Source organism: Nannobrachium achirus (genome assembly GCF_963921795.1).
Source record: "Nannobrachium achirus genome assembly, chromosome: 20".
Classification (NCBI taxonomy): Eukaryota; Metazoa; Chordata; class Actinopteri; order Myctophiformes; family Myctophidae; genus Nannobrachium; species Nannobrachium achirus.
Window position 1 is genome coordinate 9,331,395 of NC_137827.1, and position 131,391 is coordinate 9,462,785.

The following is a 131,391-nucleotide window of genomic DNA, read 5'->3' on the forward strand; positions in this document are numbered from 1 at the left end:
AAGGTCTCAGAGGCACTTGAAAAAGTAACTTTTTTCATGTTCTACTTGCCCAAAGGGCATGCCCACTTGCCCGAAAAGTAAATCGTTGAATATGTCTGTGGTTTCACACATGTTATTTTATACTTTTGAGTGAACAGTGCTCTTATTTTACATTCCACACACCAGAAAACAGCCCTCTGGCCACGTTCAGGTGTTTAGACAGAAATCCTGTGTTGTGTTTGGGATCATGGCCATGTTCCCTCGACCCCAATGCCATGTTCCCTCACTGGGGTTTGGGTTAGGGTTAGGCATAGTAGTTAACATTGAGGGAACATAGGGCTGAGGAAACTTGAACATGGACCCTTGTGTTTATAGACAGTTGTGTCCCTTCTCAAATGAGCACTTGCCCGGTCGGGCAACCTGAAAGCAAACTTCACCTGCCCGAATGTTTTATTTACCTGCCAGGGGCAGGTGGGCAACCTTTAGTGTCAATGCCAATATTGCATAATAAACCCATTACCTCTTCATTGATGATCGTGGCGTTGCTGAGAGACCTCAGCGCAGAGGTGATCTTCCTCCCCAAGTCGGCGAGCACCATGGTGACGATGCGTCTACCGCCTGCAAGACACAGACAACACTTTACAACTGTTGTAACCACGGTGGCAGAGACCATACAACAGGTCCCTGATTCAGAACGCGTGTATCTTCGCTTCACCAGGGTACAGATAAGACCCGCCCCGCGGAAGCTTCTGATTGGCTGAACCGGAGGTAGGGAGCACTCCAGTGTATCCACGCGGACCACGTGAATCAAAACACCATCCCAGTTCCAACAATGGACCAAGGGCGGAGCGCTTGTTTTCGGTGGAGATGACGGAGGCGCGCCGTCTCAGGCGACCATGAGCATGTGAGACACCTCCGAGCCAAGGTTATAATAGTTTTGGATTTTTCCATTAGTTTTTATTTTTATTAGTTTTGAGGTTTTATTTTCAATTACAGTTTAGTTTTAATTAGTTTTTAAAGTGAGGTTGCTAGTTTCGTTTAGTTTTTATTTTCTGAAAATGCTTAGTTTTAGTTTAGTTTTTATTAGTTTTAGTGTTAGTTTTAGTCTTTTACGTAATATGGGGTATTTGTCAGGGGTGATATTAAAAAAGCTCTGGAAAAAGTATTGTCTAATAAAGAAAATCAACAAAATATCATATTGTTGAGAGTGGCAGGAATGTTGAGACATACAACTTCTCTCTTTGACCTCACCAACTGGTGTTTTTTATTTTTTATTTCCACAAAAGACAAAAGACGAAAACTAAGGAGATTTTCTCCCTAATTTTAGTTTATTTTAGTTAGTTTTGTAAGCACACAATACCGTTTCAGTTAGTTTTCGTTTTTTTTTAAAAGCTTAGTTTTTATTTTTATTTCAGTTAACTAAAATGTTTTTCCTTTCTAGTTTTCGTTTTTTAGTTAGTTTTCGTTTACTATAATAACCTTGCTCCGAGCAAGCGGAACCGTGTCGAGCTTTGCGAGGGTCGCATGAGCAGACTCAGCGCCGTTACCGACTTATGTGCTGTTATGGACAGAATAGTAAATCTTCGTCCCCCAGACTTCTCGGCACCTCCCACCTGATTGACCTGAACCTCCGGTTCAGCTAATCACAAGCTTCCACTGCTGGAAGTGGGATGGTGTTTTGATACACGCACTTGGACCGCGCGCAGGTGCCGAAAGTTGGGGGGATGAAGATTTACTATAATGTCGATATCGTGACATAACTCGGGCGGCGCAGAGTCGGCTCATGCGACCTTCGCAGCGCTCGACGCGGCGACTCGCTCGCTACCGCTCTCTCGCCGGTGTCTCACGTGGGTCAAGGTCGCCCGAGACGGCGCGCCTCCGTCATCTCCACCGAAAACAAGCGCTCCTTTACAAGAACATAACTGAACCTTGGTTCTCCAGATATCACGCATTCAGAACCCAGAATACAGTTATTTTCACAATCACATGACATCAACTACTCACTAGATCAGGCGTGGAAATTACGTCCTTCTGTGTCTGTTGGAGACGAGGGGAACCCTTCCCCAGATAGTCCTCCGGACAGAAGATCAGCCTAGAGTCCTGGACAAACGGACAGTCAGACAGCAGATCAGCCTCAAGTAATGGGCCGACAGATCAGTCAGACAGAAACAGACATACCAGTTTTGACAGCATGCAGTTTGTATCGCTCTCTGGATTCGGTAACGATCAGACAGAAACGCACTGACGTCGCAGACAAAGATGCCACTGTTTATGTGTTTAAACATGTTTTACTTCTAATAAGACATGCAATCTAATATCCACACTTGAATAACATTACGCTTGTATCAACAATTAATGCATAACTAGATATCTAAAACAGAATGGTCATAATAGTAAAATGATGTTGACAAAAATGTGTTTGTTAGCTCAAACAGCTGACGCCGAGACTTCACACACAAACCGGTTACCTATACAAATCTGAGACCCTTATATTATTTTATTTTTCTTAAACATTCTGTTTTGTTCACAAACGCGATGATAGGAGACACGCGGCATTGCAATTGTTTAGTTTGTCAAATAAAACCTGGGCGATGTCCAACAGTTGACAGTTTCAAAAAACCAAACATCCCCTGACACCAAAACAACAGGCTGAGCCACGATTCGACGGGTCACCAAACGCGACGTAACGCATCATCCACTAGCTTTTGGCTTACTTAGCATCGATGCTAACAACAGTTTGGTTGGGAATTCCTTCGCTCGGTCACCAGCCGGAGGTTGGCGTTTACATCAACTGGCAGTTCAAACACATTGGATGTCACAACATCATGGATATAAAACAGACACCCGTTGATTTACCAGTAAAAGCAGTCAGTATGTCAGTCAGTCCGCTGATCTTCACACTACAAAGTGGTCGTCATCAATAGCGGTGGGACGTTTGGAAACGAATGGTGTTTTTTGAACAGCTCTTTGAAATGAACGATGGGATCCGGTTCGCAGTAGGGAGCCGTTCCTTTTTTTCTTTATGATGAGGGGGAGTAAATATCAATACTGCAATGTAGAAATTCTCTGCCACAAGTATAAGTTCGGAATTAAAATGTAATTGTGTTAAAGTACTAATTAAAAAGGAGTAGTTCACCCCCAAAATGACTTATTTTGACTTATTTGTTTACTCATCATGCCATGGAGACTTGAGTTCAGTAATATTTTTTTGTATTTGTCAAATTGCTAAGGCAATAATTTGATTAAAATATATGTACCCCCATTGATTCCCGGATGGATCCGGAATGGAAATGAATATAGGTTTGAATTGATTTGTAATTATAATACCGGTAATCAAAATCTACAAAGTACTAATAACTAAATGAGACAGTCTTTTGAACGGCTCTTTGAAAGGAACGGATCCCAGAGATCCGGCTCACTTCAAAGAGCCATAAATCCCATCTCCAAAACCGGAACAAGCCACGGTGTACTTCCGCAGCTTCCTTGGGTTTTTGTTTCAAAGATAAGATTAACAATAAATCGTTAAAAAAAATATATATAAATGAAAATACAGTCCTCAATTTTTTTTATTAATAATTTATGTACAAACTATTAAATATTAGAAATCTGTGTTGGAAACTGACTCGGAACTGGTCACATTGTACTTCCGGAGTTATGTTTACTTCACGTTGTGGCTTTTAAAGGTAGACTGAAACCCCAACAACAATACATGATCATATTCATATTGATCATAATTGATCTTATTGGCTGAAGTGATATGTAAACACTTGGACATGGAGTGACACAATTCGTTTTATTTTCATTATTATTTATATATTTTTTTAATACATAATACTGATAGATTACTTTGAATCCTCCTTAATAACCACCACGTTCTCTGTGTGTGTGGATCCAAAAGCACACACTCTCTGATTCCATGTCAAATTAATATTGTTATTCTATTCTAAACAATGAACTTTTCGGACGCCAAAGCAGAGATCCAGCAGCTGCTGAGCAGGGTGGATCCTAGAGATCTGCCCAGACTCATGGACTGGATGAAAAACTCAGGTTGGTTTTACTTTTAAACCACATGAATGAACCTGACAGGATTCCCTTACAGTCTATGATTATTACTAGGGTGGCAAACCGATATAACTCTATGGGGCAAAAATAGCAGATATACAAGCTCCCAAGGGCAAGGCATTGCGTTGCTACGCAATGAGATCTAATTGTGTCAACCTCGGGGCGCAGGCTTAATTAAGCCTTGGGTAGTGACTTGGGTTAGGGTACAGTAACAGTAGCCTGACTGCAAGCCTCAGACTCTATCACACACTTCGTTTTAGGGGGTGGTGTTGAGTGCAGTCTGGTTTTAACCAGGCAACAGTAACAGGGGGGTGGGGTCCTGAAATGAAAAAATACATTAAAAAAAAAGTTTGAGAACCACTGACCTATACTGCCCTACAAAGGCAGAGTGCAGTAACTACGTTTTCGGACACACCAACTTATTTGTGTTGCCCAAAGGTCAAATTAGCCTTCATGACATTGGGGGATGAACAATTAGCTCAAGAACAAATATACTATCAGTTTAATATCACTTATATGCCTTTATCTCATTTGGCTGATCAGCTGTAACACTTTTAAACCCATTTTTCAGTGAAATTCGTGAACGTAGTTACTGCACTCTGACTTTGTAGGGCAGTATAGGCTACATAGCTTTTGATTGATTGATTGATTGATTGATTGATTGATTGATTGATTGATTGATTGATTGATTGAAGACTAGTTATTAGAAGGTTGCATATCATGTGTACAGTTCAGTGGTACACAGTCAACTAAAAGGATAAACCCCAAAAAGCCTAAGGCTTGTTTGAATTGAGGTCCTTTTTAACTCATATAAATTGAATCACAGACACAGATATAACACAGTTCTATGCAGTTCTAGGATCTAGTATAGAGCATGGGGATTTATGGTTTAAGTTGTTAATGCAACGATATATACTTAATCCATACATTCAATACATTGTAAAAAAAACAAATATGTTGCCTTTTGTATACTCAACAGTTTGTGTTTGTGTGTGTGTGTGTGTGTGTGTGTGTGTGTGTGTGTGTGTGTTTGTGTGTGTGTGTGTGTGTGTGCGTGCGTGCGTGCCACTGTGCGTGCATGCGTGTGCATGCGTGTGCAACTGTGCATGCGTGCGCGTGTGTGTGTGTTCAGATGAGTTGGATGAGGTTCTTGTTGACAACCGGACGGTGATCCTTCAGAGCATCTCGGAGGACCTGAGGGTGTCTCTTCCCCTGGACGCTGTGCTGCCCTGCGAGACCACAGCCATACAGCGGGTGAGACCAACCAGGCAGCAGTGCTGTGTCTAAGGCACCATTATGACCTCTAACATGATGATTCATTGTCACTCAAATAGCCTTGCGATTAACGATTTCAACATGGAAACATTTCTGACAAAAATAATTGTGATTATGTCAAATGCTTGTGATTAGACGATTATGTAATAATTGTGACAGGCCTAGCTGTGTCATAGGGCGCATATTGTTCGTTCATGTACCGCTTTTCTGCATAGTTGTCGTTGCTCTGTGTAGAATGCTGTTTCTGACTACAGGCTATTTGTAGGGTAGTGCAGAGCCTTGTATTAGAGAGTTAGGCCAACCCGGGGGCGGAAAACAGCACAGGTCACGTGGGTTAATGTAACTCAAAATAGTGACAAACGCTCCAGTGCATTCTGTAGACTTCCGGTTCAGGGCTTTGTCACTATCTGCCAACAGAAGGTCACAGAAAGCCCGATGAAGTCAACGGAGGTGACGCAACTCTCCTTAAATGGCCCTGGGGCAGTGGTTCTCAAACCTTTTCATGTCAAGGACCCACAATTGTATTTGCCAGCGGATCCCTATCTCAAATTATATTTTTTTATACTTTGAGAACCGATGTAGGGTTAGGACAGACAGACTGACATACTGACAGACTGACAGACAGCCGGTTTGATAGTAACTGCGACCTGACGGTCGCAGACATAGGAGTGCAACAGATCAATGTAATCAATTATATAAAAAAAAAAAACGATCAGTAAATTAAGCGATCATCTTTGTACGACGGATTACTTGGATCACTGGGATTAAGTGTTGCATGGTCATATCTGTGCACGTCAGACTCAGCAGCAGTCTCAGCCTACGGTGCACGTGGACGCCTTCCTGTACGACGAGGAGTTGGTGGACACACTGTGTGAGGAGAGGAGGATGAGCAGGAACTACTGTCTGACCTGTGGTTCACACAGCACCGCCCCACTGGGTACGTACGTACAGCTGCACTTCTATTCCCTTCCATTCAATTTCTCCAAGACTACCTGGCTGCACACCACTAGGGTCCTGTTGAGGTCCACGGGAGACAGGAACCTCAACAAGTGGCAGGAAGTGACCTCACACCTTAGGGATAGAGTTGGGTTGTCTAAAAGATAACATGTACACATAGCGACAATGCGGCTCAAAGGGACTGTAGTGCCTTGGACTGCAAGGCAGAGACGTCACGTGACCTCCAGAAGCGGCATGAAGTCACTTGCGCACTGTGAGGTCACTTCCTGCCACTTGTTGAGGTTCCTGTCTCCCGTGGACCTCAACAGGACCCTAGTGTCTGCAGCCAGGTGCTGCTCTTCAATTTAGCATATTCACACAGCATTTTGGACTTATTAAGTCATACTAAAAGGCCTAGTTCACCTCTGGGACAACCAGATTTTATTTTATTGTTGTTTGGGACAAGATCAACACAATCCTGCGTTATGTTTTTGTGTTCAATCTGTGTTTTGAGATATTTTAGTATTTCAGCATGAATGATGATGTGTTGATCTTGTCCCAAACAACAATAAAATAAGATCTGGTTGTCCCAGAGGTGAACTGGGCCTTGAAAGTGCCACCCGGGCTGGCATTTCCTCCCAACCCACAAATATGACGTGAGAGCAAGATGGCCACTGCAATGTATGAATATAGAGTATAGACAATACAACTTTGCTGTCCATGTGATGGCATTTATATTTGGTGGTTATTGAGGTGTTTTTTGTTTGTTTAGTTTTTTAATTTATGAATTAATCTTTGTTTATTGATTTTGACGATCCACTATCAATATATTGTACTGAGTTACTTGATGTTCATTAACTGATTGTACTGTATACAGACTTAAGCTGGTTGGTTGCACACTGCTTCATTTTTTTTTTTTTGCGAAATGCGTTTTTCAGTGCAAGGAGAGAGAGAGATAGAGAGAGCAAGGGACCCAGTGGTCCGAAAATAAATACTAAACAGGTGGCAGTGTGCAAACGTGATTGACATAACGTGAGGTTGATTTCTTTGTTTACGTGCTCTGAAATTCGCTCCTATATTCGGCCGAAAAAACGCAGCAGTGTGCAGTGCAATTACCTTAACTGTGATGAGATCCCTTATTCAAATTGGATCACCACCTGTTGCACATTTATCACCATCAACAAGGTGGGACTATTGACTGAAAAGTTACCTAAATAAAGTTGATCTTTGAAGGTGTAGACAGTGTGCAGCTTATTTTATTTTGTTCTCTGCCTGATATGGTAGATTGTAATGTAATTGTAACGCTCAACGATAGAGCCAGTGCCGAGTCCAAACAAACCCATATTACCTGTATATTAGCCTCGGAAACCCAGACTTTTATTTTGGCGATAGGATATATCAACCATAATTTGACTTTAATGATGTATTATGAAGCCGATGTTTCAAGTTTAATATGCATTTTAAAGAATGTTATCAAAATGTTATGTGTTCATTTTCATTTATTTGTTTGCTTATACGGTAAGTTCAATGTTTTCAAATAGAAACTTTAATTGATAATTACAATAAAAGGATATAATATATTAACAAATTGACACAAAAATTTTAATCGATTCTTTGTTTATAGTCGGGAGGCACTGGGTCCCATTTTTCACAGTCTTTGGAATGACCCGGCTGGGGAATTGAACCCCGACCTCCCAGTCTCAGGGCGGACACTCTAACCACAAGGCCACTGAGCTGGTATACAACAGTGTTTATATGACACAGGAATTCCCCCACCAAAATCGATTATTTGATCAAATTGATTATTTGTTGTATAATTGATGATTACATCCTATTGAAGTTGGACTAACTGTGTGGTTTTTCTGTCTGCAGAGTTCATCTCTCACTCCTTCTCCATCCCGGAGCTGCGCTTCCTCTTCCAGAACGTTCTACCTGACCTGACTGGGAAGCTGCTGGTTGATGTCGGATCTAGACTGGGAGCTGTTCTCTATGGGGTGAATAGGATAGGATAGAATAGAATAGAATAGAATAGAATAGAGACTGAAAGACGTGTGTGTTTATGTTTCAGGTGTGTCTATGTGATTCAGCTGTGAATGTTTCAGTGGTATCTGTGTGTTTCAGTGGTATATGAAGAAGGGCATATCTCCGTCCAGGATTTGCTTCGCAGGGACGTGCATAGAATGTTAGAGGCGGGGGCTGACATTGCTAAAAGGGCCTTTTGGTGGAAATATCAAAATAGTAAGCAGACCTCCAAAGTTGTCTTCATGGAGGTCGGCTATTTTCGGCGCTTGATACCACACTGAACTAAGCATAATATGTGGTTTATGGCATGGATTTCTACACAGAGAGGGCAATTCTTTCAACATTAGATGCTGCATTCAAGTTCAGGAGAGTTTGGACATGGCAATTCTCTTGAATGCTGCCTTCAGGTATGGCATGGAAAGGGAGGCATTTCACAGTCTGGAGATGGCACATTTCACAGGCGAATAAAAGGGCAGGGGCTCAAGCCCCCTTTGATGTCTATGTGTATGCACGTGCCTGGTGCTTTTGTAGAAGTCTCTTTTACACGGGAGCCCTGTGCAGGACAAGCAGCAGGACAAGTTGCAAACATACACAACATACAGCATACTGTAACTAACAATCACATTACAGGCATTGACACTAAGGCTTGCCCACCTGCCCACGGCAAGTAAATAAAACATCAGGGCAGGTGAAGTTGCCTTTCAGGTTGCCCGACAGGGCAAGTGCTCATTTGAGAGGACACAAATGTCTATAAACACAACATGAGATATCTGTCCAAACACCTGAACGTGGCCAGTGCGCTGTGTCTTCTGGTCTGTGGAATGTAAAATAAGAGCACTATTTACCTATAATGTGCTGTTTTTACTGTTGCTACATTTAAAAAATATAAAATAACAAGTGTGAAACCATAGACATATTCAATCATAGCTAAATTGTGTGGTATTTGGATGTATTGAGGTATGACATTTTATCGCACAGCCCCAGAAAGTAAAGAAATAAGTGTTAAATTGAGCGGTAATTAAAATCGTACCTATCATTTTATAATGGACGATTTACTTTTTGGGCAAGTGGGCATGACCTTCGGGCAAGTAGAACATGACCTGTACTTGCCCGATGGGCAAGTGCCTCTGAGACCTTGGTGTCAACCCCTGCATTATAAACACACGTTCTACTTTTTTTTAAGTCAAAGGGAAAGTGCAAACAGTCACAAGGCAGGAGTAATACATTTAACACAATTTAGGCAGGGAAGCAAGTGCACTGTTCTTACCGGGTGCACAGTCGGGAAACGTAACTTTACAAAAGCATTCTCAAAGAGAACACCAGCACTCACGGAACAGTCCTTTTAACCCATTTAGGACTAGAATTATTGAATGCTTTAACCAGTGAAAAATAGCAGATATACAAGCTCACAGCGTGGCACTTACGCTGCGAGCTTGTAGATCTGCTATTTTTGAATACGTTTTGAAAATGTGTGCAAATCTTTGAATACATGTATTTTCAAAGCAAACGTTTGTAACTCAAATTTTGCTTCTGGGTGGTCCCTGGAACTAAATATTTTGAGATGAGGGTCCGTGGCCAAATACAAGTTTGAGAACCACTGACATAGCAGTCTCTCAAGAACAGACTAACTGCTGAGCTCCATTTAAATGAAAAGGACCTTTTCTTTGACGACTGCTAGCCAGATTGCTGACATAGAAACATAGGGTTTTTTAAAAAAAACCTTAGAAGGATTCAAAAGACACTTATAGAATCAGGTCAAAATTCTCAATAGCAGATCTACAAGCTCGCAAGTATATCTGCTATTTTCCAATAGTTAAAGCATAAAATAATGATACACACAATAATGTGTACTCGTTATAAAATAAAAAGTGCCTTAAATGGGCTGTTCCTTGGGTGCTGGTGTTCTCTTTGAGAATGTTTTTGTAAAGCAAGTGCACTGTCCAATGGTGTCTGTCTGCCATCAGGTCCAACAGTAAACCTTTAAATGACAAACCTAAGAGTGATCAAGTCCTTTAGCTTCAGATCGGTCTGCAAGTGATTCCAGGCTGCTGGAGCAGCACACATGAAGGCTTGTTTACCAAGTTCTGTTGGAGCTTAGGGAAGCGTAAGGTAACAGGGATTCCCAGAGGCACTCCTATGGGAATGCCTCATCCTTTTTCCTTTTATAACTCAGGAGTTACGATGACTCGCCTTCTAACCCTAACCTTAAAGTTAAGGAGTCAGATGTTTTTGAAGTACCTTGGCTGGGGAAGCTAAAACGCCTGATATAACTTTGATATATATTTGTTTGATATAACTTAACCAGGAACCCCCCAAAAACAGCTTTCCATAGTAGAGGGTGTTCCCGAAATGCCTCCATACTGCAGATAGACCATATTTGGGTACAGTATATGTGTGTGTTTCAGTGGTACGTGTTCAGTGGTGTTTACTGTATATTGTACATGTTTTCAGGGTTACTTGTACAGTAGTGCGCTGCGCCTGGTGGGGGTGGAGGTGAATGAAGAGTTTGTCAGACTGCAAAACATGGCTGTGGAGAAATACGGCCTCTCTGACAGAATACAGGTAAGGCTCCTACTCACCCCAGCAAGCACGGTCAGGACCTGGACCAATCAGTGACGTCTGGATTGGGGCCAGATCAAGTCAAACCATGACTAGTCAGATCTGACCTAGAATATCACCTGATTTCAACCAACATACATCCTGCCCACGAAAACGGATGACCTGGATTAATCAGAGAGGGTCAGATCGAGGCCAGCTAAATATCATAACTGGTCAGATATGTCCCAGAATATAACCTTACATGCTCATATTTCAACTAACATTACAAACAATAAGAATAATCCTGTCAAACAAAAAAGTCCATTTGACGTCCTGGTAATGACGTCAAGATCATCCCCATATGGGCTGTGATCTGGCCTAGTTCTAAGCGTCACCAGAGTCACCGAAGGACGTTATCATAACGTCATCATGACGTCATTTGGCTTTCAGGGACCTCTCATCTCCGATAAAGACCACTCACTGTACAGCACTATTTAGTGTAGTATTGATTGATTTTGTATTTTATTGACAAGTTAAAAACAAGTGTCAATTTTGATGACACATTGTGGTCTGTTAAACATTCAACACTCAAACAACTGGACAAACAACACGTTCGGTAGACTGGCTACTGTTACATTATCAGTGGTGTAAAGTCACTAAAGTGCATTTAGTCTGAAACTTGTACTTTACTTGAGTATACAGCAGGAAAAGTACTCAATTCTCTTTAAGTAAAAGTAGCTGTACTGCAATGTAAAAATATTCTGTTACAAGTTGAAGTCCTGTATTCAAAATGTACTTGTGTAAAAGTACAAAAGTGTTGGTATCAAAATGTACTTAAAGTACCAAAAGTAGCAAGTACTCACTATGTATGCAGAATGTCCCATTTCAAGTTTTCAAATGTATAAAAAATCTTTTGAAAATAGTAAAGTAAAGTAAAGTTTTCAAATAATTGTAGTGGAGTAAAAGTACAATGTTAGCCTCTGAGGAGTAGAAGTAAGAGTATTGAAAATTGGAAATACTCAAGTAAAGTACAAATACCTATTCTTTGTTGAGTAGGTGGTCCATACAGACGTGTCTTGTCGTCTGGATCTGGTCCAGGAGTCAGACGTTCTCATCATGAACAACGTGTTTCAGTTCTTCATGGAACCCAGAGATCAAATACTGTAAGACACTGCACGCACACACACAACACACACACACACACACACACACACACACACACACACACACACAATGAGATGACGCATCAGTAGACTATACATACACAATACATTACTAGTAAGAAGACGCCTCAGGGCCACATGCAATTCTTGGCCATCTGGCCAGTGATGTATATCAGACCAGTTACCCATATATGGAGACCCCTGGTACCCATATATGGAGATCCATGTACTGTATATGGAGATTTGCTGTGTCAGACTGTTGTATGGGTTGTTTTAAATCTGTTGTTGCTGCTACTCACCCATTTAATCACTGAAAAAAAAAAAAGTATGAGTACCAATAGAAAAAAAAGTCATTTTGGGGGTGAACTACTCCTTTAACATACATTGTGTTCTATGTAACAGAGCGTGGCAGAGGATTAGGAATCATTTCTGTAAGAAAGGAGCTCTGCTGGTGACTGTCCCCAGCCTGGAACACACACTGTCTGAACTACAGGTACGCACGCACGCACGCACGCACGCACGCACGCACGCACGCACGCACGCACGCACGCACGCACACACACACACACACACACACACACACACACACACACACACACACACACACTACTGAAGCCACTAATTATTGCTATTACTGCACAACATTGCATTTATCATAATAACCAGTGTTGGATTCACTCTGGTCATCATTTTTACGGGCAATGGGAATATGTCTTATCCTCAGGGTTCAGGGTTCAGGTTTATTAGTCACATGCATATCCATACAGGTACAGACATACAATGAAATGCTTGTGCCAGGAGCACTCTCAGCCTTATTACACACAAAAACATCAACCCACAACAACAAGACAACAACAAGTCACCCAAGACAACCCAAAAACAACAAAAACCATACAGTGTAACAGTGTACAGTTTAAAAACTGCGTACAGTGCACATGACTACCTACGTCTCGCTTTCAGCATCTCTTCGTTAAGCAACCTGATTGCTTGAGCATAAAAACTATTACTGAGACGGGTGGTGTGCGATGAGATGCTCTGGTAACGTTTTTTGGATGGGAGGACATAGAACAGGGAATGGGCGGGATGACTGCTGTCCTTTAAGATGTTCTCTGTCTTTTGAGCGGTGGTCACACCGTCTCCATAGCGTGGCAGTGTGTGTATCCGTCTATGTGGGTGGGTGGGTCCGTATGTAGCCTAAGTACCCCTGGTGACCAGAGAGGTGCTGTTGAGTCTAGTCTGCCCTGAGCATCAACTGCAATACCAGTGGTGGCCTGAGTGACATGGATGGATGGATGGCTCTCTCTCTCACACGCAAGCAAGCACCCCCCCCCCCCCCCCCCCCCCATATTATTATTATTATTATTATTATTTTAAATATTTTTTAAAAATATTTATTTAATCTTTTTTATTATAATTATAATTATTATTATATATTTGTTTTGCTGTTGCGCAGCCTCCACGACCACCGCTCAGTTCACACGGGTGTGATTTTTTCTTACAGCGTGTGTTATAGATTGTGTGTAGCTGTGGTAATTCTGTGCCAATGATTTTGGCAGCTCTCTTCACAATTCTCTGTAACTGTTTACTGTCTTGAACAGTCACGTTACCAAACCACACTGTGATCCTGTCAAAACACTTTCTATGGTACAGCGATAGAAATTTACAAGAGCCTTGGTGCTCAGGCCAAATCTCCTGAGGCGCCTCAGAAAGTACAATCGCTGCTGCGCTTTCTTAAGGATACCTTTGCTGTTTAGAGACCATGTGAGTGAGTTTGTTATGTTGTGAGTGAGTTTGTTATGTGAACACCCAGGAATTTGAAACTGTCCACTATGTCTACAGGTGAACCATTTATGGTTAAGGGACTATGATTGACTTTAGACTTCCTAAAGTCAACGATGATCTCTTTTGTTTTACTAACATTTAGAGAGAGATTGTTATTCTGGCACCATAGGGTTAGCTCTTCAATTTCCCTCCTATAGGCCCTCTCATCATCGTTGGATATTAGTCCTATAACCGTGGTGTCATCTGCATCTTGCTTCTGATCACAGTCATCACACTGAATTAAATACATTTTTCTTTTTGTAAACGTTGTGTTTGATCTTTATGTTTGACAATATCACTATTTATTAACAATTTTTAAAAAATAAACTAAGTTAACTACATTTGCCCTTTTTTTGCTAACATTTCAAACACAGTTTCTATTTTTTCAATTTACAATTTAGGCTTTTAGCAGACACTCTTCTCCAGAGCGATTTACAATAAGCAAGGTCAACACACAGAGATTTGTCTCTCTGCATGATGAAGTTACACACACACACACACACACACAACCCTCTTTCTTTGTTTAGAAATAGAACCCCGATTGGCGTTAATGCTACTGTGTTTGTGTCTGTCTGTCTGTCTGTCTGTCTGTCTGTCTGTCTGTCTGTCTGTCTGTCTGTCTGTCTGTCTGTCCCTCCAGGGAGCAGGGATAGATGCAGGCGCCTGGCTGGAGGAGCTCCCACTGGATTATGATGTTTACCTGGGAACAGACACAGACCGAGACGCACTGAGAGACATCCACCTCTACAGAGTCCTATAGCAGTCATCCACCTCTACAGAGTCCTATAACATCCACCTCTACAGAGTCCTATAACATCCACCTCTACAGAGTCCTATAACATCCACCTCTACAGAGTCCTATAACAGACATCCACCTCTACAGAGTCCTATAACAGACATCCACCTCTACAGAGTCCTATAGCAGTCATCCACCTCTACAGAGTCCTATAACATCCACCTCTACAGAGTCCTATAGCAGTCATCCACCTCTACAGAGTCCTATAACATCCACCTCTACAGAGTCCTATAACAGACATCCACCTCTACAGAGTCCTATAACATCCACCTCTACAGAGTCCTATAACAGACATCCACCTCTACAGAGTCCTATAACAGACATCCACCTCTACAGAGTCCTATAGCAGTCATCCACCTCTACAGAGTCCTATAACAGACATCCACCTCTACAGAGTCCTATAGCAGTCATCCACCTCTACAGAGTCCTATAACAGACATCCACCTCTACAGAGTCCTATAACAGACATCCACCTCTACAGAGTCCTATAGCAGTCATCCACCTCTACAGAGTCCTATAACAGACATCCACCTCTACAGAGTCCTATAACATCCACCTCTACAGAGTCCTATAGCAGTCATCCACCTCTACAGAGTCCTATAACATCCACCTCTACAGAGTCCTATAACAGACATCCACCTCTACAGAGTCCTATAACAGACATCCACCTCTACAGAGTCCTATAGCAGTCATCCACCTCTACAGAGTCCTATAACAGACATCCACCTCTACAGAGTCCTATAGCAGTCATCCACCTCTACAGAGTCCTATAGCAGTCATCCACCTCTACAGAGTCCTATAACATCCACCTCTACAGAGTCCTATAACATCCACCTCTACAGAGTCCTATAACATCCACCTCTACAGAGTCCTATAACATCCACCTCTACAGAGTCCTATAACATCCACCTCTACAGAGTCCTATAACATCCACCTCTACAGAGTCCTATAACATCCACCTCTACAGAGTCCTATAACATCCACCTCTACAGAGTCCTATAACATCCACCTCTACAGAGTCCTATAACATCCACCTCTACAGAGTCCTATAGCAGTCATCCACCTCTACAGAGTCCTATAGCAGTCATCCACCTCTACAGAGTCCTATAACATCCACCTCTACAGAGTCCTATAACATCCACCTCTACAGAGTCCTATAACATCCACCTCTACAGAGTCCTATAGCAGTCATCCACCTCTACAGAGTCCTATAACATCCACCTCTACAGAGTCCTATAGCAGTCATCCACCTCTACAGAGTCCTATAACATCCACCTCTACAGAGTCCTATAACATCCACCTCTACAGAGTCCTATAGCAGTCATCCACCTCTACAGAGTCCTATAACATCCACCTCTACAGAGTCCTATAACATCCACCTCTACAGAGTCCTATAACATCCACCTCTACAGAGTCCTATAACATCCACCTCTACAGAGTCCTATAACATCCACCTCTACAGAGTCCTATAGCAGTCATCCACCTCTACAGAGTCCTATAACATCCACCTCTACAGAGTCCTATAACATCCACCTCTACAGAGTCCTATAACATCCACCTCTACAGAGTCCTATAGCAGTCATCCACCTCTACAGAGTCCTATAACATCCACCTCTACAGAGTCCTATAGCAGTCATCCACCTCTACAGAGTCCTATAACATCCACCTCTACAGAGTCCTATAACAGACATCCACCTCTACAGAGTCCTATAACAGACATCCACCTCTACAGAGTCCTATAGCAGTCATCCACCTCTACAGAGTCCTATAACAGACATCCACCTCTACAGAGTCCTATAGCAGTCATCCACCTCTACAGAGTCCTATAACAGACATCCACCTCTACAGAGTCCTATAACAGACAGACTGACAGACATTCACCTCTAGAGTCCTATAACTGACATCTACCTCTACACAGTCTATAAAGCAGAGGTTTTCAAAGTGGGGGCTGCGGCCCTGGGGTTGCCAAGAGGGACAATAGACCGTTTGTCAGCCTTCTGATTGGTCCCTGAGACTCCCTGACTGGCCAACCAGAAAAAATCATTCACTTTTTGCTATCGGGGGTGGAGTTTGTGCAGTGGAGAATGTTGCTTCAGGCTTTCAAAAACTGTCCGCACTGCGCGACACGGAGATCGGCCGGTACGGTGATAGCGACGGCAAGCGTCAAGCGATCTCGCTCATCATAACGAATAAGCTTCAACAAACTAGTTCACATGTACCTTATCAATGGTCTAAGAGTCACGATTGGGTACATATAATTTAAATGGGCAGAATTACGAAAAGCCAGCCTATTATGTGAGGAGAAACATTCTCTCTGTCCTCTTCCTAGTACCCAAGATGCAATGCGCTTCTCTTTCTATCTCTGATCCAGAGGATTAAACTAATTAAAACATTTATTTTTCGGGGGAAAACTACTGTTTTGCTATGTAATTACTGTACCTTTTTCTTCCCTTTTTATTAATATCACGTAGATGTGTTTTTTGTGGTACTTTATATAGCTGTAATGAGGCTATGAAGGGAAAAAAAATCGCATCCACTACCACTATAAAAGAATCTGCAAAGAGGATTCTGTCCCACTGGGATTAAACAAATTAAAACATATATTTTCGGGTAAATCCCCTGTTTTGCAATGTAACTACTGTATCTTTGTCTTCCCTTTTTATTAATATCACCTAGGTGTTTTTCCTTTGGTACTTTATATAGCTGTAATGAGGCTATGAAGGGGGAAAAAAATCCCATCCACTTCCACTATAAAAACAATCTGCCCAGGGTTAATGTCCCATCATAGTAACAGGGCAGAATGGGGCGGGATTTGCAAAAGGGTTTATTGGAAAGGAGAGGAAATACTGTAAATAAATCTTTTTTAATTTTTTTTTATATATGGGCGATGGGGCTTCTGGGTAGCTTTAAACGTGTCTTAAACCAAGGAAGCCTTTAAACCAGTGGTAACCAACCTTTTCAAGCCCATGAGCACTTTTTTTCTCTAACGTGTAAACAGACGTCTACCACTACAATATGTTAACAAATAAAACAATTAAAAATAGTAAGACATCATTTTTACTTTTGCCATTTCTGACAGACTCAATCTATTAGCATACATCCACACAAAGAAATCATAATAATCCAGCCTTTGCCACATATAATGTGCCTCTTTTTCGATCATAGTCTACTATAAACATGATTTACATTGTATTTTATAACTTTTATGGTTAGAATATGTGTTAATACTAATACTATTACTAGAGTGTCTCTCCAGCTCTATTAAACAGAAAATGCATTTTCTGTTCGGAATACCAATGTTAACCATAATACCAGAATACAGATTAAACAAGTTAAACTGGAAGTGACAAAGAAATTAGCAGACAACATTGGAACTGGAAAACTATTAAAAACTAGACTGCATAAGGCCTGATTTAATTTTTTCTTTTATATGACATTTATTCTATGTATATTTTGACCTCCTGTTAAGAGATGTGGTTTGAGTTCGCCCCATAGCGGACCGTGCATTTTGAAATGAATGTGCTATATGTATAGAGAGTAACTAATGTGTAGAGTGGCAGATACCTCCCCCTTGGATATGTGTGTGTATTTCTATAAGTGTTTATTTTTTTATTTTATGATTATGTTTGCTTTGTTTTTGTGATTTATATGAAAAATACAATAAAACATAAATGAAAAAAAAAAAAAAAAAACTAGACTGCACTCTGTCGAGGTGCCAACTTCTGCTGACGCAAGTAATAACTAGAAAGATGCAATTGGAAATTGCAAGTGTGGTTGCCTATCTATTGTCTGGAGAGCCAGATTGTCATGTGAAGCTTGACCAATCCTCAAGCTACTAGAGGACTTACTCTATACTGGTGACGTCACTGAGAATGCTGCTCTGTGACCTTCCCGAGGAAGGAAGCATCAATGACATCACTGATGACATCAGATTGTGGATCCGGAATACTATGAACAATGGGCTAGAACAATATAGGCTGGTTGCCAGGCACGTGCACACATACTGTAGACATCACTGTCTGTAAAAAGTGCCCACCAGACCATGAATGCAGCATTTACTATGGTGCAAATGCCCTCTTTCCATGCCATAACTGAAGGCAGCATTCAAGAGAATTGCCTTGTTCAAACTCTCCTGAACTTGAATGCACCATCTTATGTTGAAAGAATTCATCCTTTGTCAGCCTTCTGGTTGGTCCCAACCAGCAGGCTCTTTCTGCCTTTTTCCGCATTGGTTCCGCCTTGTTTATGTTGAATTTGCTAAAACATCATTCTTGGAGAAAAGAAAAGATTTAAAAACATGCCCAGTCACTAATACTGCACCTGAGGTGTTCCTTTTTACTGAAACCAAATTTTAAATCAGAATTGAACACACAGAACAACAATACGAAGCAACTGAAAAACCCATTATTCCAATGGTAGTGGCTGGAGAGAAAGGATTTTTGTCCAACCAAGACAGAGCAACCAATGAGTGCGAAGGGGGGCGGAACCACGGGCGGGACTTGACAAAGGGTCAATTGGCCAGTAGCTATGCCCCTCCCAAAAATCTTTTGTCCAATGCTAGCTTAGAATAACTTCCTGCTTGCCAAAGTTTGCCTTGGCAACAGCCTTGGCAAGCTGCCGGTTGCTAAGCTAGCATTGGACAAAAGCTTTTAGGGGAGGGGCATAGCTTCTGGCTAATAAAAAGGGAAAATAGAACAGCGGCGTATCGGCACGGCAGACGAGGTGGCAGACCCGCGAATGCGCGCGTCTGACGCCGCCGGTGTGGGTTAGTTCATTGAAAATAACAGGGCCGTATTTTTTGACGCGCCACTTCCGCACCGCCTCCGCCTCCGCCACCAGTGTGTGTTCCTCTTGAGTACAGTGTTGTATAACACACTGAAAATAGCCGACCTCCAAGCTCACAACGCGTCACGTTGTTAGCTTGGAGGTTGGCTATTTTTTCGATATTTTCACTAAAAGGCCCTTTTAGAAATGTCAGCCCCTGCCTCTCTAACATCCTCTGCACGTCCCTGCTGGTTGCCCACACTAATAATAAAGCTGATAAATGGATACTCTTGCTAGCCTGATTGGCTGCCAATTTGTCACCTATTGCTGAAAATGTTCTATTCATGGAAGAGCTGGAGAGACAGACAGACCTCTATGACTGAGCAAACGGTAAGAATAACGTAAAAACGTAAAAAGAAATATTGTTTAACCAAGTAATATTATTACCCTATCTTTCACCTTTACTGTGGCAAGAATTCAGCTTTGATTGTCTGACATTTGTGCCAAAAAACTGAACTGTATGTGCTTGTTAAAGTCATCATCATCATCAGGGGTCATCAATATGTATGTACGCAGACAAATGTGTCCGTGGCAGATTTGAGATTTTCTGTTTTACACACCATTATAATCTCCAGGTTTAGAATATGTATGACACTGATTTACTGTACTGGACACCAGGGGATATTATGAGGCCAGTATTAGTGGTTCTTAAATGTTTATTTGTAAGGAGTCAAGGACCACCATAACTCTGAGTGTACAAAGGGTCCATTTGGTTCCATTTGTACACTCTCAGATGACCCCTGTCCCCTGATCATCATCATTCAGAAGAATAGCAGCAGAGCCTACCATCCTGTGTCAGTGCCTGTGGACACGTGACCTGGGTGGTGAAGTAAGTGGTCTGGTCGGCCTCAAATATGCCTCCATGCAGAGACACTAGATTCATGTAGGCTACACAATAGGGTGCACCTGTACTATCTCTACCCAAAAACTGCTGTTGATTGTAGCATATTAGAGAAGGCTTTTACATGAAATGCTATGTTAGCTTGTCAGTTGCCACCATTGGTGTGTGAATGGGGTAAGTGAGGACGCTGGCGTTGACTGTTCGCCGCTTCACCTCCCAATGTATGAATGAATGAACCATTAAGCGCTTTGAGTTCGCAACTTGCTTAGAAAAGTGCTATAAAAATGCAATCCATTATTATTATTATTATGTCGTTGATGGAATTCAAATGACTATACTGCAGGACAGGTCTACTGTTGGACAATCTGGCTAGCCATCGTCAAAGAAAAGGGAACGCCCACTCGGTTTGTCCCTCTTCCTTTTATTGTCTTGAGAGAATGACTGTTGGAAGACATGCAGTCCATATCTAGGCCTACTGCTGCACATTTCTTAAGGCAGTCCCCCCCCCCCCCCCAAACAACACACTGACACTATACACACACACACACACACACACACACACACACACACACACACACACACACACACACACACACACACACACAGAGAGAGAGAGAGAGAGACTCCTTTCTAAAGGTGCGTTAATGGAACAATCATTTCTAAGACTCATTGGCAGTAAATTAATGAAAGACAGGTGTACAGGCCAATAAAGATAGCAAACCATGCAGAGTTAATGGTTAAGGCCCGCCCAATTACAAACTTCCAGAATCCTACCCCATCGACGTGCTGCGTTCCAGTAAATATTTTTATTTATTTATGTAAAATCCTCAACAGAACGTTATTACGGTTTTATTACCTATGTATTTTGTGAATAACCAGGAAGCTTAAGGCAATAACAATGTAGGCTAGGCCTACTATTATTTACACATATATTTCATCCATGATTTCATTTTAGGTTTGTGATCGATTGTGAATTTGGAGGTCTGGTGTGTGAAAGACAATTTAAAAAAATCCCCTCCTTCCTCAGGCTCAAACCCATGTAAGGTTTGTTATAATTATATAGGTCTATTTACCATAGAGTCCATAGAGTTCCATTTGCTGTGACTCGCGCGACGCAAGTGAATAAAATAACATTTGCATTTTTCCATGTGTGCTATTTCCCAGTTTACGAGATGTGCGTGAACGCCACACCAGTGAAGTAGAGCGGATCTAACTTGTCGTCAACAACGCGCCAATCAGCCCGCTATCTAGCTGTCAACACCACACACACACATATACTAGGGCGGAACTGGGCTCATTCAGCCTCCAAAATAAACTAGCTATCCTGTCATCCTCAGGATCCCAGACACAGATGTCTTTGTCTATGATCCCAAACGTAAAGGTATTTTTTCCCCCTGCAGTGGTCTAGGCTAACTAATTACATTTACTCCCAAGTACTGTACTTTACTTGAGTATTTTCAGTACTTTTACTTCTAGGCTACTCCATCTCGGAGGCAAATATTGTAGCTTACTTATTACTCCGCTAGTTTTTATTACTGGGACGTAAAGTCAGGACTCGATCCCCCCGGCTGGGTCACCTGAGCCTGGGGTAGGTCTACATGATGTTGCGAGATCCAAAACAACCCCTATGCCTATGGCATTGGGCTACACCACTGAAGATACGTCCCAGGTGCATCCATGCTATGTTTTTTCGTTTTATTTATAGTGACTCATGAGGAATGACAACCAGGAATAGTTTGGTGACCAACGGAGAGACGGGTGACAGCCAGAATTGGTTGGGTTTTGGGTTGGTGCCCCAGTCTGTGTCTTCCATGAGGAAGAAACCCAACAAACCCATGGTGAGGAGGCCTTTAGGAGGGCCAGTCCCAATTGGCCCTTGGACAGCCTTGTAATGACAATTTGCTGAAATGTCTTAGCACTCAAAATCAAATACATAGGCCCCTGCCCTCAACCTGTAGGCTACAGCACGCCTCCCATGGCCCTAACTGGGCGACTGGCCTTCCTAATGGACCTGCAGACAGTGAATCCTGTAAAAAGGTCCGCTCCCCTCCCTTTTTGTATTCTTGTAGGCCTATTTATTTTATCGAGGTTAGGGTTAGGAATAAGGCTAGGGTTAGGCATAGTTTAGTGAGGTTAAGTTTAGAAATAAGGTTTGGCTTTGGCATATATTTGACTGAGGTTACATTTATGAATAGTGGCAACCATTCCGATGACGCTGGATTTGACCCAGGTCAATTGTGATTTGAGGCGAGCCGAGCGTTCTTGTAAGCCTATAGGCCCCTAGACATAATTGTCCCAGTGGCCTCTGTGAGTCTGAATAAACTATAGGTTACAGCAACAAAAAAACAACAAAAAAAAAAACTCAAAACTCCATCTAGACAAATGTCTAGGGTTTTTGTCCCTTTTAAAAAGTGTCAACGGACATGTGGTGCTTCAAGTGCTTTCAGCTTGCCAAAAAAAAAAAAATCTATAATCCCATTCCAATTGGCTTGACTGATATTGGCTAAATATGAATCCTTTATGTGATTAACGTTAGAGTTGGTCAATGTGAGTTTTATTCTGAAACGCACGGGCGGAAGTGTCGATGTGTTTTCCCACAATGTGACTGACAGTGGAAGTGATCCAGGAGAAAGAAGAAGAGACGACCCGGCGGGTACACTTTAGAATTGTAACAAAAACGCGGATTATCGCCACTTCTTCGTTACATAACTGGGTAAAGACCGTTTGAAACTCATCGATCAGCTTCTCCGTTGTTTGAATAGTTGATTTAAATTCTACGGCGTTCATTTTAAAGTCTCCGAAACAGAGGCTTTTTTGTGACTCATGTCAAACGGACTTCAGAGTGAGAGAGGAGCACGTTTCCATGCGCTGTTGTGGATCAGATTAGAGTAGTTCAGCTCCAAAGACAAAAGAAACCAAACTATCTTCGTCTTTTAAAACGTTTGGATCTGTTTGGGGTTTTCGTTTTCACCACCCCAGTTTATTAATCATATTTTGTTGCGTAACTATAATACACGATCGGGCGATGATGAATTATTATTATGATGATTGATCTCTCGTCATCTACAACTTTTGATCGAAGCAGAATATTATGAAGGCTGTATGACTTGTGTTTTCCCTCCTGTTCTCGAAGGACTTGTTTTTATAGAGAGAAGACACGATCCCCGAACGAGAGAGAGAGAAAGAAAGGAATAAATAAATAGATAACTAAAGGACTACAGAGAGATGCCTCTTCTGCACAGAAAGCCCTTCGTCAGACAGAAACCTCCAGCTGACCTCAGACCAGATGAAGAAGTCTTCCTCTGTAAGATCACCCACGAGATCTTCAGGACCTACGAGTGAGTTGATGGATATTTTAACGCAGTTGATTAATACTCAATTAACCACCACCTAAATAACTCTGAGACGGTTAACACACACATGTAACCAAATAGGACCCTTATTGGACATTTGGTTACATGTTATTGTTATGCATCCTCTCAGAGTTAGAAAAGGTAGGCAATATAGGCTATAATGATTTCACTTGTGTGTTTATCTGATCGTTGATGAATTTGATGTTTACATTAAACAGGATGTTCATGTTGGATCTAAAACAATTGACTTTAGAATGACGAAGTGATGAATATGATCATAGAAATTATGTTAAAACTTGACTGACAGCTACAGAGATGTCAGAGATTTGAAGATGCTGCGTGACACACTTAAAACAAAAACAGAAGCTTGTATGAAAGGCACATAATGCATAATGTAGTTGATGTTAATAATGATTGAAATGTGTGTTATTGGTGGACTGAATGAACCACAGCCTGAACTTTTTCTTTCTTTCTTATAAACTCCTGTTTATTTAATATTTACATCAAAAAAAGAGGTCATTTCGAAGTGTCGACGCGTCACGCGTAGACACAATTCGGTTGAAATCACGTCATTTTCTTCGCGGTACACGAACATACGAAGCGATGAAGTAGAAGTTAAGAAGAGTTTAGCTAAGTTAGCAGCCAAGGCTAACGTTATAATGTACAGTGTGTGTGTACTACTCATAGAGTAGGCTATATATAAAACTACTACTACTCCTAGTAAGTTAAGCAGCTGGTTGAGCTAGCTAGTTGACTTTGTGTTTTAAGTTACCAAACTAAGTTAACGGTCATAGAACGTAATGAAACGAGCATATTATGACGTTATGTCACGAATGAGGTCAGTTTTGTGTTAGCGTTGAGCTAAAGTTAAGCCGTTTGTTGTTGTCGAGGTTAGCCGCTCGCGAGCTAGCGGCAACGAACGCTCCACTGAAACAGCTGTTACGCCGCACTTGGTGACCCGTTGAATTCCGTGACCTAGCCGCGCCGCTTGCCACTCGTCACCGTCGGTGCGCGGTTAAAACAATTAAACAAAACAACCGCGAACGGACAGCAGATGACGTGAACAGACGTGTGTTTAGTTTGTTTTACGTGTTAGTTTAATAGGTCATAATATGATGGATGTTGTAGAGAACTGACCGCTGCAATTCGATGGGTCACTAGTTTGGGCGTAACATGCCGGTTAGCTTCAGCGAAGCGGTAAAGTTCGATGTATACTTTAGCTGCGTGCCGGTGTCGCGCAGCAGAAATAGCCGATCTACAAGTGCACAGTGGCCTCGCAGCACGTCGGTTCTGAGCTTGTAGATCGGCTATTTCTGGATCATAAAACAAAATTCTATTTTTGTTCTTGTATTGAAAAAATAAATAAATAAATAAAAATGCACAGCTACACTTGCAAAAAGAACACTTTTATTATTATGCAACCTTCCTCAGGCAATGGCCTCTGTTCTTAAAATGTTGTGTTACTTTAAATTAAAATGTTATAGTCATGGCATCTGTGTTCTAGACTAGCTAAAGAAGTGGTGTGCATTTTTGTTTAAATTAAGCTGTAACTGTAACTATGAATTATACATATAAAATCACACCTAGTGTGAAAAGAGCAGTGCTATTTATTTTATTTTTATTTTTTTTGCAAGTCTCCCACTTCCACTGTTCTTTCTGTGGAGACACCCATTATTTAAAATAGAATGACAGACAAATAAAATGCAGTACTATGCAGGAAAAAAGCAAGTGACGGGGGGGGGGGGGGGGGGGATGTTTTCGGTGGAGACGACGGAGGTACGGTGTCTCAAGCGGACTTGAGACACCGACGAGCGGGTTCGCCGTGCCGTGTGTTGTGAAGTCCACTTGAGCCGACTCAGCGCCGTTAGAGTTATGCACCGATAGGGACAGAATCGTAAATTGACCCTCAGCACCTCCGCATCTCATCATGGCGGCAGCAACGTCTAAACGTCAGGACTCTAAAGCTAGCTGGATGGATGTTGTGTTGTCTCCCTGCAGTGAGTTCTTTGAGAGGACCATCCTGTGTAACAGTCTGGTGTGGAGCTGTTCTCTGACCGGGAGGCCCGGCCTCACCTACCTGGAGGCCGTGGACAGTGAGAGGCGGGCCAAGCAGAACCTGCAGAACTTCCCCACGGCGCTGGTGCTGCCCCTGCTCCACCTGACCTCCATGACGCAGCGCTGCCGCCTCAGCGAGCTCTGCGAGGACGTGTACGACTTCGCTCGCCAGAGATTCTTCCCCGGGGAGACTGTGGACGTCGCAGGACGCAATGGAGCCAGGTAGAGAGCAAGAGTGTGTGTGTGTGTGAATGTAATGTAAGGCCAGGGCTCCACCAAAAAGACGGTGTCGGAGAGTGTCAAAAAATGAATCGGGGCGAATTTGAGCGTCCGACATTCACGTGAGCACCATTAAAATGGTAGCGAACTTCCCAGTGTTGATGTTGACGCGACACTTGACACGCCCGGTGGAGCCGTAAGAAAGAAAAATATTTGATTTGATTTATTCAGCACCTTTTAAAGGGCCTACACCATGCTTTTAAAACTATTTTTTGTATAAATATATGCTCAAAATTGAGTCTTAGACAGGTCTTAACCCTCAAACACACACTCTGACCATTCCTTTTGTTTCTACTAGCTGTGCTATCATTAGGCTCTCAAGCTGCAATACCAAAACGGCCTTTGTTTGCTCAGTGGCGCATCTAGTGGGGTTTTTTCCTCTCCTCTCCAACGTTGACAACAAATATATTGGGCCAATTAAAAATAGGATAATGTTGCAGCTCTGATTATAGCCTACTGTAGGCCTATGTTGTATGATATAAGCCTACTGTCAAATGACACAGGGCGACCGTTGCTAGACCAGACATTAGAGAACGTTAATGTACATTAGACAATCAACCCCACCCGCATTGTATTTATGTATAATGTATAAAAATGTATGAAATTTAACAGCCGCTCGCTCGCCACGCGAGCTCCGGGGATCGCGGGGCGCCCCGCGAGCGGCCCGCGAGCGCAGCCCGAGACGGTGCACCTACGACGGGCACCTACGCTCTGTCTGGTCGCTCGACCCGCTCCTCTTCCTCCTGGTTGGAGCGTTTTCATCTGCAGCGCAGATGGTTCATTATCGCCAAAAAACATTGTTCTACCGTGAGAGATACATAGTATGCAGTGAAGAAAAGAATATAGCCTGGTTTATAGACTGTTATATAGCCGGGGATAAGGACCGGGGTGTTTTACTCACTCTAGCCGCGAACAGTGACAGAAGAGGCGGGCTGTGAAGCTCTCTCAAGCCGGCGACAGGGAGGGGAAAACCGGGGGTGGGACAGCGATAGGAGAGGCGGTCTATCACGGACACGGAGGAGGAGGGAAGGGGGTCCGACCGGCATGGACCCCCTGCGGGCCGGGGAGCAGCAGGAGGAGGAGGAGGCCAGCGGCGGCCGCTTAGCGGCGCTGCGACTCGGAGCGGCCGGGGAGGAGGGAAGCTCCATGGGCGGCGGGGACATCGTCTGCTCCCTGCCCGGGGAGAGAGACCTGGGCAACGGGGGAACGGCGCGGGCCGGGGCTGGTTTGTGGTTTGTGGCAAAGGCAAAGCCAAGATTGATCTGGGCTTTTCTTCACAGCCACAGACAGGACCATCGCCATTAAAAATAGTATTTTGTTTCCTTGATAGAAGGGACGAAGCTTGGGTCCTCACAGTCTATAACGTCACATATATAGTGCAATCCAGGAACGTTAAGACTTCTCCTTGGACAAGTTGATAGCAAAAATGTTGATAGAATAAAAGAAGGAAATGACTATACAGGGAGGCAGAGTGAGAGCACTGAGTGAGCAGCCCCAGAACAGTAAGCCAGCTGCAGATAGAGGTGGAGGCTAAGCAAATTAGAAACAAATGAGGGGCTGGGTTTACAACAGTAGCTCTGTTTTTTACCTGAAGGGCGGGGGGGGGGGGGGACGACGCGTGTGACGTCACATGCGTCAACTCTCAGAACAGCACTGTTCTGAGAACCCGTGGAAAGCTTTTCAACTCTGCCTTCCCAAAAACAGAAAAAGACACAATGGTCAGAAATAGGACTTTGTGAGGATAGAAGGTGCCAGTGGGACCCCAAAAAAAGGTTTTAAAATAGAAAAAGTGAAATTTCATGGTGTAGGTCCTTTAAAGACAATACAAGAAAGAATATTACACCAAAGTAGGAAAAAAGATTGCCAGGAGGACGCAAGGGCTTATTTATACGAGGCCTCTACCTAATGTATGACAACACAAATGTGAATGAATGTGTGTGCAGTTGATGTTAATCCATGGATTAAAGATGTCCATCTTGGCAACGGATTTCTGTAATCCAAGGAGGCCATATATGAGATCCGTGTACCAATGCAGCCAGCGACTCTGGCATCAAAACACAGCCTACTAGGTAGTTTATTAATCTACAGACAGTGAATCATCCACAGCTAAATAGTTTACAACTATGCCACGCTGAATGTTGGTCACCAACAGACAGCAGGCAGAGAGAAGTTAGCCTGGTAAACCATGTGTGAATTCACATTTATCATGGGTCTTCAATCTGCAGACATATAACGATAACAAAGAACAAAATAGGCTACAAATAATCGGTTGTTATGAATGGATGTAATTATTTTAATATATGCCTAGCCTTAGGCTATATTTTTGGTAGCTTAATGTGCACCAGTTGTAAAGTAACCCGTCATTGAAAGCCTTTTCAGTGTGCTCCATCCCCTGTCATTCTCAACTTAAAGGACAACTCTGCACAAAATAACATTTCCTACTTATATTGATCCCAAATGACTGTCCATGGGATCTATTAGGCAGAAATGCCCCTGTTGTCTAGTTTCCCCAGCAGAACCCAGCAGCCCTCATAGCATAGAGTGGAACCCATAAGCCTATCGCTACTTAAGCAATTTGTTGTGGTTGTGGTACGAAAATGAGGCTTGATGTTATTTAGTGCAGCTTTTTCCTTTAAGTAAACTGAACGCAGCATGGATGTTTCGCTGTGGAGTTACAGTGATCGGTGTAATGTCACTCTCCAAAAGCTGAAATCACAGGGAATCTGCAAGTCACTGAAGTTTGAAAAATGATGTCCTTTGTGTGTGTTTGTTGACAGATGTTTATGTGAGATCTTGGAGGTTCAGTCTCCGTCAGCATGCTGTAACGGCCAGGCGAAATCGACAACAGTTGCCAAGGTTAACGGCAAACAACCGCCTGAGGGAGACACCATCGTCATCAGCAGCGACAGTGATGACGATGCACCCAAACCACAAGTCAACGGGTCAGTAGAACCACCACTTAATGTACATATCAGTGCATTACTCTATTGATCATTATTGATTAACCACTATACTATAATGGTGTATCCCTTTACTATACCAGTGGTTATCAAAGGACCCCCTAATGAAAATGTGCCCTATGCTGGCCATGATTGAAATAAGAACAATTCTATTGGAGAAAAATTAGAACAAAATAGATTGTGTTCAATTTGTTCAAGTGAAATACCCCTTTAAGTTTGTAAAAGATGCAGGTTTGAATCCTGACTTTTGTTTTGGTGACAGGGTGAAGAGGAAGTCTCTGACCCCTGGTGTGTTCAAGTACAAGGTGAAGCTCGTTAAGGCAGATGACAGCCCTCCGTTTCTCGCCAAGGCCAACCAGATCAAGTGAGTGTTCTTAAAGGGGTTTATGTGGTCATTCTTTGTTCAAATAAGTGTTAAATATCTCTATAGTAGAGTAGTCTGATAGTAACAGTAATCATTGCTACTTCCTAACCTTTTGTGCGTTCAGGGTTCCCACGGTCATGACATTCCTGGAAATATTTTGAAATTAGAAAAATATTTTTCCAGTACTGGAAAAGTTTTGGAATTGATCAATGGTCCTGGAAGGTCCTGGAAAAAATAACTATACATTGTCTTTTGTTAATGATTTTGTTAACTCATTGAGTGCCAATCCCGAACTAGTTCGGCTTTATTAGCGTATCGTAGAGTGCCGATCCCGAACAAGTTCGGCTTTTAAAAAAAAAAAAAAATAAAATAAAAAAAAAAAAAAATTTTTTTTTTTTTGGAAAATTTTTTTTTTGATTTTTTTTTTTTTTTTTTTTTGGACCCCATCAAATCTGGTGAACATGATTTCAATCGCGATTTTGCATGTTCCACCCCCATACAACCCCATCTAACATACAGGGCAGCCATTTTTGTTTACATTACATGTAAAACATAATGGCGATTATCTCAAGAATGCCTGAACGGATTTCCAATCGGATTTTTTTGTTTGAAAGCTGTGAACAAACTGCACAAATCCACTCCAATGCAATCCAGGATTGCATTGGATTTTTTAGAGCTCATTCTTCTCTGTTTTTTTCCCATGCATGAGGTGTGCAAGGTTTAATCATGGCTAAGTTGACGAAAATAAGGCTTCTAAAATGCTTGGTAGCCAATAGCTAACTTCAAGCTAACTTCATCCTCTTCCTGTACATGCACAAAGGAAAGTGTCCTTTCCTTTGTAAAAAAAGTCATGGCTCCAGGGCTTGGGCATGCATTACCAGCATATCTCTATTATTCTCTGGTCACTGGGCGCCCTCTAGTGGTGATAGGCTGGCACTCAATGAGTTAATACTGAAATGACAAATTAAACATTGGCCAAATTGTCAAATATTAGAGGCAGAAATTGTGAGAATAGCAGATCTACATGCTCGCAACGCGAGACGTTGTGAGCATGTAGATCGGCTATTTTCACAATAAAACCGTGTTATACAAAATTCCTCAACTCTCTTCAAATATGATTATTTCGGGGGTCACAGCCTGAAAAGGTTGAGAACCACTGGCATACACTGCCTGTCTTTGGGCATTGTACATAGGAGTAAGCGACTCGTTATTGAGCTGAATTATTGTTATATAGTCCTGGAAATTGGGTTAAATATTCTGGAAAAGTTTTGGAAATTAATTGGAAGCCATAAAATGAAACGAGTTAAGCAACTGGAACTGGAACACTAACATTTAAGCTAAAGATCTTTGTGGATCTCACTCTCCTGGTTGGATAAAAAAAATTATCCCGAACTGAAAATGTATGAGACCCCTGTTACCGAACACACACTTCATAGCAATTATCACTTTCTGAATATAGAGCATTGACTTTTTAAATAAAAACATATTTTTCCCCTCTCTCTCTCTCTCTCTCTCTCTCTCTCTCTCTCTCTCTCTCTCTCTCTCTCTCCAAAAACACACAGTATGACACCAACTTTAAGTATGGTCATCTATGGGTTGTGGAACAAAATACTTGTAACATTCAACTAAATCGCCCATAATGCAACACTTATTATTTGTCAAACTTTGACGCAGGCTGCTTTTACACCAATCAACAGTTCTCACAATTAAATACTTTTATATGCATTTTTGATCACAGATAAAACATTATTGTCGCTCGGTAGAGCTTCCAGTGTTGTTATGCTACTTATTGCGGTTGTTATTGTGCTGATTGTTACTTTTTTATGAATTGCAGTCGTAAGAAGAACGGCCTGTCGAGGGAGAGACTGAAGCTGTTGTTAAAACAATACTGTGAGCCTTCACACGATGGCTTCATACGACTCAAGGTATGTACACTTACTGCACTACAGCCATAAAAACATTGAAGACATTTCCTACCGGCATGTCTTTCTCTTGGCCAGCACTTCTCAAAGGAGTGAGTGACATGCGGCAAAGGTCGTCCGAATCGGGAGTCGAACCGACGACGCAGTCAGGCATCATGTGGCAATGCCTAAGTGGCATGCGCCTGGACCAGTAGTCCAGCGGGCGCAAAATGCATCATATGACCAGTTGTAGCATGCTGAAATACTAACACATCTAAAAACACAGATTGAACACAAAAAATTATTCAGGATCGTGTTGATCGTGTCCCACACAACAATAAAATAAGATCTGGTTGTCCCAGAGGTGACCTGGTCCTTTAAAGTCTAGACTCTCTAAGGTTGAAAGTGGTTAAGCCCTATTCTATTTCTCTGTTATTGAAAAATAGTTGATGCACAAGCTCAAAACGCATCACGCTACAACGTGTTGCGTGCTTGTAGATCAATAAATCGTTCACATATGGCGGTCCATGGTACAAAACCCTTTCAAATTGGGGTCCTTGGACAAATAAATATTATCAATTTGAGGGCTCGACATAGAATAGTTGAGAACTAGGGCTCAAAAAATGATATATACTTGTTCCTCAATCTCACACATTGCTATAACCCTGCTAATCACACAGCCACACCACAGTGACCATGGCAACTTCACCAGCAGCACAATAACAGCTTCACCACAGTCATAACACATGTGTATCCAAAGATCTATTAACCACTTGTGTACGTGATATTTGTTCCGGTTGTTGAAATAGCTCTACATTCCCATAGTAATGATTGCAATAGTGTTGCTATAGTGTGGTAAATGGTGCATTTATATAGCTCTTTATACACCGATGGCAGAGGAAACCATGCAAGGCACCAACTAGGGATGGGACGACACGCGATATTATCATATATCGTAATGAAAAACACTCACGATAATCGTATCGCGGAGATTTAATTTATCGTGATATCGTCCTCCGTCATGCACTGGGATCAATTCACTTTTTGGAGCTGTGTGAAACACAGGCTCCCTATACGTAGCTTTGTGGGTCTGTCTGTCTGTGTGTCTGTCTGTGTGTGTGTCTGTATGTAGCCTGACTTCGGCACGCTACTAGTCCCACAGTTTTGCCACCACACACTCGCGCCATATGTCAAATCGACCGGCTTACTCGGGAATAGTGGGCTAGTAACTTGCTAAGAGAAAGGTTCAATAGTTTAATTGATATTAATTTATTAGTGAATTAATTTTCCCCATTGACTTATAATGGCAATCGCAAAAACTCACATTCAATTATTTGTCTCTCGCAAACCATAGGGGCTAGAGTTTCAAGACTTGGAGAGGAGGTTCATAATGGTTTCAAGGATTAAATAAAAAATAATTGTGTCATTTGGCCGCATGGTGGCGCCATAACACCCCACTTTACGTTTTGGCCTGTAACTCTTGAACCGTAGGTCGGAAAATTAAAAATATTTTTTCCCTGGATTCCTTGGGTCATGACGCATCTCCCCATATAGGCCACGCCCATTTGCGCCATGATAGATTTTCCGCCATCTTGAATTTTCTCCAAAACACACTTTTTGCTCCTTTTCCTACATATTTTCTTCAAATGTCACACAAATCGGTACACACACACACACACACACACACACACACACACACACACACACACAGCTCCACTTCACACGGGTGTGATTTTTATTTGCCGAGCTGCATATCCGGTAGCATTTAAACCCTCTATAATTGGTAAAAGATACCTGTATACGTACTTGATAGTCTTTTTTTCACTCTCTATCAAATGTCTTTGCCAAAAAATAGCCGATCTACAAGCTTCATATCGTCCCACACTAGCACCAACCTGCTCACCGGAAGCACATGTAGCTTCAGCGTTAGTTTATGCAGGACACAAGAAGAGTCTTGCCGCGCCCAGCTGTAGTCAGCTGTCAGTCTGCTCTCTTCCCATTCCACATTCTCATATCAGCTGATCTTTACATCACATTGTCATACTCCAATCAAAGCTGGCGTTCAGTAGGGAAACTAAGGCCCCTTTAAATACGGCTTACTTTCTCTACCTATGCTTGGTTTCCGAAGCTTCGGATCATTCGCTGCTTGCTGCCTCCTCCACCCCAGCCTCCACCTTTGCACGATCAGTCTGGCTAAGCTCAAATACTTATGATTTTCTAAGTTACATGTCAATGTATTACTATTGTTCTGCTATTGTATCCCTATAGTGGGTTTTGTTTAGCTTTCCCTGATGCTCAAAAAGCATGAAAAAAAGAATTTAGGGAACATCTCCGAACGTGGAGGCCTTCAAGTGCCAAGATGAACTATTCCATTTATGCAATGAATCTGTATTTAATAAATTAATATTAAAAAAAGTGTGTGTGTGTGTGTGTGTGTGTGTGTGTGTGTGTGTGTGTGTGTGTGTGTGTGTGTGTGTGTGTGTGTGTGTGTGTGTGTGTGTGTGTGTGTGTGTGTGTGTGTGTGTGTGCAGACGTCCACAGTGTCCAAGTTCGGCCTGTCAGAGCAGACCTTCTCTCAGTTCTTTCCTGACGAGCCACCTCACTTCCCCAGCAGCGCCCCGGCCAAGCCTCGGGGCCGCCCCCCTGCACTCACCTCACCCGTACAGGTGAGCTCTTTTCTGTCGTCGTGTTAAAGTACGGTACAGTTTATAATGCGTGTCTTATTATTTTGATGCCGTTTTGATCACACCGTGATTTGAGGGATTGATGTGTCGGATGTTTTCAGACTATGTGCGATTCCTCCGACTAGTCCAGTGGTTCTCAAACTGTTTGGGCTTCAGTACCCCCTTTTCCTGATTGCTGAATCCAAGAACCCCCTTTAATCAACAACAACATTTTGACTAGAAAATACTGACATCAAAAGTCCAGTTTTTATGTCAATATGTTGAAAATAAAAGTAAATAGCCTATTTTCTTTTCAGTAACAGTAGAATTCTCACTTCATTTGGTTACAAAGCAGCACATTCACATACATTTGTCAATCTTTTATCATAAAACACAACAGTAAAGTAAATGTTTCCATTTTCTCTCAAGTACCACCTGTAGTACCTCTGCGTACCCCTAGGGGTACACGTACCCCCATTTGAGAAACACTGCTCTAGTCGATGTTTTGGAAATTAATTGGTAAAGATGTGTGGGAACCCTGGTACCAACACTTAAGTCTTCCTCAAACCTGTACTCAAGTATAGTTACTTGAGTCAAATGTAGTTGATTTCCACCACTGAAGCATTGTTGTGGTCTGGTAGGAGAAGAGAGAGGACACGATGCCTGCTGCCGAACGGGACAAGATGAGGAGAGAGAAGGAGGACCTCCAGGAGGCCAGGCGGAAGGAGCGGGAGGACAAGGAGCGTCAGAGGGAGGAGTTCAGGAGGAGGTGTGAAGAGGAGAGAGAGAGGAGGAAGGAGGAGAAGGAGAAAATGAAACAGGAAAAGGAGATGGTGAGATCTTTCATTTATTGTCCCATCAGTACTAATATGAGTCATTATTGTGCAATGATTAAAAAAAATAACATGTCCCAAACTTTTGAGTGCCTATAATTTCTTAGATATATTATTAGGAATGTGATTTTTTTTAATGTATGTTTGTGTGTTTGATTGTTTTTATGTTTGGGAACTGCCAAAGGAAATTAGCCTATTGCTAAATCTGGCATATTTACAAACGGGTACAGGGGATTCATTTCATATTCCTCTATTGAATGTTCATTAATTTGCATTGTCTCTCCCTATGTAACTACGGTATGTACCTATGCCGTTGCAATAAACACAATGTTGAATTGTGTGTGTAAAACCTGACAACATGCTCTTCTCCTTTAGGAACGAGAGAAGCTGAAGGAGGAGAAGAAAAGATATGCAGAACGAATGAAGCTGTGGAACAAACCCAGAGAGGACATGGAGTTAGACGACCTCAAGGTAGAAACACAACTCAGACTTTGATTTCAGACTGAGTTTAATTAGGGCAGGGACTTAACTGATTCATTTAGTTTAATTAATCAGAGAAAATGAGTGTGATTAAAAAGAATTATGCATATTAACACATATGGTGCCAACCCCGAGTTTCCCGAGTTTGTATCGGTACTAGTGCTGTGCCAACCACGAGTTTCCCGAGTTTGGGCCGTTTTTGAATTTTTTTTTTTTTTTTTTTTTCAAATTTTTTTTTTCAAAAAGTTTTTTTGGACCTCCAGAAATGTATTAGGCATGATCGCGATCGCGAAATTGCATGTTTAACCCCCATACCAACCCATTCTTTCAAACATGGCAGCCATGTTTGTTTACATCTGAAGAAAACATAATGGCTGATAAATCATGAATGCCTGAACGGATTTCCAAGCGGATTTTTTTGTTTGAAAGCTGTGAACAGCATCTACACACGTGGTGCATCATCCAGGCATGGGCGTGCACTTTTTACACACTTGCACAATTACATGGAAGTCTATGGTAACCATGGCAACGCGAGACATTGAAGAGAAAAAATCATTGCAACATAAGTGTTAATGGCGCTTAGTTTTGGAGCCTTTCTCATTGGACAATTTTAACTCATTTAGTGCCACCCTTTCACCACTAGAGGGCGCCCAGTGGCCATAGAAAATCCCATAGAGATATGCTGGTATATGCAGAAGCCCTGCAGCCATGACTTGCCTGAACACTTTCCTTTGTGCATGTACAGGAAGAGGATGAAGTTAGCTTGAAGTTAGCTATTGGCTACCAAGCATTTTAGAAGCCTTATTTTCGTCAACTTAGCCATGATTAAACCTTGCACACCTCATGCATGGGAAAAAAAACAGAGAAGAATGAGCTCTAAAAAATCCAATGCAATCCTGGATTGCATTGGAGTGGATTTGTGCAGTTTGTTCACAGCTTTCAAACAAAAAAATCCGATTGGAAATCCGTTCAGGCATTCTTGAGATAATCGCCATTATGTTTTACATGTTATGTAAACAAACATGGCTGCCCTGTATGTTAGATGGGGTTGTATGGGGGTGGAACATGCAAAATCGCGATTGAAATCATGTTCACTAGATTTGATGGGGTCCAAAAAAAAAATAAAAAAAAAGATTTTTTCAACAAAAAAAAAATGTATTATTATTTTTTTTTAATATCCCGAACTAGTTCGGGATAGGCACTCTGGGATGCGATAATATATCCCGAACTAATTCGGGATAGGCACTCAATGAGTTAAGGTGTACTGATGATGCCGGTGCACCAACTAACAGACAATAAACCCCAGTGCATGCAATGCGAGAAGAAGCCAATCAGAACGCCCGGCCCAGTGGATGGGAGGTTTTGATTTTAAAAACTCACTCATATACCAAAACGTGTTTAACTCATCCAGTGCCTGGAATCTCCACATAAGGGCGCCCAATGGCCAGAGAATCCACCATAGACATACGCTGTATATGCACAAGCCGTGCGCAGCCATGACGCGCCTGAACACTTTCCTTTGTGTCATGACTCATGAACAAGAACAGGATGAAGTTAGCTTGAAGTTAGCTATTGGCTACCACTCAAAAATATCCAGTTTCACAGCCGAAATATCCAGCTTCGTGTGGCTGCCAGCCCCAACAGCACAAAAAAATGTCTAGCTTCAGAAATATCCAGCTCCGTGTAGCCGGCACCTTAATTTACCAGTGTCTGGGAGTTGCTGTCAAGACTGATGATAAAATGGATCAGTGTCTTAAGGGTTGCCGTCAGACTCATTTCTTTTCTTTTTTTTCTGTCTTTTTTTTATCAATCAATTTCCAGGAGTTGCCGTGTCCAGTTCCTGTTCACACCCGCGTTCCGGCGGAGCTGTTCGGAGACGCTCTGATGGTTCTAGAGTTCCTCGGAGCATTTGGAGAATTCTTCGACCTCAAAGACGAGTTCCCCGATGGCGTCACACTGGGTCAGAACAACTAAGCTAAACATTCCTTTGGAGAGATTACCTTAATAAACCTACACTAATCAATAAGTTGACCGAGCCACGCCATGGGTTTCTACAGACCGTAAATGAAACCTATTTTTCAGCAAGTGCAAATCCACCATCTTCCTATATCCGCTCCAGAAATGAAACCTGAAACTAGAAGAAGTGCTCTTCCGAGCACAGGTCTCCACCAGCCACGCGTCCTGGTGGTGCTATAATAGGCCAATGATCTGTCCTGTAGGAGTAATATCCAAAAAAATTGTCTTAAAAACATACTCTCCCCCTGCCTTCGGCTGGTGGAGACAATGAATGCCATTGGCTGGAAGGCGGGTCTTCATTCTGTATAGCCCAGGGTTTCCTGCAGCACTTTACAGGCCAGGCGCCCCGCCCGGCCAGAAAACCCCCCCGCCCCCCCAAGGGTATAAAAAAAAATTAAAAAAAAAAAAAAAACTTTTTGGACCTCCAACAATGTACTAGGCATGATCGCAATCGCGAAATTGCATGTTTAACCCCCATACCAACCCTATCTTTCAAACATGGCAGCCATGTTTGTTTACATTTGAAGAAAACATAAGGGCTGGTATCTCCTGAATGCCTGAACGGATTTCCAAGTGGATTTTTTTGTTTGAAAGCTGTGAAAAGCGTGTACATGCATAGTGCATCCCCAGGTTCTGCTTCTCCTTCATGTGTTGCTGTGTTCCGTTGTGTCCACCAGAGATCGTGGAGGAGGCGTTGGTGGGCTCCGACCCGGAAGGCCCGCTGTGCGAGCTGCTGTTCTTCTTCCTGTCGGCCATCTTCCAGGCTCAGACGGAGGAGCAGGAGGAGGCCCTGGCTGAAGGTAGACTGAGTACTATGAAAACATGTGCCCAGGACTGGTTGGTAGAGTTAGTACTATGAAAACATGTGCCCAGGACTGGTTGGTAGAGTTAGTACTATGAAAACATGTGCCCAGGACTGGTTGGTAGAGTTAGTACTATGAAAACATGTGCCCAGGACTGGTTGGTAGAGTTAGTACTATGAAAACATGTGCCCAGGGCTGGTTGGTAGAGTTGGTACTATGAAAACATGTGCCCAGGACTGGTTGGTAGAGTTAGTACTATGAAAACATGTGCCCAGGGCTGGTTGGTAGAGTTAGTACTATGAAAACATGTGCCCAGGACTGGTTGGTAGAGTTAGTACTATGAAAACATGTGCCCAGGGCTGGTTGGTAGAGTTAGTACTATGAAAACATGTGCCCAGGACTGGTTGGTAGAGTTAGTACTATGAAAACATGTGCCCAGGGCTGGTTGGTAGAGTTAGTACTATGAAAACATGTGCCCAGGACTGGTTGGTAGAGTTAGTACTATGAAAACATGTGCCCAGGGCTCGTTGGTAGAGTTAGTACTATGAAAACATGTGCCCAGGACTGGTTGGTAGAGTTAGTACTATGAAAACATGTGCCCAGGACTGGTTGGTAGAGTTAGTACTATGAAAACATGTGCCCAGGACTGGTTGGTAGAGTTAGTACTATGAAAACATGTGCCCAGGACTGGTTGGTAGAGTTAGTACTATGAAAACATGTGCCCAGGACTGGTTGGTAGAGTTAGTACTATGAAAACATGTGCCCAGGGCTGGTTGGTAGAGTTAGTACTATGAAAACATGTGCCCAGGACTGGTTGGTAGAGTTAGTACTATGAAAACATGTGCCCAGGACTGGTTGGTAGAGTTAGTACTATGAAAACATGTGCCCAGGGCTGGTTGGTAGAGTTAGTACTATGAAAGCATGTGCCCAGGGCTGAAACTTTGGGACATTCGTCTCTGCACTGCAGAGTCTAGTCTAAGCCACAGGTGGAACTTTAAACCAAATGTTTTCATGTCAAGGACTCCATGTTAATAGGAAATTTAAAGTTATACCATGTAACTTTTTTTATAAAACAAATCTTAAAATGGTCCTAACTGTTAAATCGCTAAAGTTTTAGAACCCCCACTCCGTTATTTTCAGCTTCAAAAGCCTTCTCTTTATATGTTTTCTATGAGCCGTGAGGGGGGGAGAATTTCGCGGCAAAATGACGTCATCATACTACCGGCCAATCACAGCGAGGGTTATACACTGCCGGCCAATCACAGCGCATCTTGGAGTGGGGTCGCTAGGGCGGCCATATTTGTAGTCTCCCGTGTGTCTCTATACTCGGGTGCACGGTGAAGCATGGGTGAAGGAGTGTATCTCCGGAATGGCTGAACGCACAGGAACCAGGGACCCCTCAAAAGATAGATCTCGGCGAGGTGGAGGCAGACGCGGGGGTTTGAGAACCGAAAAACGGCCGAAAGACGCGGACGCGACCGAGGTTTGCTATAGAGCTACTGACCACAAGTTGAGCAACTTACACAGTATAGCTTTAAGGAGCGCGTTTTTACTGAAAAGTATTAAGCAACCAGCCGTCGGCGACGGGGTCCCACCCCTTTCGCTGAACACTTTGGTTCCCTTGGCGACGCGACCACGCAGCAGGCGTTGTAGCCGCTACGTGGAAAGGTAGATTCTGCCTTAGTAGAGACGGCTGCGACGGCGGCAGGTTGATCTATCGAGCGCTGATCATTTCCGGTTGCCGTTGTCATCTGCCGTTGCAGTGCAAAGCTTAAATAGCCTAACATGCATTTGACTAAGGTATCTTTTGGTGTCTTCTTCATGTCATTTATGTTTTCTTGTCGTTTTCCCTCTCCTGTGTACAGAGGTGTCAGAGGCTCGTGATGATGAGACTGACCGTGATCACTTGGCCATCAGCGCTGTCGCCTCACTGACCGCTGCCTGGTCTCAGCTACACCAGGGTAACACACTTACTCACTCACTCACTCACTCACTCACTCCTCCATTCAATACTCACATTCAATACTCCTCCATTTTAAATACAGTATGTCGAACGATCTATGTGTGTGTTTGTGTGTGTGCAGGGTGTCACATCAAGAAGCTGGACCTGGACAGCTGCACCCTGTCGGAGATCCTGCGTCTCCACATCCTGTCCTCGGGGGCGGACTGTAACCACGGCAACGCCAAGTTCCGCTACCAGAAGCAGGGCGGCTTCATGTCCACCGACGACCCGTGTGTGGAGCTCAGAGTGTCCAACCCTGCCCTCCTGAAGAGACTGGCCCACACCTCTGTCTACGACCTGACACCAGGTATATTAGCCAATTCAACTGCAATCTCCACAATTTACTATTCAGGCACTTAGCAGATGATCTTAATCCAGAGCGATTTACCGTAAGAAAGGACAGCAAATGAAATGCATAGAAAGAATATAATCTAGGATCATAAGTAAACCAAGAGCCTATCATCAGTCTAACAGTAGAATATCCCCAAAAATGTTACTTAAGTGTGTGTGTGTGTGTGTGTGTGTGTGTGTGTGTGTGTGTGTGTGTGTGTGTGTGTGTGTGTGTGTGTGTGTGTGTGTGTGTGTGTGTGTGTGTGTGTGTGTGTGTGTGTGTGTGTGTGTGTGTGTGTGTGTGTGTGTGTGTGCGGTAGGAGAGAAGCTGGCCATCCTTCAGGTTTTGTGTGGGAAGCTGCTGTCTCTGGTCTCAACCAGAGACTTCATTGAAGACAACGCAGAAGAGCAGAAGATCATCAAACAGGAGCTGAGAGAGATGCGAGCGGAGCAGCACCGCAGGGAGAGAGAGGAGGCTGCATACAGGTACGTTATTTCATTGTTTAGAGAGCTGAGAGCGGAGCAGCACCGCAGGGAGAGAGAGGAGGCTGCATACAGGTACGTTATTTCATTGTTTCTTTGACATAAAGGCTCCATTATCTGCAATTGCAGATCATTTCAGTCTCATAACACAGTAAATAGGCGGAAAGGAGATGACTCCCATGGAGATATGCTTTCACAATAATTCAGTGTTGTTGTTTTCTTTCTTCCAGAGTTCGTGTCCGTAAAGAGGAGAAACTGAAGGAACAGGAGCTCAGAATGAAAGAGTTGTTAGAAAAACTGAAAGACGACAGAAACGGGTACCGTGCAGACTGACATATCTCTATTGTAGTGCTGTGACCATGTATATCTATTGTGTATTGTGTGATTGTGTATATGAAGTATTTGACTGTGTATCTTGTAGCACTGCGCATCGAGAGAGCCTGACAGGACAGAACACTGAAGATGAGGAGGATGACACCAAGAAGACAGGTTAATATATCCTTAATCTATTTACTGTACACCATCTGTCTGTGTCTCTTTCTGTCTCTTGTCAATCTGTCTCTTCCCAATCTGTCTGGCTGTCTCTCCAGGATTCTCATTCTGTACTACTTTGAATGTAATCTGGCCAGTCGTTCTCAAACGGTTTTGTGTCAAGGACCCCCCAATATTTTGGGACGAGCGTTAACGTTCAAAGCAGTAAAAGAGTTAAAACAGGGAGGGAAAGAATCTGTGTCCTTTTAGATCTGAGCATTGGCTCTTCACAAATGGCAGATCTACAAGCTCTATAAGCTTGTAAATCGCTATTTCTTTTAAATCGTGAAAGTGTGAAAACTGTACTGATTTAGAAGGCATTTGTAGAATGGGCCTCAGATCTTTAAATGGGTAGAGATTGTTTCTCTCTTTCTTGCTAACGTGCACCTCCTCTCTCCTGCAGTGGGGTTCTCTCTCTCTCTTGCTAACGTGCACCTCCTCTCTCCTGCAGGGGGCTTCAACCAGAAGGAGAAACAGAAGACGCTCTCCTCCTCTGCTGCTCCCGTCAGCCTCACAGCCCAGGAGCTGGGGGAGGAGCAGGAGAGGGTAAGACGGAGTCCCCTCCTCACAGTTGTGGAAACGCCTCACAAAGTAGCGGGACACTGCAATCGTATAGGGATGCAACAGTTAAACAAATCAGCAATTTAAAAACATATATACAGTACAGTTTCTTTAAAATATTAGGTTAGGTTATCTACTGCAATCATTAATCCAAATAGAATTATTTGAGTACTTCTATGTCTGATGCACAAGTCTGTTTTGATTGATTGAATGCTTTATTAACAATTTGTAAAAACGTATACAATAATGCTAAAAGGATAACGCAAAAGTTACTATCAAAACCTCCACTGGCTGTCAGTTATTCAGTCAGTCAGTCAGTCACATGTCACACTTTTGCCATTCTCATAGCTCCGCCATTTTTACATGCGACCTGACGGTCGCTTATCTCCCGATTTAGGGAGTCTTACTGTTGTCAAATAATTGCGTTCGAAGATTGTGTAATAAGTGTGAAAGGGCTCGTAGTGACGTGTACTTTGGCATGGCGTGGTTTCTCCAGATTCAGGAGCTGCAGGATCGCATCCAGAAGTGTTCCTCTCGCACGGCCATCGCTCCCCTGGGCAGAGACAGGCTGTACAGGCGCTACTGGCTCTTCCCCTCCACCAGCGCTCTGTTCGTGGAGGAGGACGCCTTCGGTCTGACGGAGGACATGCTAGAGCCCCGCCCCGCGCCTCCCTCACAGGAGGGACGGACGGAGGACGGACAGACGGAGGACGGAGAGCAGCAGGACACATCCATGGACACCAGCAGGTAGCAGGGCTGTTAAAGTTGGCTTAAAAACTAAAACTTTTCCCAAATTACACAAATTCCAATACTCTTCGTCTGCCCCTCGAGGTGTTTCGTCGTGCTTTAAGGCCGGGAACACATTTTTGTGTAGTACAGTACATGTACAGTATGTAGCAACATATTTGTTTTTTGTCATTTTTGAATAATATTTGACGTTTTTCATGAAGCCTTCGATTCATGGATATTTAGAGCTTTGATCACTGTTATTCAGAGATGCATAGCTTGCATTTCATCTCTTCCAGTTTAACTTTGCTCTCAGGCCGCTGACCTGCGCGCATGTAGTGCGTAGTGTTTACATTATTAGAATATGAGCAAAATATGATCAAGCGTTTAGTCAGATCTAAATCTTTTGACGTTTGGTGACACACAGTGCAGCCCGTGCCGTATCCAGACGACATAGTTTACATCACGTAGCTCGAGGAGTCTTTAGTACAGTAGCCAATAACTAAAATGGATATCAACACTCTTCTGGATCACACCTGATTATCAATGCTTCAGGCTGACATTGCCAAGGGGGAGGTGATTTGATTTACACTAAGCAATCATTAGAGATCAACATACCTTGTCCTGTTGGTAAACTGTGTTTTTGGGGCCTTTCGTCAATTTAGCAGCACGCTTACATAATTTTCTCCACCAGGCCAAACACTCACACGGACAGACCAGGAGCGAATACATAGTCTACGGCCGTCCTGCCTGGCAGAGACAATGATAATTAATAGCAACGGTGATTGTAATGGTAAGCTCTCTGAAATACTAACCTCCTCTCTATTCAGCCCCGCCCCCATGGTCCCCAGCGGCCCGCCAGTCATCCGTCCCAACCAATGGGCTTTCTACACCTCCGTGGAGGACGTGGAGCAGCTGATGGAGGCGCTGAACCCTCGCGGTCACAGAGAGAGCGGCCTGAAGGAGGCGCTACAGCAGGAGAAAGAGCGCATCGCACACATCCTCAAAAGCACTGCAGCTGATAAATATAACTATACAAGTAATATATTAATACCTGATACTACTTGATTTGTTAAAAGAATAACACGCACAGACAGCCTTAAAGGTTTTGTAAGTGATTTAATTGTGTTTGTTAAAATCAGTGTTAAATAGATATATACAGTAGCTACAGTTTTTGTTATTTTTGTAACGGGGATACAGGATAAACAAGTGAAATTAGAAGTGATGAAACAAAGAAATGAGCAATCAAAATTGGAACTGACCACTTTCAGAAAGTATACACTATAAACTATATACAGTATCTACACTATTACATGAGGATTCAGAACCCATTCCTGTTTGACGTTTTAGACAACCGTCTCCTCCTCCTTGCCTTTTCCTCCTAGACAAGCCAGAGGCCCCAGAATCCTCTGCTCCAGCTGAGAGTTTCATGGAGAACCGACTGCGAGATATGCTGTTGGATATTGAGGACAGAATCTATCAAGGAAGTCTGGGAATGCTGAAGGTACACACACACACACACACACACACACACACACACACACACACACACACACACACACACAGAGGTGTCTAAGGTTTATAGCACTTTTCCACTAGGCTTTTGAGCACGGCATTGTAAAGGAGGTTCTGCTGGTGTTTCTACATCAGCCTGGTCAGGTGGTAGTAACTGCGCTGAATCACGCTGATCAGCCTGGAGCCCCTCTCCCCCCACAAAAAAAATGATCGCACATTACGACACAATTTCCCAGTCGTGAGATTACATTTTGCTTTACTCCATGGCCATAATGTCTGTGAGGTTCGGGTCAGGGTAAGGCTTAAGCATAGTTTTTGTGATGTTAAAGGCATTAGCATGTATATTAAATTAATATGTTACTTCTCCCCCTCTGTACGTGGGTGTAGATCATGCAGAGGGACACGTGGAGAGCAGCTCTGGAGAAAGGCCAGTATGAGCTGCTACACAACGGAGAGATGAACGGAGGAGAGGACATGGAGGTGGACGCCTCACATCTGCTCATCAGCTCCAAGGACAGGTGGGTGGACCATGTTGGATCAGGAATCTTAATTAGGGTTGGGATTCGGAACTGGATCCAAGTTCATCCAACATCACATTTGGAACCCGTTTCAAATGTTGCTCCCCCCAAAAAATGGCCATAGCCAACAATTTTTTGGGCTTTGGGTTTTAGCCCAAGGAATGTTTTTCATGGATTCAGAAGCATGAAAAATCACAGATATAAAAAGCTAGATGCCTCATCCACCCCTGCAGTTAATTGGCGTGACTGGTAGAACAGGACTGGCGGAACTGTGGAACTGTGGAACTGGAAGGCCCTCTGCCCCCTGCAGTGGGAAAGAGGGAGTCCTGCCAGTCCTGCATCTGATTGGCCTACCAAGAGTCCCATTCTGTGACGAACAAGGAAGCGTCCTTCAGAATTCAGGAAGCTTGCCAGTCCTCTTTTACCATCACCCCTGAGCCTGAGGAGGCGTCTACCTTTATATGTCTATGTGAAAAAAATCCTAGTTTGACCCCTCACATGCTACTTAAACAGATTTATTTTCCTGTATAGTAAAGTTAATGGTACCCCAACTTTCAGCAGCTGTCACGGATTCCCCTAGGGAAACTGAATTCAATCTTTGTGAGATGTGTGTTACTAGTAGATACTTTTACAAACACATTGTTGAAGAACAAATTTTCGTAAGGAATTCATTCCAAGATTGGACATATTTCTGACTATTTGAGGTAGGATGGAGCATTGGATGGGTGGAAGGAGGGAGATCAGGGGTTTGCCACGAGGCAAGTAAAAAAAAAACAGGAAAAAAACTCATGCTCTCTTGCATGCAGCAAAAAATGCAGATCTACAGGCTCTTATTTTTGCTACCTGTATATTTCATCATTTATTAAATGGATTAGTTCAATAATATTGAAAATAAAAAATCAATTATTGACCTTTGCATCCCTATTTGAAAGTGTGATGTGCACCTAATGTTATCTCTTCTCTCTCTCTCTCTCTCTCTCTCTCTCTCTCTCTCTCTCTCTCTCTCTCTCTCTCTCTCTCTCTCTCTCTCTCTCTGGTGTATGTAATAGAGGTGCGTTGAGTGGCGTGTGTTCAGTGCAGTTGTTCAGACTGCAGGAGCTGCGAGGGGAGGTTGCCGGTTCCACCGGCCCGGGGACGCCCCAGCCACTGAACAGCACCGTCCGCTGCCTTGCTCAGGCCCTGGCCCAGATAGAGCAGGGAATGGAACGCAAGTTCCTCAAAGCGCCTCTGGGTAAGGAACTATGACCTGGTGTTGCTCATACTAATTCCTCACTGCGTGTCGGATATTAGTCTGGACTCGCGAGCAGAATTTTCATTTCCAAGGGCTGGATTAAAAATTGGCTCTGGACACCCTTTGTTAGCCTTCTGGTTGGTCTCTGACTGACCAACCAGCAGGCTCTATCTGCCTTGTCCCGCCCTGGTTCCGCCTTTTTGCTAAAACATAATGTTTTGGAGAAATAAAAACATTAAAATACATTCTGAGTCACTTTACTACCACTGAGCAGCTCCATTTTACTGAAACCAAGTTTGAAATTGGAATTGAACGCACAGAATAACAATACGAAGCAACTGAATTAAAATGGCAGTGGATGGAGTGTCCCACCAAGACACGGCAACCAATGGGTGTGAAGGGGGGCAGGACAACGGGTGGGACTTGACAAAGGGTGAATTGGTTAGACCAGAGCAGAGTGGCGACACGCTTTGATCTCACCGCAGACCGGAAGTGGCTTTGCATGGAGCCTGTTCTCATTCTTAGCGAGCCTCTGCTGTTCTTCAGCCCCGTCCGCCCCAGGGGCATTATAGTTCTGCCGATTTAAAATGACTCCAATACGGAACTAAAACGTCCTATGATTGGCCGCTAGTTGCGCTGTTTAAAAATTGCCTTTCAATCACCATCATATTCGTTTTGTCGAAATGTGGTCCAATGTATTTTAAAATAAATGATAAAGTTGCGGGGGGGCGTGGCCAACTAAACTGATACCAGCCGGCTGTGTTCTTCTTCGTGTGCTGTATTTCGGGAGGCTCCGACCACATTCTCCCATGTATCCCCGCGTTGCACGTGACCGTTGGCAGCCAATAGCATCTCTGATGCCTTTACAATTCTATGATGGCGACACCCATTCCAAGGGGTAGAAAGGGCCATTTGCGCTGCATAGAAACCAATGGCTTCGCTTCGTCCATATTTTTCTACAGTGTATGGTCCGCCCCCATTATAACCGAGGCATTTTCACTCGCTGGTAAGTAGACTAAATAACGTCTTTTTCACCCTTTTAGTAATGTTGCCTACCTTGGAGAGGCCCGTGAATGCGTTACTTAAAAAGGGTGGAAAAGACGTGATTTAGTCTACTTACCAACGAGTGAAAATGCCTCGGTTATAATGGGGGCAGACGGGGCTGAAGAGCAGCAAAGGCTCGCAAATAAAAGGGAAAAACAGCGCCCTCTCTGTTTCGTTCCTTTGCGCAGCATTAGATAGTCTGTTTTGAGACCCAGGACGACTTGCTGCATGGGCAAAACTGCAGGGGTAATGTAGATCTAACCTGTAGTTATTGGTAATCATATCGATCTAGCTTAGATTCAGAAGACATTTATAGAATCGGGTCAAAATTACTATTTTTAATTTAAATTTACTATTTAAATTTAAATTAAAATTTTTACGATTTTTCAAAAATAGCAGATCTACAAGCTCGCAGCGCACTGTGAGCTTGTATATCTGCTATTTTTCAATAGTTAAAGCATAAAACAATGATGCACAATAATGTGTACCCGTTCTAAATGGGTTAACTGATGTGTTTTTCATTAGCAGAATAACTCAAGTTGGTGTGTGTCTGTCTGTCTATCTGTGCAGGCGATGATGAGTCCAAGAAGGACCAGAAGAACAAGAAGAAAGGGAAGAAAGATGATGACCAATCCAGTGAAGGTAAGACGACAACTGTCTGTCTGTCTGTCTGTCTGTCAGAGGGCTGTTACCTTGTCTATCTCTGGCTGATTTTAGTCACCTGTGTGTGTCAGATGGTATTGATGACCTCTCTCTCTCTCTCTGTGTGTCAGATGGCAGTGACAGTGGTCGGGTGTGTAAGACGATTTTGGAACGTTGGAGAGACTCGCTGCAATCCTGCTCCAGTCTTTCTCAGGTCAGTACCGCTTGGGACCCGTTCAAGGTTCAATACCGGTTGGAACCGGTTCAAAACGCAAGTATGTCATCCGCAAGACATCCGTGTATTGCAAACCATGGGCGGAAGTGATGTGCGCCCGCTTTACTTTTTGTAGTTGGCTAGCTAGCCCACTTAACTACATGTTGTAATCAGTTGGTACTTGGTAGACCAGGCCCTGGGCTTCATTGCAGTCCCAGGTTTCCAGAAGGTTGTGTAACGCCCGGGGATTCGAACCCGGGTCTCCCGCCTTAACCACTAGAGCAGGGGTCTTCAACAGGGGGTCCGGGACCCCTAGGGGGTCCTCAGAGTTACTACAGGGGGTCCTCCAAATCTTTGTGTGATAGAAACTGTTTTTCCTCCTCCATTTTATATATTAACCAATTGAACCCTAGCGTCCATATTCGGAGAACTTAAGCCAAAAATAGCAGATCTACAAGTAGATGTAGAGGGGGAAAAGAGCAGACTAATTACAGAGTGAACGTTTTTTTTAAGTATTGACGGTACAAGTGTTAAATATCTGAAAACACAAATTGACATGATTCCAGCATTAGAGGGTTATTATCCCTATGATCTGGGGGAGATATTAGACTTTTAAAGTCATCAGGCTGAGGTTTTTAGCCACTCTGCTACACTTGTTTACCCATTTCCAGTTCATATAACTTTGTTTGATCGGCTCAGTAGCAGATTTGAACTGCAAACCTTTTGAAGGTGTCGTGTGTGTTTCCAGTTCAAATCTGCAGCAGAGCCAATCAAAGAATGCTGTGGTAAAAACAAAATTAACCGCTACAGGAAACTGGTATGCCACCTTCTGGAAACGAGACTCCCTCTTTTCAGGGTGTTTTTTGCCCAGGGACTGCCTCCTAATAGGCCTTTCCCTAACCTTATTTAAAGGAGTAGTTCACCCCCAAAATGACTTTTTTCTATCGATTACTCACACCATGGAGACTTGAGTTCAATAATATTGTTTTGCATTTGTCATATTCCTAAGACAAAACAAATATATTTATTATAGTAAATGTATCCCCATTGATTCCGGACGGGGACCCAAATGCATTCGGGTCCCCAAAAATATCCATGAATTCTGAGTCTGCATGGTTTGAGTAATCAATAGAAAAAAGGTCATTTTGGGGGTGAACTACTCCTTTAACCTCGCAGACGAGACATTATGCCTAAATCTAACCTCAAAACCCTACCCATCTGAGGGCAAACACCCTGAAAAAGAGGGACTGTCTTCTGGAGAGAAAAAAATATACTTTATGTGGAAATGTACTGTACAATGACTGAACAGTGATTATTGTCTCCAGGTGTTTGTCCATCTGTCCACGTTGGACAGGAGTATTATCTGGGCCAAGTCTCTCCTCAACACCCGCTGTAAGCTGTGCAGGAGGAAAGGAGACGCAGAGAACATGTTACTGTGCGACGCGTGTGACCGAGGACACCACCTGCACTGTCTGAGACCCAGGCTTAAGGTACACACACACACACACACAGAGACACACACACACACACACCATCTACAAGCTTGTAGATCTGCTATTTTCAGCGCGCAACACCTCACACCTAACGATTTAGTCTACTTTTTATTTTGTTGACGAAATTGTCTAATATATTTTGTCTTAGTTTTAGTCATCTTAGTTTAGTTTTTATTTAGTTTTCATCAGTGAAAAAAGCACAGTCGACAAACATTTTTCGTCATAGTTTTAGTCGACAAAATCAACACTGCTACCTTCTCTTCTTTCTCCTCTGCTCTCTCTCTTCTCTCTCTCTCTCTCTCTCTCTCTCTCTCTCCTACTCTCCTACTCTCTCTCTCTCTCTCTCTCTCTCTCTCTCTCTCTCTCTCTCTCTCCTACTCTCTCTCTCTGCAGTCTGTCCCAGGAGGAGACTGGTTCTGTCCAGACTGTCGTCCCAAGCAGCGCTCCGTCCGCCTGCCGTCCCGCCAGCGCTCCTCCATCGACGAGGAGGAGTCTGAGAACGAGGAGGAGGAGTCTGAAGAGGAGGAGGAGTCCGAGGAGGAAGAGGAGGAGTCCGAGGAGGAGGAGGAAGAATCGTCCGCTGAGGAGGAGGAGCCAGTGAGGTGTGACCGCAGACCAAAAGCAGACATGACGGCCATTTTATGTTTCAGGCAGTTATTGTTTTAGATGAGACGTTTACTATATGTCATACACACTAGGGCATTCACCAAATATTTGAATATTTGAATATCAAAGTCACTATTCGACGTTGTTCACCGAAGTCGAATATTCGTTTTTTTTATTTTTATTTTTTTTATATAGTTTTCTCTTAAAAAAAAAACCACCCTGACGGGCACTTGGAATTGTAGGTATTACATTTAATGTGACTCGGTTCCGCAGATTAATATTGTGAAAATAGCAGATCTAGATCGGCTATTTTCACAATGTTCGCCTCTTGCTTACTTAATATTTGACAGTTTGGCTAGTCCTGTTGAATATTCGACTATTCGAATACTTTGAGGTCGAATAATTCGAATATTAGAAATGATTGGAAAGTCAAAACTGCCATGACATACATGTTCTTTACAAGTGTATGTGAACTTTTGATGGGAACCGCTGTTAGTTTTAAATGTTCCCTCTCTCTCCTCTCCCAGCAGCAAGAAGGTGTCTGCAGCAGTGAAGTTGCCCCCGTCCTCCAGAGGCTCAGCAGTGAAGTTGCCCCCAGCCAAGGGCTCCAAGTCGGCCAAACAGGGGGGCTCCAACCAGAGCACGCCCAAAGGTCAACAGGTGTCCTCCAGAAACGGCAACTCTGCTGGAAAGAACTCTTCAGCGTCCAAGTTAGTATCTATCTATACACACACACACACACACACACACACACGCATAACAAACTGATAAGACTACTGATAAACCTCCACCCCGGGACTCGCTGGGGCTTGGATGGCTCAAGGTTCGTAGACGGAGCACAGCAACCTGGGTCTGGTCTTTTAAATCAGTGGTTCCCAAACCTTTTAGCTCAAGAGCCAAAATAGAAAGGAGACATTTGCCCGGGACCCAAACTAATGAAAAGAGCAGATCTACAAGCTCACAACGCGTCGCTTTTATTTTATTTATTTGTGAAATTACCTTGTGTTTTCCTTGTTTAATAGTAAATCGCTCTGGGTAAAATGCATTATACTGTACAGCCACCAAAATGTGAAATGCCCCACCACCAGCCATGGAACTTATTGCTTCCCCATTCACATTGAAAACCGACCTAAAAACTCAAATTATATCTTAGACTTGGATCATTTTATCCTCTTCTAGCTTTCCCTCAAAGAGTCAAACAACCCATTCCCTCAGCAGGCTCCAAGCTTTTGTTTCTGCTGATATGTAATGTATGTCTTGATGATGAATAGAGTACAGTGAACCACAATGGAAACATTTAACTTTTAAAATGGACTTCTCATCACATCCCAGGTCTTCAGCCAAAAAGGCCACACCCTCCTCGTCCAAGGCGACCCCGGTGTCCAACGGCAGAGCTCCCCCCCGCGCGGGGGTTCGAACCAGCAGCCGCCTGAGCACAGAGATCCTGGCCGCTCCCAGCAGCAACCCGTCCTCCGCACAGAAGAGAACCGCTACTGGTAATTCACCACTTACATCCTCTGCCCCCTCTGGGGCGGCATAGCTCAGGGGTAGAGAAACCGTTATTAGAGCATGAAGGGTTCCCGAAGGGTTCCCAGTTCGAATCCGGGCTCCCCCTGAGTTAATGTCGAAGGGTCCTTGGGCAAGACTCTGAACCCCACATTGCTCCCGGTGAGCAGGTTGGTGCCTTGCATGGTTTCCTCCGCCACCGGTGTATGAATGTGTGCGTGAATGGGTGAATGTAATGCACAATCTCTGTAAAGCGCTTTGGATAAAAGCGCTATATAAATGCACCATTTACCATTTAAACCAATACCCTATGTTTACCAGGGTCGGTTCTGTACTTGGTCCACTCTTTTGTCCCCTAGAAACCAAATATGGGCGCACCAGCTCAGTGGCTCTGTGGTTAGATTCAGGTCATACCATATAAGAATGGGACCCAATGCCTCCCTGCTTGGCACTCAGCATCAAGTGTTGGATTAGGGCTAAGTCCCTGCGACATACTAGCGTCATGTCCAGGGATGTTGGCTGGAGGAATGTAATGTGCCTCACACTACAAGAAACAAGAGATGGGCTCCTGCCCTATGGGAGACACGGCTTGGCAAGGCTTATTACTACTACACCAAATATCTTCGCCCCACAATCACACACTTCTTTACTGCTGTAAACCTGTGATGAGACCAAGCTGACTGTGAGATCTACAAGCTCACAACGCATCATGTTTCGATGCGTTTGAGCTTTTAGAGCTGGTATTTTCACATACAGTATGTCACTCCCAGAATAGGGACATATTTTTTTGGCATTTCCAGTTTTCATTTTAATTTATCACTATGGCCAGGAGAGGGCGCCCTACTGCCAATAAATGGCAGGAATACAAAGTCAGCCTGAAGAGGAATCTCTCTGCTCTTCATAATTATTACTTAATTTCTACACCCCCTGGACTTTGTAGTTGTCTCCTTGTCTGTTATACTTTTGTAGTGGTACGAACGTACGTACGCACTGGATTACGTACGAACTGAATTCCAGGAATCACAGTTCTAACAGACAACTAACCTCCCTGGCAGTGTCGCTAAAACTACTACTAAAATGGATGTTGGACTGTAAGGCTTTAACATGATTTTTTAACTGGTCCTCTCTCCCCTCCAGATGTCTCTCCGCCTTCTAAACCCAAACCGGTCCTCCTGTCCGGCGCGTCGGCTTCCTCTCGCCGCAGTTCCGGTCGTAACTATGGCGTCCACGAGCTGTCAGCGTGCGAGCAGCTGACGGTAGAACTGGTCCGACATCCAGACAGCTGGCCCTTCATTAAGCTGGTGTCAAAGACTCAGGTACGCATGAAGGACATAACATGTACAGTACACAGTACAGTACACCACTACATTTTGGATTCATGTTAAACGTGTGTTTTCGGACATTTAACCACTTAAACCCTCGATACTTTGCCCAAATACCTTTGGTTTGGTACTTTTTCTACCCTGTACACCAAACCTCTTCCCTGAAAATAGCAGCGTTGTGAGCTTGTAGATCTGCTATTTTTGGCTAATGTATGTAAGAATAGGGATGTGGTTATTGAGTTCACCGTCCAAAAACACTTCTAGATTTTCTGAATGTAGATTTTACATTTTAAGCTAAAGAAGATTTTGATAAATTGATGACAGGGGAAGTGGAGAGATCATCTTATCTTATATTGATTATTTAGCTAGTAAATAATTTTGAGCCTGTAAACATGTCGTTTGATCTAAGCCGCTCATTGGGATACATGGATAGTAGATAAATGTAAACATGTTTGATCTAAGCCGCTCATTGGGATACATGGATAGTAGATAAATGTAAACATGTTTGATCTAAGCCGCTCATTGGGATACATGGATAGTAGATAAATGTATGTGTCTGTGCTTTTTGTCTGGTGTTCAGGTTCCTGACTACTATGACATCATTAAGACACCCATTGCTTTGAGCACCATCAGAGAGAGACTGAACAACTGTGAATATAAAACCTCAGGTAACAACTAGACGCATAACAGCCACAACACTACTGAACATAGAACCTTAATTTTGATATTTATGGCATACAGCTCAGGAAAATCTAAAATCCATACCATATCTCAAAATATATTACACACGGCCAAGGATTTATATACAGAAATGTCAAACTTCTGAAACGTTATGTTAATTTATGCACTTAGTACTTGGTCAGGAATACTTTTGAACAGATGTCTTCATCGATGGGGCGTGGCATGAATGTGGTCAGCCTGTGGTACTGCTCAGGTGTTATGGAAGCCCAGGTTTGCTTTGATAGAGGCCTTAAGCTCACCTGTGTGGTTGAGTCTGGTCTCATCTTCCTCTTGACAACACAAAATAGATTCTCTGTGGGGTTCAGGTCAGGCCAGTAGGCTCGTCAGTTAAGCCCAGTAATACCATTGTCATTACACCAGTTACTAGTAGTTATGACTTTGTGGGCAGGTGCCAACTAAGTGCTCCTAGCTAAAGGAAATCATCCTCGCCATAAAGCTTGTCAACCTACGGAAGCAGAAAGTGCTCTAAAATCCCTTGGTAGATGGCTGTGTTGACCGAATTTGGTAAAAAAAACAGTGGACCAACACCAGCAATACAATACTGGTTTTGCTCCAAAATGTGTGCATTTGTACACTGCCAGAGTTAACCCATTTAGGCCTAGGATTATTGACTGCTTTAACTATTGAAAAATAGCAGATATACAAGCTCACAGCGCGGCACCGAGTGCCGCGCTGCGAGCTTGTAGATCTGCTATTTTTGAAAAATCGTGAAAATGTGTGCAAATTTTTTCAATATATATTTTTCAAAGCAGACTTTTGTAACTCAAATCTCTGCTTCTGGGGGGTCCCTGGAACAACATATTTTGAGATGGGGGTCTGCGGCCGAATAAATGTAATTTTGGGGGTCCTTGACATGAGAAAGTTTGAGAACAGCTGATTTAGAGGAAGGATTTAGAAGTCGGGTCAAAGATCGGGTCAAAGATATTCAAAGACTTGCACACATTTTCATGATTTTTCAAAAATGGCAGATCTACATGCTCGCAGCGCGGCACTCGGTGCCACGCTGTGAGCTTGTATATCTGCTATTTTTCAATAGTTAAAGCATAAAATAATGGTTAAAGTGGTTCAAATCTAACGCGACTCGGGCGCGTTCCAGGTATTTGAGAGCTTGAAATGTGAGCGTTTGAGAAACCACTGCTTTATTCCATGCTAGCCCACCTGACTGACCACTTGTCTCTCTCTCTGTCTCTAGCGGAGTACATAGAGGACATGGGTCTGATGTTTGCTAACTGTTTCCAGTACAATCCTCGCCACACCAACGAGGCCAAGGCTGGCCAGCGCCTCCAGTCCTTCTTCCAGTCGGAGCTCACCAACCTGGGTCTCACCCAGGATAGCACCCCCCCTCCCACCAAGCGCTCCAGAACGTAAACCTAACGCACCCCTGGTCACCAACCCTGGTCCTCTAAAACAGTGGTTCCCAAACACTGGGTCGGGACCCTATTGTGGGTCAGACACAATTTCTCTGGGTCATGACTCGAGTAAAAAATAAAATATACCTTTCACAAAATTTCCCCTCCCCAAAAAAATATTTTTCTGTCTAGAAATTAAAGAAGATAAACCAATAAATAAAATATGATAATAATTAAAAAGTAGTGAAATTAGCTGATCTACTAGCTCACAACACTGTGCAAAGCAACGCGTTGTGAGCTTGTAAATCTGCTATTTTTACTAGTTTGGGGCCCGGGCAAACGTCTTAATTTCTCTTTTGAGCTAAAAGGTTTGGGAACCACTGCTCTAAAGGAAAAACACTGGTTCTCAACGTCGGATCCGGGGACCACCATAGAGTCCAAATGGACCCGGGTCAGTAAACCCTTGAGTTAAATTAGCTGAGGATATCGCAGTGTTTATCGGGGGTCCCAGAGATGAGAAATGGTATCGAATGCGGTCTGATCCATATCTAACTGGTGGTCCTTGAAATTCAAAAGGTTGAGAATCGATTGTGATTCTCAGGCGTTCTAGCTAAGTAAGTGGTCTACTGACACCATCTTGGATCCAAATATCGCTCTAGTTAATTCTACGTTGTCTAAACATGAAAAATCATTCTAGTGTTCGCACATTGGATCATGTTGAATTATCAATGGCTGTCCTGTCCACAATAAAGTAACCTAATACGTGAAAACTTTAAAACAGCATAATTCTGCAGTTATAATAAAGTTACTGGCATTTCTCGGGACCTCTAGTACTGCAGGTTTTCTATCCTCCCATGACCGCTTGTACTAAAAGCAGCAGTTTAAGGGGTCCCAAAAGACCAGGCTTGGTGACCGCTACCATTAACCTTTTGGTCAGTAGATCTTTGACAACCTCGTTTAGAGAAGAACATGCTCCCGCTAGTGTTTGAGCTTCTTCCGTTTATTATAATTATTTTGGTTGGTCAACCATATTTCCCTCTGAGCTCTGACTGTGTCATCATTATAGTAAACTAGGTTCTTCCGCTAGAATAGCGCAACTGTAGATTCTGCCAACCAAATGGCTGGTAATGCAGGCAAACTACCAGCGACCTAGAATGGTTGTTCACCTGTCTATGCTGCAGGTAGACGCCAACCCTACAGACAGATCTAAAAGTTACAGATGGACCCTGTTTGATGTCACGTTGACCGATGTTTGCCTGTGATTCTTAGTCACAGCCGTCTGTGAACCTCACACACCTGTGACTTCTGTCTTTTCAAAGTTTGATTTCATAACTTAGCGTAATATGTTCATTTTTGAAGGGTGCACCCGTTCACCTGCAGACCGCTCACCAACTTTTGATAGCCTCCGTTTAGGAAGTGGTACTCGGTTCATTGGTCCGTTTGCTCCTCCTGTACTTCAGAGATATTGACTGATGAAGTTCAGACTTGTTCTAGGCAGCTAACAGTCTCCTCAACCTAGCTCATGCCGAAGTTAATGTTGTTGTGATAGCATGGGTCTAGTATGTAACACATTGCACACTAACCAGGTAATAATAACTATATTGATATTGAGGTGGCTAGGTTGAGTATGTAACTTAAACATCTTACAATCACATTTCTCAGATATTAAATATACAAACGGTGTGTGAGTTGGAAGTACGGACGCATGTCCTCTTTCTACAGTGTCCTGGGTTTGTTTGTGCCATTCAGGTGAGAGAGGTTTTAGGGTAATTCCGTTTGAATCACAGCAGGACGAGTACAGCTAGAATCGGCATCATCCAAACGGCAAATAATAAACGTTTTAGTTTAGTTTAGTTTTTTTCTCCTAATGCACAGAACAGATCTGAAACTATCTGGATATTTGTGAAACATTCCTGAGATAAAAAATGGCTGTCGAATCATTCCATTATTACCACTCAGAAACTAAGGACCACTAACTTTTGCACTGAAACATTTAATCCAAACAGGCCGCCGTGTTTTGCTCAGGGAGCTAAAATTGAAATTTGATTCTTTCTTTTTTTAAAGTGATCGTGGTGCATTTTCTGACTACTACTATTCAGAGTACTACTGTTAGAAACAGCTATCCAAGCCTTGAGGTTTCAGTTATGTTCCGTTTGATTTGTCAGGCTTTATTGGGCTTGTGTTTAACGTTGGATTATGGTGACCTGTTAATTCTGTGTTTATTTCATATGTTCATGTGCTCAGTTTCAGCACTAATGGCGTCTTCCTCTACGCTGAAAACAAGCGGCAGAATTATTTCGTTTCTGAGGGCTGTGAGATCTTGGACACAAACACCAAACATAATATACACAACAAATGTACAACACTTAAATATGCAACACGCTTATAGACCATTCACAACAGTTTATAAACATTTTTTCCCTTTTCTTTCCAGTGCAACACTACACTGGAAACCCATGTTTCTTATTCATTTCTCATTTGTCTTTTGGTTATTTATTATTTAGTTTGAAATGTTCTTCCTTTATTTATGAGTGTTTTTTTGTTTTATAGTTTGAGAATGTTTGTTTTGTATATTAGAGCTGAATCTCTCCTCTGCTCCGTAGCCTGTTTGATAATGTGTAAAGATTTTAATATGTAAAAAATAAATTGACTTTTTGTAATTTTTCTCATTTTAGTGTTGCTTTATTTATGTAGTGTGTGCGTGTGCATATATATATATATATATATATATATATATATATATATATATATATATATATATATATATATTAGGGATGGTCCGATCAGGTTTTTTGGAACCGATCACCGATCACAAAAGTTTGATCACCCGATACCGATCAATCACTGATCCGATCAAGTTATTATTTATATATTATTTATATTTTCTAAATGTTAATGTTTTAACTTTAATTAATTAATTCACTCATGAATTCATTTATATATTTGCCTTATAGTTATTTACCAGCATTACTATGTATTTATCATAGCAGTAACTAATTATTCCTTCAGTACTGTGGAAATCAATACCCCAAAATGGCCTCAAGTGGGCATACTGAACGGCTGGTAGATCGGATGCACCGATCGGATCGGATCGGTGAATTTACCTTTTGATCTAAACCACCGATTATCGCCGATCACGCTTTGATCGGCCCGATCCGATCCATTGCCGATTGATCTGTAACATCTCTAATATATATATATATATATATATATATATATATATATATATATACACATACATCCACACACACACACACACATACATATGTGGCGGCGAGAGTCGCAGCCCCAGCCTGAAGCCTCAAAAGTCTAGTATCTGCCCTCATTCCATAGGATATTCCTTTAAAAAAAAAAAAAAAAATGGTGCATTTATATAGCGCTTTTATCCAAAGCGCTTTACAGAGATTGTGCATTACATTCACCCATTCACGCACACATTCATACACCGGTAGCAGAGGAAACCATGCAAGGCACCAACCTACTCACCGGGAGCAATGTGGGGTTCAGAGTCTTGCCCAACGACCCTTCGACATTAACTCAGGGGGAGCCCGGATTCGAACTGGGAACCCTTCGGGAACCCTTCGTGCTCTAATAACGGTTTCTCTACCCCGGAGCTATGCCGCCCCACCCCTGAGCTATGCCGCCCCACCCCTGAGCTATGCCGCCCCTTTGGAGTGATGGTTAAGATATTGGACTTTCATGCGGGAGACCCTGGTTCGAAACCGGGTGGGGAGGTTCGGATCACCTCCGTTACACATACATACATACATACATATATATCCTGCACTGCGTTTGGGGTCATTGCACCCATGACATTTTATCGAACAGCTAGGTGACCAGATGATGATCCAACAACGGGTGTTTTCATTATAATAATAAACGTTATTTATAAAAGCGCTTTTCGAAAACAATGTTTACAAAGTGCTTTACAGTGCCAAGATAAAAACAAAATATTCATAAATATAAACAGTGGTTCAATTAAAATAAAAAATCTAATAAAACCAAAGCATAGAAGTACATACATATGTGCAAAATAGAGGTACTAAAATCTAAGGAAAAGCCTTAGTGTACAGACAGGTGAATCACTCCTGAAAACAGGTTTTCAGGAGTGATTCATTGAATCTAACATGGTTGAAAAAGGTTTATATATAGACCCCCAAAAAACATTCCTTTATTGCTTTGTAATAAATGTTGACTTGTTCTGTGAGGGCCTATTAGGAATTTAAATGAATGTGAATTAACACTCCAGATATAGGCCTACACCTACTTACAGTAAGTCTGTCATACAACTGCACAAACATAAATGATAATAAAAAATGTACAAGCTCCAGCTTATGATGCATTTTGCATCATATGATTGAGGCAAAATGCATCATCATTCACGCTGAAATACTAAAATATCTCAAAACACAAATTGAACACAAAAAATAACTCAGGATTGTGTTGATCGTGTCCCAAACAACAATAAAATAAGATCTGGTTGTCCCAGAGGTGAACTTTCCCTTTAATGGTTAGGGAGCCCGCCTGGGGAACCAAAGCCTCTGGTTGTCCCTGGTTCGATTCCAGACCATGGTAGCAATGTTGATGTGTGTCCCTGAGCAAGACTCTTTCTTAACCCCTAATTGCTCGCATGCTCCTTGTGGGCAGCATATCAGCTGGGTTCATCTGTAGGAAAAGCACAAGACAGTTCAGATACAAGGTCTACTAATAGGATTTAAACCCTACATTGGGGTCCTTTTGTACTCAATGCATAGAGAAATGTATCCTCATAGCATTACAAAATAATAACAACAATGCATGTCACCAACAAAATAGACCTACTAAACACTAGGCCTATACAAATAGTTAAAACGAATCTATTAAATCGATTAGGTCGATGATCAATCGTTGATCAACTGCTGCAGCTGTCTCATTATTATTCATTTTAATAACTGTTATTAATTGTATTATTTATTATTTTCTTTCATGTCAGAATGAAACATTATCTGGCTGCATTGTGTACGATTCAATTTATCATGGTTTATATTATTTATAATTGGTTTTTAAAATTGTTATCGGGGGAATCGGAATCGCAACAGTCGTTACATCGCAGAACTGGAATATATGAATCGCAATAAATCGAATCGGGAATTAAGTGAATGGTCCCACCCCTAGTAGTGCCTGCCAGCCATCCTGTCCTGTGCTGTGACACATGATTACATTCCTCCGTCCCGTCCCATCCTCACTCTCTGCCCCGCCCGCCCGGGCTGTCCCATAATGACCATACCCCCCCCCCCCTCCTCCTCCTCCTCCTCTCTCTCTCTCTCTCTCTCTCTCTCTCTCTCTCTCCTGCCCACATTCCCTGCTGGTACCTATTTTTTTTACCCCTTCCCAAACACCCCCCTTTTCAACGGCCATTAACACCGAATAAACGACCCGGGCAACATGGTAAGAGCGTTCACTCGCTAGACGTCATTCCAGAGACGTTAACACAACTTTTCACTAACTTTTATTGTGGAGACAGACAGACACAGACAGGGGGCCGGTGCGGTGCGGTGCGGGTCTCTCCCCCTGTACTAGTGCTGTGCCGTTATGTTAGCCACATAACGGTACGGTTGAAGCTAGCCTAGCGCTTCATTTTAGCCACATAACGGTACTGTAGCAGCTAGCCTAGCATCATTTTAGCCACATAACGGTACTGTAGCAGCTGTCCTACTGGGTAGCAGCAACTAGCTAGCCTAGCCCTAGCTTCATGTTAGCCACGTAACGGTACGGTGGCTAGGCTAGCTGCGTTAGCACGGAGAGTATTAGGTGATTTATTAATATATCTGTCAGGCTGTGTTGTGTTTTGCTATTATTGTGTTGTTGTTTTATCACGCGAGTGTGTTTGTTTGACTGTAGTTTTGGCGACGCTGTTGCTGTCAGTTCCTCCGAACGAGCAATGAATCGAGTGGAGTTCTTTAGACGTTATGTCACACACACAGACAGCTATGTCGGTGACTCGGTGTCGGCTATTATTGTGTCCGTAGGCGATGCCTTGTCGGCCGCGGCCTGTGATTGGCTGAACCGGAGGTAGGGAGCGCTCCGCTGTGCGCACTTGGACCGCGCGGAGGCACCGAACGTCGGTGGGGACGACTTGTCGAGCGTTGCGCGCCTCCGTCGTGTCCACCGAAAACAAGCGCTCCTTTACAAGATATCTCCTACGGAAAGAAATAGCGCCCCGTCGCCTCTGGGCGGCCATCTTAAAGACTGCACGCACGCACACACACGCTGCTTCACGCACGCACGTGGGCCGGCACGGCCCGGTAGGCGCGCGCGCACTACACACTCCAGTCCACGCCACGGCTCTTACTTTAGGCTGAATCTGCATAATGCTGCCTGTAGTTTTTATACTGATGTACCTCTACTACATCAAATATAATGTACATTTACTTTATACTGATTTACATTTAATATAACGTAAACATACTTTATACTGTCTGATGTACATTAAATGTAATGCAAACATAACTTTCTACTACTGAAAAGTGGTTGCGGTGTAAATAAGCTGTAAAGCTTACTAGGATCTCCTTTTAGTTGACCTTGTACCAGTCATTAAACTATTTTTTTCTATTGCAAACTGCTAACACACTATTCAGTCAATCAATCAAAACTGATGTGCCTCTAATACTGCATTTAATGTATAGTTACATACTTTGTTACATACTCTGTTGTAAATTAGGGATGAGAAATGAAAATTGGTTCGCTTTTATTAAATATTTGGCCTTCGACACCCCTCTGAAAATGTTTTGTGCCAGGGACCCCCAAAAGAGAAGATTTGTGTACAAAACATTTAAAAACTAAATGTAAAAAAATAGCAGGTTTACAAGTCACACAGTGATGTGCCGTGAGCTCGTATATCTGACATTTCTTTTAAATTAATAGCCAACTTATAAAATATGGATGAAGTGGTTAAAATGTTTGTGATGCTGTATTAACAAATGGCTGACTGTGAGACCCACTGGCATACGCAACCATTCGGGAAAGCAATGAACCTATCAAAATTCAGAAGCTTCTACCTTGGTGCAGGGACATGCTGGGCCCCTGATTCAGCCCGGGAAAAAGAGTTGGAGAGGCCCTCATTGTGCGCTATAGAGAGATCTCTCTCTATAGTGCTGCTGCTACTCAAAGATTTGTGACACAGTGACAAGCCGGTGGGCCAATTACATGAGTTATATTTCGTGGTTGTCGGGTGTCCAAAACCATTTGTTTTGTATTTATCATTTTAAAAATGATTTAAACTAGTGAAAACAGCCGATCTACAAGCACACAATGCCTCACTGTTGTGTGCTTGTAGATCTGCTGTTTTCACTACTTTTGTGCGACGGCCTTGTATGATGAAGCAGGGCTTTGCTTTGCGAAAAAAAAATTAAATGTGATACTTGGAGATGCAAGGTTTCTGCCCTCAAAATGGAACAAAGGCCGACATTTTTATTTAATTTTTTTCCCTAATGGCCGGCCTGGACCGGCCGGGAATAAACCGGCCGTTCGGGAGTTGTCCCGCTTTTCCCAATGGCCAGCACGTCCCTGCCTTGGTGTGTCACGTGACTGCTATAGCTTGGTGACACTCGGTCACCCTTTGATGAGTCACTTGATCTTTTTTGATGAGTCATGTCACCCCTCTGTGCTAGCTGCAGCCTCCATCTGTCTGTCTGTCAACATCTAAAACGGTACAATATACACCATCAACAAATTCATTTAAATTTTGTACATCGGACTTATTTAACTCCCCGCAGACAATGTGCTATGAGGATTTTGAATAATCCCAACTGCACACTCTGCTCCTCAAATAGTATTGGTACCTTCCTTCACATGGTTTGGGAATGCCCAAATGTGTCGTCATTCTGGAATATGGTTGCCTCCAAACTTTCAACTATTTTTAGTATCAATATCATATCTTCTCCTTCTTTATTTTTATTAAATGACGTCTCACAGTTGTGACTAAACAATATACGCAAGCGCATCTTCTTTGCTGGATTAACGGCGGCGAAGAAGATGGTAGCTATGTGGTGGAAACCTCCTCATACGTTAACGTTTCGCCAGTGGGCCTTAACCTTTCTAGATATAGTATATTTAGAGCAGTCGATAGCAAGGTTACACGGAGCAAAAGAAGAAAACATTAATATGTGGTCGGACATTGCAGATAAGCTTAAGGCTATGATTCAAGAAATCACTATATAGTGGTAACAGCCTAGCACAGGCATGCACTATTGTACATTCCGTGTTGGTCCGGGGAAAGGGGGTGGGTGGGTTTTCTTTTCCTTTTCTTGTTTTGCTATTGTTTGTGTTGTTTGTCTGTTAATTGCATTTTTCTTTTGATTAATGTTTTACTTTTTCTTGTTCTGCTCATATGTATGTCTATAATTTTGATTCACTCATGTTATGGAAAATAAAAATAAAAATAATTGATAACAAAAAAAAAACATATGTTAGAGGTGTATGTACAGTAGTGCAAATTATATTAAATATTTCTATTTCATAGAGGTATATTAGTGTAATTCTATTAAGTGTTATAGTATTGCAGGGGTTTTCAACAGATTTTGACCCAGGGACCACCAGCCAGACTAAGAGCAACCCAGGGAGGGACCACCACTCTTGTGTTGCTGGGTTACAAATTATCGATTTGTTCGATAATTTGTGTCTGGAATTTGTGTGAAATTTTGCACACACATTCCCACTTGGTCAAAGAACAAAATGCCACCCTTTCCACATTGGCCTGTTATAGCGCCACCAGTTGGTCAACTTTTGCACATTTCGAACAAAATGCCTCAAATCCTGAATGCAGTGTCCCATTTGCCGTGAAAGGCCAAAGAAGAGATGGCCCTCTTTTCACTTTGGCCTAGGTGGCCACAATATAACCTACCTGGTGGAGACCTGCACTCGGAAGAGCTCTGCTTCTAGTTTCATACTCAATCCATGCCGTTTAACATCTCATTTGGAGAGAGCATAGTCTCTGGTAATGGATGGAGTGGACCTTTGCCGACAGTATCCGTGGCATCATGTTGATACCAGCTTGCAGCCTTAACGGCACAGTGGTAACATAAAATATAGAGGAATGTGGAAACACACCTTTATTGGTGAGATGCTGGTTAAGAACTGGAACTGCTGCAAGTTGAAGGCACAGACCAGTGGTTCTCAACCACTGGTCTGTCCTCCTTGAGGGGCCTCCAAATGGTCCCTTACTTTGTTGGGAGCCTTGAAATTAAATAGTTTGAGAACCCCTGATTTAGAACGCGACCTTTCCTTTGCCAACGGGTCTGAGCTGCGTGTATCTATTCTGCATCTAGCTTAATGCAAGACCCAAATTCAGAGTGAACATTTTTTAACGCAAATATTTGCTTCTGGGGGTCCCTGGAACAAAATATTTTGAGATGGGGGTCCGCGGCCAAATACATATCATTTTGGGGGTCCTTAAAGATGTGGTGCCTTAGTTTTGTACTTTTTCTGGTTTTCATGTGTCTATGAGGTTGACAGTACTTCATTAGACCCCCTTGTGTGGTTGTTAGGTTGGGTTTTCTTCCTGTATACTTTTTTGGAGAAAAATATCTTCCTTCTAGTATAATCATAATGCCTGATAATCATCAGGCATTGACACTAAGGCTTGCCCACCTAGATAAAACCTTCGGGCAGGTGAAGTTTGCTGTCAGGTTGCCCGACTGGGCAAGTGCTCATTTGAGAGGGGATGCAACCGTCTATAAACACAACACCAGATATCTGTCTAAACACCTGAATGAGGCCAAAGCGCTCTGTCTTCTGGTCTGTGGAATGTATCAAGTGTGAAACCATACGATACCAGACATATTCAATCATAGCTATGTACTGCAGGTATTTGGATTTGGAGGTATTGAGGTATGATTTTGAGCGGTGGTCACAACGCTCCTATACGTGGCCGTGTGTGTGGGTCTGTCTGTCTGTCTGTCTGCGTGCGTGTCTGTCTGTCTGTCTGTCTGTAGCCTGCAGTAACCTTTTCTGACCACACATGTTAAGGGAGGGGCGCTGTTGTTCAGGCCAGGCCAGACCAGGCACACACACACACACACACACACGCACACACACACACACACACACACACAGGGGGGAAGGGGGGGGGGGGGGACCACCGCTCAGTTCACACAGGTGTGATTTTTTTTAGCACACAGCCGAGAAAGTAAAGAAATAAGTGTTAAATTGAGCGGTAATTAAAATCTTACCTACGGTATGATGTTATAATGGACAATTTACCTTTCGGGCAAGTGCCTCCGAGACCTTAGTGTCAACCCCTGAATCATGTTTTAGAAAAAAAAAAAAAAAATCATGGCACCTCATCTTTAACCACTGATATAGGCCGATTCTACGAATGTCTTCTAAATCCTAACAGTTTACTCCTGGAAATAAAAAATGTATGTTGCTATGGCATTGGTTCTCAGACTTTCTCATGTCAAGGTCTCAGGTCTTAATGGGTGGTGAGTGGTAAATAAACAATTACAAATGTGTAATAAGTTATTAGTGTCATTATTCAGAGTGCTGATGCTAATGCTAAGGCTCATGTGCTTCCAGGCATCAGGCGTGACCGTTAACGACGAAGTCATCAGGGTTTTCAACGACATGAAGGTCAGGAAGTCGTCCACCAGCGACGAGGTGAAGAAGAGGAAGAAGGGCGTGTTGTTCTGCCTGTCAGACGACAAGAAGAAGATCATCGTGGAGGAAGGGAAACAGATCCTCGTCGGAGACATCGGAGAGACCGTGGACGACCCTTACGGCTGCTTCGTTAAGCTCCTCCCCCTTAATGACTGTCGCTATGCCCTGTACGATGCCACATACGAAACCAAAGAGTCCAAGAAAGAAGACCTGATATTTATATTCTGGTAAAGTACATTTCAACGTGTGTGGGGAGGAATCTAATCCAATTCACTTTATTTATAGAGCACATTTTAAACAACAGTGTTGAACCAAAGTGTTGTGCAGTGTGCACTCAGTGACAAAAAACGACTAACATACCACGAGCAAATACTCAATAATAGGTATGTCACTAACGTTAATTTAGTAACCGGTTAGCCGTCAGCATTAACTGGTTAATTAACGGTTTTTAATTTTTTGTTTCAACCTTTTTTTGCTGCGCTGTAGAGATGAGGGTGCAAAATGCGCTACTCGTCCCAAAACATGGTCGCCCCCGTCACTGGGATCAAATCCTTCATGTATTCCTACACATAAAACAATGGGGGCGAGTGTGTTTTGGGGCGATTGTTCCGGTTACCTCAGCTGTGTACTCTCTCTTCTCGTCAGGGTACAGTGTATTCTGGTTGGAGAAACACCTCACGGAAAACTTTCACCATGACAACACTAATATAGTACCTTGGCATAATATCTTTGGCTATTATCTTGGAGTTGGCTGTCAAATCATCTTTTCTGCCCGTGCAGCACACGTTTGTCTCGCATTAATTTGATTTGACAACACTGATGTTGACAACAAGGGATGCGCATTCTTTGTGTTGTGTTTTATCGTCAATCTTGACAAGATCGAGCGAGCAGCTAGCTTTGGTTTCACAAGCAAGGCGAGGAGGAGCAGGAGGAGGAAAAGAAAACACAGCAGCGCACGACACCAAACCAGCAGTCTGTTTAACAAAATCACATCATCATAGTCAAACAACACTTTCCAGGACCAGGACAATGCGATCATATTATTATGAAAATTAACCGTTTAACCGTTAAGCATAACCGGTCATTTCTTAATGGTCGGTTAACCGATTAACCGGTTAACCGCCGACACCCCTACTCAATAAACAGGATAACATATACAGTAGACAGATTTCCTTCTGGGCCCAGCAACTCTGAATGTTCCGCCAAGGAGTACAAGTGAGTTTTCAGAGTCAGACATGATTTAAACACTGGCAACGTTTGAAATGATCCAACGTGGGGTGGAAGCTTGTCCCATATTTTGGGCGCTACAGCGGCCCAATTCAGATCTGAAACGATCTGAATTAGGGAGAAAAGGCGTCAAGGCTACTGGTTAGCAGGGACCTGCAGAGAATGTTAGAGGCATGGGCTGAAATATCTAAAAGATCCTTTTGGTGAAAATATCGAAAATAGTTTCGTTGTGAGCTTGGAGGTCGGCTATTTTCACTGCTTGCATTCATGGTCCGGTCTGGAGAGGGCACTTTTTTACAGACGGATAAAAGGGCAGGGGCTCAAGCCCCATTTGATGTCTATGTGTGCACGTGCCTGATTGCGGTCAAGGCTACTGGTTAGGGATATTTTCAATGCTATTTTATTCTAATTCAGTTGTGCTCTTTCCCATTCCATGCCATTGTGCCTTGAGTAACATTGTCCTTTGTGTGATATTATGTTTTGTTGTTTGTCTGTTGGTTTTGTAAAGTGGGTTCATAAAAGGCACTATGTAAATTCAAGCTATTATTATTTTTATTACTGTGCTAAGCCGCAATCAGACATACGCGTGGACATCTTCTCCCTATCTTGTCTGAGAATGAGGGCATGAGACATCTCCGTATCGTCTGAGAATGAGGGGAGGAGGGGGGACAATGAATTGGATCTCCCCCTCCAACCCTCATGCTCAGACGATACAGACACGATAGCTCTCGCAACTGTCTGTAGCGCGCCTTAATGTGTTTGTATTGTTTTTTTCCACCAGGGCACCAGAGGGAGCGCCTCTGAAAAGTAAAATGATCTATGCTAGCTCTAAAGATGCCATCAAAAAGAAGTTCACTGGTGAGTTGAGCCCTACTGTGGCGTTTCAATCTATTTGTTTTCTCCTCATGGGAGCGTTAAATACTGAGTCATGACAACTGCAGTGACGTGATCATTACCTGAAACCATTGGTTGCTACTGAATTTGAGTTTGGTTTTCGCACCTGTCTCTGTGGTTTATGTGTCTTGTGTGTTTGTGCGGGACAATATACTGTCAAGTGTCTGTTTGCCTGTATTTCTGTGTGTGTGTGTGTGTGTGTGTGTGTGTGTGTGTGTGTGTGTGTGTGTGTGTGTGTGTGTGTGTTGTATATTGTATAATTATGTGTAATATTGTATAAATATGTGATGCAGATTTCCATTGATTTCATAGATAGATTCATAGACTTGTTTGACAGCACTGTCATCAGTTGGAGGATTGATTTTGGGGTGTGATGTCATCAAGTTGTACTTTACAATACAAACCCCAAAATCAATCCTCCAGTTCTAGGCAACACAGAAGGGGGGGAACTTTTTTTCTATTTCCACACAACTCTTCTAAGGTATATTAATGACACAGTTCAATATTGAAAATGGCTCGCACTGCGAGGCGTTGAAAGCTTAGATCTGTTATTTTTGGCTAAAGTTCTCCTCAGAATAGGGATGTGAGGGTTCAAGTTGTTAATCTAAAAGAATGATCCTATCACACAAGGATTTGGCTGCCCCCCTGTAGTAACTCTAAGGACCCCCTAGGGGTCCCGGACCCCCTGTTGAAGACCCCTGGTCTGGAGCACAGAAGCTCTTTGGATGATTATCCTTTAGGGGAAAGCGGATGTGAAGAAGCCTCCATAGTTCCCACTTCCGTTTCGTCTTTACAGTCACGCAAATGTATCCTAATATAAATAAAAATTATCTAAGCTTATATGGAATCGCAGCAAGCACGGTCAGGACCTGGACCAATCGGTGGCGTCTCCATTGGGGCCAGATCAAGTCAAACCATGACTAGTCAGATCTGGCCTAGAATATCACCTGATTTCAACCAACATGAATCCTGACCAGAAAAACGGACATCCTGGATTAATAAGAGAGGGTCCAATTGAGGCCAGATAAATATCATAACTAGTCAGATATGTCCCAGAATATAACCTTACATGCTCATATTTCAACTAACATTACAAACAATAACAATAATCCTATGACGTCAAGATCATCCCCATATGGGATGTGATCTGGCCTAGTTCTGAACGTCACCGGAGTCACCCGTGAACGGAAATGGCAAGCAGATCACTCGGATTTTGGGAGGTGAAGTTCCAGACTCCATGTAGCAGTTGGAGATTGTGGAATAGCTGTCTGGCTACACGAGACTAGGACACTAGGGTTGATGTGCTTGACTGAACAGCATCTCCTGTGCAGTGCATGTGCACAGCGTAGCTGCTGTGTGGTGCATGTACATAGGTCATAGGTGCACACAGCGCTGCTGTGGCAGAGACAGATTTTCTTTCTAAACTTCACCAATGAGGCCAACACTACAGTGTAGTTGAAACGTAATTAGGATGCATTCACACCAGCATGTTTTAATGTGATTAAAACGAATCCTGGAGGGTATTGGCATGTGCATAGTTTGGGCTGGTGTTAAGACTGCGTATTCTGTTGCAGATTAAACAAACACATTCTAATCCACAGAAAAACTGGTTTCTCTTAGCTTACAAAATGCGGTTCACTGTTGGTGTGAATGCATCCGCTTCAAATGCAGTCAGTGAAACATTGTGGTATAAAGTTGTGGTGTCGGAATGACAGGAGTGTTGCAATTGGTTAGTTCTAATCTTATACCCTGTTTATTATGTTGTTGTAGCCCTTGGTGGTCGAGCCAAGTTTAAAGGGCTGTAACAGCATGTCCCGTATCCCTGAGGGATTATGAAATCAATCAACAAAAACAACATGAGTTGCAGAGTGCACAGGAAATTATGATCGGAGTTGCCGCGGACAGTCAAAAGCACAAACAGACTAGACTCCTCCCCAGTTTCTTGACAGAGATAATAAAGATCTTGGTTTAAAATTAATTAATTGTCAGGAGGAAAAGCTAATTGTGTGAATTCACCACAACCTGATGGATAAACTCGATCACCCATAACAGCAACATTGACAGTGAGATTGCTCTGACAGGCGACAGTTAAAGGGATATTTCACTTTCAAAAAAACTTTTTGTCATTTTATCGTCTAATCAGGCTTTTGGGAACAACCAGGACAGTTTTTGAATTTCTTCATTCAGTATTTAGATATTTGATATTAATTTCCCCCCATTTTCCCCCTTCCAGGACCTTCCTACACAAACCCATTATAACTTCAAACTCCATTTTAACCATGATAGATTCAATGAAAACAACTTTCCTTTTTTCTGGTGACTCCTGACACCCTCCGAATACGTGAGCAGGCCGTGTTTTTTTTTTTTTTTTTTTTTTTTTTTTCATTTGTTTTCTTATAATATTTTATTGTATTTAATAATTTTCATTTCCCCCAAAAATGTATAGAAATCAATGAAAAATGTTATCGAAAAAACACGGCCTGCTCACCTATTCGGAGGGTGTCAGGAGTCACCAGAAAAAGGACAGGTGTTTTAATTGAATCTGTCATGGTTAAAATGGAGTTTGAAGTTATAATGGGGTTGTATAGGAAGGTCCTGGAAGGGGGAAAATGGGTGGAAATGAATATCAAATATCTAAATACTGGATGAATGAAGACATTCAAAAACTGTCCTGGGTGTTCCCAAAAGCCTGATTAGAAGAAGTTTTTTTGAAAGTGAAATATCCATTTAACTTTTTCTCTGCCATTTTAAACATAGCTGTAGTAAGCAGCTGCCAAATTGTCCTTACCTTTTAACGTGGGCACGCATCGTGCACAATCTGTGCGCGACTCATCTAGTAGACGTGTAGACTCGGTGACAAGCTTTCGAATACAAAAAACCCCATTGAAAAAGACATATCCGTTGCCACGCTGTATCTCTGCTTATCAGCCAGTGTTTACATGAAAAAGCATTGAAAAAAGCCAACTGTGCGCTATGGTAACACGTGGACACGTTCGCGCACAAAACGCACGATATGTGCGGGGATCATAATCCAGGCGTGTAGAGACTGGATCAAAGTTTCCAAACGCAAAAATCCGATTGAAAAACGAGCGTTCCATCGCCCAGTAGCTTCCACTTCTGTTACACAGTAAACCAATGGAGGCGGGACTATGGCCCAGGCTCAGACTGGATACGGAAAGCTGGATCCGGTCCAGACCGGAAATGACCGGATACAGTTAGGGGGGCGGGCCTAAAGAGCCAGAATCAGCGAAAATCTGCGCTAATACTTTTAATCCTTTCATAATGATTAAAGCTAATTAAACTTTGCGGGCTCTACGGGCATGGCAGCGCGGTACAGCGGGAAATCTACGGTCTCTACGGGGATCGCGAGGTATGAGTTAAGCTCCCCTATTGGGAGAAAACAACGAAAGATGGTAAAACCAACAAAATAATGTGTGTGTGTGTGTGTCTTGCAGGTATTAAACACGAGTGGCAGGTGAACGGCCTGGACGACATCCAGGACAGAGCCACGCTGGCGGACAAACTGGGAGGGAACGTGATTGTTTCGCTGGAAGGAAAGCCGGTGTAAAAACGGGACATGAACCAGCCTACGTGCCATTATTATCTGGACCCCTAGCAGCCTGATGTACACTTGTACCCCCACCGCCCCCCGCCACCGCCACCAAAAGAAACAGCCCATCTGCAAGCTGGCGACCTGTCGCAAGCTAGCATATTACAACAGGGGCTAATACTGATATTTTCACAAACTGGTACCACCCAGGGTGACCGTAACATTTTTGGATTTTCTTCTTCTTTCTGAGAAGTAGCTTAATTGATGTTATCACCCGCTAGAGTCTAAAACAGCCCCCTCAAACGTGTGAAAAGTGATGACTCATCACTTTTCATCCCTTTTTCAAACCACTAAACCGTCGTGTTTAGCGCAAGGAATGTTTTTCGTGCAAAACAGATGCTTGCAATGGATTCAAAATCATGAAAAACCCCTAGTTCGACCCCTCATATGCTACTTAAAGCAGATTATTTTTTACCTTTTTTTCCCTGTATAGTCAAGTTAATGGGACACCGACTCTAGCGGGTGATAACATCAATTAAGCTACTTCTCAGAAAGGGTTATCATACCAAAATATAAACTAGAGACGAAGAAGAAAATCCAAAAAATGTACGGTCACCTTGGGTGGTACCAAAATGTGTATTAGCCCCTGTACTATATGGGCTGTTTTCCCCGCACGCCACAAAGTATGAATTAGGCTTTTAACGCCCCTACTACCAGTCAGCCAGCCCCCCCCCCCCCACCCCCTCGCTGTCGTATTCATCAGCTCTGTGTCTACAGCTTCCCGAGGCTTCATCATTTCTATTGTTATTATTATTACCATCATTATAATTTTTATTTGTCTGGTTTCTTTACTTTTCTTTTTTCTTTTCGTTGCATTAAAAGCTACAGTCCAGGGGGAACTCAGCCACTTAGTAGTATACACAAACCATATTTGCATCTGCATCGTGTCCCGCAATGAAAATAGATCGCCTTTTTTTGTTTGTTTTGTTTTTGTCGCGCGACACCGACGAGCAAGTACGTACATATGAATGAGGCTTTATGCTCCGAGTGAACGCGAGGACCCGGGTTCGAGTCCTACTCCCGCTCTGGTCTCGGATGTCTCTCCTCTCTCTCTCTCTCTCTCTCTCTCTCTCTCTCTCTCTCTCTCTCTCTGCACTTTGTTTCCTGTCTACACTGATCTGAACATAACGCATAAAATGCCAAAAATACATCTTTGAACATAAAATATGTTTTAAAGCTACTGGTATCTGAATTAAGCATCTGCTGTATCTGTATGTCCGTTGTGCCCCTCTCCTGACAGAGAGAGGTAATTTTGCAGGGATGTCCGAACTGCAATATCTATTATTGTCCAATACGGCGCACCGTCCGCTTCAAATAACTTTGACACACCACCTCCAACCACTGCAGATGTGCTAGTTATATAGGAACATACTTTACCATACAGATTGGTTCAAATCACCTTTTATTCCTTAAACCAAGTCCCGGATTGTAGCTTTCAGAAGAGGAGCGTTCCTTTCCTCTGTGATTCTCCACAGAACCTCCTCTGTTCAGTGACAAAACGACAGCAAAGGATTTTGCTCCCAAGAGATTCCTTTCCTTTTTTTTTTTCTTAATTTTTTCATATCATTTTATTTATTTGAAACATTGTGCTGTTGTCATTCAGTGTTACGAGAACAAACACATGGTTATTATTATTATTATTATTATCAGACTATGCATTATGAGGAGGACGAGGAGGTTTTGTTTCGGTGTTGTGCGTGTCGAGACAAAAAGGGCGCGAGATGAGTTGTAACTACATTTGTTTATGTATTTAAAGTCTGCAATGTTCGGTTTACGCCTTACTTTCATTTTGAATGTAAAAGTCACAGCAAGACCTCTTGATTTATTTTTTTGAACAATATTGAAGACCTATCGGTAAATGAATGAATGAATGGCAACACTATAATAGTACCAGTACAGTATAGTATATACAGTACAGTGCTAGTGAGTACACTATATCAGTACAGTACACTAGTACGGTATGCAGTACACTATTAACAGGACACAGACTCTGGAGCCTTACATTACACAGAGAGATGTTTGTCGTTGAGATCGCTGAAAAGAAAGAAAAAAAACCCCGCCACTTTGCAATAAAAAAGAAACGTGTGGCAAGCCTGAGATGCTGTCTGCTGCCTTGTCTGTCTGTCTATCTTTCTGTCTTTCTGTCTGGTCTCAGCCTCGGAAACCCAGGATTTCCATTGGCCTTGTGCAGGGAGGTCAAACTCAAATAGACAGTGGGCCAATATAGAGAAATTGGTACAAGTCGAGGGCCGGACGTGGTTCAATGTTTATTTAAAACGTATTGAAATGATAGCACATGTTGAACCTGGACCTAACACCGCCTAGATTGTTGCACTTTAGTCATTAAATGAAAATGGAGTAACAGTGCAAGTGAAAACGTATAGGCAAAGAGGAAAAAAAGCACATTTCCTTTTCCTTCAAAAATCAAATATGTCCTTTAGTAACAAGATAAATGCATGCATTAAAGACGGAAAATTTATTATTAAAGCGATCCTCACCAATCACTGCTTTCATATAATAAAATGAGAAAGTACATCAAATCAGTTAAGTTAATTTCTTATGGCTCTATCTGCAACTTCCTGAGTCCATTCAACTGAAAAGAATGGACTCAGTCCTGGAGTTGTGGGAACACTATTAGAACTTGCGGGCCAGTTCTAATAGTAATTAAATATCATCCCGCGGGCCAAAGATAATTCATTCACGGGCCTGATTTGGCGCTCGGGCCTTGGTTTGACATAATGGCCTAGTGCGTGCGTGTGTGTGTGTGCGTGTTAAGGTGCATTCAGACAGCCTCTGTGGAGTCAAGACCTATGGAACGCATTTCTGTTCGATGTGTCTTGGGTGGTGCTGTTGTTTGACAGTCACGCTGTTTGGATCACTTCCCTATCATTTCCCACAGCCACACATACTGTATAGCGGTGCTTTCAATGGCTTCACAGATCTCACTGGTGGACCAGATTTGCATGAAGTTGGTTGAGATGAACTTTATTCAAATTAGATCTGTCCGAGACAGTCCATCAGATACGGGACATCAGCATGAACTTTGCCACATCGTACTAGACGGACTGGAACGAATGCGATGCGTGCGATCACACAGATTCACCGAATATTCTAATATTTGAAGATCAAAGTCACTATTCAACGTTTTTCACTGAAGTAGAATATTCGGTTATTATTATTTTTTTATTGTTTTCTCTTTAAAAAATATATAGTTTATAAAGCTTGGCTAGATAGGGAGTCATAATAATGAGTTGTCAATGCCCCTGGTGGATGAATTTGTTAATGCTCTATACCAGGGGTTCTCAAACCTTTTTAGGCTGTGACCCACAAAATAAACGTATTTGAACTGGGGACCCCCACCCTGACAAGCACTTTGGATAGTAGGTATTACATTTAATGTGACTCAGTTCCGCAGATACATATTGTGAAAATAGCAGATCTACATGTAGATCGTCTATTTTCATAATGTTCGCCTCTTGCTGTGAGCATGTAGCCTAGTAAACGACCAACAAATGAAATGGTTTCTGGAAGAGGGGCGGGTACGAGGCTAGTGAGCATGTAGATCTGCTATTTTCATAATGTTCGCCTCTTGCTTACTTAATATTTGACAGTTTGGCCAGTCCTGTCGAATATTCGACTATTCGTATTTCGAATACTTTGAGGTCGAATAATTCGAACACTAAAAATCACTATTCGTGAATGCCCTAACACACACACACACACACACACATACAAAAACATACTGTATTCATCTTTTCCCCCATGGACCATCTGTAATAATGACATGGACTACTAGTGGCCCGCGGACCACTGTTTGAGAAACATTGGATTACAACGGTCCAGTTGAACACATGCTTTGTGTGTGTGTGTGTGTGCGTGCGTGCGTGTTTGTGTAGGCTGCTGGCCAGGCGGACATGCAGTGAGCTCCTCTCCCTGTGGAGAACCTGATCCGCAGGCAGCAGCCCAGCTCTCCTTTGCTGCTATTTATGGACAACACATATTTCTGTGTCTTGTCATCGTTGTCTACAAATGGCTAGAATGGACACAGGGAGAGGGGGAGAGAGAGAGAGACTGAAGATACTTAGTTTGAAACCCATTATTTTATGCTTTAAAAATAGCAGATATACAAGCTCACAGCGCGGCACCGAGTGCCGCGCTGCAAGCTTGTAGATCTGCTATTTTTTGAAAAACAAAATGAAAATTAGACTGTTGATCCGATTCTATAAGTGTCTTTTGAATCCTTCTAAGGTTTTTTTTGGAAAAACCTATGTTTCTATGTCAGCAATCTGGCAAGCCATCGTCAAAGAAAAGGTCCTTTTCACGTAACTGGAGCTCAGTTAGTCTGTTCTTGAGAGACTACTATGTCAGTGGTGCTCAAACCTTTTCATGTAAAGGCCACGGACCCGCATCTCAAAATATTTAGTTCCAGGGACCCCCAATAAGCTAAATTTGAGTTACAAACGTTCGCTTTGAAAATACATAAATTCAAAGATTTGCACACATTTTCACGACTTTATCCAAAAATAGCAGATATACAAGCTCGCAGCACGGCACTCGGTGCCGCGCTGTGAGCTTGTATATCTGCTATTTTTCACTGGTTAAAGCATTCAATAATTCTAGGCCTAAATGTGTTATTAAAAGATGTAAATGCGTCTTGGTGGTTTGAGATATAACATGTTCGTAAACTACATAACATAAATTAAATCAGAGCATTTTGATATGTGCTGAACTAAACCAGCATACCACTAGTTTGTGTCATTCTGTTCCAGTGTTTAGTTTTTAGTCTTTCTCGATGACATGTCACAACATGTATGATATATGTTGTTTAAACCTAACAGCATGGTTACGTGGCACAGATAGTCAGATTTTGAAGAAATTGGGTATTCACACATTCCGCGCGACATAGTTTTTTAAACTTTACATCTATGATAGTCTTGATCCGAGGCTATACACATTCTCATGATCTGATGAATAGAATGGAGACTGACCAACATGCACCGAGCCAACTTTCACTTAAGTAGTGGAGTATAGGCTAATATTTCACCAGGAAATATTAATAGGCCTCTCTATACTATGACTCACACGTGCGTCGTACGGGGGTTGAGTACTAGGGCATTCACGAATAGTTATTTTTAGTATTCGAATTATTCAACCTCAAGGTATTCGAATAGTCGAATATTCGACAGGACTGGCCAAACTGTCAAATATTAAGTACCGGTAAGCAAGAGGCGAACATTGTGAAAATAGCCGACCTACATGCTCACAACGCCTCGAGTTGCGAGGCGTTGTGAGCATGTAGATCGGCTATTCTCACAATATTTGTCTACGGAACTGAGTCACATTAAATGTAATACCTACAATTCCAAGTGCTTGTCAGGGTGGGGGTCCTATTGAGTACTACTTTGTCCAACACTGCTGGTTACAATCAGTAGTGTAAACTAACTAAGCACAATTATAAAGAATTTGTACTTTCCGATTTCCACTACTTTTTCTTCTACTCCACTATACTTCTCAGATCCATGCAGCGGAGTACCTTTACAGTTACTAGTCAATTTGTAGATTGTTCTATATTGGACTTGTATTACTATTGATACTCTTCCTAAAGTAAAACATTTGAGTACTTGTTTCCACCACTGGCTGGCTGGTTACAATGGACTCCATACAACATGTCCTAGGCCTTATTTAGTCTCCATTGCTGTCCCTCTCTGGTTGCGTCGCAGAGCTCTGACCCGCAGACAAACGGCAGCAACTGCTTGATCTGTATGTTTAAAGGTCAGGGGTCGTGATTAGGGGCAGGGCGCCGGGGGTCTTCAACAGGGGGCCCGGGGACCCCTATGGGGGTCCTCAGAGATACTGCAGGGGGGCCGCCACAATCTTTGTGTGATAGGGACTTTATTTTTTATGTTTACATTAACCACTTGAACCCTTGATCGCATCCCTATAGATCATCGCAGCGGAAGTGGTTTCCTGTTGCCACTTAATATTCCCCATTCATTTTCACCATAGACTTTTACAAAAATATTTATAACAATTATGTTAAGCCTCGAAACAAGCCATCCAGGATGGCAGTGAATCATGACCATACAACCTTTGTTTCTATGAAAAGGAACATTTTGAAAATCGCTAAACAAAGGGTAGTTATTACATGTAGTATATCAAATAATGTAACATTAAAATATGTTTTCACATAGAAACAAAGGTTGCATGGTCATGATTCACTGCCATCCTGGATGGCTTGGTTCGAGGTTTAACATAATTGTTATAAATATTTTTGTAAAAGTCTATCGTGACAAACAATGAATGGGGAATATTAAGTGGCACCAGGAAACCACTTCCGCTGCGATGCTCTATTCTCGGGGAAACATTAGCTGAAAAACGGCCAATCCACAAGCTTCTGGCGCGTTGTGAGGTTGTAGATCGGCTGTTTTCGGTGAAGAGGTTTGGTGTACAGGGGGGAAAAAAGCCAATAATAGTCTTGGGGTGGGGTCCTCTCTCTCCCCTAAGGGGTCCTTGGACTGAAAAACGCTTAGGGCAGTGATACACAAACCCGTGCCCACAGGCCTCTTCCGGCCCGTGGCACAATTTTGACTGGCCCACCCCAAAAAATAAATATATCTGTGTAGACAGAATGAAGCTATCATCTTATCTTCATCCTAATACTAGTACATGAATAATCATCCATTGAGGGAAAACTGTATGACCTCATTCAGAGCAGCAGCCTCAGCAAGCGCAGAAAAGTTGCTGCAGGGAACCGGCACTTTAAAGGACAACTTTAATAGTTTTTTACAACAAGGGTTCATATTTTAGAAAGTCATTAGAGAAAAGAAAAGATGAGTGTTAAAATGTTTTAATTTACTTCATTTTAGTGATTTTAACAATTTTGATTTGCATGCATGCCCCCAGGTTGGGGGCATGCATGCAAGTGGCTAAATATGTATTTTTAGACACAATAAGCCCATTACCAAGATACACCGCAATCTTTCATGGGCAGATGTGACTTATTTTGGGGGCTGGTGTAAATAGTAACAAAGAAATTGCCGTCTTATTGTGTCTAAAAAGACATATTTAGCCACTTGTAGGCATGCCCCAACCACTGAAATTAAATTACTAAAATCATTAAAACAATAGAAAGCAGTAAATGAAAACATCATTTCATTCTCGACCTTTAACCCAAAATGGGCAAATTGCAAATTGCAAAAAAAAAAAAAAAGATTAATGATTAATGTTGTTGTTTTTCTGTAAAGTGCCTTGTAAATATTGGCTGTTGTGGGCTGCGTTATTTTCTTTGGGGGGGACTTAGTGCAGTTGCATATGTTGGGCTTATGTTCTAATGGTGTTCAAAGCAGTCGTTCTCAAACATTTTCATGTCAAGGACCCCTATGTTTTCAGACCCCCATTTGAAAAAAATAAAAATCTGTGACAGGGAGTAGGGACCCCCGTACAAGATTTGTGTATTTAAAATGTTTCAATCATATTCCAAATATTTCACACCTTTGTCAAGACTTCTTTGAAAAAGTGGTTTATGCGAGCTTCAAATAGCCTAACCGCCGGATTATAGGCCTGTAGGCAGGGTTAAAGTGGTTCAACTGACGATGATGCTATATTAAGTCATTTAACTGGGGACTCCCAGTGTGTGTGTGTGTGTGTGTGTGTGTGTGTGTGTGTGTGTGTGTGTGTGTGTGTGTGTGTGTGTGTGTGTGAGAGAGAGAAAGAGAAAGAGAGTGTATGTCTGTGTGTGCGTGCATGTGAGTGTTTGTGCATGCGTGAAGGTGTGTATACTGTAAACCTCTGTGTAAATGTCCTTATGGCCCCAGCCAAACCGTCACCTTGACCCCCATCACAGTGCCTATCTGTGCACAGTGGCGTCAGTTCAAAAAAAGCTAAGGTATGGCAACATGCGTGCAAGACACCAGTCATGTTGCCATACCTTAGCAACAGACAGGATACATTTATTTTAAGAAGTAAATTTATTTTTTTCCTCCGTTTCTACGGTTTCTTGGGCAGCCTGGAACAGTTGTTCAAGTGCAGCTAAACTTGGCATGTTAGTAAACGTGCCACAATTAACAATAATGCATTGCACCTGTGCAGCTGACCTGCGGAACCTGGGAATATACCATTCTGTCAAGATGGGGAGAATACAATTATAATACCTTGTTAAAGTGACCATTTTGTGAAATTTTTCATTTGTAGTTATTTTACTGTAATTTAACAACATAATAACCAGCACAGATAGACAAAGAGACATTCACATTTATATTTAAAAGTAACTTTTATTTCCCCCCCTGGACCCAGGGTATGGCAGCTGCATACCCCTGCCATACCAAATTGACGCCCCTAAATTGTCAGATATTAGTCTGCCTGCCAGCCTACACAGCCTCTCCACACCGCCAAGACTCTTACAGTGCCCCCTCCTGGCCACACGCAGTAACTGGGGCCTGGCGGACTCAGGCTAAACTGGAGGTAAGGGGCCCCAGTGGTGGTGTGGCACACATTGGACCACCGCCAAACGCTGCCCCCCCCCCCCCATGGGTCAAATAGTACCCCCACGAGGCCGAGAGGGCAGCCCTGTTGCTCTGGCATCACAGGGTTTCTTTCCATACGTCTTGCCCTGACTCCTTGTGCCCGAGAGAGAGGAAACTCCAGCTTCACTGTGCAGTGGACACTGGAGAGACAGCGCGGGATGGAAATATTTTTTATATCCCATGTGAATCAGACAGTTTCCCCAAAATGATTGAATATCACTCCCACACAATAAATCAGACCACACACCAGTGCAAGTCAGTTTTTCTCTTAGTTGTATTGAAAGAATGGTTCAGAGTTCAACGTACAGTACAGCCATTCACCCATAGTGCCTTCTGCCTATACAAAACATAATTTCACAGATATACTTCAGTAGGTACAGGGAAAATAGATTTGTCAAGCATTCATTGGACAGTTAAACATAACAATGAATCATGAGATTGTGTCGTATTCAGAAGCCAAGGATAGTAGAATGTTTTGGCTTTTCATTATCAAAGTGTCTGGACACTTCGACATTTCTCTGGTCATCCTCTCTGTCCCTGTAGTGGGCTGTCCCTGTAGTGGGGCAGGTTCTCGGCACATGTATATGTTCCAAAACAGATTAACCTTGACACTGTAACACTGAAGTTGGTGTTTTAAATATAATAGATACCAGTAAGACTCCCTAATCGGGAGATAAGCGACCGTAGGTGGCTTATCTCCACAAATAGGGCAAAAATGTGTTTTTCCCAAATCTTCCTGATCCATGTTGATGACATGAGTGTAGACATGCTGTGTAGTGATATTCGTGATTTTAGGGCAAAAACTGTAGGAGCAGTGTCCAAAAATGTGTTTTAAAAATCGGCCTGAAGGTGGCGCTAGAATAGGGCCATGTGAGAAATGAGGGGTGGGGTCTCCGCGTTGCCTTGGCGGACGAATAGGTACCGGCCCCGGCTCTCCCGGACGCTCCTAGCCCGAGTTACGGCATTTTATGTGCGCTGCAGTGGCAGGGGTCCTCCACTGGGGGCGCCACCACTTTTGCATCCGTTCTGGAGCACCAGGAGTCGGTGGTCCCCGGGAATTCCCCGCGAGCAGCCCCGTTGGGGTGGTCATTTGGTCATTTTTGCACATTTGGTCATTTTTTACATCTGGGGGTCCCCCTGGGGCTCCGGGGGTCCTTGGAGGTTGTAGTTTGGCAGGCAAGGAGTGTGTGTGCAAAATTTGGCATGGATGGGGGCAACGGTTGTGGAGATATGAGCAGGGCAAAAGTGTGACGGACTCACTGACTGACGCACAGACAGCCCGTGGAGGTTTTGGTAGTAAATGCGACCTACGGTCGCAATTAAAATGTAATTTCACCCTATCAGGGAGGTCAGCAGTTAGCGGTTCTCAGCCCTTTCTCAGTTGGTGTAGAGTAGACGTATAGAGAGATGAGCACCAGACATGAGAGATGCTTCTTCTCACTCGACAGACACCATTCAGGGGTCTTCAACATGTCCGTCAGGCACGTGCACACATAGGCATCAAAGGGGGCTTGAGCCCCTGCCCTTTTACCCTGTCTGTAAAAAGTGCCCTCTCCAGACCTAGCCTAGTAAACTGACTCCTCCCATCTTCTGTTTGAATCTGCAGAGGATTCGCATTCGAATGAAGGCAGGAAGAGACTGGTTTACGAGGCTACTCCAGACCATGAATGCAGTTTTCACTATGTTGAAAGAAATGCAAATGCCCCCTTTTCCATGCCATACCTAAAGTCAGCATTCAAGAGGATTGCCTTGTCCAAACTCTCTTGAACATGAATGCAACATCTTAATATGTTGAAAGAATTGCCATCTCTGTACAGCACGCCACATCTCCAATATTCACTTGATTATGCTAAATTTAGTGTGGTATCAAGTACTGAAAATAGCCGACCTCCAAGCTCACAACACGTTGCAGCGCGTTGTCATTTGATCCTGTCTAGGCGGAAACCACAAGCAGAAGAAGCGGCGTCGCTTTGTTTTGGTTCCTCCCGTTTGTTTCCCCAATCCCTATTAAAATGCTTGTGTAGTGTAGTCTTGCCAGTCGCTACGAGTTGGACTAAAAGACGCATATACCAAACGAATTTTCCAAAAGCAAAAACTATGCTGCATCAAGGGGTTTATTAGGTAGGCCCTAAAAGTATGTAATTGAGCGCAGGTGAATTATTTTGGGTTAAAACTGTTTCCGGTTAATAGTTCCAGCCAAAGTGTAGTCCGTCTAGGACTACAACATGAAGTAGAGTGGTTTCTGCTCCCGACTGGATCAAACCCCGAAAAGTGAAGGGACCCTAAGCTAGGCCTTGTCCAAGGCACATTTTAGATGTTCTTGTTACAGTTATACCATTTTATTGTTCTCATTTTGATCAAAAGACCAAAAATACTGAATATCAAGTCTCCAGGTTTTCTTCAGAATATGTATTTACACTATGGCACATTAGTCCAGTAGCCTACTAGAGAATCTCAAATGCTTCATTTGTAAGGACCTAAACAAGGCTCTAATTCGTTCTCCTGCTATATCACCAACATGTGGAACGCCCTTCCGCAAGGAGAGCAAATCCCTAGCCTCTTTCAAAATTGGTATGAAAAGTCACCTTCAGGCGGCTGCTACTCGTGACTTGTAAATAGACTAAGCCCCCATGCTCCCCCCCCCTTTTTTCTGCCATTGTATTTGATGTTTTTTTTTATATATATACTTTATTGTCAAAACATGTACAGCATTTCCATTAAATCATATTTCAAAACTTTTAACATGTTATGTCCTTTTTTTTAAAGACATTTTGACACATTTTTATATTCCTTTTCCTTTTCATTGTATTTGATGTTATGCTTTTTCTGCTTTTGAAATTAATGTTATCCTAGATAAAGTACTATGTTCTATCCGTCTGTCTTTCAATGTTATATGAGATACATAAAGTGTGGTTCCTGTGGAAATAAGCCTTGGCTTTCTAGGATCTCCTTTTAGTAGACCTTGTACCAGTGATTTGTGCTGTCATGAAACTGTACTTTTTTCTAATGCAAACTTCTAACCCTAACTCTGGGAGTGTATACAAATGGACCCATTGTGGTTATTTGTACACTCTCAGAGTTAGAGACCTGTTATGGTCATTCAGGGTGATCTCTTTATGTGTTTCTGGTAATATTATTGTCCACTCATTTTGTAATTCTGTGGCAAAAATGGAGGTTTGCCAAAAATGTCCACCACAAGCCAGCATGGCGAGGACTTCACAGGCCCAAATACATTTAAAATATTATCAGATTATCTCGTGGCACCCCTAGACTGACGTTGCGGCACCCCAGGGTGCCCAGTCACCCACTTTGAAAATCCCTGCTATAGATGATTACAGAATATATCTGAAAAGGAACAGAAAGAATGTTGACTGTCCATCTGAAATTAAATATTACATACAAATAGCTGAATACAAGCACTAATCAATCAAACAAAACAATACCATTGGGTATAATTTGAAGGGTAGGTCTTTGATTGATTGATTGATTGAAGACTTTACTAGAAGTTTGCAAGGTACAGTTTCATGACGGTACAGTTCACTGGTACAAGGTCAACTAAAAGGAGATCCTAGAAAAGCACTTGGCTTATTTACACAGGAAACCATTGAAGTATCTCATATAACATTGAATGACAGACAGATAGAACACAGTACTATACGTAGTAGATATAGTCAGGGTCAACCAGTGACCTCTGTGAGGTTGGCACCCCATATGATGGAAACATGTATAAAAATGGTTTCATTCTTTAGTGCTGGATTTGTGCTGAATTGTGCCGTACATTTTATAATTTGTGCTGCTATCATTATTGAGATATTCTACACAACACCACTGTACTGCTCGCATGTGCTTCTACAATGAAATACTGCTGCTCTACACCGCCCTCTGTAGGGCAATCACTATACTGCTGCTAAATCTGCTAATTCATAACCATATACATATTTATATATATATAAAAATATAAAAACACAATTGATGATTTCAATGGCACAAATTAGAGCACATCCAGCACTAAAGAATGAGAACTTTTTCCCGATTTGGAGCCAAAAAAATTGGGGTGCAAGCCTCAGCAAAACTATCACTTAGAATATCTAAAAAATGATACACAAACTATAAAATGTACGGCACAATTCAGCACAAATCCAGCACTAAAGAATGACACCATTTTTATATGTATTCAACATATGGGGTGCCAACTTCACGGAGGTCAACCAGTGGTATTTGCAGCTGTTGCTACTGCATACATAGGGAGGGACACACTGCAGGTACACAGACCTACACACTCAGCCAAACGTGGGAGCGGTTTGCACCGCTCAAAAAACTAAAACTAAATAATAAATATAAATCAGATCAAATCAGAGCACTTCACTTTCCGACCACTGACAGCCACTTCCCGCGTTACGTCACACAACGTCCTCACGTGACTTCCGCTGGTGCCCTGCTCCACCCGTCAGCAGCCATGATGGTGAGTGCTCCTCTCTCCAGCTCTCTCCCTGCCTACAGATCCATCTATCTTATGTTTCTCTGTCCTCTCAGTTGTCTCTGCTGTCCCAGACAGGCCGTTCACACATCATCCTGTGTCGCCCGGCGGGCCGCCGGCCGCGTCGCGCCCTAACGGCGTCCCGTTTTAACGTGTTTGTGTGTTTGTGTTTGTGTTTACATCCAAGCAGGAAGGGCTGGATGACGGCCCTGACTTCCTCTCCGAGGAAGACAGAGGAGTAAGTTGATTCTTTTTTTTTTTTTACATTAGGATGCTGATCATTACTGTGATTTGTTTATTGTTCTTTATTAAGAGTTTTTCTTTTGAACGTTAAACTTGTCTGATGAATTAAGGCCGCCGCCCTGGTGGAGCTGCATGATGTGATCACTGTGCAGTGCATGTCGGCTCAGGCTGGACTGGAGCGTTTATTGGGCTCAGCTGACAAAGCAAAACATTCTCTGTGTCCCACACTGGCTCCCAAACACTGGGTCGCGGACCCTCATTTATATGGGTCCCATTTTTTGTTTCCGATTTTTTATTATTATACTACTTAAAATAATTTTCAAAAATCATCCCCAAGAAGCTATAAAGATTTTCATGAATTAAAGAAAGATGCAATGATTTTTTCCAAGTTATTTCATTATTTAATAAAATAAATCTAAGAAATAACATAAATTAGAAAACAAATGTTTATTAACGTACAAGTGTTATCAGTGTCAGTGACTAGCTAGTAAAACATGAAGGAAAGAATGGACAGCAACTCACAGATCTGCAGGCTATGCGACCAATCAGCAGTGTGTCACATGCCTGTCACTCGCATGTTTGTTTACACAAGCGCGCACACACACACACACACACACACACACACACACACACACACACACTGACACACACACACACACACACACACACACACACACACACACAGGGTTCGTCTTATCTCTTTGAGTGTCAGTGTGTCTTGTATTATTATTATGAACAACTGCACATATATACAGGAACCACACAAAATGTTGGTTCTTATTGTGTGTGTGTGTGTGTGTGTGTGTGTGTGTGTGTGTGTGTGTGTGTGTGTGTGTGTGTGTGTGTGTGTGTGTGTGTGTGTGTGTGTGTGTTCCAGCCACGGCCAGTGAACGTAGACCTGCAGACGGATGCGACGCTCCAGGTTGACATCTCTGATGCTCTGAGCGAGAGGGACAAAGTCAAGTTCACAGTTCACACCAAGGTACGACTCAGTAGATCTGTAGACAGATGGAGGTAGTAGTGGTAATAATACTACTACTAATACCAATAAGACGCCCTAAGGGCGAAAAGCGACCTCGCCCTAAAGGGCAGGACGGAATTAATGTGCAAGTGTGATTCGAGTTGCGGTTGGTTGTTTAAGTTGGACAAAATATTTTCCCAAATATGGATATGACTAACGTCTGACATCATAGATGTCTTATGTTATAGACCACATGAGACACACAATAGGTCCATATATGGGCATTCCAAGCTATGGGCATAGATAGATACCTTTAATACATAGATACCTTTATTATCCCAAGGGGGAAATTCAGTAATATTGATGACATCAGGGATCTCCATATTTGGGCAGGTCAGCTATAGACACTGGGGCTTATGTAAATAAATTCTGTATTGGCCATATATATGGAGTGTCCATATGTGGGCATTGCCAAATATGGGTCAACAATGTGATGTCACAACAGGTCAGCTGCCGCGTTTGATAGTAAATTCTCCCTACAGTCGCAAATACCCTTTTATACTGTTTGTATGGCACCTTTCACACAGGGCTGCAATTCAAAGTTCTTCAGTGTTCGGGTAACTTCCCTAAAAAAGAGAGAAGTCAGACATCATGAAATATTATACATATCGATTACACCAGGTAAAAAAAACATAACTTAGGCACAAAACATGGGCCTAAACGAACAGGCATAGAATACAATACAATAGTCTCCTATCTTATTTGACCGACTTGTGTTGACGTTCGATGCTTTTTGTTTGAGTTTTCGTGTACCAATGTTTTTGAACGCTAGGAAAAATGCTGAATTTTAAATAAACGGATTGACGTAATGCAGCAGCTCTCGACATTGAATTGATCATGCTTAGCTTTTCGGTCTGCGTCTTGGCCAGGTGCTGACCATTTAACCCGGGCGGGGCGCCCAGGCTAAAATGGGCTACCGGAAAGCCGGAAACCCTGATTTTGCGACCACTGGTTCTCTTTTTAGGATATTTTTGGGGCTTAGAACCTTTATTATCTGCTAACGGGGAGAGATGGCTAATGACATGCAGCAAAGTTCGTCAGGATCGGGACTCGAACCTGTGACACTATGTCAGGCATCAGAGCATATGTGGTATGCGCCTGGACCGCTAGGGCAGCGGGCGCCTCAAAACAAGCCCTATTTTATTTTGCTGCTATCAAAATTGCCGAAACGGGAGCTTGTGGATCCGCTATTTTTGAAAGGTTTTGGCAAATGATGTCATGACAAATCTTCTCCTGTGTGTGTGTGTGTGTGTCTGTCTGTCTGTCTGTCTGTCTGTCTGTCTGTCTGTCTGTCTGTCTGTCTGTCTGTCTGTCTGTGTGTGTGTGTGTCATTACAGAGCACGCTCCCTAACTTTAAGCAGAATGAGTTCTCTGTTGTCCGTCAACATGAGGAGTTCATCTGGCTACACGACTCCTTCATAGAGAATGAAGACTATGCTGGCTACATCGTAAGTCCTAATAGACCCAGGTCCTGATGTGTGTGTTGATAAGGCATGTCATATCTAGGGATGGCAAGCGTACATTTATATGCAGGCACTGACACACAGGCTTGTCCACCTGCCCCCCGGCAGGTAAATAAAACTTTGGGGTGCGTGGAGTTTGCTTTCAGGTCGCCCAACCGGGCAAGTGCTTGTTTGAGAAGGGAGGCAACCGTCTATAAACACAACACCAGATATCTGTATAAATACCTGAACGTGGCCAGAACGAGTGTCTTCTGGTCTGTGGAATGTAAAATAAGAGCACTGTTTACCTATAATGTGCTGTTTTTACTGTTGCTACACAATTATAATATAACAAGTGTGAAACCATTCAATCATACGGTTGTGCTCAAAATTATTCAACCCCCCTCTGCAAGTCTGGTTTGTTTATTGGCTAAATTCACAAACTGACAACTGAATGAAATAAATAAATCAAAGGCTTAAATAGTTGCATCAGATGTGCAATCTGGACTGACTAGAAGCTTGTTGACTGTGTTTAGAGCAGTTAGAAACATGGCTAAGTCTAAGGAATGGTCAGAAAAGGTTCAGAGAAGAGAATTGCTTTGTACAAAAAAGATAATGGTTATAAAACAATTGCAAAAGACACTGAATGTCCCAAAAAGTACAGTTTTGAGCATAGTTCACAAGTTCTAAGTCAAAGATCATTTTATAATGGACGATTTACTTTTCGGGCAAGTGGGCATGATCTTTGGGCAAGTAGAACATGACCTGTACTTGCCCGACGGGCAAGTGCATGTGAGACCTTAGTGTCAACCCCTGTATATCCAGTATATCACCTTAAAGGAGTAGTTCCCCCCCAAAATGACTTTTTTTCTATTGATTAGTCACGCCATGGAGAGTAGAGTTCAATAATATTTTTAGTTTTTTGTCGCATTCCTAAGACAAAAATGTAATAAATGTACCCCCATTCGTTCCGGATGGGGACCCTTTTCGAAACAGGTCCCCATCTGGAATCAATGGGGGTAAATTTACTTGAATCAAATTTTTGTCTTAGGATAGTGACAAAAAACCCAAAATATTATTGAACTCTACTCTCCATGGCGTGACTAATCAATAGGAAAAAAAGTCATTTTGGGGGTGAACTACTCCTTTAAAGATCCTGCTTATGGATCCTATGTAGAAGGAAGGCACTGGAAGACGCAGGTAACAGAGTGACAATTAGGGATGGGACGATAAGCGATATTATCGTTTATACATTTAAACCCTCTATAATTGGTAAAAGGTACTTATAATATACAAAGTCTTTTTTTCACTCTATCAAATGTCTTTGCCAACAAAATAGCCATTCTACAAGCTCACATAGTGTTGCACTGCACCTAGTTTTGAGCGTGTAGTTCTGCTATTTTCGGCAAGGACAGATAAAGGAGAGGTCGCAAATTCACCATGTCATGCTAGGTGACGCTATTCGTTTTTTTTTTTGTATGAAATTGTGGGAAGATCGGCTAGTTAGTGACTTGATAGATAGAGAATATATAGATAATGGTTGTATTACTATTACCTAGTGATTATGATAGTTAAGGGTTGTAGTAGTTGGTGATTTGTGTGTGATAGCTTGATGTGTTGATTGTACAGTTGGTGACTGTGCTGTTAAAGAATAGTGTACGGTTGCGGTACCAACAGAGCTACTGAGAGGTAGATAATTGTATTACTAGTTGGATTGTGTTGTGTGCTGCTGTGTTTGAGGTTCAATGTTCTTTATTTGTACCCAAGGGTACATTTGTTTTGCAGAAGGGAAATGCAGCAATCCAGTTAAAAGCTAGACATCACAACCTGTACAGATTCCAGATATCAAAACAAAACCAATACATTTTAAACACACTAATAGAAGAAGGTCATGAGAAGTGCTTTTACACACACATTCGCTCACACACTCTGAGCTTAAGTACCGTGACTAGGTGAGGTGTATTTTCTTGTACTGTCGCAGTTTCATTGTGTATGTGCAATGGCTGCAGATACTATATAATATTTGTATAAAATGTGTGGTTTATTTTCCCATGGGCCAAGTTTTAGTAAGTTTTCAATGCGTTATTTTAACTCCAAGAAAGATGAATCACTTCAGGACAGGTGACAAACTCCTCAACTACTAGTAGGCCGTGGCAGACTCAAAATGATATATGTAATGTGCAGATTTCAGTGTGGGCCTGTTGTCATGTTTGGTGTACAGAATGTAAAGTAGAGCATTGTAGACACTAGACAGAGGTTGATGCTAACGGTTGCCCGCCTGCCCGTGGAAAGTAAATAAAACGTTCTGGCAATTGGAGTTTGCTTTCAGGTTGCCTGACAGGCAAGTGTGTAAGAGTGGGGAAGCAACTGTATTTAGTTTGCTATACACAAGATGTCTGTGAAATTTAAAATAAGTTATATTTAGATATTTGGCATAAATGTGCAAGTAAAGTACTCATGCAATCATACAGAGATATTGATTGCAACCGTCGGGTTGCAATGAAAACCTCCACCGGCTGGCTGTCAGTCAGTCCCTCCGTCAGTCAGGATGTCCGTCACGTCACACTTTTGGCCCTACTCTTATCTCAGGTACCGTTGCGCCTATCTATGCCAAACTTTGCACACACACTCCTTGGCTGGCAAACCACAACCTCCACCCCTGATTTCTCACATGGCCCTCTTCTAGCGCCACCATGAGGTTGCTGACCTGACGGGCAGTTGCTTATCTCCCATTTAGGGAGCCTTACTGGTTTAAGTATTGACTGGTTATTATTAAAGATCAATCCTCAAATTGATTTCCAAATGTTCTCATAGACGCCCGACAAAGCTGGTTGGCACAGTGGTGGATTTAAACCCACAACTTCTGTGTTGGTGGGCAGGACTTTACCACTGTGCCACCCGGGGCCAATAATGTTAGTGATGAGTGTTTTGTGTGTTGTGTTCAGATAATGCTAGTCCTAATAGATGTGTTGTGTTGTGTTCTGTGTTCAGATCCCGCCTGCCCCTCCCAGGCCTGACTTTGATGCTTCCAGAGAGAAGCTGCAGAAGCTGGGGGAGGGGGAGGGGTCCATGACCAAGGAGGAGTTTACCAAGATGAAACAGGAGCTGGAGGCGTGAGTCATTTCTCTGTCAATTACATTACATTCAACAGAGCTTTATTGGCACGAGAAAACATACGTTTACATTGCCAAAGAAAGTGTCAAAATAATACAAATTTAAAATGGGGAAAGTATGTACAGTTTTGTGTTGAACTGCGCTATGTCACATTACGGTGTATAAAGCTTTTTGAGTTAAATAGGAGCAATCCCTTGCAGTCACTTTCAGACAGCATTTCTTTCTCAAAACTATTTAAAAGCCTTTAAAATGCATTTAAAGGTAGCAGCTCTGTTTATGTGCGGTAGGTCTAATAATAATAATAATAATACTACACTTTATTTGTCTAACACCTTTCATGACATGAAATGCAGCTCAAAGTTCTTTACAGAGCAGAAATGAAGTGCTTAACAGAAAAAGGTACACATGATTAACAATAAAGCAGAAAATAAAATAAAAACACAAAACAACATTAAAAACATTTAAAACATCAATAAGGAGTACCATAAAAACGAAACCTTTTCAAAACCGTGCGGACATAATTAACATTACAGGGATTTCAAAATCCGCTAAAAGCAACAGTGAAGAAACGGGTCTGGAGCTGTGCTTTAAAGCTATCCACAGAGGCTGCCTGTCTTAGGTGTACTAGGACCTTATAGTACACTTAGACTAGGGTGACCGGATGGCAGCCCTTTTCTTGGGACAGTCTCACATTTCCATCACTTTTTAGGCGTCTCACAAATTGAGACGCTGTCCCACGTTGTGACTGGCAGGCTGCAGTGTACAGAAATAAATCAATACGTCGGTGTTGAGAGGTGCCCTGATTGTTGCTGAAGCTCTTAACATGAGCACACAGCAAGCTAGCCTGGGCCACACAGCACTGCTCAAGCAGCCCGTGAATAAATGATAGGGTAGGCTATGCTTTTATGGAACGGGCAACGGACACATTTATTTTGTCGAGAGACGCTGTTCAAAGGAACGGCTGCAGCACCGTTGATCTAAACAAAAGGGAAATGGGACAGAATCAAGTTGGAACAGTTATTTACAAGCTTGTTTTAAAAGCAACGGTTCAAAGTGAAACAATGTAATTGTTACATTTTGAACCTATCCTCCTAATAGTTAGTTGGCTTTCTGTTGTAAATCGCTCTTGTTGTCTCTTTTCCTGCTAGATATGTTTTTAAGCCTGTTAAACTGGTATTACTTAAGTAACAAGTTGCTATTTCATAAAACAATAGACAAAGTAATGTTAAATATGATACGTAGCCTGAGAGGTTAGTTCCCCCTGTGCGGTACTATATGGGTGTATTCAGTGATGTGCAAGACCCATACACTGATGTGGCAATCAGGTGACCAATTGGGTGGGTATTTAAGGTCACCTGAGTCTGTATTCATCCTGATTCCCTTGCGTTTGTTAGGTGCTGTTTGCTCCCACCACCACTATTGCTGCTATTAGTTCTATATATACCTCTCCCTGCTCTTAATGGTTAATGATGGCTTTCTAATTGTGCTGAGCAGGGAGAGATGTTGCAGAGCCTGAATGCCAAGATGAAATATTACAATGTATACTTGCACTCACAGTTTACAATAAATAAATATTGGTACTTGATTCTATATTTGTTCATTCTTTATTGGTTACTATTCGTGAGTGACCTGACTGAAATGACTGTCATTGTGTGTTACAGGGAGTACTTGGCTATCTTTAAGAAGACGGTAGCGATGCATGAGGTGTTTCTGTGTCGTGTCGCTGCTCATCCGGTCCTCAGGAAGGACCTCAACTTCCACGTGTTCCTGGAATACAATCAGGACGTGAGTACACTTCCACACTACTAGAAACCATTGGTGCTCTGTGTTTAGATTCTAGCACACTGTCCTGAAACGAATACCATGCCATTCACCCTCCTGTAAAAGTATTGCAAATGACCTCAAAATTGTACTTTTGTACCGTTAAGTACAGTACAGCCCCACCGAGCGGTCAGCGCGGTGAGCGTGAGACCGGCGGCAAAAAGTAGGGCGAGAGGTTGAACAGGCTAACAGACTCGTTACCTCTGATACAACCGTGCTAGCCGTGTTAACTTTTTATTAACCACTTGACCACTAATACTCAGTTGACCACAGAGTCCCCCAGTTGTTGTGTTGATGTTATTGACATGTTTTTGACCTGTTCTCAGCTGAGTGTTCGAGGGAAAAACAAGAAGGAGAAGCTGGAGGATTTCTTCAAGAACGTGGTCAAGTCAGCAGACGGAGTTATGGTGTCTGGAGTGAAGGTAACACTAGGGATGGAGCTCGTTAATTTTTATTGATAATGAGCACCTTATCGATCATGCTTATCGAGCCGGGCTTTTATCGAGCCTACTATTGAGCTTTTTCTAATATTTTGGGGAAAGACTTGAGACAACAATAAATTCTGAAGCTTTTCTTTTATTGGCCACTAGTGAGTGACTTGAGCTTTGTGCTTCAGTAAAGGTCTACATACATTACATTTCTGGGCATTCATTTTAAAAATCAAACAAGAAAATAAAAAATAAAACATATTCAACAACATGCACCATTTAACCACAACATGCAACATGCAATAAATGTACAACAAATTGCTCCTTCAAACTCAAAGTTAAAGAAAATAAATGTTTTTTTTTGTAAAATAGTCTTTTAATAAAAGCACAGTGCTACTAATAAAAGCACAGTGCTAAGTGTTTTTCTGAAGAAAGATTAGCATGTCTGCCTTGTCAGGCATCAGCCTGGATCGCTCCAGGCTGATGGTATCCCCAGCAGTGGAGAAGACCCTCTCTGAGGGAGTTGAGGAGGCTTGAACACAGAGGTAGCTGTTGGACAGTTCAGCTAGTAGTGGCAGGGTGCCTCTCCTTCCCCACCACCACAGGACAGGGTCTTCTGCCATAGAGACTGCAGGTAGGTTTCTATAAAGAATGATCTCTTGGCGAACACTCTGAGCCGTGGTCACCTTGTTTGGCTGGATTGTGAGCAGCTCTTGCTCCTCCTCTGCAAACAGCTCCTCCAAGGCGCTCTTCTTAGGCTGTCGTGGAGTGCCCGCAATCACAGGATGCTCTTCTACCAGTGTGCCGTCATCCATAATATCATCATCGCCATCATACTGTGCCTCCTCCTGGGTGGTGTCACTGTCCTCAGGGTCTAGGAACTGCTCTGCCTCTGTGATAGATAAATAGATAGATAGATACCTTTATTATCCCAAGGGGGAAATTCAGTTGTCCAGTTGTAGCACAGCAGTATACAGTTATTTACAAAGTTACATAGAAGTAAGAAAAAAAGATAGATAAGAGAAACAAAAAAAACTAAAAAACAAGAGCAGTACAGTACCTGTGGCATTGGCTGCTATACAAGCTTTCTCTAGACGGTCCCAGGTGGAGTCGCTGTCACTCTTCGCTTTGAACCTGGGGTCCATCGCAGTCACCTCTTCCAGGAAGGCATGGATGTGGTCCTCCTGGTAACGTGCAGAGAGGTCCGTCCAAATCTTGTGTTTAATGGCAGACACAAACAAAGTGTCTTCCTCCAGAACTGCGAAGTGCTCCTTCAGTTTCTCGAGTATAGGAAGGATCTGACCGCAGGTGGGGCTCTTCTCACTTGATACACACACTGTAGAGGTGTACAGGATCTTCATCACCTTAGATAGATGGATATATAGATGATACCTTTATTATCTCACAGGGGAAATCAATTTTAAATGTATTGTATTCTCTGTAACAAAAAGAAAATCTAATAAATATATTGTAAAAAAGAAATAATAATAATAAAAAACATAATATAAACAGTGTAAAAAAAAGTTGTCACAATAAAAGAAGAATATAGAATCATACCTTGATGAACTGCTCTGGTTTGGAGAAGTCCTCATCAGTGACTTTGTCCAGTTTGTCCCTCTCCATTGGTCTTCTTATTCGTTGGTCTATTGCTGCAGCTAGAAGAGCTGGATACTGTTCGAGGAATCTTTCAACCATCAGGAACAGAGAGTTCCACCTGGTTTTGACGTCCAGAATCATTGTGTGTTGAGGAAGTTTGAGGAGCACCTGCTTTTCTTTCAGTACAGTTTTGGCCATAGTAGATCTCTTCATCCACACAATGACTGATCTCAGTTTTGCTGCCCACCGGGTCACTGTGGGAATGCAGTATACCTTGTGTGCTGCCAAGTTGAGGGTGTGGGCAAAGCATCCAATTTTGAGGAGGTCCAGCTTTTTCACAGCAACAGACATGTTGGATGCATTGTCCACTGTAATTGCAAACACCTTGTGTGCAATTCCAAACTCCTCCATCACATCCCCAATCTCCACTGCCACTGTATCGCCAGTCTGTGCCTGGTAGACGGCTTTGGTCCGGAGAACCTTTTGGTGAAGTTTGCCTTGGTTGATATAGTGTGTGGTCACAGTGATGTAGTGGTCCTGTGCTATGCTCGTCCAGCCGTCACTTGTAATGGCTACCTTTGCCACATTTTCGAGCTCGGTTAGGACATTCTGTCGTTCTACTTCATACCATGCAGGGATTAGGGTGTTGGACAGAACAGTCCTGCAGGGAGGGGTATAACGTGGATTGAGGGCATTAGTCATCTCTCTAAACCAGGGTGACTCAACTGTGGCAAAGGCATGCAGCCCCTTCACCACAAACTTAGTGACAGCCCTGTGGCATTCATCTGCTTTGTTTGGTGCCATCTTTCTGGAGGCCAGAATCTGATTATAGGGGCTTGGTGCCATTTGAGGGCCAGGGGGTGGAGATGGAGGAGAAGCTGTGGTCTTGCTTGCTGGGGAAAGCTTGGGCTGATCACCATCTAAAAATAAACGAAGATGACAAAAGTTTGACATATTTTAATCTTATAAAATAGCCATTTATAAATGCAATAAGTGTTAATGTTAAATGGCTATATAGTTATGATTTATAATCATAATCGTAAATATAAATGTAGTATAGGCTATAGTATAATTTTACAGTACTATTCACTCTTTTATAAACAGAAAATGCATATTTATTTATTTATTTATTTTCCATTATTTCTTCCTTGTTTTAAGCAACAACAAAATGTCCATTGCACCACATTTGACTAGGCCATTCAAATGCAGTACTTTTCTTACAGACAAATAAAGTAACCTTTTTACTTTTGGGATATATTTGAAGAAACTAAATATGTTGTGTACCGTCTCTTTAAAAGTGTAATGTATAAGTCATAGTTCGACAGTGTCACGCACCAAAATATACCCAATTTACAAGCTCACAACGAGTCTGCTCACACAGCGCTGTGAGCTTGTAGATCTGCTCTTTTCGGTAGACTGAGTCGCACATTGAATACGTCACGCTGGCAACATCACGCTGGCGACGCCACAGATTCATTCGTATGGAGTGAAATATAACTCTATGGCAGGGATTTGAGTAACCCAAACGGATTATTATCAATGGAACTATTAATATTTTCAAGCACCACATACCTTGGGTGGAAGAGAACGGTTGTCCCGCTTCTGCAACAGCCGACGGCACCGGCGGTGTTTTTCGTCGCAGACATGCAAAGGTATTGCACTTGGGTCTAATGTGATGCACTGAGGACAAGTGCCTCTGCATAGTAGAAGTGTTCCCTCCTGAGCATGAAACAACCGTGCTGCATATATTGCATTTGGCTCTCCCCTTGTCTTTTACAGTAAAATGTAACCAAACTCTTGAGCGTTTCACGCGTTCCACCATAACCATTGTTCAACGGCACCTCGCAAACAACACAGCAATCAATGACGCAACCTCCCGTCCCGGCCCCTTATAGCGGCCCATGACGTGACGTCATGACCCGATAACAGGCTCGACAAGCCAAAAGCTTATTGATACCCGGGTCTCGATAAATTCAGAACCGGGTTTGTAATGGACCCGGTTTTCGGGCTCCATCCCTAGGTAACACATTTATATTAATCTTTATCTTGAAGGGTTGAATGACTTTAAAATACAATTTACAATTTACAAGCTCACAATGCCTCGTTGTGAGCTTGTAGATTGGCTATTTTCGGCAAAGAGGTTTGGTGTACATAACAGTGAAAGGTCAAGTTTATTAGGCCTAAGTATTGACGGTTCAAGTGGTTAAATATCTGAATACACAAATTGACATGAATCCAAAATACATTGATGATGTGCTGTCAAACAATGAAGTCCATGAGAAGGTTGTGGGGGTCCCTGCTTCATTGCTCTCAACTAAGGGGTCCTTGGCCTGAAAACGTTTAAGACCCCTGATCAAGGATCATGGATAAACCAAGAACCTATCATCAGTCGAAACAGTATAATATAAAAAATAGTAATGTTTTATAATGAAGATTTTTTGTGTGTGTGCTTTCAGGATGTAGATGACTTCTTCGAACACGAGAAGACCTTCCTGTTGGAATATCACAACAGAGTCAAAGACGCCTCCGCTAAATCTGATAAGATGATCAGATCCCATAAAAGTAAGTCTCTCCATCTCTCTCCTCTCCATTTCTCTTGCAGTCAGTGGGTCGGTCACTGCGTCATAGCCAAGCACCACACAGGCATTCCACATTCTATATCTGATCTTTTAGTTTATTTAGTTTTTCCTCACATGTATGCCCTATTTTATACTTTGTTGAAAGAGTCTTGCGCAAAAGCAGCTAAAATAACCTCTCTACAAGTTCACAATGTGTCACGTGTGTTTTGAGCTTTTTAGAAGTTTTGAAAATGCCTTCCCTTCTATTTAGACATGATACATTCCCCTAGAGTAGGACACCTACTGGTTGACGAGAGGTATTGCCTGAAGCTAGGAGAAATGTTGGGGTTTGAATCCTGGCCAGTGGTGTGATATGGATTTTTGAAGTGGTGGCCCTCTAAATTCATGATGTCACATGCACGTCACGTGCATGGTCTGAAAGGATAAACAGCATTTTGCGTTACGGGCCTGAAAGGTAAAAACGCATTTTGCGTTCCCGGTTAATTATAATGATGATAATTATAACTTTTTTGGTGCCATGATTTTTTCTCTTCAATGTCCCGCGATGCCATGGTCTCCATAGACTTCCATGTAATTTATAGTGCACGAATCGTGCACGCCCATACCTAGATGATGCACCACGTGTGTGCCCACTGTTCACAGCTTTCAAACAAAAAAATCCGCTTTGAAATCCGTTCAGGCATTCATGATTTATCAGCCATTATGTTTTCTTCAGATGTAAACAAACATGGCTGCCATGTTTGAAAGAATGGGTTGGTATGGGGGTTAAACAAAAAAAGAAATCTTCAAAAACGGCCCAAACTCGGGAAACTTGGGGTTGGCACAGCGGTGGTACCAATACAAACTCGGGAAACTCGGGGTTGGCACCATATGTGATAATAATGTGAACTGAATGTGATTCAGATTGTTTTTGTTTTTTCTTTGTCTCAGATGCTGCAGATGACATCAATAGAATCGCTTCCACGCTCTACAGCTTAGGAACACAAGACAATACTGACGTCTGCAAGTATGTACTTATTACACCACTACTGCTAATAGTTAGTATGTACTTATTACACTACTACTGCTAATAGTTAGTATGTACTTATTACACCACTACTGCTAATAGTTAGTATGTACTTATTACACTACTACTGCTAATAGTTAGTATGTACTTATTACACCACTACTACTAATAGTTAGTATGTACTTATTACACCACTACTGCTAATAGTTAGTATGTACTTATTACATTACTACTACTAATAGTTAGTATGTACTTATTACACCACTACTGCTAATAGTTAGTATGTACTTATTACACTACTACTGCTAATAGTTAGTATGTACTTATTACACTACTACTACTAATAGTTAGTATGTACTTATTACACCACTACTGCTAATAGTTAGTATGTACTTATTACACTACTACTGCTAATAGTTAGTATGTACTTATTACACCACTACTACTAATAGTTAGTATGTACTTATTACACCACTACTGCTAATAGTTAGTATGTACTTATTACATTACTACTACTAATAGTTAGTATGTACTTATTACACCACTACTGCTAATAGTTAGTATGTACTTATTACATTACTACTACTAATAGTTAGTATGTACTTATTACACCACTACTGCTAATAGTTAGTATGTACTTATTACATTACTACTACTAATAGTTAGTATGTACTTATTACACCACTACTGCTAATAGTTAGTATGTACTTATTACACTACTACTGCTAATAGTTAGTATGTACTTATTACATTACTACTACTAATAGTTAGGGATGAGACAATAATCGTTATCGTTTATCGTGATAAAAAAACAATAATCGTATCATGGAGGTTTAAAATAATAACGATATATTTCTAGGTCTTAAGCGCTCTATTATCTCATTAGCGATTATTCTATCTATTACTCATGCAATTAGAATTGCTGATCTACAAGCTTGTAGATTATAGATCTGCTGTGTTGTTTTTTTTATTTATTTTTTTATTTTATTAAAACTTTTTTACCTTTTTTTTAATGATCAATAAAAGTGATTATATAGATGATTGTTGCACACCAAAACAAATTCCAAATCAACCGTAAGTTCTGTTGGCAATGAACAGTTGAATATTTATTATTATATGAATAATGAATAGAAGCCTGTGTGTTTTTCAGGTTTTTTCTGAAGGTCTCGGAGCTGTTTGAAAAAACAAGGGTACGTATTTGTTAGTTGTATTTAAAAAAAAAAGCTTTATAAACTCACAACGCATCGCTGTGCGACATGTTGTGAGCTTGTACAGCTGTGTGTCAAAAGATTTGAATATTGTGGAAAAGTTTGTCATTTTCTGTAATTCCATGAAAAAAAAGTACCGGTATCCCCTTTGTCTGATTTCTGAATCAAAGTTTTCCCCTTAAGCCGACTACAAGATTGTGCTTAATAAACTGCAAGAGAAAACCATAGCTAGCATATCGTCGTTGTTGGCTGAAAACCTTGCATGTCCAAAACCGTTCGTTTTGCATTTTTCATTTTAAAAATGATTTAAACTAGTGAAAACAGCCGATCTACAAGCACACAACGCCTCGCACCGCGAGGCGTTGTGTGCTTGTAGATCGGCTGTTTTCACTACTTTTGTGCGACGGCCTTGTACGATGAAGCAGGGCTTTGCTTTGCAAAAGAATATACAAATTTGAAACTTGGAAATACGAGGTTTCCGCCCGACAGCGACGATATGGTGCTATGAATGAAGGATAACCCAGCTTTGCATAGATTGAACATTACAAACAAGAAGTGGAGTGAGCTACAGCTTTAATCGGGCCTAAATATGTACGTGATACAGCGCTGCGCTTACCTACCGTATTATAAAAGCCCGACCCAACCCAAACATATACGTGACAAATTGAGCCAGGCCCAGCCCGCACCGTGCCGACCCGTCGGGACCAGTCGGGCTCGGGCTGATATTTCAAGCTCTAAAGTGAGCTTTAACAGTTCATTAAGGCCCTGTTTTGATGTTCAAATAATGTTCACATAAGTACTGCTTTCTGTTCAATGACGGCTGTTCTATTCAAGTTTCTTTTTTTTTCTTTTTTCTTTTTTTGATTGACTCAAGATCAGCAGATTCACACAAAGTTAATCAATGATATTTCAGCAAAATAAATGTTTCTATTGTCCACTTCCTCAGCTTACCCCTAGGGGGCACACATACCCCATTTGAGAACCACATATTTTGTTAAACACTGGCCTGGGAATTTATTTTAAAACACAAAATGACTATCCTTCTTTGATCATGGATGTTTAAGGATTTAACTAGTATAATGATTAACTGGTTATGTCATTGAGTAAAAAAGCAGTTATCTGGTTAGGCTACCTAACACGTGTGTGTGTGTGTGTGTGTGTGTGTGTGTGTGTGTGTGTGTGTGTGTGTGTGTGTGTGTGTGTGTGTGTGTGTGTGTGTGTGTGTGTGTGTGTGTGTGTGTGTGTGTGTGTGTGTGTGTGTGTGTGTGTGTGTGTGTGTGTGTATTTGTAGAAGATAGAGGCACGGGTTGCAGCAGATGAGGACCTGAAACTGGCTGACTTACTGAAATATTACCTAAGAGAGTCACAAGCTGCTAAGGTAACGCTGTCTGTCTCCTACACTGTCTCCCTCTCAGCTGTCCTACTGTCTGTCTCTCCTACACTGTCTCCCTCTCAGCTGTCCTACTGTCTGTCTCTCCTACACTGTCTCCCTCTCAGCTGTCCTACTGTCTGTCTCTCCTACACTGTCTCCCTCTCAGCTGTCCTACTGTCTGTCTCTCCTACACTGTCTCCCTCTCAGCTGTCCTACTGTCTGTCTCTCCTACACTGTCTCCCTCTCAGCTGTCCTACTGTCTGTCTCTCCTACACTGTCTCCCTCTCAGCTGTCCTACTGTCTGTCTCTCCTACACTGTCTCCCTCTCAGCTGTCCTACTGTCTGTCTCTCCTACACTGTCTCCCTCTCAGCTGTCCTACTGTCTGTCTCTCCTACACTGTCTCCCTCTCAGCTGTCCTACTGTCTGTCTCTCCTACACTGTCTCCCTCTCAGCTGTCCTACTGTCTGTCTCTCCTACACTGTCTCCCTCTCAGCTGACTTTTTCTGTCTCTCCTACTGTCTGTCTCTCCTACACCGTCTCACACTTCTTACTGTCAAGTAGGCCATACATGGCAACAACACGTGGGTTTAAGACCAGTATGTTATATCCGTATGTTATATCAGTATGTTACATCGATCCCACCCGGCTATAATTGGTGGTCTCAAAAGATGCACATGGATGCCATGGAATGAGGAAAGAGAAATTGTCCAGTTTTGATTATTATATTATTAAAGTTAGATCTTGTGGAAGGAAGGCTGCTTCAGGCAGTGTTTAGAACCATAGAGGTAATATATAAATAGAGCTATTCTTTAGAACCATAGAGGTAATATATAAATAGAGCTATTCTTTTCAATGCAAGTTGCTGATCCGCTGCCAAATACATATCTGGGGGTCATTTGATTTTAACCGATTTAGTGCCATTCCCGAGAATACTCGTGAAAAGTACTCGAGTACCCTGAGTGCCGATCCCGAGTATACTCGCGAAAAGTAATATATTACTGTAACGGTGGTTATCCTACCGGGTACAATGGCGGAAGGTTCCGAGCCGATCTCCGTCGCTGATTTCTCATCATCACGGATCCACGAGCACAAAATAGTAATCCCATAACATTGAGGCAGACGGGGAATCTCATCTTTAATCTCCAAACAACACTTTCAAGTGGGAGGATGGCAATAGATGCTCGCTAATAAAACACATGTTGAAAAGCTCCGTTCCGCCATTACCCAACACCACGTGGACGACGAGCGTCATGACGTCATGACGCGATGACGTCAGACCGGAAGTGTTAACGCTATGGACTTCTGGCCTTCAAAATAAGAGACAGGCCGTTAATGGAGCCAGCGAGAGGCACTCTGGACATTTTCTGGGGCACAGAATGGGTTAAAAGGTTTGAGATCCACTAATATATAGAAACACAGGCTTTCCAGAAAACTCTTTAGGAGACGTTGTATTTATAGAATGGGGTTGTCAGGTCTAAACGTCTCAATCTGTCCCTGTCGTGTGTGTGTGTGTGTGTGTGTTCCAGGACCTGTTGTACAGGCGTGGCCGTGCCTTGGTGGACTATGAGAACGCCAACAAGGCCCTGGATAAAGCCAGGGCCAAGAATAAAGACGTCCTTCAGGCGGAAAACACTCAGCAGATCTGCTGCCACAAGTTTGAAAAGATCTCCGAGTCGGCCAAGCAAGGTACTGTATATTCTGTCTGTCTGTCTGTCTGTCTGTCAGTCTGTCTGTCTGTCTGTCTGTCTGTCTGTCTGTCTGTCTGTCTGTCAGTCTGTCTGTCTGTCTGTCTCTGCACGTCTGTGTCCAGGGACGTCACACCAAATTCTGGGCCCTGGGTACAAGGATTCACTGCGGGCCCCCCATGAATGTTAACTATTGAAAAATAGCAGATATACAAGCTCACAGCGCGGCACCGAGTGCCGCGCTGCGAGCTTGTAGATCTGCTATTTTTGAAAAATCGTGAAAATGTGTGCCAAGAAACCTATGTTTCCATGTCAGTGGTGCTCAAACTTTTTCATGTGAAGGACCCCCCCCCCCCCCCCTATCTCAAAATATTTAGTTCCAGGGACCCCCCCCCAGAAGCAAAATTTGAGTTACAAATCTTCACTTCAAAAAATACATATATTCAAAGATTTGCGCACATTTTCACGACTTTTCAAAAATAGCAGATCTACAAGCTCGCAGCGCGGCACTCGGTGCCGCGCTGTGAGCTTGTATATCTGCTATTTTTCAATAGCTAAAGTTACTAGGGCCCCTCCACCTTGGGCCCTGGTAACTCAGTCCCACTTTCCTACCCCTTGTGACGCCCCTGTCTGTGTCGATTAGTCATTGTATCTTAGAGAGCCTGGCTTCAATTGTTTAGTGTTACGGTTCAAAATGTGTCTGCTCATTTTCTTTTGTTTCATCACTTCCTATTGTTTATCCTACATCATGTAGGTATGAGTTTTATCTCCTGATTGGATAAAATTGGTATCCTGGTAAGTCGGTCCACGTTATTATGAAATAAAAATGTCTGTGTGTTTTTGTGTTCTCAGAACTCATCGATTTCAAGACGAGGCGAGTGGCAGCTTTCAGAAAGAATCTGGTGGAGCTGGCCGAGTTAGAACTCAAACACGCCAAGGTACACAACACTGTTCTCCACTAGGGCATTCACAGAATGTTCACATATTCGAACCACTATACGAATAAGATCCCATGGAACTCCAGGTTTGGAAATGCTAAGATGTGCCTGGACACCTTAGGCACTCAATGTGTTCATTGTGTAGAAAAAAGTCCTCTCTTTCACACACTTGTGCCAGTGTACCAGTGATCACCCTCCCCTGTGCCAATGTTGGCACCCATACCTAAGGTTGCACCCATACCTAAGGTTGCTTGGGGACCTTTGGTAGATCTGCTGTTTTCACTACTGTTGTGCGACAGCCTTGTATGATGAAGCAGGGCTTTGCTTTATGAAGAAACTTACAAATTTGAAACTTGGAGATTTCCTGACAGTGACGATATTTACTCCCCCGTATTATGTTGGTGTGCCCATGGATTCTTGGGACATGAAAAGTGTGCCCATGCAGAAAAAAGGTTGAGAAACAATGGACTATTATAGTGACACAAGGAATGAGGAGTGCTAGGGGGTGAGGTGGAGTCTTAAGAGGTGAGTTCTAGGGGGTGAGGTGGTGAGTGCTAGGGGGTGTTAAAAGAGTCTAGGACACTATTTCCCAAACACTGGGTCCGGACCCATTTGTGGGTCGCTGACACATTTGTATTGGTCCCTTAAAGTTATACTGTGTAACTTTTTCAATTAAACAAATCTTACATTTAAATCGCTAAACTATTAAATCACCCACTCCGTTAATTTCAGCCCCGAAAGGCTTCTCAAAATATGTTTTCTATGAGCCTGGCCGGGGACCGGATTTCGCGGCAAAATGACGTCATCTGCATCCTTCCGTATACGTTGTCTCCCGGATCATACACTACCGGCCAATCCCAGCGCGGATCATACACTACCGGCCAATCACAGTGCATCTTGCCATCTTCTCAGGAAGTAGCTTGCCTCATCGTAACAACAGCATTTACCTTGGTGTAGGGGACCGTAACTCCCGAACATCTGGTCGTAGTGGGACGCGAGACCCCTCTACGGATGCGTCTCGGCGAGGCGCAGGAGGCCGCGGACCACCGGGGCGGTGGTCCGTGGCAGCCCCGGGTGAAAAACAGCCGAAAAAAGCAGACGTGACCACGGTTTTCTGTAAAATACCTGCAATACCGCTAATGACCAGTTGTTGAGCAACTTACGCAGTATAACTTAATTTTTTATATCCTACATTTTGTTTTTAATTATTATTTCAAAAGATTAAAAAAAAAAAAAAAAAAAATCCCCAAAAATGTCATGAATTCATTTTCATGGATAAAAAAAATCGGGCTCAGCCCTATTAGCACGACTGGTTGTGCGTTGGACTGGCGAGTGGGAGTCCCGGGTTCAATCCCCACTTCCGCGCATCACTACTCAATGATGATCAATCACGATGTTCTAAGTAATTTAATTTAAAATAATCAAACGTCTAATCTCCCTGTTGGGTCCCGAGCTAAAAGGTTTGGGAGCCACTGGTCTAGGACACTTTGCCCAGGGTGTCTTAGGAAATGAAAACGAACATAAAACTAACCTGAATGCATTGTGTGTGTCCAGGGGAATCTTCAGTTGCTGCAGAGTTGCCTTGGCGTTCTGAAAGGAGACAGTTAACTGTCTGTCTCCTCCAAGCAGACAGACGGCTTCCCTCCCAGCATCCCTCCGTCTGTCTGTCTGTCTACAGATGGCTGGACGGACAGACGTCAGGAGGTTTGATGAACGGCAGAAGAAGAAGAAAATACATTCTGGGACGCAGTGTTTTTGACATCAGAGAAAACTCTCCCCCAACCCCTCTCTCTCTCTTTCCCTCCCCCCACCTCTCATCATCAGTGGTTCTCACAGTGGTGCCCCCCCCCCCCCATAACATGTGTGTACAACATGTGTACATTTGTACACACTCTCACATAATCTATCATACAGACCTGTAAGGCAGGGGTTTTCAAACTGTTTTGACTCAGGACAACCCTGTAAATAACTTTTTCATCACGGCACCCCTGAATTACACTGTTAATTTTTAGAATCTTAACATCCTATTGGAGAAATGTCCGTTTCCATCGAAACTGACTGAAAATAACGTTATACTTGACGTTTAACCACTTGAACCCCAGCATCCCTATTCTGGGGGGACGGTTCTACAATAGCCAATCTACGTTGTGACGCGTTGTGAGCTTGTAGATCGGCTATTTTTGGTGAAGAGAGTTGTCATAGATGGAAAAAGAACTCATCAAGTACAGTGCAAATCAGGTCTGTTTTACTAAGCATAGTGAAGTGATATTGATGTAGTGATATTGATGAATTCCAAATATTATCAAATGATCTCGCGGCACCCGTGGACTGCCATCACGGCACCCCAGGGTGCCCCGTCACGCACTTTGAAAACCCCTGCTGAAAGGGTCCATTGGAACCCCCTCAAGCAACCTAGACGGTCCCCGGACCCCACTTTGAGAACCTCTGCCTCTACACCATTTAAACATGGAAGACACCTAACACGTTTTAACACTTTTATGGTTCTCATCCTGGGGACCCCCAGGCCCACACATCCTGGGGACCCCCAGGCCCACACATCCTGGGGACCCCCAGGCCCACCCATCCTGGGGACCCTCACCCCCAGCCCCACCCTGTCATTACTTTCGGGGTAGTCTCGCGTAGCCAGACAACTATTCCACAATCTCCGAATGCTTTATAGAGTCTGGAACGGCAGCTCCCGAACGGTGAGTATCGGAAGTAGCCAGTGCTGCACTGAACTGTAGTCCCATTGGAAACATAACAAAAACACAATAGCTCAGACAAAGTCATACGAGCGGCCTATTCTTGTTATGGGTGTATAGAAAACGTTTGAAAACATCATGGAGGTAACACCAATAACACCAGAGAAAGACGAAATAACGGCCCCAGAAATATTGAAAGGAGACATAACGCTTCCAGTAGGACATGTTATTGCTACTGCACCAAGGGAGCGGTTGCGTCACATCCGCTTTATCTCGCGCTCATCGTTTCTATTTCCGTTTGCCAGACTGTATGCCGGGAGCATTTGCCCAAATCGCGGAGGCAACAGTCTGGCCTCGCGAGACTACTTTCCAGGTGACCTTCGGTGAGTGAGTCACTAAAGAGGGTTCTCAAGTCATTAATTAGTCGTCTTCAACCAGGTCCAGTTAGTTTTTTTGCACACGGATACAATCCTGAACTGGGACCGTAATGTAGCTGGTCTGGGTTCAGTTGTACACGCACGGCCACACACACACACACACACACACACACACACACGTGCACGCACGCCCACACAAGAGCCAGAGTGAAATATCGGCCATTATTTTGACTTTGTTGACGACGTCGGTGTCTGAAATTAAAATGACGTAGACAGACTTTTTAACCACTTTCGGCCTGCCGTCCCCATTTAGAAAGGCTTTCCAAAACGATTGAAAAATGGCCCATCTGCAAGCTATAGATCTATTAGACGATAGAGGTGGTTTAATGAAAATAAAGTTCAGATCATTGTGTGTATTTTTATGTATACCGGTATTTACTATTTACTTGTGCATCAAATATGGGTCAAAACCACAGGCTCTAACATAGAGGTTCTCAAAGTGGATTCTAGGGACTTTGTGGGTTCCTTGTTGGGGGTCTACATTGACCCATACAAGTCTGTAACTCTTAACAGTGTACAAATGGAACCAAATAGACCCTGATGGGTCCATTTCGTTCCATTTGTACGCTGTCAGACAGGGTTCCCACGGTCATGAAATTCCTGGAAATATTTTGAAATTAGAAAAATATTTTTCCAGTACCGGAAAAGTTTTGGAATTGATCAAGGGTCCTGGAAGGTCCTGGAAAAAATAGCTATGCATTGTCTTTGGTTATTGATTTTGTTAATACCTTTGAAATGACAAATTAAACATGGGCCAAATTGTCAAATATTAGAGGCAGAAATTGTGAAAATAGCCGATCTACATGCTCACGGCGTTGTGAGCATGTATATCTGCTATTTTCACAATAGAACCGTGTTATACAAAATTCCTCAACCCGTAGTGCTTGTTAGGGTGGGGGTCCCCAGTTAAAATATGATTATTTCGGGGGCCACGGCCTGAAAAGGTTGAGTGAGAACCACTGGCATACACTGCCTGTCTTTGGGCATTGCGCATAGGAGTAAGCGACCTGTTATTGAGCTGAATTATTGTTATATAGTCCTGGAAATTGGGTTAAATATTCTGGAAAGGTTTTGGAAACTAATTGGTAAAAATGTGTGGGAACCCTGGTCAGAGTTAAGGGGAGATCTTGAAATGTGAAAGTTTGAGAACCACTGCGCGCGCGCGCGCGCACACACACACACACACACACACACACACACACACACACACACACACACACACACACAGTAAGATCTGTTCTCTTCTGCAGTGAATCTGGGAGGCCGTTGAGTTTCAGTAGACGTTTCAGTGCTGCTTTGTTACCGTGTTGAGTGCAGCTGATTGGCAGCAGCTGTCTGTCCCAGTTACTAACGATCTGTTTAATCATCATCTCACTAAAGTAATCTCCTTTTTTTTTTCTCTGTAATTTCTCTTTCTGTGAATCCGTCTTGTCGGACATAACAACTCCGTCTCGTTACTCATTAACGCAGGTTGGCCTGTCTGTTAGGAAAGTCTGTGGCCTGTTGTGGTTCTTCTTGGCCCCGTTTGGCCCATCTTGGAACCCAAAACTAGGGTTCGACTGTTTTTTCTTTTATCACTGTCAGGGCAAGAGCTGGTGTGTTGACTACGCGTCTGCTATACAATTACAATACCGGTTGACCTTAAACCTTTTAATTTCAAGGACCAGCATAACTCTGGACCTTAAGGGTCCATTTGGTTCCATTTGTACACACTGAGTTACAGACCTGTAAGGGTCCATTTGGTTCCATTTGTACACACTGAGTTACAGACCTGTAAGGGTCCATTTGGTTCCATTTGTACACACTGAGTTACAGACCTGTAAGGGTCCATTTGGTTCCATTTGTACACACTGAGTTACAGACCTGTAAGGGTCCATTTGGTTCCATTTGTACACACTGAGTTACAGACCTGTAAGGGTCCATTTGGTTCCATTTGTACACACTGAGTTACAGACCTGTAAGGGTCCATTTGGTTCCATTTGTACACACTGAGTTACAGACCTGTAAGGGTCCATTTGGTTCCATTTGTACACACTGAGTTACAGACCTGTAAGGGTCCATTTGGTTCCATTTGTACACACTGAGGGCGGATTCACACTGCGGTCTCGAGACCGGTCTCGAGGCTACTTGGCAGATGTTTAAACCGGTTTTGACAGTGTGAAGCGTGCGGTCTTCCTCAGAAACGGATAGCCTCGAAACCACCTCAAGAGGTAGTCTCGAGACTGCATTGTGCGACCTCGAGACCGGTGAGCCGCAGTGTGAAGCAACCGGCCTCAAAAACGGTATTGATGTTGAACGTGACCTCATATAATGTCGACGAGTCAGCCGTCGGCACAAATAAACACTGGGTAACAGTTGTCGACATGGCCATGGGATCAGCGACTTCATCTCACAGAGAGATTGCTTGCTTGTAGGACTGTCTTCTAAAATTCGTTTATATGTTTTATATCACCAGTTAGCCTACTACTGTGGTGCGCTGGACTGGTGTCATGTACTTCCAATTGGGAGAAGTAGCAATTGGCGAACAGTTATTTATTGTCTCGCACCAGCGCACTGAGGCAGGGGTGAAAGTGAGACGGGACGGCCAGAACCGGCGCTCCGTTAAAACATTCGGAACACGGGACTGTAATCTAGGCTGACCTAGGATCAGATTCAGGTCCGTTATTAGCCGCGAGGCAGCGACATGAAGTATGGCTGTAACTGTGAGATGATGGTTATGCTGCTCTGGGATCAGATTTACAGCGGGAGGGGGGGGGGGGGGCTTGGTGCGTGCGTGCATGCATGTGTGTGCGCTGTCGCCCGTCGGGAAAGAAAAGCAGAAAGAGAAAGCACTAGCCTACAAGTTAAACCATGAACTGTTAAACCATGAAAACAAACCGAAAATGACTTACCGCTGTTGATAGAAAATAGCCTAAAAGTATTCCTTTATCCCTGACTTTTGTTTCGATGTTATAGATTCCTTGGCACATGCTTGTGCACTGCTGTGCCTGCTTGACGTGCCATTAATGTGAATATTAAGCCACAAGCGTTTCAGCCATGTTGATTATTAAATAATTAAAATAATAACGTGCGCTGCGCTGCATGTCTCGCTCATCATTCTGCACGTTTATGCGCCTGGAAAATAGCAGATCTACAAGCTCACAACGCGTCGCGGATGCAAGGTCAGTGTGAGCTTGTAGATCAGCGACACAGGTCAATTGATATGCAAATAGGCTTGTTTGTCTTGTCGAGGTGTGGGGGGTGCGAGACCCAAGACCACTGCAACAATGTTCCACACTGCGCTGTCGCGCGTCATTGAATTGTTACACCAACTTTCGTGCCTGAATTTATTGGCAACCACCATCAGCAATGTCGCATAGTTGATGACACTATGTGCATACCGCCACCTATAGGACCGGGCTGTATAGTGCTAGTGATCTCCAGGGAGGCCAGAAGGTCTGCCAATGTGAATGCTGGCCAGCGTGAACCAGCAACCGGTTTCAGAATCAGTTCTAATCAAACGGATTGCAGTGTGAATCCGCCCTGAGTTACAGACCTGTAAGGGTCCATTTGGTTCCATTTGTACACACTGAGTTACAGACCTGTAAGGGTCCATTTGGTTCCATTTGTACACACTGAGTTACAGACCTGTAAGGGTCCATTTGGTTCCATTTGTACACACTGAGTTACAGACCTGTAAGGGTACAATTAGAATCCCATATTGGAATCGTCAAACGGACCGGAATCATTAAAATCCTAAAGGATCACACCACCATAGAGAAAATAGATCCAAAAGCTCACAATGTTTCGTGATGCGACACATTGTGAGCTTGTAGATGGGCTATTTCTTCTTCCCCCCCCCCCCCCCCCCTTTTTTTTGTGCCATAGGCTAAGGGTAGTTCCGGTTGTAATTGAAACGTGAGCAAGACGTCACAGGTTCTGTGAGGGTTCTGGTGATGATTGGTTCTTGGTTTAGCCTTCGTACTTGAAGAGAGACATATTAGTCAAGGACTGTGGCCTGTTGTTGAAGGTTATGAACGCCTCATTAGATACAGAGAAATCAGATCACACAGATGGATTCAGAATTGAACAGAATTGTTTTTGTTTAGTTTTTTCAGTGTAGTTGAATGTTTTACTATGTGACCAAAGCTTCCATCAATTGGAAACACGCCGAAAGAAGCGGTCGTCGTGAGAAATTAAATGACAGAAATAATAAAGAAATTGTTATGAAATTCACTTCATGTTGTCTGTACCTTTTAGAAACGAATCAACACATTTCATCTTCTGTGAGTCTTAATTTTGTTCGTCAAAACACTTTTTTTCTTTTTAAGTTTTGTTTTAGACATTGTATCATTTTAGCAATGGATGTGTGATGCTGAGACGCAGGAGAGTAAAATGGTGTCACCTGTTCATATTAAAGCTCAATAAAAACACTTTCTTATAAATGTTCAATTGTCTGAGAACTCACTTCTAGTTAGTGTGTATAATGTATGTCACTTATAATATGAGTTCCGATATTTAATAACAAGATATACTGTCTTCAGGCATAAATCTTATACCTCCATATTTCAACCTTTTTTTGCAAAATGATGGGCACAATTGAACATCACTGTATCTATTATTTCATGCACTTCCCACACCCCCTAAGCGGGGGGCCTGGGGTCCGTAGCCTGGCCAGCCAGCCTCATACTGCGCATTCACTCACTCGTTCCTTCCCACAATATACTGTGGGAAGGAGGAATGAGTGAACGCAGAATGAGGGATGGCCCGCCAGGCTATGGGGTCCACGCCTGACTACATTTATCTGAAAACTTTAGTTACGAGTTACTTTGAAGATAGATTTATTATTAGGTACTATAATGATACTTTTATCAGTAGGTCAAGGTGATTGAAGCTGTTACGGCTGCTAATAACCCCAATAGTTAAACAGCCGGCAGGCTAAGCCTGGGAGATTAAACGACTGTCTGACACACCTTAAAACACTCACATCCACAAAATCACTCATAAGTTTAAAATGCTCCAAATAATGCAATAAATATATCTATGAAAATAAATGAGCAATGAGAAAATGACAACAATAAAAGTGCGATATTAAGCTATGAAAGTGTGTGTGCGGTCAACAAAAGTTTCTCTCTCCCAGCTCACCCTACCTCCATGGACAAAACCAGCCTTGAAGGTGAGCATGGGAGAAGTGTGCCACCTATACAGAGACACTCCCACAAAATGAGGTGCCAATGGGTGCCCCCACCAAACAGCCTATCAATTAGTGCCCAAATACCATTTAACCCAGTATGGCTCCTACAGAAGCAATACAATATGAATTTACAGTTTTTCACGATTGTTAACACACGTTTTTTACTACAATAACGGCATTCTCAAAACTGCACACACACAACTGAAAACCTCACACACAAAATGCTAAACCTCACACTCCCTTGACACTTTTGCCATCAAATCACTTACTGTAACATACTCTACCATACAGATACATTCATTCAATGAAAACATTTACAAAGGCCTGCTGTTTTATGTTATACGGTTCCAAGGTTCTTCATTGTCTTGTGTACAGTACAGGTACATACGAGTAGAATTCCCTCAGACTTTGCAGCAGGGCCCTCTGTGCACGTTGCACAATGAGGTCACCAGTCTGACCTCTGACCTGAAGCTGGCCAGTTTCTATTGATCAACCAAAAGTAGGTTTGTGCAGTGGTGGAAAAAATACTCAACATTTGTACTTATAAGTAAAAGTATCAATACTGCAGTATACGCTGTCACAAGTAAAAGTACAGAATTCAACCCATACTTGAATAAAAATATGAAAGTGTTGCCATCAAAATGTACTTAAAGTACCAAAAGTAAAAGTAGGCCTACAAAATGTTTGAAAGAAGCAGGTTGACAAGCTCATAACGCGCCACAATGCAACATGCGTAGATCAGCTAGTTTCAAATTGCCTATATTAATTAAATACACACACACTCCATACAAGTCTCTCTGCGACTGTGTCACTTATCAACCATATCAAATCTAGGGTTTTATACCTATTGTCTGCTCTCTGATGGGAAGGATGGAAGGAAGGCTGAAGAAACTGCTTTTACCCTGGATGTCCTATAGGGGGTGCTCCTGTGCAGGGAGGGTTTCCTGACAGAGGGATGTGGAATGCTGAACTCTCAAGGACACCCACCCACCCACCCACACACACGCACGCACACACACACACACACACACACACACACACACACACACACACACACACACACACACACACACACACACACACACACACACAGAGACAGAGATACAGAGTTTCCTGACATCACAGAGGAACACACCAGCCAAAACATGTGGATTATCTGGATTTAATCGTTTAAGCTTAACAATGTTCTCACCATAGCACCACTTTCCTTGTCAAGAGGGTGCAGGATTTGCATCCTCAAACCCCGCCTTCTCCCCATATGTAAACTGAAGGTTTGCTGCATGGCTACATCTCACCTGAGGTGTGCTGATGGAGACAGACAGCACATCCAGTCACAACATGGTCAACATTTTGATCATCTGTAGAATAATAATACATAAAAAAGACCACCGAGATACTAAAAACCTAATTTGAAAACTCTTTGTATCAACTGCAAAGAAAGATCAGTCAAAAAGTTCAAAGCATCCATTGCAACACTGACCTTAACAGTTCACCATGCGGTTCATAACATAATTTGATGTGACCTCACCACATTTTACATTGAGCGGGACTCCCATTTTGCCGTGGCATACCTTTATCTGAGAACAACACTGATACCAAAGTATTTCCAATGACACACAGAGATTTGCAATGTTCCGTCTGGACCACACATAGTAGCACTTTCTATGGACTTATTACTCATTCAGTCATGAATGAACAATTCAGTTGTTTAACAAATCCCCCTTTCTTATTTTCTTTTAAAGGAAAGATGTAGAAATATAGAAAGAGAGAGAGATAAGACATGACATGAGACACAGAGTGATACAGAGAGAGATACAGAAAGAGATCATAATTCATCAAAGCACCGCAGTTTGTTCAACAACAGTTTTTACATTTTTGGTGAATAAACTTCACTTCTAGGGATGAGTGAGGAAAAAGGAATCTAGAATGTAAGAACTATACAATATATGAACACAAGGAGTTTATACAGTGGTGTTGTCAGCAGCGACGGACCCTAAACTGGCCTCTGCTCTTATCTGTCTGCTCTGGGCCCAGCGCTGTGTTCAGCACCATGGACAGCTCCCTGTGTCACTGCTGTCTACGCCTGAAATTCATTAGCTGACAGTTTCTGGTAAAAGTGCCTTTGATTTCAGCAGCTCGGCTGAGATCAGGGTGACCAGATGTCCCCCTTTGCGAGGGACAGTCCCACATTTCCATGACTTTTCAGGCGTCCCCCAAATTGAGACTCTGTCCCACATTGTGACTGGCAGGTGTTGATATAGGTGTGCTGATTGTTGCTGAAGCTCTTAATTTGAGCTCACAGCAAGCTAGACTGGACCACACTGGACTACTGGAATACATTATAGGGCAGTGTTTTCTATTGTAATGTAAATCTCTCTCTATTTTCCCTGCAAAATATGAGAAATATCCCCTAGAGGGGGGTAAATAACAAATTAATGGGCAGTATTAGGCCTATGGTCGAATATGACATCAAAGCATTTATTAGCAACTTAATTAATAATTTGCTATTAAGTCCCCGCTCGCCCGTCCCACATTGTCCCACACAAGTGGTAATTCTGTCCCTCAAATGAACAGTTTGGATCTGGTCACCCTAGCTGAGATCAAATGAATTGTGAATTCCGTGAGCGTGAGGGTCTAGTCTACAATGCAGGCTAGTTTAAGTAGCCTAGGAGGATTAACAAAGGGCCTATATGTGATCAATACCCCAAACACAGCCTGAATCTTTTCCTAATTGTAAGCCTAAAGCCTGATGCATACATACAACTCCCCAGATCTTTTTAACCATAAAACAACCATTTCTCCTGTGAAGACCAGGAATCTTCCTCACAATGTCTATTTTCTAATTGTCTAATTATTGTTCTATTTCACTAATTCTACTATATTTAACTTGACTATACTTGGACAGTTTGGCACGCACGCACACACACACGTGTGCGTGCACACTCACACACACACAACTCTGTTTAGAGTTGGGTGAACATTCTCATGTAAAGATATTTGCCAAAAGAAACCAAAGTGTTTTTCACATGCCTTAAAGTCTTAAACAATACACTGTTTCTCTGTTCTTCTAAGAGACCTTGAACCATGAAAGAGCTCTTGTTCAGAAGGGAGTATGACTGTCCGTCTCCTGAAATCTATGATGTCAACTCCTTCAGAAGACATTTTTTAATCACTAGATACAGGAACTGAGGCTGAGAACAAAGTTTAAGTAGCTTTTTAATAGCCATTCTCTGCTGCCTGGGACATTCTTGATCTCAAATTGAAGTCAGAGTTTAGTTTCTCTGTCTGCAATCTGGCAAGCCATCGTCAAAGAAAGGGGAACGCCCACTCGGTCTGTAGCCATCATTGACTCTTGTCTCCAGAGATTGCTCTGTCTGTAGATGGGAAATGGCTTATTTAAGCGATATGTTGGGCTGAGAGACTTGTACCATACCCAGATCAACATTTGTACCCGTACCATTCCAGGTGGAAACGTTGGCTTGCAATAGATTATCCTGCATCGTGACAATATGAGTGTGGACAAGGTCAGCACAGCAGCACCTCAGCAATACTGTGTGAGGCCTTCTCCTCCTTCTCCTGTGAAACCCAAGCCTACAAAACACAGAGGCTCGCCGCATTCTGACCCCTTTCTCCCCCCCCCCCACACACACACACACACACACACACACACACACACACACTCGCCCTCCCTGGAAAAACATTACTAATGTGAGAGCTGTCCGGCTTGGGAGCGGCAGTCGTAATCTTTTCAAATACAAAGTTCCAAAAACATCATTTGGATCAATGTAACAAATGTGAAAGCATTCATTCCCAACACATCACAAGACAAGACAGTGTTTTTCACGGCAGGTCAGCAGCCACAGAGCATGGTCTCAGAGGAAGCAAAGTCCCATTTGATTTGACACCTCTACACACACACACACACACACACACACACACGCACACACACACACACACACACACACACACACACACACACACACACACACACTCACATGCTCACAAAAGGCATGAGGCCTTGTCTTTTTGAAGGTAGTCCATATTATATTTGCATCTTGCACAAAACAACAACTTGCTTTTTTGTGTCAAAAATAGCCAACAAGTCTAGTCTATATTTTTGCTTTAAAGGGTTCAGTGTGTCAGCATCCTGGTATGGTGACACCCTAACACAGGACAGCCAGACAGGAAGTGTTCAGAACCCAGGAACTGAGTGCTGATTACAAGTGACACGACACATAGAAATACTAGACAAAGACAGGCTGACCAAAAGTAGAAAATATTCATTGTCCCATTTTAGGTTCAAATTTTAGGTTCAAATGAAATGAAATGAAAATCCTTTGAAAATAGTAGACCTACAAGTTCACAATGCATCACATTGTGACACATTGTGAGTTTGTAGATCTGCTATTTTAAAATGGCCGAAATGTACATAGAGTTGAAGTGGTTAATGTGTGTTTTGTAATAATAATCAACACAAAGTAATGAGTTACTAAAGTTTTAAATAACTGCAGTGGGGGTAAAATATTTCCCTCTGAGATGTAGAGGAGTAGAAGTAAAAGTATTGGAAATTGGAAATACCCCATAAATACTTAAAAAAGTACAGTACTTAAATGTAATGAGTTACTTTACAACGCTGCAGTATAGTGAGTTGTAACATACGTGGCCATGGGGTGAGCACTTTATATTTCAAATCTGAACATTCATGTAGATGTACAGGTTGTAAATGGAGAACATGTACAAACCAGATTCCAGTTCCTCTGTCATGATATGTCACTCATGTTTCAGGGCTAGGTTCTGAGCTGCAGAGGGAAATAAATAACACTAGCATACCTAACCAGGCCCTCCCCTCAGCAACCAAGATTATACCCAGGATTCATGGAGCATTTAAGAGGAGACAGAAAGATTATACCCAGGATTCATGGAGCATTTAAGAGGAGACAGAAAGATTATAACCAGGATTCATGGAGCATTTAAGAGGAGACAGAAAGGGGAAAGCCAGGAAAGACCAGGAGATGAGACAAAACACAGATCACACTGTCTAAAATGTAAGGCCCTACAGAGGCCATCCACCACTACATTCACAATGCATCTACAGTTGATACTGTAGTTCAGGGGTCTTCAACGTTTTCAGGCCAAGGACCCCTTTAGTCAAGAGAGAGATGAAGCAGGGACCCCCACCACAACCCATATGTAGCCGGTCAGAGCTGAGCCTCAGGGGCCACCATAGGCCCCTGAGGGCCCTGCTACACTTCAACTTCCTTGGTTCTCAATCAAGGCTGACTATGTAAATGCCCTGTGCTCTGCCAAATGCTTAGCTGTTTGGTGGTTGCTGGCCGTGGGTCTCGTGGCCGTGGGTCTAACTTAAGTTTGTTAATGTAGTTGCATGCAAGGAGTGGAGACCCACCGCTGCTCATCCTTGACACTCCCCGGTCACAATCACCTTATCACGCACACCTGCCTCACTATCTCCTGGCCAATCCACTTCGCAATCACCACAGTATAAAAGCACCTGTGTTTGCCTCTCCTACCTGTTTGTATCTGCAAAAGTAGGTCCCAAACACCCTCCCTCCCTCCCCAAACACCTAATCATTTTACAATCCTTGCTCTCCTAACCTTGTTTTTTTCTCTCCATCCTCCAGGAGCCCAAGGCAGGGGAGCTGAGGCCTCAGTCAGCAGAGCATCCGTGCCATCACTCCAGAGACGACCCCCATACTGAGTCTCACCCCAGGCTCCATCATCATCACACCACATACACCTCAACATCCATGTTCACTTTATTTAATAAATGTGTTCAATGAATGAGGGGTGAATGAGCACAGACAATGCTTTGCTTTTGCTTCATTTATTTGCCATTTGAATGTAGCACTTTGAGATTTGTTTCAAATATAAAGTGCGTTACAAATAAAATGTATTTTTACCTCTGCTGTTTTGTTTATGTTGATTTTAGTGTCTGTGTTGATTTGATTTGAGCCAGTTCTTGTTAATGTTTTATTTCTTTGTCTTCCCCATGCATATGGAGTCCTGGTTATACTGAGCCTGACAGAGTCCAGTGGTGCAGCTGACTTGCTACAGGGGCTTCACTCTAGGTTTCACTGTAGTCCACTTTAAAGGTTTGTTGTACTGTGTGATAGCGTGCACCTCTGTTCACGGTGGCGCCTTTTATATTTACTGCATGCTTTGTGTGATTTCTTCTGTGTGATTGTTCTGTAGTTTTAGATTGGGCATGAATAGAAACCTAACATTCAGGGACATGCTGGGCCCCTTATTCAGCCCGGGAAAAAGAGTTGGAGAGGCCCTCATTGCGTGCTATAGAGAGAGATCTCTCTCTATAGCACTGCTGCTACTCAAATATTTGTGACAAAGTGACAAGCCAATGGGCCAATTACATGAGTTATATTTCGTCGTTGTCGGGTGGAAGCCTTGTATGTCCAAAACTGTTTGTTTTGTATTTATCATTTAAAAAATTATTTAAACTAGTGAAAACAGCCGATCTACAAGCACACAACGCTGTCGTGTGCTTGAATAAACTGCCAATGTTTGGGGGAACTTTTCTCTGGTCATCATTGTATTGAAACTGTGTTTGGGGAACCCAATTAATTGAAACTACATATACAGTGACAGTATGCGTTCTGTTCCTTGGTGCAGATTTCACCAATGTGGCGTTGTCCTTTATTATCTAAAAGTAATTCCTTGCCTACCCTGCCACACATACATAACATATAGTTTCATTGTTTTGACAGCACAATCAATCAATCAATCAGTGTACATGTATATTGGATTCATCTCAATTTGTGTTTTCAGATATTTAACCTCTTGAGCCATCAATACTTAATAAACTTGACCTTTCACTCTGTACTTAGTCTGCTCTTTTTCCCCTCTACACCAAACCTCTTTGCTGAAAATAGACGATCTGCAAGCTCCCAACTCCTCGCAGCTCGAGGCGTTGTGAGCTTGTAGATCTGCTATTTTTGGCTAAAGTTCTCAGAATATGGACACTTGGGTTCAAGTGGTTAATATAAAAAAAGGAGAAAAAAGGTTTCTATTACACAAAGATCTGGAGGACCCCCGGTAGTAACTCCGAGGGCCCCTTAGGGGTCCCGGACCCCCTGTTGTAGACCCCTGCTCTATACCATACATGGGCAACTGGCGGCCCGGGGGCCCCTCCTTCACTTAGTGCGGCCTGCCGGTTAATGTCAGAATTAATGTCAGGAGCTCCAGGGACCCCCAGATGTAAAAAATGACCAAATGTGCAAAAATGACCAAATGACCACCCCAACGGGGCTGCTCACGGGGAATTCCCGGGGACCACCGACTCCTGGTGCTCCAGAACGGATGCAAAAGTGGTGGCGCCCCCAGTGGAGGACCCCCTGCCACTGCAGCGTACATAAAATGCCGTAACTCGGGCTAGGAGCGACCGGGAGAGCCAGGGCTGGTACCTATTCGTCCGCCTCGGCGGCGCGGAGACCCCACCCCTCATTTCTCACATGGCCCTCTTCTAGCGCCACCATGTGGCGGATTCTTGCAAAACACATTTTTGGACACTGCTCCTACAATTATTGCCCTAAAATCACTCAAATCGGTACACAGTATGTCTACACTCATGTCATCAACATGGATCTGTCCCATATAGCGCCACCTTCAGGCCGATTTTTTCAAACACATTTTTGGACACTGCTCCTACAGATTTTGCCCTAAAATCACACCAATCGGTACACACTATGTCTACACTCAGCGCCACCATCAGGCCGATTTTTTTCAACCACATTTTTGGACTGCTCCTACACATTTTGCCCTAAAATCACGCTGCGACCTGACGGTCGCTTATCTCCCGATTAGGGAGTCTTACTGGTATAAAAGGTTCAAATATGCAGATAAGAGGTTTCTGCTCGACAGCAATGCAATGCAGCCTCTGAAGTGAGTGTGGCTCTCTATCACACCTCACCTGCTGTAATGCATCAAGCATATCCAACTTGCTTAGTCTGGTATTGATTGATTCCAATTCTGATGACCAAGTTTGATGGGATCAGAGAAGTTTCTTATAGGCCCAGGCGGTCCTGTCACAATTATTACAATCGCCTAATCACAATTATTTTAGATAATCACAATTATTTTGCATAATCATCATGTGTCATATAGCTGCTCTGTGGAATGTTTGATCACAAAGCCCAAAAGGAAAACAGAAATAACATTTGCATTTATTTGTTCCCATGTTCAATGCCAACGAACACAATTCAATCGTTAATCGCCATTAGTTTGTGTGACAAACAAATCAACTGCCCTTTAGGCACAGGTTTCAGCTGCCACCTTATCAGCACTCTTATGATGTCAGAGGGCTTGAACAGAGTAGAGCTCAGATAAACCCTGGCCTGAGCAGAGCTCAGTGTACTGTAGGCCCCAAACTGAATCCACCTGACATCACCTCAGCAGTAGTCCATCCACACCCACTTATTGACTAACACCTCCTCAAATACTAATATCAATACATTACAATATATATTTACTACAAAATATGTATACAGTGATATGTTTGTGCACTGGCTGAAAAAGCCAGGGAGTAGCACAGCCTGGCTGTTGGGTGGTTGACAGCGTTTGATTGTTTTGTGTTTGTTGCTTGGATTTGAGATATGCTTCAGTTGGGGATTCTTCCTGCGCCTCAGTTTGTGATGACTGATCTAAGCAGTCGCACATGGGCTGAGTGAAACTAAATGGAATCAGCTTCACAAAGGATAAATCAGTCACCCCCAAAACACTCAGAGAGACACTCTCCGTCCAAAATGTAAGAACTGCTTTCCCCTGAAACAATTGTTTAATTTTCTTGTGGCTACAGTGACTATTAGACCCTACAGTATGAGACCAAAGACATGCCAAGCATTATATGTGTCACTTGGACATAAAGAACTGTTATAGGGCCTACACCTGAAACTGCAGCATATTCCAAGCACATATGGGTGAAAAGGGCAAAATACCAGTTAGTGAATGTCATTTAGGGTGGTTTTTAATCACACATTAAGGTGGATTTGCTGGTATAACAATACATGGTAAGCCTAAAATGTTTAGAACAGTTTAAACTTTTACTTAAGATTACATATCAGTCATGTTGATTTGAGATATCCATCTACTCTACCTACTGTACTAACTGCATGAACCCCAGTATGCATGAGGCCATGAGTAGCCAAAAGGACCTGAGCAGCAAGAACATGAAGGCAGAGCTATACTGTCTGACACAGGAGGAGTCTGTTATGTTAGTGTCAGTAAATGTGAAGCACTTTGACATGTTTATTCTCCATGTTGATTTGTTCTTTGATCTGTGCCCATGTGACACAACACATGTAACTAAACTGCCACATAGATGTTTGATTTATGTTAAACTTATAGACCTTTTTATTTATATTTATTTCAAACCACATATACAGTAACACCTATTATCATAGCCTTTAACTCTGACCTGCATGCTGGACTAATTTCATTTCATAAATATTAAATGACCCTCTGGTATAAAGGACTCTCTGAAAGAAATCATTTACATAGATGGCTACCAACACATACTTAAGTTGTCATGGTAAAATCTCCATCCCACATCAAGAATATTAACATTAACAGACACAAGTACAAAGTACATAAAGTGATAGAGATTTATTGACATTCTGTTCAAAAGGACAGATACTGGTACAGTGGTCATTGTTAAATTGGCTGTATCTTCCCTTAAATGTATACAATAAAAATGCATGCCATGTAAAACGGTTTTACTGTAAATAATGTCAAGTATACTTAAGTATTTAATATGCATGGTACATCATTATTAGGACTATAGTTTTACTTCTTGTTCATGACTTAGTGGCTATCACAGGTTGTGTAGCATTTTAGAAATATTGGACCTTAAATGTAATTAAAAAAATATATTAAATGTATTTCTCCCCACATTTGTAAACCATTATTACAAATAAAATGGTACCCAGTGTTCTTGTCCCTAAGTTTAGTTTAGGTTAGTATTTGCACACTATCACACAGGTGTACAGTCAACACATTCTCACCACATGACTCAATCTTTCCCATAATGTTCAATCCTGTGTCAATCATCTTTACACCTGTGTTGATTACTAGTTGTTAGTTCAGTTTACACACACAGATAATGATAATAATAATACAAATTATTTAAAAGAAAAGTATACACACACAGAAAAATAAAAGCTGTCAACTAACAACCAAACCTGGTTCCTGGAAGGACCTTTCAAAGCAAGGTTATTTAAAGAACCATTTAAATGAAGGGTTCTATTAAAGAAACCTTAGAGGTGCCTCAAATAATTACTAAATAAGGTTCAGTAGAACCATATGAGGAACATGAAGAACCATTCACTAAATAAAGAAGAACCATTTAAGCACTATTATTTTTCTGTGTAGTGTACAATTTGCAAACAATGTTAAAGGTATAGTTGAAAACAATCACACAGGTATCAATCCTTACATCTCTCACTAAATGACACTCCTCATAATGTTCATTCATATCAGCTTTATACCTGTGTGTAATTAATACAGCTACAATGATAAAGGCACAGTTGAAAACAATCACACAGGTATCAACCCTTACTTCTCTCACTAAATTACACTCCTCATAATGTTCATTCATATCAGCTTTATACCTGTGTGTAATTACTACAGTTACAACTTAAAATGACAAAGGCACAGTTGAAAACAATCACACAGGTATCAATCCTTACATCTCTCACTAAATGACACACCTCATAATGTTCATTCTTATCAGCTTTATACCTGTGTGTAATTATGACAGCTACCATGATAAAGGCACACTTGAAAAAAAAAAGAAAAGGAGCCCCTGTGGTGACCTTTAGTGGCATAAAGTCAAAATTATTTTGGTTGGTCCCCAGATGATTAGCTTAATGTGAAACATTGTTTTCTCCCTCAACAGTAAACAAACCAAAATAAAGTTTAAGTCTATAGAGGTTATCTGCACATTTCTAAAGTGACAATTTAAGGACTTTTTAATCCCTCTAAAATGACAAATTAAACATTGGCCAAATTGTCAAATAGGCCTATTAGAAATTGTGAAAATAGCCGATCTACATGCTCACAACGCCTCGCAACGTGAGCATGTAGATCTGCTATTTTCACAATAGAACGTGTTATACAAAATGTAATGCCTCAACTCTTAGTGCTCGTCAGGGTGTGGGGGGGGTGGGGTGGGGGGTGGGGTGGGGTCCACAGTTCAAATATGATTATTTGGGGGGTCGCGGCCTAAAAAGGTTGAGAACCACTGACATAAAACATTATGCTGCTCCATCATAAGATCCAGACTCACAGACTGCAGTACAGAACGTAGTGTTGTGGATGGACTCGGCAAGATGAGGAGGTCTCTCCCGTCTGCACTGGTCGTTAGTGATGGTGGTGGCAGAGGTCTCATGGAGGACGTCACTGTTGTCTGGTCCTGGAGAGAAAAAAACACAAACCCATTATCAATACATGATGATATTGTGACCAATCCAACTCCTTGTCAACCTGTATGAATGTGTGTCCATGTTGTTTCCTTACCTCTCCAGTGGGTCATCCATCCCCCATCCAGTGATCAGGCAGGTTGGGTCAGGAGCAGGAAGGTCACCACCAGCCACAGGAAGACAGCGGGGACAGACAGACGTGACGGGTCTGGACAGTTGGAGCGAATGGACGGCATCTTCATTGCAGCCGGAGACTTACTGTATCAGAGAAATGACAGGCACATGTTTAGATTAACTGCATACAGTAAGCCCTGGTTCTAAACATTTTCAAACAAAGAGAGACAGGAACAAAAAAAAATCACAAAAAAAAATCACAAAGTATTAGAAATGCTTTCTACAAAGGTGTAAGATTTAACTCTATATCTGACCTTCTCTAAGCAGCATCCTCAGCCCTGTGGTGACCTTTAGTGGCATAAAACATTATGCTGCTCAATCATAAGATCATAAAACATTATGCTGTCAATCATAAGATCATAAAACATTATGCTGTCAATCATAAGATCATAAAAAAAAAAAAAAGATCATAAGCTATCATAGCTTCCTCTATTCTCCAGAACCTCCATGCTGTGTTAATCGTTTAATCAAGGAAATAGGTAGGCCAGGCTTTAAGTGGTTAATTAAATGAAATAGGTAGGCCAGGGTTTAAGTGGTTAATTAAATGAAATAGGTAGGTCAGGGTTTAAAGGCTTAATTAAATAAACAGGTGCACCAGGGTTGAAGATTTTAATTCCTCTGTGTGTGTCAGATGTTTCTCAGAGGTGCTCCTGTCCTGCAAACTGGATTATTACCCATCAAATCTCTTGAAGCAGACTCGACGGCTGGCGTGGTCTGTAGCCAGGACCTCCTTGACCCAGGGGACCCCCGCAGTGACGTTGGTGTAGATGGGAGGATAGTCGCCCCAACCACGGAGGAGGAGGAGTCCATACAGGGTCGAGGCAGCGTCCTCCTTCTGACACACCAGGGGTATTCCATAGTCCCCCTGAAACAACAAGCAGTGGTGTTTTTCAGAGTGTGTTCTTATGTGAAAAGCCAGATTTGTGTCATGTTGATGTTTTCATCTCTGTGTTACTCACTAAGTCAGGATAGTACTTAGAGACTGCAGTACAGAACGTAGTGTTGTGGATGTATTCATGGCGCCAATCAGGACTCTCACGTCTACACTGGTCGTTAGTGATGGTGGTGTAAGAAGTCTCATGGAGGAGGTCATTGTACCACCGTGGATCTGAGGAAAAAACATAAGCCCCACCCCATTGTCAGTACATGCTGATAATGTGACCAATCAAACTCCTTGTCAGCCTGTCTGAATGTGTGTTCATGTAGTTTCCTCACCATCATCTTTGGTCATCCCCCATCCAGTCAAGGTGCAGGTTGTCCCGGCAGCAGGGAAGTCATCAGCCTCAGGGAGACATATTGGTTGAACATGTTTGGTCATCTTCACTCGGCGGTCCAGTTTGAGCAACCAGATGTGATTGCGAAGATTGTCGCCCATGTTGGTGTGTCTGAAGACCTACCAGAGAAATGACAGGCACATGTTTAGATTAACTACATACGCCCTGTTTAGAAACATTTTCAAACTAAAGGACACAGACCTATATACCGGCGCTGTCTTTTGTAGTGGAATGTTTTTTTGTTAAAAGGTTGAAGTACTATTTGCACATTACAATTGACAAGGACTTACAGAATATGGTTGTAGTGTGTTCTAGAGTGTTTGTGAATGTTGTCAGTGATTCATGTAATGTGTTTTGTGAGTTTGTGTGTGTGTGTGTGTGTGTGTGTGTGTGTGTGTGTGTGTGTGTGTGTGTGTGTGTGTGTGTGTGTGTGTGTGTGTGTGTGTGTGTGTGTGTGTGTGCGTGCGTGCGTGCGTGCGTGCGTGCGTGCGTGCGTGCGTGCGTGCGTGTGTGTGTGTGTGTGTGTCTGTGTGAACATTATGTTAGTTATGTAATATGTTCTGAAACATGTTCATACCTCTTTGACCTTGAACCGCTGAACACCTGGCTCAGAGGGGTCTGAGATATTATAGGCACCCAGCAGCACTTCATCACCAGGCCTGGAGAGGAGAACAGAAATAAATTATTATTTCATTTTAATTATCTATCTATAAGTAACAATGTAATATGTGTCTATAAGTAGCAGAGCTACTGGTTGGTTGTTAACTTTTACATCATTATTTAACCAATTTAGTCCTACATACTTCGTTCTGCACTGAATAGAAAAATAGACGATCTACAAGGTCAAAACATGTTGCTGTGGCACACTGTGAACTTGTAGATCAGCTATTTTCTCTATTCGTAAACTTATGTCATGTTTAGGTATGTTTGTATTACCTGACAAAGCCCCAGGTAGAAGCAGCAACAAAATACTGGTTAATTAGGGCTCCACCCAAGATCCATCTCCTTCCACTGGAGCCCTGAAAGTTAAAAATGAATGTATGAATAAATTGCATTGTGTGTGAGCTTGTAGATCTGCTCTTTGCTCTTTTTTCTGTGTGACACCGTCGTACAATAGAGCATAAATGAAGCACTTCTCCAAGATATGACCTTGTTCTATTAGCTCCATGGCTCTCTGGGTGGTTCCAGGGGGTCCCCAGCCAAATGTGTTTATTGTGTTACTTAAGTATGAAAATCAGTTCAACCACTTACTATGCAATTTGAAAATAGACAATCTACAAGCTCACAACGCATTGCATCATGTCACGTGGTGAGCTTGTAGATCTGCTGTTTTCCAGAAATCTTGAAAAATGTAGAATATTCGAGGGTCCTTCACCGAATACATACTGTATTAATTGCGTTTTTTTTTTACACAACAAAGTTGAGAACCACTGTATTAACTGAGGCAAATGTATTGTAAATAAATGACAACAATACGTATGCGTATTAGATAAAAATAACAATGTATTCACTCTGTGTATAATGTCTGACTGAGGTCAAGTGCACACTAGTTTCACATAGCCAGTCTGTCTGTGACACTTCAAAGTGTTCTTGAGCAAGACTCTAAACCCCTACTAACTGTTAGGGGTTTAGAAGTCTTGCTCAAGGACACTTTGACGCACAGCCAGGAGGGAACCTTCTGATTCCAAGATGTCCGCTGTTCCTCCTGAGCCACTGCTGCCCTGTTATATAATGGATTATTTACCTCATACGGGAAAGCCGCCATCCAGGGATGGAAATGTGGAGCAGCCACTTGACCGTTCATGATACGTTCAACTGGAAGATTGTCCCGAATCCCACACTCTGGATCTGGATCCCTCATCTCTACACATGATAAAACACACCAGGACAGCTGTAAATAAATGGCTTACAGCAGTTTGTGTGTGCGTGTCACTGTGTGTGTGTGTGTGTGTGTGTGTGTGTGTGTGTGTGTGTGTGTGTGTGTGTGTGTGTGTGAAGCGTGTGTGTGAAGCGTGTGTGCGTGTGAACCCTAGCATCCCTATTCTGAGCCGAGCCTTTAGCAAAAATAGCAGATCTACAAGCTCACAACGGGTCACAAAGGGCCGCGTTGTGAGCTTGTAGATCTGCTATTTTTTGCATAGAGCCCCGGGAGACTCCGGTTCAACTAAGTATGAAGGGTTTAAGTGTCTAAAGATGTACATTGTTTTCAATTTTACCTTCAATGGAGGATTCTATGTACTCTATGGTATGTCGGTAATACACGCCAGGCTGGCCTGGTTCGCCACACTCCCTGGGGCCACGAATGACCGTTGCCGCCACGATCAGGTCATCGCCTTGTCTCACGAAAAGAGGACCTCCTGTGTCGCCCTGATGAGAGAGATAAGACACAAGGAAGCATTGTTCACTCTCCAGTGCTCAGTCAACAGTTAAAGGGATATTCCACTTTCAAAATAACTTTTGGTCATTTTATCATCTAATCAGGCTTTTGGGAACACCCTGTACAGTTTTTAATTTGCTTCATTCAGTATTAAGATATTTGATGTAAATGTTACCAGGCCCTCCTCCTCCAGGACCTTTCCTCATACACACCCATAGTAACTTCAAATTCCATTTTAACCACGACAGATTCATTAAAAACACCTACCAGGCCATGTTTTTTCAATAACTGTTTTCAATTATCTTTAATAATTTTTGGGGAAAATGGAAAAGAAATTAATACAATAAAACAAATATTAAAGATAATTGAAAAAGGTCATTGAAAAAACACGGCCTGCTCACATATTAGGATGGTATTATGAGTCGCCAGAAAAAATAATGGGTGTTTTTAATGAATCTATCCTGGTTAAAATGGAGTTTGAAGTTACAATGGGTGTGTATGGGGAAAGGTCCTGGAGGAGGAGGGCCTGATAACATTTGGTACTTTTTCCACCACTGCAAACTACACATTTTTACAATGTAAAGTCTTTAGAATTCATCAACTCTATGTCAACTTTACAGCAAGAGAGAAAGGCTGTGGTGGTTTTCTGTCAGCGATGATGTCATCAGGCAGGTTCCTGAACTGTCCACAGCCCACCAATGAGAAGCAGGGTGGGTGGAGAAGTGAAGTGTGAGCATTAGTGGGTGAAGTGCTCCTTTAAGATTTGAGTGTCATTCTTACCTTGCATATGTCCTGGCCTCCAGCCATGTTTCCTGCGCAGAACATGGCCTTGGTGAACAGCGGCCCGTAGATACGCTCACACAGTTCATGATCATTGAAGGTGACATTGAGGCCTTGGAGTGGCTTCGGATGTGGGAGCGTTGCTGTGAACAGAGACAAACAACAGCATACGTGAAAAACAATCACATACATTTTGTTGTGATATACCCATTCATGTTTTTTCTATGACATACATGGCAAAAGTAGTTAAATAGTCAAAAACAAACCAAACAAATCTAAAAATGTTTAAGCCACAACAGCGTGTGTTTAGGCTCTGACTGCAAGATTAACATCTTTCAACCCTGCGTCCCTGTTTTGGGCATGTAATTATGGCAGATCTATGGCAGAAAATAGCAGATCTACAAGCTCACATTGTGTCACAGTGGCTTAAGTGTTTACAAGTTTGTTTGTTGCCCCGATCCATCCTACACATGTTGCTCTAAAATCACGCTGCGACCTGACGGTCGCTTATCTCCCGATTAGGGAGTCTTACTGGTTGTAGATCTGCTGTTTTCACCAAATGTTGGCCTATTGTGGCATGGGCGGAATAGAGAGGCTAGGGTGCATGTGGTTAAATACTATTAATATTAATTATTTATTATTAATTCATTATCATTATTGGTATCCAAGAAAATGTATGATCGTAAGGGTTACTGTACCTCTGAGAGTGCTGACCAAATGGACACTCTCAGTTGGATTACAAATGGAACCAAATTGGGCCCTTACAAGTTATTTTGGCCAAATGTGATGATTTGGTCCCCAGGGTGCCATTTTGGGGGTCTCGTGCTTACTTGATGTTTCGGTGTTACCCCAGCCGTAGACGGTTCCTGCCGTACCAGCCGGGAAAACACTGCCGTCATCCGCGAAGCAAGCCGGCTGGATGTCCTCGCTGAACTCTACAGGTTCATCCATTTTCAGCATGCCTTCGTCGTGTTCCCACCGCCTATAGGGATAGGTCAGAATAATACAATATTAGTAATAGTTATTAAAGGACAACTTTGTTTTTTTACAACAAGGGTTCATATTTTAGATTGTAATTAGAGAAAAGAAAAAGTGAGTGTTAAAATGTTTTCATTTGCTTCGTTCTATTGTTTTACCGTGTTTATCGTGCTAAAATGTGGGGCATGCGTACGCATGAGGGCATGCATACAAGTGGCTAAATATGTATTTTTAGACACAATAAGCCAGCAGTTTCTTTATTGCTATTTACAGTAACACTTCTTGCCCCCATAAGTCACATCCAACCATGAAAGGTTGTGTTGTACCTTGGGAATGGGCTTATTACTGTGTAAAATGACATATTTAGCCGGCATGCCCCCAAACACTGAAATAAGAATCTCTAAAACAATAGCAAGAAGTAAATGAAATCAATTCAACACTCATCTTTTATATTCTTTAATTACAATCTAAAATATGAACCCTTGTTGTAAAAAACTAAAGTTGTCCTTTAATAGCAGTAGAATAATCTACTTTGATTTTGTTCAGTCATGCACATCGTCTCTACCTTGGATCCCACTTTGAGTGTTTCCTGAAGTCCTTGACCCCTCTCGTCACACCGCCGGACTCAGACAGCTTGGTTTTTCCAAGCACGACCTTCAAGGTCTTTGGGTTGACGCCGCTGGAGAAGAGAAATACAAAATATGCCATTTAGTGATATGCTATAATATTACTTGTCTTTTTCCCCCCTCCTCCCTCCTCTCTCCACCACCCTCTCTCTCTCTCTCACTCCCTGCCACTGTCTCACACAATGTGTGCATGTTCACAGAATGACAGGATAACGTCACAAACACACTTTTGCCCTGCTCATATCTCTGCAACCGTTGCCCCGATCCAATTTTGCACACACACTCCTTGCCTGCCAAACCCCCCAACATCAATTCTCACATGGCCCTTTTCTAGTGCCACCATGAGGCCGATACTTGCTAAACACATTTTTGGACACTGCTCCTACAAATTTGTACCTAACATCACGCAAATCGGTACACACTTGCTCTACACTCATGTCATCAACATGGATCTGTCCCATTTAGCGCCACCTTCAGGCTGAATTTTTAAAACACACTTTTGGACACTACTCCTACAGATTTTGCCCTAAAATCACACAAATCGCTACACAGGATGTGTACACTCATGTCATCAACATGGATCTGTCCCATATAGCGCCACCATCAGGCCGATTTTTTCAAACACATTTTTGGACACTGCTCCTACAGATTTTGCCCTAAAATCACACAAATTGGTACACAGTATGTCTACACTCATCTCATCAACATGGATCTGTCCCATATAGCGCCACCATCAGGCGATTTTTTTCAAACACATCTTTGGACACTTCTCCTACACATTTTTGCCCTAAAATGACGCTGCGACCTGGCGGTCGCTTATCTCCCGATTAGGCAGTCTTACTGGTAATTAAGAAATGTAGGCTATTAAATTACGGCCCTCCCTGCGATGCACTGACGATGGCATTGTGACCAAAATGTTTGTCCTATCACTTTGCACATGAGCACTTTAGGGTTGAGAATGTAAAAAGAAATAATATTTTATCTGAAAGAGTTGCATTTTTTTTAGTGTGTTTCAGTTCCTCTCTCGATCCATTCTCTCCACATAATGGCCTAATGTATTGGGGCTATCAGGCTATTACCCTGATGTAATAATATCAATATACTTACTCTAGACATTGTGCATTACAATACACATGTTGATCATCGACCAGGATTCCTTGGCACCGATGCCGACCAAAACGCTGGATGCTGACCAGAGACGGGACTTTCCCTGCCTCATATCCTCCAACTATTCTTGGGCTGCAGGTTGACTTAACTGGACCTACTGCCACACCCACTGGAACAGAGAAAGAGAAATAATTAACCACTAAAGACCTACATATAGGATATAGGCTATAGGTTGTATGATGAGTGAAACAAAAAAAATGTATCAAAAAAAAAAAACTAAATCCAAAGAATTAGCGTACAGATCAGTGTTAGTGTTACATATGTCTATATTCAGTAAAAGGGGTGTGTCCCCTGTCTCTCCAGAGAGATTTTAACCAATCAGGAGAGAAAACTCAATAACTCATGCAGGATAAACATGTGAAATAGCAAGTGATGCAGACACATTTGGAACTGGAATATTATAAGATTTGAAGCTATATGATACATTGCACTAAAACTACAACATCAACAAAACATCAGTCAATGGACAGTGTTGGTGATACCAACCAAGGCAGGACAGCATGATGACAGCTGCCACGTAGTCAGGACGACCCCACCCTTTCCCAGCCATCTTGGCACAGGGAGCCACACAGGTCAGCAGAGATCTGAAATAACAAGGACACTTTGATCACAGAAGTGCCAGCACGAAAACCTATGACCTTCATGGAATAAAACACAAGTCACAAGAAGAACACATTTCTGGACCAGTGGACGTGCACAGAGCCACAGTTAGACACTAGGTGGTGCTACACCACCTGCCTCTCAACTCCTATCCACTCCCTCACAGAGCCACTGACTGACAGTGAAATGGCTGAGTCAAGCAGTGCATGGCATCGAGCACCCTTTCAGTAAAGCATTGGTGCAGACTTTGGCTTAGGGGATTACCTACAGTTCATAGCGTTATCAGCAGTGCTTAATTTGTGGGGGAACAAGGTGAACTTCACCTCTGATTGGATCCGGCACCTATTTGATTGGATCTGTCAATCAAAAGAGTATTGTTTGGTCATTTATGCTTTCATCCTTCCAAATAGAGACCTTTTTGGCTGCAGCAATTTTCTTTACTGTTATGTTTTTGTTCAACTTCTTGTTATTTTTCTGAGGTGATGCTTCATGACACAATAAGCTATAGGCTACACAGTACACATACTGGGTGTCTATAATTATGTCAACAATGAAAATATATATGTTTTTAATATGCCAGATTGCCAGTTATTCAGATTGATCATTCCAAATTGATAGATTGACTATACCAGTGTCCTGATGGGTCAAATGTGGCAATTGTTGCTGGTAATCTTATACTGGGTAAGTACATTTAGGTAAAAAAGATTAGATTGAAAAATAGGGGGGGGGAAAGAAGAAAAAAATAAACAGGAGAAAAAAACGGTAAATATTGCGCGCGCGCAGCCTGGGATCCTGCACCTTCACTAACAAATTAAGCACTGGTTACCAGGGGAATGAGGGGTATCCTAGTCTAGTCGAAACGTCAATGATTTAATGCAAATTAGCCATGCGTTGCGGTTAGAATGTCAACAAACTAAGCATGCAGGCCTGTGTCAACGGAAAACAATGCTCCTCAAAACAACAGGTTTGGGAATCTGTTGGGAATTGATTACATGCATATGGCACAGTGAGCGACCAGAGCACGGCTACAAATACAATATAGACCTAATAGGCCAATAC

At 42.6% G+C, this 131,391-nt stretch overlaps 5 protein-coding genes across 7 annotated transcripts in view; 4 read left to right on the forward strand and 1 right to left on the reverse strand.

Annotated features, from left to right (window-relative positions):
• Nucleotides 1–2,908, reverse strand: part of srp54 (signal recognition particle 54) — an 18,330-nt gene extending 15,422 nt beyond the window's left edge. The window contains exons 1-3 of the mRNA XM_080750561.1: nucleotides 2,836–2,908; nucleotides 1,984–2,079; nucleotides 500–597 (exon numbers count right to left, since the gene is read on the reverse strand). Coding sequence (XP_080606687.1) covers nucleotides 500–577 — 78 coding nt within the window. The 5' untranslated portion in view covers nucleotides 578–597; nucleotides 1,984–2,079; nucleotides 2,836–2,908. The remainder of the gene's footprint in view (nucleotides 1–499; nucleotides 598–1,983; nucleotides 2,080–2,835) is intronic.
• A 989-nt stretch (nucleotides 2,909–3,897) lies between these two features.
• On the forward strand, nucleotides 3,898–14,599 carry LOC308306416 (uncharacterized protein). The gene is made up of 8 exons (XM_080751395.1): nucleotides 3,898–4,026; nucleotides 5,174–5,295; nucleotides 6,115–6,253; nucleotides 8,125–8,246; nucleotides 10,726–10,836; nucleotides 11,869–11,975; nucleotides 12,378–12,468; nucleotides 14,437–14,599. The coding sequence occupies exons 1-8, from the start codon at nucleotides 3,930–3,932 to the stop codon at nucleotides 14,554–14,556; spliced, it is 909 nt and encodes a 302-aa protein (XP_080607521.1). The 5' UTR covers nucleotides 3,898–3,929; the 3' UTR covers nucleotides 14,557–14,599.
• An 8,271-nt stretch (nucleotides 14,600–22,870) lies between these two features.
• Nucleotides 22,871–57,371, forward strand: baz1a (bromodomain adjacent to zinc finger domain, 1A). Of its 2 annotated transcripts, none has more exons than XM_080750514.1 (31): nucleotides 22,871–22,970; nucleotides 23,391–23,595; nucleotides 25,609–25,887; nucleotides 28,722–28,886; nucleotides 29,167–29,268; nucleotides 31,103–31,193; nucleotides 33,701–33,835; nucleotides 34,474–34,665; nucleotides 35,041–35,136; nucleotides 36,967–37,105; nucleotides 37,839–37,961; nucleotides 39,830–39,925; nucleotides 40,049–40,273; nucleotides 40,617–40,782; nucleotides 41,010–41,096; nucleotides 41,201–41,268; nucleotides 41,762–41,856; nucleotides 42,368–42,618; nucleotides 43,428–43,636; nucleotides 43,983–44,101; nucleotides 44,500–44,630; nucleotides 45,680–45,861; nucleotides 47,476–47,547; nucleotides 47,679–47,761; nucleotides 49,087–49,251; nucleotides 49,648–49,856; nucleotides 50,388–50,570; nucleotides 51,193–51,356; nucleotides 52,504–52,682; nucleotides 53,269–53,356; nucleotides 54,622–57,371. In XM_080750514.1, the coding sequence occupies exons 2-31, from the start codon at nucleotides 23,483–23,485 to the stop codon at nucleotides 54,795–54,797; spliced, it is 4,383 nt and encodes a 1,460-aa protein (XP_080606640.1). In that variant the 5' UTR covers nucleotides 22,871–22,970; nucleotides 23,391–23,482; the 3' UTR covers nucleotides 54,798–57,371. The 2 variants fall into 2 exon arrangements, with proteins under 2 accessions (XP_080606640.1, XP_080606641.1); XM_080750515.1 differs by having other exon boundaries at nucleotides 50,391–50,570.
• A 2,727-nt stretch (nucleotides 57,372–60,098) lies between these two features.
• cfl2 (cofilin 2 (muscle)) lies at nucleotides 60,099–73,241 on the forward strand. The gene is made up of 4 exons (XM_080750450.1): nucleotides 60,099–60,205; nucleotides 65,333–65,640; nucleotides 67,422–67,498; nucleotides 70,990–73,241. Exons 1-4 carry the CDS (start codon nucleotides 60,203–60,205, stop codon nucleotides 71,100–71,102), a joined length of 501 nt encoding a protein of 166 aa, XP_080606576.1. The 5' UTR covers nucleotides 60,099–60,202; the 3' UTR covers nucleotides 71,103–73,241.
• Nucleotides 73,242–84,115: 10,874 nt separating this feature from the next.
• snx6 (sorting nexin 6) lies at nucleotides 84,116–107,622 on the forward strand. 2 transcript variants are annotated; one of them, XM_080751263.1, is made up of 14 exons: nucleotides 84,116–84,128; nucleotides 84,331–84,381; nucleotides 85,264–85,368; nucleotides 86,745–86,855; nucleotides 89,841–89,962; nucleotides 91,625–91,748; nucleotides 92,111–92,206; nucleotides 96,265–96,370; nucleotides 97,318–97,393; nucleotides 98,544–98,583; nucleotides 99,893–99,979; nucleotides 101,501–101,660; nucleotides 102,512–102,597; nucleotides 104,152–107,622. In XM_080751263.1, the coding sequence occupies exons 1-14, from the start codon at nucleotides 84,123–84,125 to the stop codon at nucleotides 104,203–104,205; spliced, it is 1,224 nt and encodes a 407-aa protein (XP_080607389.1). In that variant the 5' UTR covers nucleotides 84,116–84,122; the 3' UTR covers nucleotides 104,206–107,622. The 2 variants fall into 2 exon arrangements, with proteins under 2 accessions (XP_080607389.1, XP_080607390.1); XM_080751264.1 differs by having other exon boundaries at nucleotides 84,118–84,128; nucleotides 84,334–84,381.
• The last annotated feature ends 23,769 nt before the right edge of the window (nucleotides 107,623–131,391 follow it).

Bases quoted from the DNA above. Each gene is read 5' to 3' on its own strand.
- LOC308306416 (XM_080751395.1), top strand. From the start codon at position 3,930: ATGAACTTTTCGGACGCCAAAGCAGAGATCCAGCAGCTGCTGAGCAGG. The intron at 5,296-6,114 runs GTGAGACCAACC...TGTGCACGTCAG, and splicing joins AGACCACAGCCATACAGCGG to ACTCAGCAGCAGTCTCAGCC. The intron at 6,254-8,124 runs GTACGTACGTAC...TTCTGTCTGCAG, and splicing joins ACACAGCACCGCCCCACTGG to AGTTCATCTCTCACTCCTTC.
- baz1a (XM_080750514.1), top strand. From the start codon at position 23,483: ATGCCTCTTCTGCACAGAAAGCCCTTCGTCAGACAGAAACCTCCAGCT. The intron at 25,888-28,721 runs GTAGAGAGCAAG...GTTTGTTGACAG, and splicing joins GCAGGACGCAATGGAGCCAG to ATGTTTATGTGAGATCTTGG. The intron at 39,926-40,048 runs GTAACACACTTA...GTGTGTGTGCAG, and splicing joins CTGGTCTCAGCTACACCAGG to GGTGTCACATCAAGAAGCTG.
- cfl2 (XM_080750450.1), top strand. The intron at 65,641-67,421 runs GTAAAGTACATT...TTTTTCCACCAG, and splicing joins GACCTGATATTTATATTCTG to GGCACCAGAGGGAGCGCCTC. The intron at 67,499-70,989 runs GTGAGTTGAGCC...TGTGTCTTGCAG, and splicing joins CATCAAAAAGAAGTTCACTG to GTATTAAACACGAGTGGCAG.
- snx6 (XM_080751263.1), top strand. The intron at 84,382-85,263 runs GTAAGTTGATTC...TGTGTGTTCCAG, and splicing joins TCTCCGAGGAAGACAGAGGA to CCACGGCCAGTGAACGTAGA. The intron at 91,749-92,110 runs GTGAGTACACTT...ACCTGTTCTCAG, and splicing joins TCCTGGAATACAATCAGGAC to CTGAGTGTTCGAGGGAAAAA.